At 43.0% G+C, this 111,745-nt stretch overlaps 3 protein-coding genes across 11 annotated transcripts in view; 1 reads left to right on the plus strand and 2 right to left on the minus strand.

Moving 5' to 3' along the window:
• The first annotated feature begins 6,803 nt into the window (after window positions 1-6,803).
• On the plus strand, window positions 6,804-58,761 carry Ampd3 (adenosine monophosphate deaminase 3). Of its 6 annotated transcripts, none has more exons than XM_070035300.1 (15): window positions 6,804-6,853; window positions 15,795-16,020; window positions 26,591-26,792; window positions 29,104-29,266; window positions 30,605-30,824; window positions 32,740-32,869; window positions 36,569-36,763; window positions 44,882-45,013; window positions 45,573-45,736; window positions 46,359-46,485; window positions 47,461-47,624; window positions 48,621-48,741; window positions 50,032-50,205; window positions 54,069-54,179; window positions 56,013-58,761. In XM_070035300.1, the coding sequence occupies exons 2-15, from the start codon at window positions 15,800-15,802 to the stop codon at window positions 56,187-56,189; spliced, it is 2,301 nt and encodes a 766-aa protein (XP_069891401.1). In that variant the 5' UTR covers window positions 6,804-6,853; window positions 15,795-15,799; the 3' UTR covers window positions 56,190-58,761. The 6 variants fall into 6 exon arrangements, with proteins under 6 accessions (XP_069891401.1, XP_069891395.1, XP_069891398.1 ...); XM_070035294.1 differs by lacking the exon at window positions 6,804-6,853 and adding an exon at window positions 6,888-7,101; XM_070035297.1 differs by lacking the exon at window positions 6,804-6,853 and adding an exon at window positions 7,725-7,743.
• A 1,739-nt stretch (window positions 58,762-60,500) lies between these two features.
• Window positions 60,501-87,581, minus strand: Rnf141 (ring finger protein 141). 4 transcript variants are annotated; one of them, XM_070035302.1, is made up of 6 exons: window positions 87,476-87,581; window positions 78,940-79,133; window positions 75,482-75,590; window positions 69,853-70,034; window positions 66,783-66,890; window positions 60,501-63,514 (listed from the first exon to the last, which is right to left on the minus strand). In XM_070035302.1, the coding sequence occupies exons 2-6, from the start codon at window positions 79,080-79,082 to the stop codon at window positions 63,364-63,366; spliced, it is 693 nt and encodes a 230-aa protein (XP_069891403.1). In that variant the 5' UTR covers window positions 79,083-79,133; window positions 87,476-87,581; the 3' UTR covers window positions 60,501-63,363. The 4 variants fall into 4 exon arrangements, with proteins under 4 accessions (XP_069891403.1, XP_069891405.1, XP_069891404.1 ...); XM_070035304.1 differs by lacking the exon at window positions 60,501-63,514 and adding an exon at window positions 65,266-65,488; XM_070035303.1 differs by lacking the exon at window positions 60,501-63,514 and adding an exon at window positions 65,266-65,528.
• Window positions 87,582-102,920: 15,339 nt separating this feature from the next.
• The window catches only part of Lyve1 (lymphatic vessel endothelial hyaluronan receptor 1), a 14,446-nt gene continuing 5,621 nt past the window's right edge, over window positions 102,921-111,745 (minus strand). Inside the window, exons 2-6 of the mRNA XM_070035306.1 lie at window positions 111,400-111,571; window positions 111,019-111,158; window positions 107,314-107,616; window positions 105,617-105,695; window positions 102,921-105,135 (exon numbers count right to left, since the gene is read on the minus strand). Coding sequence (XP_069891407.1) covers window positions 104,949-105,135; window positions 105,617-105,695; window positions 107,314-107,616; window positions 111,019-111,158; window positions 111,400-111,571 — 881 coding nt within the window. The 3' untranslated portion in view covers window positions 102,921-104,948. The remainder of the gene's footprint in view (window positions 105,136-105,616; window positions 105,696-107,313; window positions 107,617-111,018; window positions 111,159-111,399; window positions 111,572-111,745) is intronic.

Genomic DNA, 111,745 nt, shown 5'->3' on the forward strand with positions numbered 1-111,745 from the left:
ATTTGTGGAGGGGAAGGGGGAAAACAAATCATTTAACTAGTGATACAGGCAGACCTATTGCAACAATGAAATGTACAAGTTGCTATGTCGAAAACAAACTGTACAACTTTGGTGGGGGGGGGGGGGAGAAGGATTGGATGGGGGGTTGGGGGAGGATGGGAAGGGGAAACAAAGGAGGCTACAATGCTTGATAAGAAATGTACTCATTATCTTGCCCATGTAATTGTAACCCCTCTGAAAAAAAATTTAAAAAATTAAAAAAAGATATATTTGGAGGTCAAGCAAGGAGTTTCACACCTGTAATCCCTAACAACTGGGAGGTGGAGATCAGGAGGATTGTATTTTGAGGCCAGCCTGGTTTAAAAAAAAAGTGAAACTCTCTTCTCAATAAACAAACCAGATATGGTGGTTTGTGTCTATCATCTCAGATACATGAGAGGCCAAAGATTAGGGGGATCACAGTCAGAGACTGACTCCAGGTAAAAACAATGAGAGCCTAATGGAAAAATGATTAAAGTCAAAAGGACTAGGGACATGCTTAAGTAGTAGAGCATTGGCCTAGCAAACACAAGGCTCTGAGCTAAAACCCTAGTACTACCAAAGGAATTAAAAAAATAAACACACTGTTTCACCCATGCCTTCTGCCTATGACTCTCCATCCCTTTCTCCTGTGTGCCTTGTGAAACATGGACATGGGTGAAGATTAAGCTGTTGGCTCTTCCTTAGCCAAAAAAAAGGACTTCTAATTTTTATAAGCACGAGCGCCAGCCACATCTGAGGGCTGTAAATCAGCAGCTGAAAGGAGTCTGCTAGATTTGTGGAGAAGCTCATAATTTTCAGCTTCTGAGTTTTTCATGTCTAGGCTACTTCATTTCAGGTCTCTGTTGAGCTTAATCCCAACTAATCTATTGGGAAATTTTAAATTATTGCTATACCACAAACATTCAATTGGACTGCTTTATTTAGAAATGATTTTTTTTTTTTTTTGCCATAGGTGACTGGAAGTTAGGTTGGAGCAGGAACTATCTGGAATCTGAGTAGATGAACTATACAGATGACCAGTCCTGGGCTTTTATGTGTGTGTGTGAACAGTTGACAGGTGATAGATCTCAGTGACTTCTGATTTGTTTCTCTTTCCCAAAGACTTGTCCTTTAGACGAGTTGTTATGGGAAGTGTTGTGCTGGTAACTTTAGTGTGGTCTTGTTTGTAAACATTTGGATAAATGCCCCAAAGTGGGATTGCTGGGTCATAGGGGAGCTCTATGTGGAGTCTTTTGAGGAATCTCCATACTGCTTTCCAAAGTGGTTGAACAAGTTTACACTCCCACCAACAATGCAGTAAGGTTCCCTTCTGTCCACATCCCCTCCAGCATCTGTTGTTGTTAGAGTTCTTGATTTTTGCCGTTCTAACTGGGGTGAGGTGATATATCAATGTTGTTTTGATTTGCATTTCTTTTATGGCTAGGGAGGTTGAGCATTTCTTCATGTATCTACTTTTTTTTTTTTTTTTTTTTTTTTTTGCCAATCCTGGGGCTTGAACTCAGGGCCTGGGCACTTTTTTTGCTCAAGGCTAGCACTTTACCACTTGAGTCACAGCACCACTTCCGGCCTTTTCTGTTTCTGTGGTACTGAGGAATCAAACTCAGGGCTTCATGCATGCTAGGGACTAGGGAAGCACTCTACCACTAAGCCACATTCTCAGCCAACAGATTCTTTGTTTTTTGTCAATTGTGGGGCTTAAACTTGGCCTGGGTGCTGTCCCTCAGCTCTTCAGCTCAAGGCAAATGCTCTATCTCTTGAGCCACAGCGCCACTTCCAGTTTTCTAGTGGTTTATTGGAAATCAGAGTCTCATAGACTTTTCTGCCCTGGATGGCTTTAACGGAGATCCTCAGATCTCAGCCTCCTGAATAGCTAGGATTACAGGCGTGAGCCACTCGTGCCTGGCTCAGCCAACAGATTTTTTTTTTTTTTTTTTTGGGTCCGGGCATGGGGCCTGAACTCTGGGCCTGGGTGCTGTCCCTCAGCTCTTCAGCTCAAGGCTAGCGCTCTACCACTTGAGCCACAGCGCCACTTCCAGCTTTTTTCTTTTTGCTTATGTGGTGCTGAGGAATCGAACCCAGGGCCTCATGCATGCAAGGCAAGTGCTCTACCACTGAGCCACCTTCCCAGCCCATCAGCCAACAGATTCTTAAGTAGAATTCTCTTCCTCCTCCCAGAGATGTTTATCTTCAGTGAGTTAAAAAGCTCAATCTACAAAAGTTGAGGAACTTAAAAAAAAATCCTTCCCTGTATTTCACTAATGTTGTTCAGGCAGGCCCCTAACCATGATCCTGCTAAGTGTACCTCTCAAGTTGTTGGGCATTCTGAGCTGCTCTGTAATATCATTGACCAGTGATATTAGTAGTTCTTTTCTTACATATAATTTCATGAGGGAAACTCTGTGGCTTTCTTCCAGTGGCCCCTGGTGGAATCCACGGGGCTATGGATATTTTGGATGTTTTTGGTACTGGTGAAGGACTAATGGTAGCCAGCCTTCCAGAGCTTTCCACTCAACTCAGATGCCAATACTGTGGAGAGGATAGCTACATATTCCTTCTCCTGTTTGGCGTTTCACTGCTAATCAAACCAGGCATAGGGAGGAATATGGCCTGGGGCTGGAATGTTAGGAGCAACCTTGGGAACTGGTGTCACCTAAGGAGAATGCATGAGCATAGGGGTGAGTTGGGGTGGGATGGGGGGTGGCGGGTGACAGAGTCACTGCATCTCCAGGAGTCAAAGGTCTCCTGGCCTTGTAATCATAAGGCAAAAGATTGTGTGTGTGTGTGTGGGGGGGGGGGGAATGAAGGAGATGGCCTGGGGGAGTCTCACAGTGCCAGCTAGGCTGTGTGAGTGTGATTCCCATCCAGAAGTCATCGCATTTTACCAGAAGAGAGGACCAGGGCCAGACACCATTCTGGAGGGAAGGCAGAGACAGCAGGCCCTTCTCAGATGGGGAAGGGCTGCCAATCCCCAGACTGCAATCTAATTAGAGATGCCATATGCCTATCAGACAGGTGGGAGCATTAGCCTCCACCATGCTCTCAGACTAGGAAGAAGGCATTTTGTGGTTTTCAGCTATGGGCTGTAGGCCTCAAATCCTCCCTTACAGACCCTCCTTTGCCCAGTGCAGAGAGGAGTAAGGGACCTAAACCCAAGGTCCTCAGTTGCCCATGAAAGACTCAACCCAGACTCAACCTTCTCTTGAGCTCTCTCATGATCCCCCTCTTTGCCTTCTACAATCCTGTGAGTATGTGACATGTGACTAGTACCTAACTCTCATGCTCATGTCCAAAGTGCTCAGGATTTATTACCTCCTTTCTAGAACCCCATTTCCCAAAAGGAGGAACCACCTCTTCTTAACAGTAAGGAGACTACAATGCCTACTGTCAGTCAGACTCCAGCTTGCTCAGGTAGGCTGAGTGCATGGAGTGAAAGCTGGGAGGAATTAGGTCTAACTGCATCAGGGTGGGCTCTGATGGACTTTCGTGCCAGGGCTGGGACAACTGTCCTGGGTACTTTCCTTTCAGCTACTGTGTCCTCCTGCTGTCCTGTTTTTGCTCTGTCAGACCATATACCATGGTTTCATCCTCTTAATTAGTAGCAGTCCCCCTGGCACCCCATGTTGGAGAAGAGCTGTACTGAATGGGCATTGGTAAAGCACTCTTGGAAGCAGAACCCTTCCCGGGCCAACTCCTGTAACCAAGAGGATTGTAAAAAGAGACAGAGAAACTGGGTATTTGAAGAGTGCCATGCTTATCTTGAATGGTGGTTGTGTGTGTGTGTGTGTGTGTGTGTGTGTGTGTGTGTGTGTGTGTGTGTGTGTACACTAGGGCTTGAACTCAAGGTCTAAAGCTCTCACTTGAATTTTTTGCTCAAGGCTGGTGCTCTACCACTTGAACCACACCTTCAATTCTAACATTTTTGCTGGTTCATTGCAGCTAAGGGTCTCATAGATCTCTCTGCTGGTCTGGCTTTGCACTGGGATCCTCAGCTCTCAGCCTCCCAAGTAGTTGGGATTATAAGTGTGAACCACTGGTGCAAAGCTCTGCCATACTTCTTGATGATAATATTCAGGAAGAGACACATGAATACTTTCTGTGATCTACAAAATAAGGATATGTTCACAGCAGTGAGTGACTTCTTCAGCAAAAACCGCTGTGGATTTTATGTATGAGGATTTTATGTAACACTAGTGGGTTGGCTGCCCTTTCTGGAATACAAGGCAGAGGGATGACATGTGAAGCTCATTAAGGCTTCTTCCATTTACAAGTTACAACAACTTCTAGTTGCAGCTAGAAGGGTGCAAACTACCACAAGATGTGAATAACATGGTTTATTAAAAAAACGAATGAAATATTTATGATACTTTATAATAAAATGTGGAGCAACACTGAAAATCTTTTATAGGATTCAGATTTACTGATTATCTCAGGGCAATGAAGTTGCAAGTTGTGGAATTTAAAAATAACTTTTGTTTCAGGTGGTACTGGGATTTGAACTAATGGTCTTATGCTTACCAAGGAAGCATTTTACCATTTGCACAACATCTCAACCCCTTAAAGAGGAATTTCTTTAGATAAAGGGCAAATTTCGCTGGCTGTGAATGTGACAAGAGTGCTACCTAGAAGAAAGAAACACACACACACACTCTCACACACACACGTTCTTACTATGTCCTTTCAAGTAAAGGTGACAATATAATAATGAATTAAGAAAATAATCATGCTTTAAAAGGTTATAGGATGCTGGCATTATAGCTCATGCCTGTAATTCTAGCTATTCAGGAGGCTGAGATCTGAGGATTACAGTTTGAAGTCAGCAGGGCAAGAAACTCCCAAAGACTCTTATTTCCAATTAATTACCAAAAAGCTAGAAGTAGAGCTATGGTTCAAGTGGTAGAGTGCTAGCCTTGAGCAAAAAAGCTCAGGAACAGTGTCCAGGACTGAGACCAAGCCCTAGGACCACACATACCCATGCACACACACACACACACACACACACACACACACACATATACACATGTTATGGGGAAGCTGGGTGCCAGTGACTCAAGCCTTGAATCCTAGCTTCTCAGGAAGCTGAGACCCAACATTCTGGTCTGAAGCCAGCCAGGACAGAAAAGTTCAAGAGAATCCACCTCCAATTAATCAGTAAAAAAATAAAGCTGGACTGGAGCTGTGACTCAAGTGGTAGAGAGCCAGTTGTGAAAGAGGGAGAGTCAGAAGCCTTGAATTCAAGCACCAGTACTGGCACAAAAAAAAGAGAAACAAAAGGTCATGGGGAAAGTATCACATTGAAAAAAGGTCTCATTATGTGACGTCAGTGCTGACATAAAACATGTCAGTGTCACCTTCACCCTTCACAGTCTGCAGAGTTAACATCTGTATTAAAACCTTGTTACAATCTTAAGTTTAAAAAAACCCTATTTGTTAAAAATATTTGCAAGAACAATTGATAAAAACCTCATTGAAAATTCTGGCTTCATGGGCAAAAAGTGTCCTGTGGAATTTCACAATTGCAGAATTGGTAAAGGGGATTTAAACAGTGAGAATTGCAATTTAAAACTTGCATTCTATTATTTTTGTTTTTTTGTGTGTGTGTTTCTATGTAGCTGTCATTTTAAGACAAATAACAACAATGGCCCCTAGTAGCAAGTATTGACATTAATTGAATTTAGAAGCGTACTTTCTCATCTCCTAAGATTTAATAAACCTATTTTAGCCATGTTGTGACTATATAGGTGATTGTAAACAATTTTAAAGTGAAAAGAAAAGGTATATTGTTCCATTCACGATAAGTAAAATGATTGAAAATGGTTGATTGAGCACTGATGGCTCACTGATGGCCTGTAGTCTCATCTACTCAGGAATGAGTTTTGAGGATCAAGGTTCAAAGCTACCCCTGGCAGGAAAGTCTATGAGACTCTTCTCTCCAATTAATCACCAAAGAGCTGGAGGTAGAACTCAAGTTTTAGAGCATTAGCTTTGAGTGGAAAAAGCTAAGGCCCTGATGTCAAGCCTCAGCACTGGCACATATACAAAAAAAAAAAAAGAAAATGATTGTTTTAACTCTTATCACATCCTTTTATGGTATTTAGTGTGCTTTTTTATTATATATTAACATAGTCTTATAAACATACCATTTATATAAAGAAATGAGTTATAAATATCAGGCTATGAGACAGAAGGAACAGAGCTTGGTTGTTAAAAGGATAGCCTTGTGAAAGTGGATTAATTACACCTGGCTGGCTGTGCTCACTAATAAAATGAATGCTTCCTTCCTCCCTCCTTGAGGACTAATTTGGCAAAAGGCTCTGGGAGTGAAGGGTGGGTGGCTCCCAAATGTGGCCTGGGGAGCGGGTCTTTGCCAAGACCAGAAACACAGGAGCAGGTTCTGGCACGTTCTTGGGGGTGGAAATTAGGGAGTTCGAATATGGACGTGTTTTCATAGGGCTAGGAATCTCTGGTGGAGAAGACCACCCCCCCTTCGCCCCCTCCTTCCCCCCCCCATTCTCTGATGAGGTTCAAGAGGCATTAGCAAGCAGGAGGCTGCTACAGCCTCGTGAGGGGGTGGGGATCCCCAGAGTGGGTGTGTGGAGTGAGCTGGGGTGCACAGTGAGCCGCCCCGCCCTGGGCGGGCACAGAACAAGGAAAAGCCTGGCCTTGGAGGCCGGAGAGCCACAACAGGCATCCGGGTGTTTGTGATAGAGAGAGTGTGTGTGTGGGGGGTGGCGGAGGGGGGATCCAGGTGCTAAATTCAGAAACCTTGTGCTCCTAACATTCCCGGAAGGGAGGCGTGGTCAGCTGGGAAGAGGTGAGCAAGCCAGGCTGTAAGGCGGGCACCCACTGGCTTTGGCAACTAGAAGGTCATTCCGGACTCTATGGGGCGGGCACAGAAGCCAGGCGGCAGAGGGTTGGAGAACGAGGGACAGGGACCAGAGAGACAGACAGACAGACAGACAGACAGACAGACAGACAGACAGACAGACAGACAGACACACACACACACACACACACACCTGGGAGAAAACGGATGCTTGAAGGCCGGTTCCACTCCAGGGAGTAAGTCACCTCTGTGTGTAAGAGGGGTCGTGACCACCGCCACCCCCCATCCCCGAATCTTGCCTTGGGGACAATTCTAGCGGGGAGGGAGGGGAGGAGATCCGGCAAACGTGAACCCCGCAGAGGAGCGGTGTTGTAACCCAGCTGATGGCGGCGGCGGAGGCGAGGTGCGGGGATCCCGGGTGGCATCTGTCCGGCGGTTGCGTCCCGGGCCCTCGCCGGGCGCGCTTCCGGCCGGGGGGCCTGGCTGCCGCCGGGCCCGGTGCTTCTCCGGCTTCCCGTTGGCGGCGGGGCCCGGCGCCTCAGGTAGCGGCGGACAGGCCTGGTGGGCACCCGGTTGGGCGGGCGGGCGGCGGCGGCCCCACCGGCGCCCAGATAGGGCAGTGCCGGGGTGGTGCACAGCTCGCCCGCTCCTTCCCGCCGGGCCCGCCCCGGGGCTCTGGAGCTGGGGCTTCGCCGGGCGCTGCCGGACTCGGGCTGGGGGCACCGCGGGGTCCCGCCCCGGCCCCGCTCAGGCTGGTTCCACCGCTCCGCAGCCCCCGCTCGGCGGCGCTCGCCGTGCGCCCTGCCCCGCGCGTCACCTGCGCTCCCAGCCCTGCAGCCGCCCTCGGGCCCACGGCATGGCCCTGTCCTCAGAAGCCGGTGAGTGCCAGCGATGCTGCACGGCTGACCGTGGGCCCGCGCCCTGGGGCCCCAGCGGGGAGTCCTGAAACTCTGGGGGTCCGAACCTCGGCAGCGCGGAACCCCACCACCAGCAGGCTCATCCGTGATTCCATAGACTCAGGCCTCCGTTTCCGGGGCAGGACGCGGGGGTGGGAGCCTGGATTCCAGCGGCCTCAGGTGAGGCAGCAAGCAGTACCATGTTCCGGCTTCCTGGAGGCCTAGATTGAATCAGCAAGATTTAAGGAAATGAAGGGACACGCTGCCTCTTAAGCACCTGGACAAGTTTCTAGGTGCTAGAGATCTGACTGCTGTGGCCAGTTGAGTCAGATGCCTGCCTGGCTAGAGGCAAGGGCATGGCCAGGATGATAGGATCAGGAATACTTTGATACCCTATTCCCCGCCTCTAGCTTTCTCTGGGCAGGGGGAGGTGTACAGTCTTGCTCTAGTAGTCTGCTTTCTGCCCTTGAACTTCCTGGTAGCCGCTTTGCCAATAGAGGTGCTAATGGCTGGTGTAGGCTGGCAGAGGCCTGGGATGAGCCTTTGCAAGTCCTGAGTGCTCCTACTGTATGTGTGGCTGGGAGCTTTTTGAGGACAAGTGAACAAAAGGCCTGGGTGAAAGCTGGCAGCACGACTAGGAGAGAAGTCAGAAAGGGCCTGAGTCCTGTTGGCTACTCTGATGGAGGGACCAACATTTGGCCACCTTCAGGGAAAAGCTGACTGCAGCTGAATCTCCTAGGAGAAATTCCTCCCCTGGCAGAAGCATCAATACTACTAAGTAGTGGAGTCATGAAGCCTGGCAGACAGAGCCTTCCTCAGCTCCCACACAGCCTGGCTAACCCCGCCTCTCAGAGCGGTTGACAGCAGGATTGGGGTGATTGGCCTGGCCTGGCAACAACTCTGAGGAGCCTTTCTGTCTTAGAGGATGGGGGATGGGTACTGCCCTCTTCAAGAATAAAGGTTCTATGTGGTTGGGTTGCTGGGAGAGGGTGACTTCTCAACCTCATCCTTAGCCCACCATTACTCCTAGCCTCATCCTTAGCCCACCATTGGAGATCTTGGATAAGGGGTGAGCAGCATTTACCTACCTACATCAAGAAGTTCTTTAGGAGCAGGCACTGGTGGCTCATGCCATTGCAGTTTGGAGTCTACCCAGGCAGGAAAGTCTGTGAGACTCTTTATTTCCAATAAATTACTCAAAAAACTGGAAGTAGGGGGCTGGGAAGGTGGCTCAGTGGTAGAGCGCTTGCCTTGCATGCCTGAGGCCCTGGGTTCGATTCCTCAGCACCACATAAGCAAAAAGAATAAAAGCCAGAAGTGGCGCTGTGGCTCAAGTGGTAGAACGCTAGCCTTGAGCTGAGGAGCTGAGGGACAGTGCCCAGGCCCAGAGTTCAGGCCCCACGACCGGACCCCCCCAAAAAAAACAACAACAAAAAAAACTGGAAGTAGTGCTGTGGCTCAAGTGGTAGAGTGTTAACCTTGAGCAAAAAGAACTCGGACAGTACACAAGGCTCTGTGTTCAAGCGCCTAGACTGGCACATGTGCACACATACACAAAATTCTTGGAGATTTGAAGTTTGTCTTTCTTTCCTTTATATTTATTGGATCACCTTTCAAATGGTCTCAAAACCAGTCCCATATCTGGATAATATCGTGGGTAGATAGAACAGGCTTTGGGCTAAGCAGATCCTTTTTTTCCCCTAAAGCTCTTTATTGGTCTTCTGGTCTACCAAGGGTTTTAATCTAGTTCTTCCAAGTACCTGCTGCATTTCTAAGACAAGAGACAATGGCTTTGTCTTTTCATATAGAGCATGAAGAACAGACTAGGGCTTAGGAAGGGTGGGCTCGGTTGGAGCTGGAGTCCTGGTTGTACAGCCAGAAAGAGGTTCCATTCATAGAGGAGACAGCTGTTTCTTTTTCTGATCTTGGGTTTCCATTTCAACATGGCTGCCTTCTTCATGTATCCTGGTAGGAACTATATGGTTCTTAATAAATAATGTTGAATAAGAGGATCCAGGGTCTATATGTAATGTCACATTCATTTTCCCAATTGAACTGCGGTTATTTGATTGTGGAGATAGTGGTGTTGACAGATAATACATTTAAAGCACATATTGCAAGCCAGAGACGAATCTAAGCACTTTTCCTATGCTAATTTGTCATGGCAACCCATGACATAGTAATGGGTGGTGTTTTAATTACCCTGCTTTTATAGGAATAGAACTGAACTACCATAAAGCATAGACACTTGCCAAAGATCATGCAACTAAGTAGCAGAGATTCATTTGAGCAGGGCGGTTGCCTATCTCTGTCTGCATCTGGTGAGGCCAGGAAGGCAGCTTTCTCTCCGCTGGGAAATGAAGACAAAGTAGAAGGTGTTGCCCAATGCCCATCCATAAGCTATTAATAGGTTAATAGGTGTTTCCCCCAACCCCCAGAGTTGGCAGTAGTGGGATGGTCAAATATATGTGTTGGGCTGAACAAAGTTAAACAGATTTCTTCTTCTTTTTTTTTTTTTTTGGGTCCTGTCGTGGGGCCTGAACCCTTGGCCTGGGCACTGTCCCTTAGCTCTTCAGCTCAAGGCTAGCGCTCTACCACTTGAGCCACAGCGCCACTTCCGGCTTTTTTCTTTTTGCTTATGTGGTGCTGAGGAATTGAACCCAGGGCCTCAGGCATGCAAGGCAAGTGCTCTACCACTGAGCCACCTTCCCAGCCCAAACAGATTTCTTTACTGCAAGACTTCTCAGGTGATCAATCAGTAGAAATTGTGACGAATCTCCACATGAGGAACTATAGGAAGCAGTATTTTCAGGCCATCTGTCCTTTTAGGTTCTAGGCTGCACTTTATTTAGACTAAGGCTATTGAGGATCTCATTCAAGGTGGAGAATAGAATTACTGAGTGTACTGGGCTTAGATCCACAGGTTAGGATACCCCAACTGCTCTCCTATCCAACCAATCCTTAACATACCAGTGGAAGAAATCATGAATCCTCCCTTCCATCTGGCTGAACAATACAAAAGGCTGGATTATTTTTTCTTTTATGCTGTAAATCCATTTAATTATTTAATGAATACATATTGCTCTCCTTCTAGGTTACTTGTAGCCTGCTGATCACACTGTTTATGAAACAGCTGTGTGAACAGGTGGACTGTAATCTCTGGGTAGCTAAAGCCCAGCTGAAGATCATGTGTCAATGGTGTAATCCTGTTCCGTGTTCATAAGAGTTAGGATGTGGGCTCAGCAAGGTACAGCCTCTTGATTGGACATGAGGAGATGACTCAGGGCCAAGACAGGGCTACAACTAGCCTCCTGGTAAACAACTGACCCATCCTTTCTGGACTCTTCTCCATGGGATTTTTGCAGTGCTACTGAAATAGCCATTTTGCTCATGATTATTATTTCCCAGACCTACACAGTTTGTGGAAGTCACTGGAGGCTGCCTGTCTCTTCTGAGCCTTTCTATTCTCAAGGGCACAGAGTTACGTGCCTGTGATTTTGTAATCCACTCTGCTTGGCCTCTGGGTGTCACTTGGGGCAGAAGGGCGGTGGAGTCCAGCTTTTGTTCCCGAGGATCTCAGACTGGAGGCCCATGTGAGCAGCAGTAAGAAAGGGATGGTGAAGGGTGGGCTTAGGTGGGCCAGGCTGAACTTCTGTGGGTGTAGTGGGGAGGGGTCCGGGAGAGCTTGCCAGTCTGCCTAGTTACCTGTGATGTGTGGCAAGAAGGGAAGGCCCAGGAGGGGACTGCCCTATCTGCTGTCCCCATCTGCCCGAGGCCATCCCTTCCCCTTGAGTCTTATTTCTTTTCTGGACAAGGAGGATGCGGTTCATGGGCCTTTCCTCTTTTAGAGGGGAAGGGGAGGGGAGGAGAGAGGGTGTTACTGGCAACTGGACCAAGAGCTTCCTGTTCTGCCTTCAGACAGCTTCAGGAGGGGTGCTTTTATGTGTCTGGTGGGGGCGGGGGAGTCTTCTGAGAGGAAGTAGAGCTGGCTATGCCATTGATGAGGAGACTTTATTGCTCTCTGGTCCCAACTTCTACCCAGAAGCCAAGCAAATGGATTACAAAAACAACTGGTGGTCAGGTTAAGGCTTAAGTGGGACTCACACTGGAAGCAGCAGAGGTGATAGTATTGCTGGGCTGTGCTTGGCTTTCAGGAGCTGGGTGTTGGAGGGTGGGATGGCTTATCTCTGTGGCTCCCAGGATAGCGCAGTGTGCGGCTGCTGCTGCTGCTGCTGCTGCTGCTGCTGCTGCTGCTGCTGCTGCTGCTGCTGCTGTTGCTCCTGCTCTTCTGGCCAGCAGTGCTACTTTAGTTTCTTCTGAGGCCTGGGAGCAAGGCCAGGACATGGTGTTCAGGATACCACAGCCATTTTGCCTTGGATAACCAGCATCACCTGGGGCATTAGGACTCTTGGAAATTTTCCACTTGTGTTTCATAGTCATGGGAGAAATTCCAGCCAAGACTTTTCCTGCTCACGGATAGGCAAAGCAGAGACCTCCCACCCCAGCTGCAGCAGCAGGCGGGACCCAGCTAGCTGCTCTTACACTGACTCAGCTCAGCCTCCCGGGCAGCAGGCAGTATCTGGCTGGAGCACGTCGTCTGTGTGGCAATCTCAGGAGTCATCATGGAGCCTCCAGCGCCAGGCTCAGGTCTGTGTCATGGGTTCTGTCAGTGAGCATCTGGCAAGAGCAGGAAATAGCTTTGTTTGTGTGAGGAAGGATTTCAGTGGCACGGGGCTTCCTTTCTAGAGAGACTGTTACTGTTTGTTGAAATTGGTGGCATTTTAGAGCTTTCTGACCTGGGAATGCTTGTTCGATGTTCATCAGACCCTGCTGCCTGTAACAATGAGATAAGCTGTATTACCAACTGACTGATGCTGGAGAATTCATAGTTAAGCCTGGTAAGCCTATTGGCTTGGGCTGACAAATGGTTGAAAGGCAGACATGACCAGGCAGCTGGAACTGAATTCTTCTTGGCACTTGCAGAGTGGGCTTTCCTTGGCAGGCCTGGCCTGCCAGGTGTTGGAGAGGGGAGAGTAGCACAGCAGGGCATGACTGGAAGGTGGGAACTCTGTGTCTAGGATGGCCAGAAGACAACAGATATGCAAGATCCACAGAGGTAGCTCAACTCCCACCTGCATCACAGAGTCCATCCTGAGGATAGTTGAAGTTTTCCTCAGTTGTTAACACACTAGCTGAAGTTCTGTAGGCGATTCATGTGAATTCTCTAAAGAAACTGTACAATGATAATGCTGGGGTCTTCAATGCACCTGGTGGACCTGGGCTAGGGGGATGTGAGATACAACATCTCCCCCATAATGAATCACAGGTTGTTTTTGTTTGTTTGTTTGTTTGTTTTTACCAACAATAAGCAATCAGTGTCTCTTATGATCCAGTTTGAGATGGTTGATTTAAGCTATATAAGTTAAAGATGTATACTGAAAAGTATGTTTGGTTGACTTGAGCAAGGTAGTAGTGCTAAAAAATCCAAGATGGAGGACTCCCATGTGTGATATAAAGGACTCTCCCAAATGCCCATTTCTGAGGACTCCCATTTCTTTGTAGGTGTGTGTGTGTGTGTGTGTGTGTGTGTGTGTGTGTGTGTGTGTGTGTGTGTGTGTGTGTGTGTGTGTGTGTGTGTGTGTGTGTGTGTGTGTGTGTTGGTGGGGGGGGAAGGGGGTGTGTGTCTCAGTGATGTCATTCTTTTTGTGCTGGCCTCTTTCTGTGTGGGTCCTAACTGCCCCAAACTGCTGGAATTAAGGAGTTTGGTTTATTTTTTCCCTCATTTTCTATCTGTTTCCCTGTTATTCTTTATTTATGTAAAAATGGCATGATGGCTGAATGATATCTGCTTTGAGTGTGTCTCTCTCACAGCCCCTGGACATAAAGCAATGCGTCTCCAGATCACTGTAGTCAAAGCATGCTGTGGTTTTGTATATTGCATATTTTGTTTTAGGAGATGTGGTTGCAACATCATCATAATTATAAAATTCATTGCAAGTAGGTATGCAGTCATTTGGATATTGAAAAGCTCTTGATGTAAAGAATGCAGGCAAACACTTCTATTTTTTTTCATTCGGATACTTTTTTTAGATTTCTAGAATGAGGTACCTTATGGGGTGCTTTCCGGCCTTTGCTGCCCTTTACCTGAGCCTGTTTCAGAGCCATGACATGCTCTTGAACCTGTCGATTTGGTGTTGGGGATGGGGTCTAGCTTTGTTCTGCCCTGATCATGCTTTCTGATTCTTGCTTTTTTTTTTTTAAGTTGTTTCAACCTTTTTCTCCCGTCACCTTCTTCTTGAGTCTCTATTCTGATGATCATCAGGACACAGAATCTCCACAGCCAGCTTTGTTCCTCTTCCTCTTTGTAGAGGCCAGGCTTTTGCTGTCTTGGGCATGGTTGCATGTAGAGTTGGCTCTTCCTCACCAGATCCCACCCATCCGACTCCCTGAGGGTGAAAAAGATGTCTAGGAAAAGCATGGTCCTGGTACCTGGGGAGGGGGAAATTAGTTTCAGAGTCAAGGCCCACAGACATAGCTCTGACTGCCCATTACTAGCCTGTTTTCCTCCTTCCTGCCTGTGTCATCAATTAGCCCTGTCTACCACAGAGAAGAACAGAGCAGGGAGCCTCAGGCGCCGGAAACTTGTGCACCTAGAATTATGCCTCTCAGAACTGACAGGGCCTCTGAGATCATTTAGTAGCATAACTTAATCTCACAGATGAGAAAATTGTGAGGTCAGGGAATGAGTGTCCTAAGATGGCCCAGTGAGCCCCCACCCCTGTAATTGCTTCCTCTCTCTGCTAGACTGTAACAAGGCACCGTCTCTCCTTGGTCAACAAAATGGTCAGCAAAACCATTTGTCTCTTAAACCAGCCTTAAAGAAACTGTGGTAACAGGTGGTCAGGAACCTCTCTTCCAGAGCTGTTTCCAGTGGAGGCTTCTTAGAGAAAAGGTGGCAATATGCACCCATTTTGTAAGTGTTGTGTTTATGAGGGATATTGTGAGAAAACCCTGTCCTGGGCCCAAAGGGACACAGTTCAGTAACGTGGTGTAGTGACTAAGGCACAGATGTGGAACTGGGTACCCAGTTCAGGTTCCCAAAGTAGAGACTCAGTGAGGAAAGGGCCAGGAAGGAAAAAAAAAAAAAAAGCCGAGAACAGCATAGACTTCTGCCAACCTATTGCAAGTGGGACTCTGGGTGAGTTTGGTCTGTATGCCTTTATTTCCTCATCTGGAAAATGGGAACAGTAAGAGTAACAGAGCTTTAACAGTTGCATAGTGTGTACAGTAAGTGCTATGCAAGTGTTTGCAAAGAAAGAGACACAGAGGAACAAGAAGAAAAAGGAAAGAGGAAAGAAAGGGGGGGAAGGAAGGAGGGAAGGAGGGAAGATTAATACAGCTTCCAAGATGCAGAGAGGTAGGTAGGCAAAGCTTCTTTGACAAAGTGAGTTTTCAGCTAAGTAAACAGTATCTCAGTTCAAAATCTTCATTGTATTTGCTAGCTATTTTGTTAAATGATTCTTGAAGACTGAGGGGTCCCTTAAAACTGTAATCACAGATTCCTTCTTTCAGCAAACGTGTTTCCCAGGGCTTTGTTATAATCTTGTGGGCCTGAAGCTCAATGCTTCTTTCAGAGTACTAAGCTAAGGTCTTAGAAGGTTTTGTTCATGTTGTGGCCCTCACACCATTCCTGAAGAGGAGAGGGGGAAGTTCTGAACTCTCTCCTGACCCTTCTCAGTGTTGGAAGCAAAGGCAGCGGAGCTACTTTATGCTGTACATTCCCCAAAGGATGAGAAAATGGAAACATATGGTTGAGCAGTTCATTCTTTGGCTTCTGAACATTTCCTTTCTCAATGAAATGTGAGTGATCTTATGTACTTCATACCTGATTACTTATGAAATTTGGCATTTGAATCGATAGCTGAGCGAAGGACTAGGTAGAGGCCAGGCCTCCTGCTTCCCATTCCAGGGACTTAGAATATATCTACTTGGGACCAAAGCACGCAGTCTCACACTTGTTATTTCTTTGCTAGCCGAAATGCCACGCCAATTCCCCAAGCTGAGCATCTCAGAAGTGGATGAGCAAGTTCGACTCCTGGCGGAGAAAGTATTTGCTAAAGTGCTCAGAGAGGAGGACAGCAAAGATGCCCTCTCCCTCTTCACCGTGCCTGAGGACTGTCCCATTGGGCAGAAGGAAGCCAAGGAGCGGGAGTTGCAGAAGGAACTGGCTGAGCAGAAGTCTGTGGAAACTGCTAAAAGGTTTGTCCCTGGGACTTGGCTTTTATGTGTGTAGTATTGTTGTGTCCTGAGCTGGGGTACTTCAGAGGGCTAGCACATCCCTGGGACTGTTCATTTCTTAACCAAGACCCCTTAACTCACCACTTACTTCCTGAAGAATGTCTTAGGGTGTGTTTGGTTGAAAAGATCAAACCCCATTCTCTCCTGATGTTTTAAATGCAACAGATTACATGCAGAAATACATACCACTTCCAAATAGCACTTCCCTGTTCATGTTGGGAATTTGAGGATTTCTTGGGGAAGCACTAGCTTTACTTGTTGGCATGACTCATCTACATTTGTATTAGTTACCATGTGCTGGGACAATGTCCTGTTGTAACAATATTCAGTTTGGATCAATTGTGGAACTCACAGTGGGTGGAGACAAAAATTAGGCAACTGGATAAGTTAATAAAAGAATTATAAGTTATGCCAAATCCTGGATCCGCTGGGGTCTACCCAGAAAAATCAAACAACAGAAACCATTTGAATGTTGGAAATAGGATTTTCAGGCAAGGAATTTGTTACATAGGTCTTGAAGCTGAGAAGCCAAATAGGGGGGAAGAGATAGGCACAGTAAGGGGCTGGTAAGACAAGAGAAAGAGGTGGTGTAGTGGAGCCTGGGGTATGGTTGCTCTGGGCAAGTTGGAAGTCTGGAGGTCTTCTCAGTAGAAACTAGAGCTCAGTACAGAACTAAAAGCAGGAGGATTTACCCTTTCTGTAACTTCCAGGTCCCTCAGGGTCTGCCATTGGGAGAACCCATGCCATCTGACACCCCATGGGAAACAGAAGAGAGGCTGAAGAACAGATATGGGGATAAACAGGCTCAGGACTGGCACAATGAATGCTATGAAGGAAGTGAATAATGAGGGTGGGAAGGAAGCTGGGGAAGAGAATAAAGGAGGGACAGAGAAGTGAGCGGTGTTCATCTCTGTTAGATTGGGCAGTTGAGGGTACTCTCTTTGTAGAGATAACATTTTAGTATGGACTTGAGGGGTACAAAGGAGCACCGGTGGGTGGAGTTGGTGGTAGCCTCACAGGCATATGAGTTGGACAGGGCAGAGGCCTCCAAGTACCTCAAGGAGACTGATGTAGTTGGAAGTCTGTTGAAGGGAGATGTGCCAGGTCCTGCAGCTGGAGGTTAGGCAGGGTCCAGATCAGACAGGCCTTCTGCTCCCTGATAAGAAGTTAAGGGCTCAGTCTAAGTGCCGAAGAAGTTATCACCTTTCACCTGGGATATGGGGCTGCTGTGGGGTCCCCACTTGCTTACCACACTGCAGACCTTGTCAGCCAGTGCCATGGGACTCTGAGCCTCTTGGAGACCCACTCACAGATCAGACCCTTCCCAAGGTCCTTGTGTTTACAGAAAGGTCTTTTCCTTTTCCTGGCAGTACCGAATTTCAGCATTTCCTTGACTTGTCTGGGAAGAACTAAGAAGTTAATTACTGGTGTAAAAATAAGAACAGAAGCTTTCCATCTGTAAGATCAGTGCTCACCTTCCTTGGTGAGGGAGGCTGTGGGTCCCCGAAAGAAGGGACTGTGAACCCCTGGAGGAGACAGCTTTCAAGGTCATGGGCCAGTATGCTTACATACCCTATCAGACTGATTATGGTATATGTAGAGGTGAAATTCCATGCTGTATCCCCTTTGAACCCTTACAGACAGTGAAATAAAACAAATACTGGGAAGTTGAAACATGTCTTAAGGGGTTGGGGATTAAGGAGCAGCGGTATAGGTTAATGGAAATACGAATGGTGGGTAAATCATAATATTCGTATGTGAATACATATGTGAAAATGGAACCAGGAAACCCAAGAAGACTGTTGGGATAGGGTAGATGGGAGAGCAGGAGAGAAAGATGACAGGGGTGATAGGATCAGGATGCATTGTACATATGAATAGACTTATTAAACTAGAACCCTTTAGTATAACTATTTTAAGGTAGTAATGAGAGAGGAGGGAGGGAAGGAGGGAGGGAAGGAAGGGGAAGAGAGAAGGAGGGAGAGGGAGAAGGTGAGAGGGCTGTGGGCCAATTTGTGCTAGGCGAGGTGGGCAGGGCCAGGCTCCACGACATACTCAGGCCTGGAAAGTAAGAACTTGACTATAGAGACCCTTGTCTACACGGTGCCAGTCTGGCAGAAAGGCCGATCTCAGGGACTTGACTGCTCTGCAGGCTTTTCTGTGTGCTCTGAATTGGGCATTTGAGACCCTTCATAATGAGAGGAAAAGGAGTCCTGGCATTTTTATTACCAGGAACAGTAAGTGTCTGAGGCGAGTTTCCATTAGAGTAGCTCAGGCCTCACATCTGCAGAAAAATTAGGAAAGGGCTGTGGTCTTTAGACCACAGCTCAGGCGAGGGGCAACGCAGAAGCTTTCTTATTCTCAGTCCCAGTGGTATGCTGCCATTTCAGACATTCCTCTGTAAACCCCTCTCCAGAAAAATTTTGTCTCCCTTCCTGTTCGGATGTGGTATCCTGGTCTTGCCCCCATTTGACCTCATCAGCATTTATCTGTGTCCCAGGCTTCACCGTAGGCCTTAGCCATGCTTCTGGGAGGTAGACATCTAGCAGATTTCCTGCCTCCCTGTTGCTGCCTCACAGAGACTGTATCAGTGAGTGCTCTGCTACTCACTGGCATACTCGGTGACCTTAGCTCCCCAGCTTCCTCTTCAGCTTATATAGTGGGCATGTTAATAGTAGCTGTCTTTATGGGGTATTGTGGGAAATGAAGGGATTAGCATATGTAAAAGGCTTAGGATTTGTGTGATCTGGGTACACTTATGTACCTACTTTCTTGCTGCTGGGGTGGGATGCTGGAGCAGCTGCTGCCACCTTGGAGGGTTGAGGGCACACATGAGCTGCATGCTGGGCCACTTAGCTTGCTTGTTCCTTCGTTTGCACATTAAGCTCACTGTGGGTGCCTGTGGCATCTAGATTTTGCAATGAAGCAAGGAAGGCCCAGGGAAGTTGAATGTGCTTGCACCAGGACACATAGTCAGTGAGTGACAGTGCATATCTTTTCAATCTAGATGGCCACATCTTAATTGGGAAACTTCCTGTCTTCAGGCAGGGGTGGAGTCTTAGCGGCTTGATCCAGTGTCATCACTAAAATAGCACCAGGTATTGTTCCCAAGGAGTCCATGCCAGTTCCTGAGTGACAGAGAAGGAAGGTGGATATAAGTCTGTCTGTGTCATTTGTTTCTTTTCTGAAAATACAGCCTGATCCTGGGGTCACATGTCAGATCTGCCATGACCTCTGGATCTATGTACACCCAAGGTTGTCTTTGAACTTCCCTGCTGGATGAAAGGTATCTTTATGTGAATACATGGTTCATATTTTTATGGAGGATACCTCCCCAAATCCCTCTCCACTTATGTGCCCTCCTTGACATTCTGGTAAAGATGATGAAGTGCACCTTCCCAAAAGGAGCTCACAGGATCTAGAAAGCAGTAAGCAGATTTGCTGACCCCTGGGGTTATGTGTCTGTATTTTGATCTGGACCATGAGGTGGGGCTTCTGGTTTGAAAAAAAGCCACCAGACCCAGGCACTCAGAGAAGGGTTTTCTTTATAATTTCTGTATCTCCTTTATTTACAACCACCCCCAAATCCAAACAAAATACCCACAACCATTTTATGTTTAATGTAGAAGCACAAGCAAGAATTATGGTAGTAAAACAGCGTCTTAGAAAAACAAGTTGATTGTGAGCAAGAAAGGTGAGTTCCTAGTACTTGGAATTTTGTGGTATGGGATTGTCCCCTGTAGGGCCAGGCTGCTTGCCAAGATGGCCTGTGGGGCTGAGCGCTGACCTCGGGGCTGCTCGAGGAGACCCTCATTTTACGGGCCAGGTCCAGATGGAGAGGAGAAGAAGTTGTCTGGGCCTCCGCTTCGGGTGGGCTGTCGGTGCAGGCAACATTAGGAACAAGGAGAGAACTGGAAAACCCTGGTTTGAGTTTTGCCTGTGTCACATAGCAAGGTTCATCTGCATGTGTACACATGCAGACTTAACTAACACTGAGCACAACATGAAAAATGTCTGATCAACCAGAGTGCACACAGGGTTCCTTCCTGTCTCCTGTTTCTTTTCCTTCCTCTTCCTCTTCCCCTTCTTCTCCTACAACTTGGTTGAAATAATTTATATACCATAGAGCCTTTTTGTTTTGGGGCTTGAACTCAGGGCTTGGGCTGTCCCTGAGCTCTTTTGCTTAAGGCTAGCTCTCTGCCACTTCGAACACCACTTTTGGTTTTTCTGGTGGTTAATTGGAGATAAGAGTCTCATGGACTTTGCTGCCCTGGCTGGCTTTGAACCACAATCCTCAGATACCAGCCTCCTGAGTAGCTAGGATTACAGGCATGAGCCATCAGAGCCTGGCTATAATCTAGCCACTTAAAGTGTATAATTAAGTGAGGGTTAGCAACCATTCTAGAACATTTTATCATTTAAAATGTTTATTTATGTTTTGACGGTACTGGGGTTGAACTTAGCCTCTTGCTTGTTAGGCAAATGCTTTATGTAGTAAGGGCTACTCTACTGGCCCCTTTTTGAGTTGGTTATTTTCAAGTCCAGGCTAGCCTGGATTTCAGTCCTGTTTGTTCTTTGCTTTGTATACCACTGCACACAGCCATTCATTGTTTGAGATGGAGTCTTACAACCTTTTTAATGCCTGAGCCGGCCTCAAACTGATTTTGCCTCTAAAGTGTCTAGAACTGCAGGGTTGAGTCACTGTGCTCAGCTTTAAATTTTTATTTATTTAGAGACAAGATCTTACTATATAACCCAGACTGTCCTATGTACTAATAATCCTCCTGCCTCAATCTTCCCAGTGTTAGGAAATATTGACACATATCATCATGTCCAGCCTTAGCACATTTTAGGCTTCTCCAAAGGAAATTCTGTATCCTTTAACTGTCACTCCCCAATCCTCTCATCCCATCTTCTCTTTTCTTTTAGCAGAATTCTAAAAAGCTTATTTGTCTTAGTGTTTAGCCTGTCAGAGATTTGCAGAAGCACATTAAAAACAAGGAAAAAGATTTCTGTCTGTAGGGTCCCAAAGTGAATTGTGCTGATTATAGTGATAACTTTGGAATGGCCTTGGTTAGGCCACTTAACTGTTTCCTAATCTGTAAAATGAGTGTAATGAAAGGACCTGGCTTGTGAGAACTGAATGAGCAAACACGGGAAATGCTCAGAGGAGCTTGGAGCATATTTATTGAGGCTTTTTTGTTGTTGTTATTGTTACTGTTTAACAGTCAACAGTGAGGGTGGAAACAGAGTAATGAAAAGCAGACACAAGATTCCAGAGCATAGCAGTCTAGGGACAAAATGCCCTTGAGATGGTGACTGGATAGTATAGCAATGACCTTGAGTCATGGAGACACTTCAAATTATGTTCGGCTTGCTCTGCTAAGAATGCAAGACTTGCACATTGCACTTGGAAAATGCCACATCGACATTATTTTAAGTTAGGATATAAGGGGAACAGACTTTGTTATCTGAAAAATTTGGCTGTCCAAAATAGCTACTTCCCAGAGAATGTTTGGCGTAAAACAGGTATTTGTTAGGAGTTGAATATAACACAGCTCTAACATTATTAAGTCATTTGATTATTATTGCTAAGGGAGAAGAGGCTATGGTTGTGGTCTTTTTCACTCGATGGATTTCAAGGTGTGCCAATTAAAGTTACACCCTACTGGTCAGGCTACTGGTGACCTGACCATGACAGCTGACTATGGGGTCTCTGTGCCTCTTCCCACCCCCACCCCCACCCTGCAAGTCCCCTACTGTTAGATTCCCCCCCTGCAGTGTCCAGTGTGCAGCACGCATCCTGGTCAGCTGTTTCTACTTTCTTTCCTGAAAGGCGGGACCCTCTGTCCAGGTGCCAGCTCTCCAGCTACTCTCCTTGAGCCAGGGGTCCCAGTTCCATGTAAATCTAGACAGTGACCTTAGAAACAATAATAGTGGTGGGCCTTGGGAGTGGCATTCAGTGGCATGTTAACAACCCCCTGCTGCTCCTCAGCTGGAAGTAGAGGGGCTGCCAGAATGACTCTTCTTCATACCTCCCACCCACCCCAGCTGGGAGCAGGGGTTCAAACAGGATATTTCCTGTTCTGAAATTTCCCCTCCTGCTCCCCCCATGTGGCTTCATTGTTTCCACCCCTAGTCTGGATTAGGTGTCCCTCTGGGATCCCAAAATATCCTGGGCATATTATTACACAGACCGCACTGTATGTTGACAGGTCTGTTGAATTGTGTGGGTCTTGCTCTGCCATCATCACAGCAGGAGCTCCTGAGTCACAGGTTAAGTTTGAGCTACCTGTTTTCTTAGGGCTTAGTCCCTGAGGGGTTATGGAATGAAGGGGCGGGGTCCATGTGTGACCCTCCCCCTCCCCTGTTGCTCACACTTCTGAAAGCTTGGTTGAAGATTCCTGCTACTGTCTCTCCTTGCCTGGCTGACTCACCCTAGACAGACTCACAGATAGGGCTTTGGAAGGCCCCTGAGAAGATGGATGCTATTCTCTAGGAGGAAGAGCAACAAAGACTCCCAGAGTTTGTTTAGCATAAGGATCGGATGTTATAGGAAGGCTTTGGGGGTGGGGGTGGACAAGAGAAGGCAGAGACACTGTACCAGTGATAGAAGATGAGATGCCATAACCATCATCACTGCCTTGTCTTGAAGGCCTGGTCAGCAAGCAGGAAGGTCCCTGTGGCCCTGGAGGACCAGCTATCTGGGGGATGACTGGAGGTCGCTGGCAGATCTGCTTCAAGCTTGGCCTGGAGCTGTTTTCCTGGCAGCCCACACCCTGACAGCTCCTTGGCATCAGTGCTATTCTGCCAGGTGGCTGGAGGAAGGAGGGGGTGGGCCAGCTGTTGTAGGGTGAACTGGCGTTCCCTGGTACCTCAGGGGCTAGCACAAGCTCTGACAGGTGGGACCAGACAAAGGCAGATAACCTATCATGAGGGATTGCTTTCTAAAGATTGTGTGTTGTGTTTAACTTTGGCCTAGGGCTGAGTATATGCTTTGTCACCTACTGAATAAGCAAATGAGTACTGATGTCTTATTTGGGAATCTAAGTCTGTCACACACCCAAGCAAAGGCTGCTGTAGTGTAGGGAGAAGGTTGGGGTATAGCCTTTCCCATCTAGGAGACCTCATAGTTCTATAATTCCAAAGAGCCTATGGCATCTTCCTTAAACATTTACAAAGGGGTTTCAAGTCAATATGTCAGATTATGAATACCATGCATTTTGATCAATGTCACCCTCCCCCATCATTCTTCCTCATCTCTCTAAACCCATCCATCCCTTCAAGCTTATGGTAATTTTTTTTTTTCTGTCAGTTGTGAGGCTTGAACTCAAGGCCTGAGCACTGTCCCAGAGCTCTTTTGCTCAAAGCAAGTACTCTACCACGTTGAGCCACAGTTCTGCTTCTGGTTTTCTGGTGGTTAATTGGAGATAAGAATCTCATGGACTTTCCTGCCTGGTCTGGCTTTGAACCTCAGATCTCAGCCTTCTGAGTAGCTAGGATTACAGGTGTGAGCCAGCACCTGGCCTTATGGTAACTTAAAAAAATTTTTTTTGTGACATGGGGGAGGGGAAGGGAGACACATGTGGCTACACACTCACTTAGCTACCTTTCTCTACCTCTGTAGTATCGAGTGGACTCTAGATACAGGCCCTATTTTTAAAATGCCCCTGTCCTCACTGAGCTGTTACTCAACACTACTGTGGAGGAGGAAGGAGGACCCAACACCTTAAGAGAGGAAGATCTATGCACAGTCCTGATCTATTATACAAGCCCTTCAACACAGACCGCAGCGAGGAGGTCAGAGATTGGAGGTCTCAGAACAACACAGCACTCCTTGTTTAGAAGACGGAGGGCTGTTTGCATATCTTTAGGAGGTATGGTGACTGCTGACCAACAGCCAGCCGGGAGCCAGGGACCCAATTGTTCAGCCACATGAGGCTGATTTTGCCAACAACATGAATGAAAGCTTGGGATCAGATTCTTCCCCAGTTTCCAGACCAGAGCACAGTGTTGCCAACACCTTCCTCTTGACTTTTGATGCTATAAACACAGGCAGCAGAGCCTGCCAGGTTTCTCACCTTTGAACCATGAACTAATAAATGGCTGCTGTTTAAAGCTACTAAATTGGTTGCAATTTGATGCAGCAATAGATGATAGCTTTTCCTACTTTTTGATATGCAGGTTCCGTTTGGCTTCTGTGATTGTAGTCTCTGCATGAGGTGACTGGCCCTGAGGAGTTGGTATGGGGTTGTTCACCATGCCCCAGGGCCTGAAAGTCTGAGCTCCTAGCCTAAGGACATTTGTACGTAACAATCTGGAGCTAGAACTGAAAACCAAGGCTGGAGTCATAAGGAGTATTTGTAAGGAGAGCTCTCTGGGCAGCAGCTGGTGAACTGGCTTCCTCGGTGGGGTAGATGTGTCCACATTCTAGGACAAGCCTCAGAGGCCCTTGGCATAGGCAGCCCTCCAGCTTTAGCCTGTGGGTGTGTGTGGTTTGTTGTTGTTGTTGTTTTAACCTTACTTGTTGCTCACCTGAAAAATCACTTGTTGCTTGGCCTTAGTAGGATGAGAATTTAGGCATCATGGGATGAAGTTGCCTAGAGATAAAAACAGTGACTGACAGATATGACAGTGACAGAAACTTTAGAGTCCCATGGGACCCAACTGAGCCTGTCAGAGGATACAAGGAAGCCCAAATCCATGGCTCCTTTTTAGGCATGATTAGCCAAAAGATGCAACAGAAGTTCAGGCTCTGGAGTGGATCTGCTGCTGAGGAATGATTGGCTGGGATGTGCTGATATCTTCCTTGGGTCAGAATGCTGACCCAGCTCCAGTTGATAGATGGCAGGCTAGGGAACCTGGGCTGGGGACTCCAGGAGTGCTGGTCGTTTCCTGAAGCAGCCTCTTGTGCAAGGCTGGGACAAAGAAAAACTCCTAAGGAGAGGCAGTTTCCATCTTGTAAAAGTAAACAGCCAGCTGGGCCTGTGGTTCACACCTGTAATCCCAGCTACTCAGGAGGCTGAGATCTGAGGATCACGGGTCATAGCCAGCCCAGGGAGGAAAGTCTGTGAGACTCTTATCTCCAATAAACCACTAGAAGAACCAGAAGTGGCGCTGTGGTTCAAGCAGTAGAGTGCTTGCCTTGAGCTGAGGAGCACAGGGACAGTACCCAAGCTCAAGGTTCAAGTCCCATAACAAAAAACGGTCTTTGCCTTAGGCAGGTTAAGAGCCAGAGGGTCATAGCAAGAGGGAAGAACAGGAGAGCTAACCCATGGTTCCTAAAGCAGTGAGGAGAGCTGGGCAGGGCTGACAGGAAGCCAGATGCTTCTGGATGAACATGAGGCCTGAGGTCCATCTGAGGATGAGTGGATTGTTCCTCATCCTGTAAGTGTCACCAGGGCCTGGAGAAGGGGTATACAGTTCAATGGGCTCTGGTGGCTCATGGCTCTCATTGGGTCCTTTGCTGGAGGCTGGCAGTGGTCAAATAAATACCTGGGAGGCTACTGGCCCCTGTGGCACAAGGTAGGGCAAGGAGCCAGCCAGGTTCTGGCACTGGACTTAACCGTCTGGAAGCAGGATTCCCCAGGAGGCAGAAAGAGTCCAGAAGGGCTGCTGGTGGCCACGCCTAGTGCTGAGGAATTTCCTTCCTGGGGACTCCAGGACTTGGTGTGACATCATTTGAAGCATTACTGTTTTGTTAGTGAGGAAGACAAAGTCATCACAAATCAATTTGCAAGTTAGCATGAGCTTGCAGCCTTGAGCCCCAGCAGGAATGAAATCATCTTCTGGTGCCAGGGTGACAGGCCCAGAGTCCAGGCCTGAGACTGATGCTGAGCAGCCCTTTCCTGTAACAGGGATACAGATCTGTCCCATGCCAACAGCTGCTACCTGGGTGGCAACATGGGGCTTGGGGAAGGCGCTACATGGGGGATGGCTGGGGAGAGCATCTACTGCCCTGTGGCTCTGCAGAATGGCCTTTTCATCTCTTAGGGCCCCAAGTCCCAGTCTCTGATACTTAATTGTAAAATGGGAAGGTTGGACCCGTCTCTTCTCATTCTAGTGCTCCAGGTTCCTGACTCTCTGGAATATAATGTAGTTGTCTCTGTGACTCTCTTGGGTCACCTTCCTATGTTGGCTCATATGTCAGGCATTGAGTTTGGGTTATTGAAGACAGAAGGCTGCCCACCCCTCAATGATAATGTGGCTTGGTGCCATCCTTACTTCTGTGAGCTGTTGGAACCCCTGCAGTGTGTTCTGTGTCTGCTGGCATCTGTTTAATGTGCCACATACCTTGCAAACAGCCCACAGCAGATCATAGTGACTGCAGTGCGTGTGTCTGGAGTGCTATGTTGTGTCTCATGCAGAGACATGGGAAAGAAGAAGGTATATGTAATTAGAAACTGCTTAGTGGTCTCTGGCCAGCAGCAGTGATTAAGCATGGGTACCATGTACCTTGTGGACTCCGTCACCACTTGCCTCTCCAACTCACTACTGATATCTCCCACTGTTCCTTGTCCTTGGCTCTTAGAAAGAAAAGTTTCAAAATGATCCGGTCTCAGTCCCTGTCTCTGCAAATGCCGGTGCAGCAAGACTGGAAGGGTCCCCCAGTGGCCAGCCCGGCCCTGTCTCCTGCTGCCCCTGTCCCTGGAGCCACTTCCCAGCTCACACCAGCACCCTACGCTATGCCTGAGTATCAGCGGGTCACCATCAGTGGAGATTACTGTGCTGGGGTAAGGAGTGTGGGAATGTGTTATGGGCCTTCTGTGGGGTGGCCAGGGGCCCTTGGACCATTGGCTCGTATCTTTGAGGCTTGGTACAGCCTGTGAACGTCTAGGAGATGGTGGAGAAGAGGTGTAGGAGTCTGAAGAGAAGGTGCATCCTAGCACAGGCTGTGGTGTGTGTGTCTAGGGGACTGTCCCATCTCCATGTGGAGAGCCTAGGACTACAGGCTGGTATGTTGCCTGTGGACTGTAAATTCCATGTGTTCTGAAGGCCAGAACACTGCCATATTCACTAGTAGCTCACTGAGAAAGGTACCAGCTTGGGCTGTTTAGTGTTTCTTTTGTCCCATAGATTCAGTCATTGGCTAGTTTGTGTGAAATCAATTATGGCTGATTAAGCTCTTATTACAGGCTTCATATAGTATTCTTTTTTTATTTTTTAACAGTATCAAGACAATATTCTATTTTTTATTATTAAGTAGTTGTATAAGGGCTTACAATTCTATAAGTCAGGTTATGAGTACAATGCTTCTTGGGCAATGTTACCTTTTTTTCATTTCAACAATCTTTCCTCTCCTGTTTCTATTCTCAAGTTATGCAGTTCATATTTTACATCATGTGCATTGAGTATAATGACTACATTTGCTTACCCTTTCTCCTGCCATTCCTGTGGAGTCGTTATTATTATTATTATTATTATTATTATTATTATTTTGCCAGTTCTGAGGCTTGAACTCAGGGCCTGGGCACTGTCCCTGAGCTTCTTTTGCTCAGGGTTCTACTACTTGAGCCACAGCACCACTTCTAGCTTTTTCTGTTTATATAGTACTGAGGAATTGAACCCAGGGCTTCATGAATGCTAGGCAAGCACTCTACCACTGAGCCACATTCCCGGCCAGAGTCATTATTCTTAAATACAGACTAAACCCCCTCAACTAGGAAGAGTTGACTCAATTAGAAAGTCATCAAACTCCTCTCCCTTCCCTCCACCTTTAGAGATGTCATATCAATATAGAAAGAACTTCTTTGTACTTTTTAATGAGTGAATTGTATTCTACCCAATTTATGATACATTCCCACGGATGGGAATTTAAGTGAGAAACAATACAGGCCTTGTTTGAAGTTTAGCATCTTGACCAGGCCTTGGTCACCACGGGCAGGTGGACAGAGAGCTGGAAAGGGAGAGTGGAGGTGGGGCTGACTACAGGCTGAATGAGAGACATTAGCCTGGAGAGTTTCCACACTTCTTTCTACTAGTCTGGTGCATAATAGGGAAGAAATCCCTCACCCATGAAGTTCCTTTCCAGAGAGCTGCCTGACTGTAAGAAGCAGGCTAACCTTGTAGATTTCAGTGTGTGTGTGTGTGTGCCTGCCTGCAGGGGTCTACAATGCTCACAATCTTGATGTAATTGTTGTACCCCTGGGATCCTGAGCACCCTCTCTGAACTCCTTGACCATGGCTCTGTTAGTGGGCAGGGACATACCATCATCTAAGATGTTTGTGTCTGCTCAGAAGCCATCCTCTGGAAGGTACAAATGAGCACACTCCTGGGAGGGACACGTGACCAAAAGAGACCCTGGTCAACGTGCATGAGGAGGAAAGACATATGCCAACTTCCTCTCATCTGCAGGAATTTATCTGTGATGACTTATTTATACCTTGAGATCTCTGAAACAAACAATAAAAAGAAAGAATATGGCTTGCTCTGGATTTTCTCGTGTGAAAGTTAGGGTTCACATCCTCAGCAGGGATGGGGTCCAGGTTTTTGTCTTTTCCTCTGCTGGGTGCAGCAGCAGGCCTTCATTTTAACCAGAAGCCTGTGGGGTCTGCCTCCTCCCAGAAGCTTTAATTCTCTGTGTCTCTATATGGGGCCCCCCAAGACTACCTTCAGATTCAGTGACTTGCTAGAAAGACTCCCAGGATTCAGCATCCAGCTGTGCCCCAGCTGTGATGTCCAGAGGAAGGAGCCAAGCTTTGGAGGGGCCTCTCAGTGGGTTCACCAGAATCTGCCACTCTCAGCACCCATCCAGTGGCGCGGCACATGTGAAGTGTCGAATGATGCTCATTAGATCCTCAGCACCCAAGGATTTTTATTTGGTCTGTTCATATAACTGCACAACCTCAGATTCCATCTGTAGGACATCATGTGTCTAGCGCAAACAATACTGTCTAGACAGTTTATACTCTCATTGGTTAGGGAATGGTGAGAACTCTCTCTTGAAATCCAGGTTACCAGGTGTTGGCCAAGGCCAATCTTTCAAAAAGGAAGGCAGTCTCTGGTTTGCTGTGTGAACTCTCTCCTGCATCCCCCTGCTGCAGATTACTGTGGAGGACTATGAGCAGGCTGCCAAGAGCCTGGCCAAGGCCCTGGTGATCCGGGAGAAGTATGCGCGCCTTGCTTACCATCGCTTCCCCAGGACCACAGCCCAGTACCTGGGTCATCGGCGAGCTGACCCTGCCCTCCCAGAAGAAGTCCTCCCAGGTATGGAATCGTGGCTGGAGGTGGGATCCTTTGTGGTTCCTGCCCAGTGGTTGACCAGAATGTTTTGTTAGCTGCTTTCCCCAGGGGCATTTTTAGGTTGAGGCTTTGGTGTTGGCTTCTGCTACATGGATGTTTGCTGTCCCTCTCACAGGACTGGTTTTCTGTGTCCACTGTGCTTGGCCCTGTGTGGAGAGGGAGGGGTGAAGGACAGTCCCTCTTTATGGAGTCTGCCAGGGAGGTTGGCAGTGTCCTGAGGGAAGTTTAAAACAATGCATTCCAACCGGAAATGCTGTATAGTGGGGAAGATGGGTCAAATGGGAACAGGTACTTGTTTCCCAGGGTAGGGAAGTAGCTGTGGGGTCAGACATACCTGCATTCATAGTTAGGCTCTGCCAATTATTTGGACCTTAAACAAGATATTTCAGTTTAATGTGGGCTAGTAATGATGCCTACCACCTGGGCTGGGTGTTCGGTGTACTGGTGCAACTGTGGCCCCTTATGAGCATGTGTTCAATAAATGGTGGCTGCATGTATGCTGCTGGCTTCAAGGAGGAGGGCAGGAGAAGGCAGGGCAGCTGTGGAGGGGGTCGGGTGTCTATTTAGCCTACAAACAGGCTGGGGGCAGCACAGTCTTAAGTCATGCAAATGAGGACAATGAGAAGTCCCTGCATCTGCTATTCTCTTACTGAGAGAAGACACAGACACTTTCTTGAATATTCCTGGGGATCTCTAAAGAGCAAAGGAAGCTGAAACCTATCTCAGTTAAACTTAAAAAAAAAAAAGTGGGCTGGGAAGGTGGCTCAGTGGTAGAGCGCTTGCCATGCATGAGGCCCTGGGTTCGATTCCTCAGCACCACATAAGCAGGAAAAGCTGGAAGTGGTCGTGTGGCTCAAGTGGTAGAGTGCTAGCCTTGAGCTGAAGAGCTGAGGGACAGTGCCCAGGCCCAGAGTTCAGGTCCCAGGACTGACAGAAAATAAATAAATAAATAAAATTATATATATAAATATATAATTATATATATAAATAAATAAAATTATATATATGTGTGTATACATATACATATACATATATATATATAGTGTAGCCTTGTGTTCAGGAGCGTTCTGGGTCATGGGACACAGCAGTGAACACAAATCCACCTCCATGCTGAGTAGAGAAGACTTGTAATTCCCAAGGTGGGACACATATTCTTTTAACAGTGCTAAGTGGTAAGAAGACAGAATAGAGCAGGACAGAGGAGGAGACTGGACTTTAGATACCAGGGTAGGACTTGCTTTTGAGCTTAGGGAAGCTTACAAGGTCACGGATGCCTGGTTCTCATTCTGTCCTGTTTTGCAGACTTCCACCCTCCGCCTCAGCCCCAGGAAGACCCTTACTGCCTGGAGGGTGCACCCCCCAACTTGGGCTACCTGGTCCGAATGCAGGAGGGCATCCTCTTTGTGTATGATAATGAGAAGATGCTGGAGCGCCAGGAGCCCCACAGCCTCCCCTACCCCGACCTGGAGACCTACACTGTGGACATGAGCCACATCCTGGCGCTCATCACAGATGGCCCCACGTAAGCCAGCTTTCCCTACCTCCCCTGCAGTTACGTGGCTGCCATGTTATAGCAGCAGGCTCCCTCATGGGCTGGTGTATTATTGGAGTTGTTACTGCCTGTCCCTTCTTCATGCATACATGTGGAGCTTCTGTCTGCTGGCGGCTACTTGTGTATTTTAAAGTGGCTGCCACTCCCGGCCCCAGCAAGCTAACAGCCTCTCAGAGAGCTGTCAGCTGGTGGCAAGGCTGAATGAGGCAGAGTGGGTATAGATGAGGACTCTTGCGTCAGGTCTTGAGTTCTCCTTTCTGGAGGGTCATATACAGGAGCCGAGGGCTTGAGCCATCCTGGTGGGCAGCTGCATTGACTGCTCACTTTTGGGTGGGCACTTGAGCCAATCAGTGATGGAGGTTCAGGGATCATCTGTGCCCTGGTGGCTTTGGGGGTGGCTGTGCCAGGTGTGTGTGTAGGGAGTCTGGGAAGGGAGGGCACTGTCACATTGTGGACCTTCTTCCTTTCATGCTCCTGACTTTTTATTTTTCTGGGAATAGCGTGATACTGGTCTGCAGGGGTTGATTGGGCCTGAGGTAGGCAGGCAGTGTGGCTCTTAGTCTGCGCTGATCTTAGGGCTGAATTAAGAACTGGAAGGGGAAGGGGTGGTTTCTGGGAGACCCTCCTCAGCCAGGCAAGTGGGAAGTGGTTGTCAAGAACACAAAGTCCTGGGGCCTGGCTTAGCCTACAGACATGGCACTATTGTGGGTTAGTGGTTGTTCTATAGGAAGGCCTAAGTGACCAGATGGGGAAGCAGCTGCTGGTTGCATGGGGAAGCAGGGTGACATGAACTGTGATCAGTTCCATGGTGGTGGACTCAGACATAAGGCTGTAGCCACAACAGTGAGCCCCCTACCTTTGCTGGGTAAGAAAACTTCTCTACTTGTAGGTACCTTTTCCCAGGAGGTAGGAGCCTAGAGGCTTGAACCTCACAGCGATTTCTGTCTCAGTGCCCAACACACTACACTCCTAATCTGTCCCTGATTCAGAATATTCTCCTCTTTCCCTGAAGCCTTAGTGTTGAAAGGACCTTGGGATTGGGGAAATTTAGCCTTGGGATGGTGGTATCCCCAGGGAGGGGAGTGTGCCTTATAGTTTGATCGTAGTGTTGAGATTCTGAGCAATTAATTCCTTCTTTAAGGGATTCAAGGTCCCTGAGGATGGGTGGGGGAAAAAAGGGAGTGGATAGAGGAGGGAGACTTAACAAGGTCCCACTCTGCTAAGAGTCAGGCCCTTTCACAGGCCCACACCAAGTTAGCCTGGGGTATGGTTGTGTGTGTGTGTGTTCATTTATTCTTTCTTTCCTTTCCCTCTCCTCTCTTTCTCCCTCTCCCTTCTTGTTTTCCTCCCTCCTTCTCTCTCTCTCCCTTCCTTCCTTCCTTCTTTCCTGCCCGCCCCCTTTCTTTCTTTCTGCTGATACTGGGCTTGAACTCAGGACCTTGTTCTTTTACTTGGATTTTTGGCTCTAGGCTGGTATTCTATTTCTACCACTTAAGCTACAGCTTTACTTTTGGCATTTTGCTAGTTAATTGGAGATAAGTGTCTCAGAGTTTTCTGCTTGGGCTGGCTTTGAACCTTGATCCCCAGATCTCAACCTCCCGAGTAGCTAGGATTATAGGCGTGAGCCACTAGTGCCCGCATTGTTGCCTTCTTCGTATATATTCATCAGGTAGTTGTTAATGTGAGTGGAAGCTCATGAGCATTTGCCTAAATACACAGAGCTACAAGTCAGCTCCATGGCTGACTCCCTGCTCACACTCTGATGACAATGAAATGCTGGCCAGCTCAGCTGGTTCCATGGAAAGCTGGAAGCTTACCTACCCTGGAGGTCTCCAAACAGAGTTTGATGGAATGTCTCAACTGTTTCTCTCTCCCCATTCTGCAGGAAAACCTATTGTCACCGGCGATTGAACTTTCTAGAATCCAAGTTCAGCCTTCATGAGATGTTAAATGAAATGTCTGAGTTCAAAGAGTTGAAGAGTAACCCTCACCGAGACTTCTACAATGTGAGAAAGGTTCGTGACAGCCAGTGCTTAAGGCACTCACTGGGCAGCCCTGCTGCTCTGGGGCCAGGGCCCTGTGACGGTGAACATCAGGGCTCCTGGCTAAGGTGGCCCTGAGGGCAGGAGGAGCATGATGTGTAGATGATGTGTGCCCTCCTGCTGCTGTGCCTCAGACAGCCTGGTACCTCTCCAGGGCCACGTCATTCATCTTCTTCCTTGGGTGAAGGGTATATAGCCTGCTAATGACTCAGAGCAGTTGAGCACAGGCTGCTTTAGGAAAGGAGATGTGTTAGATTCATCATGGAGGGAAGAAGCTGTTAGGACCTCAGGACTTGGGAGTTGGTGGTTTTGCATCCTTGGGAATCAGGTGCCTTAAAGAAAAGCTACCATGGGGCTATCTCTGTCCCTTTTCTACGTACCAAGTGCCCGAGTGGCTCTGGTTCCCCCACCTGCTAGAGTGGCAGCAAGCCAGGTATGTACAAATGGTCTTGACCTCCAGCGTTTCCACTTTCTTGCAGTTTAGCAGCACAGTGAGGCACAGGGTCAGGGCTGAGCATGAGCATTTGATGATGAGCAAGAGGCATTTCTTGCTTGTTACCTCAGGGATAGCTATTATGACAGGAGAGACTTTCAGTGTGTGGTAAAGGGCAGGTTAAGTGTTGTAGATAGAAGGAGGAATAGGGGATGAAATGCGGTGTTCTCATGGCAGGCCATTGCATGGACAAATGCTAGGAGAGAGCAGATAGAGTTTGAATAGTCCATGGACATGACTGGGGGTGGCTGGAGCTTCAGGTGTCAGGGAAAAGGAAGGTGTGGGGGAGGCTGCAGAGGTATGGAAGGTTCTAGATCATGTGGGGACCCGTAGGCTTCTCAGAGAAAGAGGGTCTATAGACTCCCACTTGGCTGGGACCAAGAGCCTTCAGATATGAGAGCTTGGCTCATGGGCTCTGAGAAGCTTCTGGAAGTGTCAGGGGTCATGTGTTAGATGCCACCTCCTGGGCAGCCTGACACTTTCACCATGAGGACCATTTGCTCCTTCTTTGTGAGGCTTACGTGTAGATATAGGTGGGTACCTGTGTAACCGTAAGAACCTCTCAGCCCTGCCTGAGGCAGCCTTGTGCCCAGCACATGCCCTGGCAGGTATCCCAAGAACATTCTCACCCAGCCTAGTGCAGCCCTGCCCTCTGCAGGTGTGAATGTTCTGGGCCTGCCTGTTTCCTACTGCCTGGAGCCGGGCAGTTTGCTCTCAGCACTGGCTCCTGCACTGTTTGCTTCTGAGGTGGCTGGGGCCAGTCTCGGCTGCTCCCCAGCCACAGTGGGGGAAAGAATCCTAATGTGGGGCTGTGGTTACATATTACAACCAATCCTTGAGGTTTCCTGAGGGTTAATAAAGTGTCGGTGGACAGGAATGACCTTGACACTGTCAATGTGGCACAGCAGCCTCTTTTCTGTCACCACCATTGTCAGTCCATAAACAAGGCCCAGGGCTGCTGAGTGAGGCCCATGCTTACTCCTCTTCCCCTCCTCCTCCCCCCCCTCCCCCGCCCCCCCCCCTGTAGATAGAGGAGCATCCTGGGTGCTGGCTGCTTTATCTCACTCTCAAAGCCTACTGGCGGAGGACTGGCTTTCTAAAATCCAGTGTGGCGGGGAGAGGGGAGCTTCCTGTTTCTCAGGTGGCTGTTGGTGCTACTGGGGTGGGTCCTGTTAGCTCAGGTCCCAGGCACCTGCCAGCTCAGGGTGGAAATGCTACATCTTGGGTGAAAGCAGGGAATGCACTTAGACCTTGTAGTGATCAAAAACAGTGACTGCCAAAGAAAGCTCCGTGTGTGTGTGTGTGTGTGTGTGTGTGTGTGTGTGTGTGTGTGTGTGTGTGTGTGTGTGTGTGTGTGTGTGTGTGTGTGTGTGTGTGTGTGTGTGTGTGTGTGTGTGTGTGTGTGTGTGTGTGTGTGTGTGTGTGTGTGTGTGTGTGTGTGTGTGTGTGTGTGTGTGTGTGTGAGAGATAGGGCTTGAACTCAGGGCCTAGGCTCTGTCTCTGAGTTTCTCTGTTAACCTTTAGCATCCACCACTTGAGCCAAAGCTCCACTTCCAGATCTTTGGTTGTTACTTGAAGATAAGAGTCTCACAGACCTTCCTGCTTAGGCTAGCCTTGAACTGTGATCCTCAGATCTCAGCCTGCTGAATGGTTAGGATTATAGACATGGGATGCCAGTGCCTGGCCAATGAAAGCCATTTTGACTTTTTTTTTCCCTAAAAGTAATCACCTTTGAGGCTCAGAAGTTCAGTTTCGGGGCTTCCTGGATTGTCTAGTTGTTTTCCTCTTGTGACTCATGGGGTAGGGACAGTGTGAACCCCTGTGGTGTGTCATGGGTGAGCTAGAAGCCACAACCAGAAGCCCATAATGTGCTGAGTCGTGCTGAGGTAGTAGGGCCAGACTGTATCCTGTTGAGCTAAGCTAGGGTGTCCCATGTGAGCTCAGCCTCGTCCCTGAGATCTGCAGCCTTTGGGAATAGTTTAGCTTCCAGTGCTTGGAGTTGCTTCTGCAGTCTGACTTTCTGGGAAGAGTGGCAGGGCTAATGGTAGGAAGGACCCTGATGAGTGAGCGGAGTGTCTCTTGACAAAGGCTGGCTGGGATAGTGCACACAGAGGTCCACTAGATCAAATATCTGGTTTGGCATGCTTAAGAGATGACCAACCAGCTGTGGACAGCATTTGCTGGCCTGAAGACAGTGCTGCTTCACCCTAGCCCTGGCAGAGAGCCCCGCCAGCCACAGCAGCAACTTGATAGTCAAGCTGGTGGCTGAGAACAGTGCTTGGCCTCTCTTAGGCCACTTGGGCTCATGGAAAGTGACGTCAGGCCACCCTCAAGTAGCCAGGTGGAGCCGGGCGCTGGTGGCTCACGCCTGTAATCCTAGCTACTCAGGAGGCTGAGATCTGAGGATCGTGGTTCAAAGCCAGCCCGGGCAGGAGAGACCATGAGACTCCTATCTCCAATAAACCACCAGAAAACCGGAAGTGGCACTGAAGCTCAAGTGGTAGAGCGCTTGCCTTGAGCTGAAGAGCTGAGGGACAGTGCCCAGGCCCAGAGTTCAAGCCCCACGACTGACAAAAAAAAAAAAAAAAGTAGCCAGGTGGCTGTCCTGGAGGGGAGCACAGTGAAAAGAGTGAGTAGGGATGAGCGGGCTGAGGAAATGAAGGGACCAGGTATCAGCAGGGCCCTTACCCTAAGATTAATAACAGAAACAAATTAGGTTAAAAATGGATCCTTTCTAGCTTCTGTGTGGAGAGAGTGATTGAACCAGTGCAGCAGAAGCAGCAAGGCCAGTTACACGCTCATTGTGGATTCAGGAGTGAGAGCCTGAAGACTTGACTTGTGTGGTAGCCCTGAGGTTGGAGAATGCTGTGTACATTTGAGATCTGTATGAAAGGAGAACTGATGGGCCTGACAGTTGTGGAGGGAGGGTGGAAGAGGAAGGGGAGGGTTGAGAAGGACTCCTAGAGTTTCTAGTGTGAACAGCTGGGTGCCAGATGTGCCATTTCCTGCGAGTAGGAAGCTTGGTAGAGGCTCAGGTTAGGGTCAAACTGAGGGCATCCTGGATTGGCATGTGCTGTGTGTCCATGGCCCAGATGGTGCTGAGGCTATGTCTTCCACATGGAGGGCTTGTTGCCAGGGAAGGTGGCCTGGCTCACCACCCCGTGGGCACTGTGTTCCAGGTGGACACGCACATCCACGCAGCAGCCTGCATGAACCAGAAGCACTTGCTGCGTTTCATCAAACACACATACCAGACGGAGCCCGACAGGACTGTGGCTGAGAAGCTAGGCCGGAAGATCACCCTTCGGCAGGTGTTTGACAGCCTGCACATGGACCCCTACGACCTCACTGTGGATTCACTGGACGTCCACGCAGTGAGTGAGCCTCTGCCCTGGGTGTCTGTAGCAGAAAGCACCTGGATTGGGAATTTGGCCCCTGGAGAAAGGGCCATGTTGCGCTTAGAGAGTGACCAGCTAGAGAAGCAACTCTTTCTGTTTATGGAGGGACTTTAGGGAGTTTGATATCAGAGGCTAACAGGGCTTGGAGCGACTGTGGGACAGAGGAGGAATACATGACCTGGTGTCAGAGGGGTCCAAGTTCTAATCTCATTTCTACCTCACAGGAGTTATATGCTTTTTTTTTTTTTTTAATTTTTTTATTGTAGAGATACTATACAGAGGGTTACAGTTACATGAGTGAGGTAATGAGTACACTTCCTCTTGAACATTGTTACCCCCTCCATTGTTTTCCCCCTACCATCCCCTCCCTCCCTCCCTTCCCCAAGGTTCTTTTTTTTTTTTTTTGATTGTGATTAAGTGATTACTTAATTTCCGGAAATTCACAGTATTGTGGAATAATGATGCTCATTTAAAGTCACAAGTTCATTCTAACTTTCCTGGAGCAAATTGTCTATCACAGTCTGTAATATATAACGGTGCTCATATGTTATATACCATATATGTGATCAGCAGCATGGGGTTCAACCAGATGAGTGGGAGTTCTTTGTTTCTTAAGTCCTGTTAGTTTTGTCATATCACCTAACATTTTGGATTTATCATCCACTTATCAGGGAGACCATGTACTGTTTGTCTCTTCGTTCTTGGCTTACTTCGCTCAACATGATTCCTTCTAGCTCCATCCATTTCCCTGCAAATGCCATTATTTTGTCATTTCTAATGGCTGCATAATATTCCATTGTGTATAGATACCACAATTTTTGGATCCATTCATCTGTGGTGGGGCATCTAGGTTGTTTCCATATCCTAGCTATTGCGAACAGTGCTGCAATAAACATGGAGGTGCACGTGTCCTTGTATATTGGTTCCTGTTGTTCAGGGTAGATGCCTAGAAGTGGTATGACTGGGTCGTATGGGAGGTCAATCTTTAGCTTTCTAAGGACCCTCCAGACTGCTTTCCAAAGTGGTTGTATGAGTGTACATTCCCACCAGCAGTGTAATAGCGTTCCTCGTTCTCCACATCCCCTCCAGCATTTGTCGTTGGCTGATTTGTGGATGTGGGACATTCTGACTGGGGGTAAGGTGGTATCTCAGGGTTGTCTTTATTTGCATTTCCTTCACCACCAGGGATGATGAACATTTCCTCATGTGTTTTTTTGCCATTTTTATTTCTTCATTTGAGAAGTCCCTCTTTAGTTCCCTTGCCCATTTAGTAATTGGTTTGTTAGGTTTGGGAGGGATTAGTTTCTTGAGTTCCCTGTATATACAGGATGTTAACCCCTTGTCTGATATATTGCTGGTAAATATTTTTTCCCAATTAGTTGGTTGTCTTTCTAGCTTGGTTGCGATAGTTTTATCTGTGCAGAAGCTTTTTATTTTAAGGTAGTCCCATTTATCAAGTCTCTCTCCAATTTGTTGTGACCCTGGGACTCTGTTCAGGAAGTTCCTTCCTGTGCCTATTAGTTCAAGAGTCTCTCCTACTCTGTCCTGCAGTAGTTTCAGAGATTCAGGTTTAATGTTAAGGTCTTTAATCCATTTTGAGTTGATGTTGGTGCGTGGTGATAGGCTGGGGTCCACTTTTAGTTTTCTGCATGTGGCTGCCCAGTTTTCCCAGCACCAGCGGTTGAAGAGGCTGTGTTTCTTCCATTGTATGTCTTTGGCTCCTTTGTTGAATATCAGCTGGCTGTAGGCCTGTGGATTTATTTCTGGATCTTCTATTCTGTTCCATTGGTCTTCGGGTCTGTTTTTGTGCCAGTACCATGCTGTCTTTGTTATTATAGCTCTGTAGTAGAGTTTGAAGTTCGGCATGGATAGCCCTCCCATATTGTCTTTATCCCCTAGAATTGTTTTGGCTATTCTAGGTCTTTTGTTGTTCCATATGAATTTTTGGACTGTTTTCTATATTTCAGTGATGTACGTCATTGGGATTTTAATAGGAATTGCGTTGAATTTGTATATTAGTTTTGGAAGTATTAGCATCTTTACTATATTAAGTCGGCCTATCCAGGAGCATGGGAGGTCTTTCCATTTCCTAGTGTCTTCTGCAATTTCTTTCTTTAACTTTTTATAGTTCTCATTAAATAGTTCTTTTACATCTTTGGTTAGGTTAATTCCTAAATATTTTATTTTTCGGGAGGTTATTGTGAATGGGGTTGCTCCCTTTATTTCCCTCTCTTCCTGTACATTATCAGTGTATAGGAAGGCAACTGATTTTTGTGGGTTTATTTTGTATCCTGCTATTTTGCCGAAGTGATTTATGATTTCTAAGAGTTTGGGGATGGAGTTTTTGGGATCGTGGAGGTATAGTATCATGTCGTCTGCAAAAAGGGATAGTTTAACTTCTTCTTTCCCTATGCGGATCCCTTTAATGTCTTTTTCTTGCCTTATTGCCCTGGCTAAGGGTTCTAGGACTATATTGAAGAGGAGTGGAGACAGTGGGCATCCTTGCCTTGTTCCTGATTTTAGGAGAATTGGTTGTAGCTTTTCCCCATTAAGTATAATATTGGCTATTGGTCTGTCATAAATGGCTTTTATTGTTTTTAGAAATGTTCCTTCTATTCCTATTTTCTCCAGAGCTTTTAGCATGAATGAATGTTGAATTTTTTCAAAGGCTTTTTCTGCATCTGTAGCGATAATCATGTGATTCTTGACCTTGGCTCTGTTGATATGTTGGATTACATTTATTGACTTACGTATGTTAAACCATCCCTGTGTCTCTGGGATGAAGCCTACCTGGTCATAGTGAATTATTTTTTTTATGTGTTTCTGGATTCTGTTAGCTAGAATCTTGTTAAGGATCTTTGCATCTGTGTTCATCAAGGAGATTGGCCTGTAATTCTCCTTTTTGGTTGGGTCTTTGCCTGGTTTGGGGATGAGTGTGATATTGGCTTCGTAGAATGAGTTTGGGATAGCTCCTTCCTTCTCTGTTTCTCTGAAGAGCTTGAGGATTATGGGTATTAGTTCTTGTTTAAAGGTCTTATAGAATTCTGCTGTGAATCCATCTGGTCCTGGGCTTTTTTTTGTTGGAAGACTTTTGATAGCTTCCTGTATCTCATTATAGGATATTGGCTTATTTAATTGGTTAACTTCTTCTTTGCTCAGTTTGGGCAACTTGTATTTCTCTAAAAATGCATCCATTTCTGCCCGATTTTCTTCCTTTAGAGAGTATAGCTTTTGAAAGTAGTCTGTTAGAATTGTTTGGATATCTTGGGTACGTGTGGTGATGTTTCCCGTGGCATCCCTAATCCTATTAATATGGGTTTCCTCTCTTCTTTTTTTAATTAATCTAGCCAATGGGCCATCAATTTTGTTTATTTTTTCAAAGAACCAGCTTTTTGTTTGGTTTATTTTGGTTATGGTTTTCTGATTTTCTAATTGGTTAATCTCTGCTTTTAATTTGGTTATCTGGCTTCGTCTAGTAGCTTTAGGTCCCATTTTTTCTTGTTTTTCTAGCTGTTTTAATTGCAACATGAGATTATTTACTTGGTCTGTCTCCATTCTCTTGATATGGGCACTGAGGGCAATAAATTTGCCCCTCAGGACTGCTTTTGCTGTGTCCCACAAGTTTCTTTGTGAGGTGTTTTCATTTTCATTGAGTTGTAGGAAATGCTTTATTTCTTCTCTGATCTATTCTGTTATCCAGGCATTGTTAAGGAGTGTGCTGTTCAATTTCCATGTATTAGAGAAATTTCTGCGGTATGCTTTGTTATTGAGAGCTAGCTTGATTCCACTGTGGTCAGATAGGATACAGGGGATTATGTCAATCCCTTTGTATTTGCTTAAGTTCCTTGCATGAACTATGATATGGTCTATTTTGGAGAAAGTTCCGTGAGCTGCTGAAGAATGTGTACTGTGTTGTTTTGGGGTGAAATACTCGGTAGATGTCAGTTAATTCCGCATGAAGTATGGCCTCTCTTAATTCGGTAGCTTCTTTGCCAATCCTCTGGTTGGTAGACCTGTCCTTTGGTGAGAGTGGTGTGTTAAAGTCTCCTAGTATTATCGTATTGGGATCTATTTTATTCTGTAAGTTTGAGAGCATTTGTTTGACATATCTGGGTGCACCAATATTTGGGGCATATAAGTTGATGATGGTTATATCCTCCTTTTGGATTGTTCCCTTTATTAATATGTAGTGTCCGTCCTTGTCTTTCTGTACTGATTTTAATGAAAAGTTTATTTTGTCAGATATCAGGATAGCTACACCTGCTTTCTTACTGGGGGCGTTTGATTGGTAGATCCTTTTCCACCCCTTCACTCTGAGTTTGTTTGTATGTTTGGCTGAGAGGTGGGTCTCCTGAAGGCAACAGATGGATGGGTCTTGTTTTCTGATCCAGTCCTCAGTTCGTTTTCTTTTAATTGGCGAATTCAGCCCATTTATATTAAGAGAAAGTATAGAGAGATGCATTGTTGTCCCTGCCATTCTGTTTTCCTAAGTTTTTCTTTTTTCCTTTCCTCCTGTGCTTGCTCAGTTAGACTTTGAGTAACGCCTGTTTGGGGCAGGCCCCAGTTCCTGGCTGCTTTCTTCAGGTTGTGTCCCCCCTCTTAGAATTCTTTGTAATGCTGGCTTAATGTTTATGTATTCATTTAGTTTTTCTTTGCTATTAAAAGTTTTCAGTTCTCCATCGAATGTGAATGCTAGCTTTGCCGGGTAGATCAGTCTGGGTTGGCAGTTATTGGCTCTCAGGGCTCGTATGGTGCTTTCCCAGGCTTTTCTTGCATTCATTGTTTGTGTGGAGAGATCTGCAGTAATTCTTATTTTTTTCCCATTGTAGTATAGCTCCTTCTTCATTTTTGCTGCATGCAGGATTGTTTCCTTATTATTCAGATCTATCATTTTTACTATAATGTGTCTAGAAGTGTTTCTCCTGGGGTCTTGCTTGTTGGGTGTTTGATAAGCTTTTGTGATGTAGTTAAGATGGTCGTTTTTGAGGTGGGGAAAATTTTCATTGATTATATTGTTAAATAGGTGTTGCATTCCCTTGCTCTGGAATTCCTCACCTTCGTCCACTCCAATTATGCGAAGGTTAAATTTTTTAGCATTATCTGCTTGCTCTTGAATATCCCTTTGGTTTAATTTGAGTGATTTTTCCATATCTGTCACTTTTTGGTCCAGTTGGTGTATTCTGTCTTCTGTATCTGACACTCTACCTTCCATTTCATTCACTCTGTTGACAGTGGCTTCTATTGTGGTTTGCATGGAGGACATGGATCCCTTTATGGATTCAATGTTGGTTCTCAGAGTACTGATCTCACCTCTCAATGAGGTATGCATTACCTCTAATTTGGCGTTTATCTCACTTCTTACTGAGGTTTGTGCAGCTTCTATTTTTGCATGCATCTCTTGTTTGATACCCTGTATCTCTTTGGATAGTTCATCCTTGTGCTCTTTCAATTTCTGATCAATTTCTCGCTTTATTTCTTGAGTCATTGCCTCCAGCAACCCTTGGAAGTAGCCTTTGTCTTCCATTCCTGCTTTGCTCCCACTGGGGCTCTCCCCCGTGTGGCGGCTGGCTTTTGAGGTGAGCTTGCTGTCCTGGGTGGTAGTAAACCTTGTGATTTTTCTCTGTGATTTTCGCATGGAGGTTCAGGAGACTGCTCTTCAATTTTGTTTTGGTGTGTCTGTCTTTGCTTGGTTGCTGATTCTGTATTGGTAGAGAGAGTCTGTGCCTGATCTGGGTTCTGTTGGGAGCCTATTTCCAGCTGCTATTCTGACTTACTTAGGATTCTCAGCTCTCTGCTGTAGATTGCTGGCAGTTCCCGCCTTTGGAAGGGTTGAGCAGCCTAGACTGCTTGTGTTTGCTCCTACGGGTGCTCTTGTGAAGAACAGATGCTCTGGATGCACTCTTCCAAATGCTGGAGTCTGCTATGGGCTCCTGATGTGTTTTTGTTTGTTTGTTTGGGGCTGGTTGTGGGCTTGAACTCTAGGTTTGGGTGCTGTCCCTCAGCTTTTCAGCTCAAGGCTGGCACCCTACCGTTTGAGCCACAGCACCACTTCTGACCCTTTTTGCTTTTGTGATGCTGAGGAATCAGATCCAGGGCCTCATACATCCAAGACTATCACTCTATTGCTGAGCCGCCTTAACAGTCTGAGCTCCTGCTTACTATCAGGTGCTGGCAGCCTGTGTTGCCCAATTCCCAGTCTAGGGTATATGGGTGGAGTTTTGGTGGGGTTTGGGCTTCTCTTGTCCTGGGCCTCCAGGTCTTTTGTTGTCACAGGCGTGCTTCCTGGGGAGTGTTGTTTCCTGGTTTTCTCCCCTCTGTTGAGGCGTATGCTCAGCTTTTTACTTCAATTGGGAGGAGTTGGTTGTGTTGTTCAGGCGCCGGATCCCCGGGCCTGGTTCCGGCCCCAGCCTGGAGCGCGCTTGTTAGGCCTGTGCTGATGTGTATACCACCTAGGTTATGCAGCCTGGAGCGCACTCGTCACTCGTTAGGCCTGTGCTGATGTGTATACCACCTAGGTTATACAGCCTGGGGGACACAGTTCAAATTTCTTCTACTGTTGGTAGTCTTGACCCAGGGGCGCTGTTCCTGGCTTGGGCATTTAAGCTCCCTTCCAGGGGTGCTCTTGCTCTAGCCTGGCCAGCTGAGTGTGCTCCACGGTCTGGTGGAGCTCTCAAACAGTTCCCAGTTTTAGTGGGTCCTGTGGTCCGGGTGTTGGGGTAGGGAGTCTAGGTCAGGGTCTGGGGATTCCCTCCAGCTCTGGTCTCCCTTGAGGGATACACTTCCCCTGTGGGGTACTCACCCTGGAGCTGGTTGTTTCTGTGTGGTGTAGGTCGTCAGTTGTTGTTGCAATCTGGGCTGGGTTGGGCGGTGGTCGCTCTGTGTGATTCTTTTCTGTCTCTGCCTCTGTTGAAGCTGTCGGGTCAGGAGTGTCCACGCTCAGGCAGCTTCTTCGCGGTACCTCTGGGGCCCGAGTGGCCCTGCCGGGTCGTTGCGATCGTGATCGGGCGGGCGGGTGGTCTGCAGACAGGTCCCTTTGTCGCGCTGCTGATGCCAAGCGGCTTTGGCGGGATGGAGCCTCTCTGCTCGGGTGGAGAGTGAGGGGTGGGGGTGGGATCCTCGTGGAGACTCCCGGCTGGTAGGTTTCTCTGTTCCTGGCGATCTGCTGTTCTGCAAACCAGTACCTGATGATCTGAAAGCGGCCCCCTGTGTCTCTGCTGTGTCTCTGGGGCTCCCGCAGCCCCCGCCGGGCCGGCTGGCCGGCGGCTTGGCGCACTGCCGCACGGCCAGTAAAGGTTGGGGGAGGGGTCTTCGCTTTTCTCTGTTCTGAAATTCTTCTTTTCCTCTCTTTCTTTTTTTGTTATTCTCCGCCTCTGGTTTTTCTCTGAGTGTTCGTCTTTTTGTTGTTGTAGGTCTCTTGGGGAGATTAAGCGTTGGAACTCGAACTCTCTTTTTGGTTGGAGAGAGCTGTGGCGTTTCCCTACTGCCCCGTCGCCATCTTGGTCCCCCCTCGAGTTATATGCTTTTAAGCAACTCACTTGAACTTTTATTTCCTTGCCTATAAAATGGTGATTCAATATGGCAGGTCCTCAAAAATTTAGCTGTAGAAATACCATATAACCCAGGACTTCCAACCCTGGGCCCACACTCCAAAGAATTAGAGGCGGGGACTGGAGTGCACACTTTCACACAAATGTTCACACAGCACTACTCACAGTAACCAAAAGGTGGAAATAACCCAGTGCTCAACAGAGGAAGAGCAACCAAAATGTGGTAGATATACACACAGTGGAATATTAGCCTTAAAAAAGATGGAAGTCTTTTATAGTTGGTGATGCACTGGCCTCAAATTATCTGCTCTCACAGCTGGCCATGCTCCTCACCAGGGTTCCTTGGAGCACAGGGTCTTGGATACACTTTCATAGAGCACTCTCCAAAGGCCCGGACTGAGGGAATATGGTCCTGGCCGTCAGAAACTGCAGGCTTTCATACATGAAGCCACGGGGATCACTGTTCAGTGTGGACACACATAAGGGTGCCTGGTAAGTCTGCAGAGGGGAATGTGTTTGGCAGCTATGAGCAGTCTCCTTCCTCCAGGGTCGGCAGACATTCCATCGATTTGACAAGTTCAACTCCAAATACAATCCTGTGGGGGCCAGTGAGCTGCGTGACTTGTATTTGAAGACTGAAAACTACCTAGGCGGAGAGTACTTTGCTCGAATGGTCAAGGTGAGTGAGTCCTCTGCCTCTCCAGGTCCTCCTCAGACACCTGATGGCATCTGCTGTAAAGAATGGGAGCTTGCATAGCCTGGGGTCCCTTCCCTTACCCAAATGCATCTTTAGTCACCTTTTTAGTAGCTGAGGCCAGCTCTGAGGAGCCCATGTGCTCAAGTCTTTGGGCCTTGTTCCTCAGCATAGGCAGCCAGCCAGTGCTGCGCTTGCCAGTTTCAGGGAAGAGGGGAGGACATCTATCCTGGAAGAGTTCACAGCCTTCTGGTACCCTGCCATTTCTGTTTGGAGCTTGAATTTGGCAGGGTGCGGGTTGGCTGTGTATAGACATGGCTGCTGCCTGGCCTGATTCCACAAGGTGAAGATGCAGACCCACAGCTTTCATCCCAGAAGGAACCTGTGCTGGGGGTGGGTACCTACATGGCGGCGTGGGGGATATAGATCTACCGGCCTGACTGCCTTCAGCTAGTTGGCCAAGTGAGCCTTGAGCCCAACTGGGGGCTGGGTCTCCTGTGTAGCTGGGAGGCTCTTGGGTTGACCTGGTTCTTTTTGGTACCAGGAGGTGGCCCGGGAGCTGGAAGAGAGCAAGTACCAGTACTCAGAGCCACGCCTCTCCATCTATGGCCGAAGTCCCGAAGAATGGCCCAACCTAGCCCGATGGTTTATCCAGCACAAGGTCTACTCACCCAACATGCGCTGGATCATCCAGGTGCCCCGGATCTAGTAAGCATAATCTTCCCGAATCCTCTAGAGAGGTGATCCTGTCTGTCCTGCATGGGCACCTGTGCACACTAGAGAGGGGCAGGCCTATTCCTGTGCCAGCTTTGGCCTCCCTCCTTTCCCTAGGGAGGAGTGATTGGCATGAGATTTCCACTCTTGTTCTTTGAAGAACACATGTGTATATGTGTGCCAAGGCTTTGTGGGGGATGATCACCCTTGCCTTCTTCTCACTGAAGGTTTGTGTAGATTGGGAGCTATGAAGTGATATGTTATTGGCCTACATCACTGACCCCTCCTTGACTGTCACTCAGAGTGCCTCTCTCCTCCGAGAAGACCGGGGACCTGAGCTGAGGCCACAGACCCTGGCTTACTGGGAAATTTAAGGACTCCACCTTCATACCTTGGTCAGCCTGAAACCCACCAACCCATTCCCACAATGCCTCTGGCTTGAGACAGTGCCCCTGATAGGCACTTTACGTTTGTAAAGTGCTGCCTGGTATTACAGAGGTTTCTGACAGCGGAGGAGGAAGGCTACAGCTGACTACTTTCACTCCCAGAGGCCAGTCTTTGACAAGCCAGGGGCACTCTGGGATCCACCTAACAAATGAGTCTTGCTTCCTTCCAGTGACATATTTAGGTCAAAGAAGCTACTGCCAAACTTTGGGAAGATGCTGGAGAACATCTTTCTGCCCCTTTTCAAGGCCACAATCAACCCCCAAGATCACCGGGAGCTTCACCTGTTCCTCAAATACGTAAGTGGGGTGGGGGCCTAGGCAAGCTCAGTGTTGCAGAGCTTTCCCCGTAGGCCTAGTCAGGCTTCCTGTCCCCCCCCCCCCACACACACTATGGCTTCTTGTCTCAGATTATGGAGCCCTGTATCCTGGGTTATGGAGTCATCAGCCCCAAGAAGCTGACTCTCTAAACTAAGGGGGCATCTGTAGGATGGAAGTCCCCTGGGAATGTGGCTTCCACCGGGACCAGGGATGCAGCTCACATTTGCCACACGTCTTGCTGCCCTGCCCAGTTGTACACCACAGGGTCACGTCCGCCTCACAGTTACCCTGCTTTTGTTTTGTTTTGTTTTTGTTTTTTAATCTCTGATGTGTTAGTAAGCAGCAGAGCAGTTCTACCACTTTCTCGCTTGGCAATATCTGTGCCTAATCTCCTCAAGAAGCTAGGAACTTTGCAGGGCTCTTGTGAGGATTAAACAGAGCTCACTGACAGCCCTTCATGTGGGATTCGTATGCAGGAGAGCCCAACTCCATGACATATTGCCTCCCAGGTAGGGCAGTCAGCCTGAGGCCTTGGGTGGGCAGGGCAGGGCAGGGCAGGGCAGGAGTGGGCTTGGAGAGAAGGGACTGGTGTGGACTCAACTGGACCTGAGCAAAAACTGGAGGGAGCAGGAGGGAAAAGGCCAGATGCTCCCAGGTGTCCGGCTTTATAGAAGGTGGAGGGTGTATCATTTGGAGACTCCTGCCAACAATAAGGGGAGAGCAGGGAGGAAGGCGAGGGATGGCAGGGAGAGAGAGAGAGACAAGGGCATGGGGAGGGGCTGTTTAGGTATTTGGGGCTGCAGACTGGGGAGGAATGCGGCCTTCTCCAGCTGAGGTGTGAATTCCTGGACTCAGGCTTCCAGCAGCTCAGCTCTGGGCCACAGGATGCTGAGCAGAGCCTGAGTCTGTCTTGTTCCACCTTGGTTTGATGCTTAGGATCTTCCCCTTACACAGGTAACAGGGTTCGACAGCGTGGATGATGAGTCTAAGCACAGTGACCATATGTTCTCAGAAAAGAGCCCCAGCCCAGACATCTGGACCAGCGAGCAGAACCCCCCGTACAGCTACTACCTGTACTACATGTATGCCAACATCATGGTGCTCAACAACCTCCGCAGGTGGGTGAGGCGTGCCACCTGCTACTGGCCTATATCAATGACCCCTCCCTGCCTGTACGCAGAGCACCTCTCTCCTGTACAGCACACTCCCACGTGTCTGTGTGTACTTCAGCCAACACACCTGTCCGTGTGCTCATGTGGATATTTGCCAGGAAACTACACAAGGCACGTATCACATAATCACAATCAGGCATGCCTATTATAACACCCAAGTCAATATAGACGTGTACAGTGACGTGACACACCACCACATACACCCACATGTTCATATGTACACATACTCACCAACACACATCTCCGTGTGGTCTGTATAGCCCCGAGACAGTAGAAACACAGGACATGCAGGTTTACTTGCCAACGAATGCAATGTGAACACTTGCATTTGGCGCTTTCGACGTGAGTCATGCTGCTGTGAGATAGGCACTGTCCAAGCACTGGACAAAGAACCAAACAGACTCAACTCGCACAAGTAGCCTCACGTGTACACACCCTACTGTCATATCCACAGCCCAAGGTACCAACTGCAGCTGAGCGAAGAGGCCTGGGGCTGGGGTAGAGGCAATCTTGAGCTGAGGTTCTAGCTTTGCTTTTGACCTGCTCAGTAGCTTTGAGCTCAGATCTCACTCTCTCCTGGTCTTCGTTTGCCCATTTCTATAACAGAGAGGGTGGACTTGCTGGTTTTTCGTGTTGTGTCCGGCTCTGAGGTCTCTGAGTGAGGGACGCAGACCTGGAGAGGAGGTGGGTAGAGATGCCAGCATCGCCCTTGACAGATGGGCTCTATCTCTGCTTGGGAGATCATGTCTTTTGGCTCTGAATGGCTCTGGGCCAGGGAGTCTGCATTTTAGGAGTCATTTCTAGGGTGCACTAGGGGCCAGTTGTGCTTAGTTGTGCTGTGGTGATGTCTCCTCTGGAGTAAGTAGGTTCTGGGCTGGGAGTGTGGGCCCCAGGCTGTGAACCAAGAGTGCTTTCTGACCCGGAGCCTCCCTTCTCCTACAGAGAGCGAGGCCTGAGCACATTTCTGTTCCGGCCTCACTGTGGGGAGGCTGGCTCCATCACCCACCTGGTGTCTGCCTTCCTAACTGCTGACAACATTTCCCATGGACTACTCCTCAAGAAGGTAAGTGGGTGCACAGGGGTCTGCCTTGGGTCCTCTGAGGCTCCCGTCCTACTGCTGAAAGCCTCTAGTAGATCATGAGTCTTTTTCTGGATCAGGCTATCTATAGTTATCTTGGATTCATTTTTAATTATGAAAGTCATATAACCAGACACATCTCAATTTCCCCAAAAGAAATGAAAATCTCTTTGCAATCACTTTATAGAAAGAACTGTATTAGTTTTTTTTTTAAAGCAATCCCAACACTCATCTTTCTTTCATCTACGGCATATTTTAAAAACATTTATTATGGTTGGGTGCTGGTGTTTCATGCCTGTAATCCTGGCTGCTCAGGAAGCTGCAATGTGTAGATTGTAGTATGAAGCTAGCCTGGGCAGGAAAGTCTGTGAGACTCTTTTATCTCCAATTACCAAAAAGCCAGAACTAGAGCTGTAGCTCAAGTGATAGAGTACAATTAGCCTTGAGTAAAAAATAAATAAATAAATCTCAGGGACAGTGCCCAGGCGCCGAGTTTGAGCCCCCAAACTGGCACAAAACACACAATAAACACAGAATTCAGAATCACATTTTGCTGCACTACATTATAACACCCAGGCTCCTCATGTTATAGGCCTTGTGGATGAACAATGCCATTTTCATCTATAAGCCACTTGCCTGGTTGGGGGAGGGGTGGGGTGGTGTCAGCAGCTGTCCAGCTTCTCCTGCTGTGTCAATCATTCTACCATGGACTCTGGGTGTCAGTCTTCCCATAGGAATACAGTTTGTTAAACTGCCCCTGTGCCACAGTCCCGGTGGATCCACCCTCAGTTCTCATTTCAGTATGGGCTATGTTGCAAATTATACCTGTTGTAGCCCACCCAGCTCAGCCCCTACTAGTCTCTTCATGATTCATCTCTGAGAGCATACTATTTAGTCTCATCTAGGATGTTTCCCATCAAACAACAAACTCCACGTGTGCAGGTCTCATGGCATGGCGCCTTAGGAAAGCACTTTAGGGAGGTGAATAGAAGATGAAAAACGAGGCCCCCTTCTTTCCTTCCTCCAGCTGTGCCTCCAATTGGAAGCCAAGAGTGGGTACTTCAAACTGGGCAGGAGGCCATTGCCCATGGGGCTAGCATGCAGCAATGGGAGGAACACAGGGGGAGGGGAAGGGAAAGGGTTTGTATGACTTTGGGGAACTTTGGCTCAGTTGGGGACCTGTACAGATACTGCCCAACTTGTGGTTTCCACTGATGAATGCTTGCCCTCCCTCCATGATGGTGCGTGTCACAGCGGATGGTGGTTTTCTTGCAGAGTCCGGTATTGCAGTATCTCTACTACCTTGCTCAGATCCCCATTGCCATGTCTCCTCTTAGCAACAACAGCCTATTCCTGGAATATTCTAAGAACCCTCTGCGGGAATTCCTGCACAAGGGATTGCACGTTTCTCTCTCCACCGACGACCCCATGCAGTTCCACTACACCAAGGTGAGGGTCTGTGGGGAGGGCAGTGGTGTCCCAGCAGGCCTCAGTCCAGACCTGTCCTTTCTCAGTGGGAGAACAAGCCATGGCTCAGGTTGGCTTTAGGGGTCGGCCGGTGAGGAAAGATGTCTTTCTTCCCATAACCCACTTTGGAGTCCTTAGCTCTTGAAGGTAGTTTTATTCATCTCTGCCTTTCTCCATTTTCCCTTTGGTATGTCTAGCCCTGTAACCTGTATTGTATTCCTCTTCATCTATAAAATAGGCATAAAATGATCTCTGCCTTCATTACAACAATGAGCTAGAATCTACTATAACAGGGGCTAAAACATCTGTACTTAGCATGAATATGAAGTGTATTTTCATTAATATTATTACACTTGGGATCTCTGGGGGAAAGAAAAAAGAAAGGCGATGTCATCTATGGGAACCAGCTGCAAGTATTCCTGCATTGCTAGACTGGCGCCCTACTGTTTCCACACCTCTAGCTGTTGTCTGCAGGTTTTTGTTGTTGCTGTGTTTGTTGGTTGTTGGGTTTGAACTCTGGGCCTGGAGGTTGTCCCTGCACTCTTCAGCTCAAGGCGAATGCTCTACCACTTAAGCCACAGCACCACTTCCAGTTTTCTGGTGGTTAATTGGAGATAAGAGTCTCATGGACCTTCCTGCCAGGGCTGGCTTTGAACTGCAATCCTCAGATCTCAAGTTTCCTGAGTAGCTAGGATGATAGGTGTGAGCCACTGGCGCCGGCTGCATTGGTTATTGTGATGGTGGGTCTCACTTTTTGTCTGTGCTGACCTGACCTGCAATCCTACTGTGCCTTCCCCTTATGGGGAAATCAAATATGTGCCACTGTGCCTAGCCATTGTACTTCTCCTGTAGCAGCTGGAATTACAGGCCTGTGCCACTGTACTCAGCAATTGGTTGAGAATTGGGGAGGGTAGGTGTAGATTGCTCAAACTTTTTTTTTTTTTTTGTCGGTCATGAGGCTTGAACTCTGGGCCTGGGTGCTGTCCTTCAGCTCTTCAGCTCAAGGTGAGTGCTCTACCGCTTGAGCCACAGTGCCACTTCCGGTTTTCTAGTGGTTTATTGGAGATAAGAGTCTCACGGACTTTCCTTGCTTGGGCTGGCTTTGAACGGCAATCCTTAGATCTCAGCCTCCTGAGTAGCTAGGATTATAGGCATGAGCCACCGGCACCCGGTGATTCATCAAACTTTTATACCTGGGCTGGTTTTAAATTGTAATTCCCTGACTTAAGTCTCCTGAGTAGCCAGAAGTACAGGCTTAAGCCGCTATTTTGAGCTTAATGGCACATTTTGATGTTAACAAGATCAGTCACTAATTAGCAAAAATACAAACACTGGAGTTGTCTAGTACCAAGCTTATCCAGGTTTCTGGTCTGTAGACCCCTTTGTGCTCTGAAGAGTTGAAGCCCTCAAAGAGTTATAGTTGATACAAGTTATATCTACTGATATTTGCTATGTTAGGAACTAATGAAAAATTTAAAAATATTTATTAGTGAACTTAAGTGTTAAATAAATACCATTTTTTAATGAAAAATACTTCTCAAAACAAAAATACCAAGGAGTAGCATTGTTTTTCAATTTTGCAAATCTCCTTAATGTCTTACTTAATAGAAGACATCTGGAGTCTCACGTCTAATTCTATAATTTGTTGATAAAGCATCTGAAAATAATCTTGCTTAGCAAAAATACATAGTTGGCAAGGAGAGTTAAGTTTCAAAAGGTCTTTAGGTCTACAAGTCCTTGGACCACATTTTAAGAATACTGATCCAGAAGATGGAGGCAATGAGATAGATGGGGAAAAGATTAGAGGAAAGTTGGTGATTCATGATAGACATTTCACATCACACAAGAGAAAATAGGACCACAGCCCCAACCTAGCCCCTTTGGGATTACATTATTTCGCCTCGGGTCTTAAGATCATTTCTCATTCATAATCTTCCATCTCTGATCTTACTATACTCACATTAACTTTTACTTTTGGACAATCATCCCCCGCCCCCAAATCCTGGGGCTTGAACTCAGGGCTTTGGTGCTGTCCCTGAGTTTTTTACTTAAGGCTAGCTCTTTACCATTTGAACCACAGCACCACTTCCCGCTTTTTCTGAGTAGTTTACTGGAGATAAGAGCCTCATAGACTTTTCTGCCCCAACTAGTTTTGAAATTTGATCCTCAGATCCCAGCCTCCTGAGTAGCTAGGATTACAGCTGTGAGCCACCAGCACCTGGCACTTTTGGACAATCTTTTTTTTTTTTTTTGGGTCCGGTCGTGGGGCTTGAACTCTGGGCCTGGGCGCTGTCCCTCAGCTCTTCAGCTCAAGACTAGCGCTCTACCACTTGAGCCACAGTGCCACTTCCGGCTTTTTTCTTTTTGCTTATGTGGTGCTGAGGAATCAAACCCAGGCCCTCATGCATGCAAGGCAAGTGCTCTACCACTGAGCCACCTTCCCAGCCCCGACTTTTGGACAATCTTAAGAAAACATTGTAGTAAGTTAAAAAAAAGCAAAGCTGAAGAGCTGGTACCAAAAATAAGCTTGTCTAGAATGGTGTTAAACTTTTGTAGAAGACTGCATAGTCTGGACCCAACAGACCAGACCAATATGGACTACTAGTAGTAACTGTTTTGATTGGTTATTGGAGGCCATGGAACTAATTAACTAAGCTACAATTAACTAAGCTGTAACCAATATACTTGTTCATTAAACTATTGCTAATTACATTATTCCTATTCCTCACTTTGGTTTTTCCTTAAAGGATGTTGGATCATGTGGTTGGTTAGTTCTTAGACTGTACTGCTTCAGGGAAATGTACCATTTATAAGTCTTTTTTGTTTTGATTTGCTTGAGTAAAAGAGCAAAATTTAATTGACCTAGGGAAATCCCTTTCAACAGGAATTACTCTGCTTGATGTTGATGGCTTGTGCTTATAATCCTAGCTATATTAAGAGACTGATATATGAGGATTGCAGTTTGAAGCCAACCAGTCTCTTTTCTCCAATTAACCAGCAAAAGCTAGAACTAGAGATGTGGCTGAAGTGGTAGAGCAACAGCTGTGAGCAAAAAAGTTGAGTGAGGGGCTGGGAAGGTGGCTCAGTGGTAGAGCACTTGCCTTGCATGCCTGAGGCCCTGCGTTCGATTCCTCAGCACCACATAAGCAAAAAGAAACAAGCCAGAAGTGGCCCTGTGGCTCAAGTGGTAGAGCATTAGCCTTAAGCTGAAGAGCTGAGGGATAGCGCCCAGGCCCAGAGTTCAGGCCCCACGACCGGACCCCCCACCAAAAAAAAAAGGTTGAGTGAAAGCTGGGTGCCTATGGCTCATGCATGGAATCCTAGGGGTGCCCATGGCTCATGCACGGAATCCTACCTACAAAGGAGGTCCTGAGATCTGAAGATTGCAATTCAAAGCCAATGTGGGCAGGAAAGACTGGGACACTCATCTTCAATTAATCACTAAAACTCTGGAAATGGAACTGTGGCTCAAGTGGTAGAGCACTAGCCTTGAGGAAAATAAGAGAAAAAAAAAACCCTCAGGGACAGTGCTTAGGCTTTGACTGGCACAAGGAAAACCACCTAGATTGTCAGGGGGAGCAGACTGACATCCCCAATGACAGGCATCAGGTTTCAAAAGGACAGCTGCTTAATACTGGTCAACAAACAAATGAAAGGCATAAATAAGTGTGCTTTTATTTCCAATAAACCATGAACTCACATGAGAAGATCTTAAAAATTGGCAATTTTAGGTGTGATCTTGCTTGATCCAGATGCCATGTACATTGTTTTTAGCTTGGGAGATCTGTGAAGTTTGGAAGTGGACGTTTTCCTGTCTAATCCGTGTGCTTTGGGGGAGGGTATAGGAAGCACTGATGGAGGAATATGCCATTGCAGCTCAAGTATGGAAGCTGAGCACGTGTGACCTGTGTGAGATTGCCAGGAACAGTGTGCTGCAGAGCGGCCTCTCACATCAGGTATGGTGCATGATGGGGCTGTTCGTCCCTCCCATCCTTTTAACAAATGGGCGAAGAGTGTCTACTGTGTGGCAGGTGTCTGCTAAATTCTAGGATTCATGAGAGACAGAACAAACAGTGCCTTTGAGCATAGACAGGCAGGCCAGGGACAATCCTTAGGAGTCACCTGAACTTCATGGCTGCTCACTCAAGTTTTTCAGAGCTGTACTCAAGGTCACCTCTTTGAAGAGGCCTTCCCTGATCATCTGTTCCAAAGCAGACACACACTTGTCTTCCTCCTCTATCCCCTTCTGCCTTTCTTCATAGCTTTTATCACTACAGACAATACGTGCACATCTTTCTCTCTAGAATGGAAGCTGAGCACTGGGGCTTGTTCCACATTTTATCCGTAGACTAGAATCATGCTGGCAAAGAGCAGGCACGCTGTTCCTCTGGAATAGATGGGAAGCAGGCACCAGCATTTTTTTGTATAGCTTCCTGCATGATTCTGACATAGAGCTGGTAGTGGGAGCATTCTCTGGCTGCTTCTTGGGTACTTCCCTTGGGGATGTTAGTAATATGGTGGGAGATGATACAGGGATTTTTTTAAAAAAATAATTAGGATTTTTATTCAGAGAAAGTCTCTGTTGGATTCATTGAGCTACCTCAGTGCACATGTCTACTTTAATTATGCAACTCTGAGATTCAAAGTTTCAATGAAGTCACAGAGTAATAGCTATTTTTATCAGGTAAGGCATGGCTCACCTACGGAACTTCACATGGACATACTCCTCAAACCCTATTAATATACAAATTGTGAAAATACCGTACAGAGGGGTTACAATTACATGAGCAAGGTAATGAGTACATTTCTTATCAAGCACTGTTGCCTCCTTTGTTTCCCCTTCCCATCTCCTCCCCACGGTCCGCGGCGCTCCCTCCCCCCCCCCCCCCCCCCGTGCCAAAGTTGTAAAGTTCGTTTTTCAACATAACGTCTTGTACATCTCATTGTTGAAATGGTCCACCTGGATCCATATTTAAACAATTTGTTTTTTTCCCTTCCCCTCCACAAATTATACCAACATCAAATACAGTGAAAACAGGGGTTATACTGTGGGGGAGGGACATATAAAGCAACAAAGAAATATCTTATAAATATTCTAGAAACAATAGCAAGAAAGAAAAAAACATTTGAGTCCTGGAGGAATATCAATACCAAATTTCAAACTCTACTACAAAGCCACAGTAATCAAAACAGCTTGGTACTGGCACAAGAACAGACCTCAGGATCAATGGAATAGAATTGAAAACCCAGAAATGAACCCACAGACCTATAGCCATTTAATCTTTGATAAGGGAGCTAAAAAAATAGAATGGAAGGAAGACAGCCTCTTCAGTAAATGGTGCTGGCAAAATGAGTAAATCACTTGTAGAAAACTAAAGCTAGATCCTTATATATCACCCTGCACCAGAATCAACTCAAATGGATCAGAGACCTCAGAGTCAAAACAGGGAAGATTTTTAAAGCTTAAGTTTTTATGTAGTTGCTCCTGTGACTTGTCCTCCCCAGAAACTTGTCTCTCTGCCCTTGTCACCTCAGGAGGGATTCTTAATTAGTCTTAAGACCTCACTACCCATGGCAGCTTCTTTCCTTTCTGGTCAAGGAAGTCATAGGCATGAAGGGACTGAGATCAGGTGACATCCTCAAGGACATGGAGGCCAGGAAGGATTTTGAGTGCTATGGATGATGTCCTGATTGAGGAACTGCTTCAGGGGAACCAATCTGTTTGCTGGGGCTAAAATCAAAGCTGCCTGCGTAGATACTATTTCATTTCTATTTTCTTTGTTCCCTAGGAAAAACAGAAGTTTTTGGGAGAGAACTATTATAAAGAAGGACCTGAAGGAAATGATATCCGAAAGACAAACGTGGCTCAGATTCGGATGGCATTCCGATATGAGACTTTATGCAATGAGCTTAGCTTCCTGTCTGATGCCATGAAATCTGAAGAGATCACAGCCCTGACCAAATAGGTCCATCATTCAACATGCACATTCACTTTTTGGTTTAATTTCAGGTCTGTGGGGGCTAGTCGACAAGATACCAAGATAGGACTTTCTCTGTGAAGAGAAGCCTCTGAAGAAGTTTCTAACTTGTGATTTGCACTGCTCACTTTAAGATCAAATATGCTCACTTTTTTTGGGTGTGTGTCAGTTGTGGGGCTTGAACTCAGGGACTGGGTACTATCTGTGTGCTTTTTTACTCAAGGCTAGCGCTTTATCACTTTGAGCCACAGTGCCACTTCCAGTTTCCTGGTGGTTAATTGGAGATAAATACTCTACTGCCTGGGTTAGCTTTGAACTGTGATAATCAGATCTCAGCCTCCTGAGTAGCTAGGATTATAGATGTGAGCCACTGGTACCCAGCCTTGTATTAATATGTCTGAGTGAGAGATGGGAGCTTCTGCTCAGGGATCTGGCACTTGTCTGCAGTTCCTCATTTTCCACTTATTTCTCTTGTAACCACCAGTGCTAGAATTGCCAGGGCCATGATTTTCCATGGTCAAATGCCGGGCAACATGAAGTCTGTGTGTTTTCTGCCACCTTCCCTAGGTCAGTCCTGCAGGCTTACTTGCTGGTTGTTTATTTCAGCCCCTCCCTGGCTGATTGCCTTAAACACAATTTCAAAGTTCCCTTTCATAAAGGGCCTACTTTGAGAGAAAACAGAAGACTCCCTTCTAGGAAATTTTATGTTAAAAAAATGAATTTCTTAACCTATTCTCTTTAGCCCTCCTCCCTCCTCTTTAGTTGGAAGCCATATATGCTCATTAATAGTCACTCCTATTTTATGTTATTTCCTTTACTAGAGGGTGAGGGTTTTCTGTGGACCCTCATGGACCTCTTCAAGGTGAGGGAAGAAACAGGGTGAGTGAGATTCAGGGGGCTGTCAAAGTGACTCTTGTCAGTTTTACACTAGAGCTGTTAATATTTTCACTTGAATGAAGGATTCTGAAAAGCACAGGGCCCATATGGTCTGTACCTTTCACTCCAGTATCCTACAATTTATAATCCAATTAGCCTTTTACCTATTCAGAGTTATGCCAGAGAAGTGTCATTTGCTTAAAGTTACACAATTTATGACAACAGGATTAGAACTCAGTTTTCCTGTTCCCAATTCACTCTTTGCTCACTATTCTGCTAGGCATCACAAATACTACACTGAACAAAACAATAAGAAACCTGTAACATGGCACATTTTATTTTAAAGGCAAAAGTCTCTCTTCACTATAAAATTTCCTTCAGAAGATAATAGTGGCCCCCAGGCCAGGTAGAAAGCATTTTTGAAGTCCAGTCTGAAGTTAAGCTTTGTCAATGTACTCTTCATTGTTGTAATTAGTGCCTGGCACATAGTAGGTGCTCAACAAATGCACATGGAATAACTGGATTAATTTCTCTTTCAGCAAGTATATAAGCTCTGAGTACTTAACAAGCGTCTCATGGACCTTCTATCTAACCATTTTGAATTTGAAGACACCCAATTTTGCTTGGGGTATGCTTACTTCACTTCAGATTGTCTTGTCCTGTGTCATGCCTCCCCCTCCAATGGTCAGTGTAGCATATGGAAGTATAAATATCATCTTTTTAGTGGGAAACTATATATGCTATGTTATAGAGCTACTTGTGACATTGAATAAAAAGACATCATCTTAGGGATTATTTTTGAAATGCCTCCATTTGTATATATTTGCCCCAACATAGAAAGAATTGTACAGTTTTTCATTGTCATTCTACCTGTATCAAATATTTTTAAAAATTATTAAATAAAATTACTAGGACTATGACCCAATAATTTATAACAATTGAAAGTTAGTGTCTTAAGTGTTTTAAGTTTTTATTCTTTGCAATTGAGCATAATGAAAACTATTAATAACAATTAACTTTTACTAAGGCTAAGGCATAGATGATATTCACTAGGAAAACAAGCCAAAGCTTACTGACCTCTAACTTCTGCTATTAATAGTTGTCATCCATCTTCATTTATTTTCCTTTGGCTATTGTCTTCTTGGCTCCCCAACTTGTGTGATTTTTGCCTGTCCTACAAGCTTTCTAGATACTTTTTCTCCAGCACTTCGAACTCTCATTAAATCACTTTTTATGAGCCTGTGAGATGATCTCTGCTCTTTGGTTTGCTGTGATGATCCTCATCACAGTTCCTGAGTAGCTAGGATTACAATCATAAGCCACTGGCACCCAGTTATTGACCCAGGTTTCTAAAGAAATGGTTTTCAAGGCAATGTTTTCTCTCTTACTCCAAAGGCCTTAAGTTCGTTTTGTATGTTCAAAATGTACTGTGGAAACAATCAGCATTGCTCTTTGTCTAACATAGGATGCAGATCCTGGGTTGGAATTACCAGAGCCTAGTCCCAGACCTTTACTTTCTCTTGGATTAAAGCAGAGGGAAAGCACATCCTGCTGGCTTACTGTTTATTCCTGAGGAGTACCCCGATGATGAAACAATATTCATCTTTTCCTGGGCTTGTAGACACAAATGAAGTACACTGATGGTTATGTATACCTAAATGTTGTGAATGACCTGTGACTGGTATAAAGGGTAAGTATAAATCCAATAAAAGGAACACAGGTCACAGATATACAACAGCTTCTTGGAAATTTTTGTACCCTCAGTCTCTAAAGAGGTTCCTAGTAAGAGAAAGACAAGATAGTAAGACTACAAATAAATACATGATTAACAAAATACATGTAAGGTTTAAGTGTCGTGTGTGTGTGTGTGTGTGTGTGTGTGTGTGTGAGAGAGAGAGAGAGAGAGAGAGAGAGAGAGAGAGAGAGAGAGAGAGAGAGAGATGGTGCTAGGGCTTGCCTGCATTGCCTCATTGCTATTGCTTAACTTTTCTGCTCAAGGCTGGTGCTCTACCATTTGAGCCATGCTTCTACTTCCAGCTTTTTGTGTGTTAATAGGAAATGAGTCAAATTTGTATTATTGGGTTGGCTTTTAAGCTATGATCTTCAGAGCTCAGCTTCTGAGTAGCTAGGATTACAGATATGGCCTTATCAGCACCCTTTTTCCTTTTGGTGATTTTGAACTCAGGGCCTCCTGTTTGCTAGGCAGGTGCTCTACTGCCACATCTCTAGTCCTTTATTGCGATGGAAAATTTTAAGTTGAGGTCATGGGTTTTTAAAGTTGGACCAAGGTCCAACTTTTTTTTTTTTGCCGGTCCTGGGGCTTGAACTCAAGGCTTGGGTTCTGTCCCTGAACTATTTTGTTCAAGGCTAGTGCTCTACCACTTGAGCCCCAGCTCCACTTCCAGCTTTTTGCTGGAAGTTAATTTCAATTGGAGAGTAACAGACTTTTCTGCCAGAACTGGCTTCAAACTTTGATCCTCAGATTTCAGCCTCCTGAGTGGCTGAGCCACTGGTGCCGGTTTGTTCCAACTACTTTTTGACTTCCTGTTGTGGCAAGGATAACAGGTAAACCTTTATCCTCCCAGTTTCAGCCTCCCACAAAGCTAAGTGGACAGGAACAAGCCACCATACCCAGCTGTAAGTTAAGAAGGGGCCTTGCAACTTTTTCTGCTCAGGCTGGCTTCAAACTAATCTTCCTAGGAACTCTGTAGTCTCCCAATTAGCTAGGAGGATAGACATGAGCCTCTAGAACCTAGCTTTTATGAATTTTGATAAAAATGTGAATTTTTTCACAGTACAATGATGATATAACATCAACAAATTTGAAGCCAGGCACCTGTGGCTCATGCCTATAATCCTAGCTACTTAGGAGGCTGAGATCTGAGGATCATTGTTCAAAGCCAGGAGGAAAGTCCGTGACCCTCTTACCTCCAACAAACCACCAGAAAACTGGAAGTGGTGCTGTGGCTCAAGTAGCAGAATGCTTGCTTTGAGCTGAAGAGCTCAGGGACTGTGCCCAGGCCCAGAGTTCAAGCCCCACAACAACAAAAAAGCAACCCCCCTCCCAACCAACCCCAAACCATCAGCAAGTCTGAATATGTTGCCTCCCCCACTTTTTTGGGGTCAGTCATGGGGCTTGAGCTCCGAGACTGCATCCAAACCCTGAGCTCTTTTGCTCAAGGCTAGCACTTTACCACTTTAAGCACTTCTGGATTTTAAGTGGTTAATTGGAGATAAAGCAGGCTGGCTTTGAAATACATTTCTCAAATCTCAGCCTCCCCAGCGGTTAGAATTACAAGTGTGAGCCACTGTCACCAGGCTTGCCTCTTACTCTTATACATTTTTTTTCCTCTTAGCACTAAGATTCTAGAATGTTTCTCTACATTCTTAAATCATGGAAACAATTTTACAAGAAAAACACAAAACTACCACAGGGTGGAGTATTTTATCCATTTTTAATTGTCCAATAGGTTAAGAAGACATGATAACAAAAGTCTATTAGTAAATGTTTCTATTATAGTGTCATTGTGTTGCCCACCATTAATGTGGGTGATCAGCTGATCTCCCTAATTTTCAAGTCATTTTGTTTTTCTTTGAGGTACTGGGGATTGAAGCCAGGGCCTCCCACATGCAAGACAAGAACCCTACCATTTAAACCATTCCCTCAGACCTTCCAAGTATTTTCTTATTACTAAGAAAGTAAGCTTCAGTAAGGAATACAAAACAAAGCAAACCTCAAACCCAAAACCCAAACATGTATACACATATATGATCTATGGGAATTAAACTCAATTTGAAATGAATTTCAAATTATAGTACACAAACATCACAACCCCCCCAGGAATATAAATATTTAGTATAAAGAATGTAAAATAAAGGCCTTCAATTAGGTAAAACTTACTTGCTAATGATCATTTATTGAACAATTTGTCATTTTCTAAGAATAAGAGAGAACAGTATTCTTAACCTCTAAATTCAGGATGTAGTCAAACTCATTTTCTCAAACTACATCATGAGAAATCCTTTGTTACTGAGTTAGGATAGGGAAAACTATAACTTACAAACATGAGAACATTTCACAGTCCTAGAAGGCACACGTATTTCCTATCAAAGTAATGCATTTAAGTATTTCATATTTTAAAAAGACAAAGCTGTACAGAATAGAAAAAATGTACATTTTATCCATTAAACACATTTACAACTTTTATAATTAGATATAGTAGAGCCTACTTAATATTCATACATCTAAAGAATTATCACCCAGTTTAATGAACAAACAACCATGTTCATTTATTTCACAAGGATAATAAAAATTATATAATTCACAGTAGATCAGTTAGTCTTGGAGCTCATATTGTAAGATAAAAGATGTGGGCAATATTGAGTCACTGCACTTGCTGTTTAATCCTTCAAAGGTGAATTCTGAGGAGTAAAACCCTTGGCTTTAAAGATCAAAACCCTATAAATCTGTGTTCTTCATTTTCAGAAACATTTTAAATTTAGGCAATCTGAATTAAACTCAGCAGTCTAATCCAAAAGGACAATTCAAATTTTTAGAGCTGGAAAACATTTCAGAGGACCACTTATCACAAGATTTTTCAAAATATATCCTACAGCAGACTAAGAATCAATGGAGAGGATTCAGGGATATGAAAACTTGTATTATAAGTTTGGGGTTTTGCATGACAAAAATTCAAATATATAGCATATTACCCATGTATTTTTATGTTTTCATTGGTTGACTTAATATTTTGTCATTGTGTACATAAAGGTTACAGAATGAAATGACTATATGGGGGGTAGAGTGTATGCATGCACTTGTGTATATGGGTTCTAAAAATTACCTTGCAAAAAACGTTGCAAAATTGCTGGAATAATGTGAAAACCAAAGATAAAAACTTCTAAAGGAGGAATCTACCAAGAGGGGCTTTCAAGTTCACATCATCACCCAGTGCGTTGCAAGGTTGATACAACAGACCCAAATACTCAGCTTGCATTAACACCCTATAGAAAGTATTTAGTTATTTGGTACCTTTTACTGTCTCCTCATGAATGCCATTAGATCTTTCTTTCTTGATACAGTTTTTTATCTTATTTACAAACCTATTAAAATCTTAGTATTCCCAAATTTTTACCAATAAGCAGCAACTTAAATTGTGTACCTTAGTATTAGGAAAACAGTGTTTTCAACTTCCTGGTAGTAAGTCAGAAAATGTATGTGAAGTGTTAAAATATTTTTTAAAGACGACATCATGGCCTAGTTTAATATATAATAAAACGTTAATGTTAAAATTTTTACTTCATAAGTAAAATCTAAAAACATGGTTGAGTGTTACAGAAAATATTATTATATCCTTTTTAGAGACTTTCACAGGTGTACAGTGGAGCAGTAGAAGCCAAACCATCAATTTTTCAGAGATGCTATACATACATATGGTAGAAAAACCACTTCACTTTCCTTTCTTTTAATCTAATAAATCTGAAGAATCTGAAACCTTCATAAGCATCAAATAACTTATGATCTGAAAATACAAAAGTATTTGTGAAGAAAAGTTTCCTTCTGAAAAACCCAAGATGAGCAAGCCTTCAAAACCCAATCAAAACAGTCAGCTTTAAGAATACATTTCCACAACAGAGACTTTCCAGCAGAAATTCATTTACAGAGCAAAGTCCCAATTTTACAGTCTTTATCCAAATTATACATCATGGGAAATTTGTGTTTCAGAATACACTGATGAAGTTAAAGCTATGAAAGCACTGTGACTCTTTTTAAGTAAAAACTACTAAAGGAGCAATAATTAACCACAAGGGGGGCATACTCCTTTGTCTCCAGCAGAAAGACTAGCTTTTAAGTTTGCACTTTGATGTAGCTTACCTTTTCAGTCATTCAAAAATTTTTTTCAGATGACTACAACTTTTCGGCAATTTTCCAAATTTACTTTAACTCTAAATAAGGGCCAGAATACTTCCCTGAAAAACAGTAGTGAATCAAAAGCCTCTGGAAATATTGCTATTTTCGGTTAGCAAAGGATTCAAGAGCAATTTGTTCCAATATACATTAGAACAGATAAATAATAGGAAAATATGGTCTAAAACAGTAGCAAATTTTGGCTTACCATAAATGGAAGACACAGGAAGTTTACTTTTTAAAAAATGGGGCATATTTTCAGTATAGCAAAAATAGGAGGGTGAGAAAATTAGTTTTTCTGCACCAGTGCCATGATGTCCCACCATGTTGCCAATGTATTCATAGCCTACAATATCCAGAGAAACTCATCCCCTAAAGTCATGGCCTATGGGGCTGGCCTGCCTCATCAGCCATGTTAAGAATATAGTTAGCCATATCATCTTCAGTGGGTGCATCTGACACCACCCATGATTCATTTGCTCCAGTCATTTGTAGGCGACAAATGGGGCAATTCCTGTGTCGGTCACTCCTGTTAAAACAAAAACACTTTGTTTTCCTTCCCTCTTTTTTAAAAAGGTTTTTTTTGGAAAAAAAAGAACAATGATACATGTACATGGCTTTAGAAAAACAGCATAAATGTATCCAATGAAAACCTCTCAATTTCAGTTTCTTACACAGAATAAACATGATCAAGCCTTTAAATATGTGTATGTACATGTGTGTGTCTGTGTGTATATCTTTCTGACATTTATATTGTCTATATTTGTAGACTATTATGGATCAGCACATATTAAGAGTTTTTTCTTTTTTTTTTTCCCCTTGAGATAGTCTTTCTATGTAGTTCAAACTGGTTTTCCAAGTGGTAGGATTACAGGTGTGTACCATCACACAAGGCTTAAGTTTATTCTTTTAAAACATATACTATCTGGACATGCCATTCATTATTTAACTAGTCTCTTATAGAAGTATATTTCAGTTCTTCCCCGTCTTTTGCTACCACAAGCACTAACATTAAATCTTATCCCTGTTGCCAAATAGATGAAGTTTCCCCTTATAATAAAATTCCTTATGAATCCTAAAAGGCAACTCGCTCTTACCAATGGAGATTTGATCAAAGTGTGAAGTGTAAATATTTTTGTATTTAAATGGAAGCCATTACTCTAGGAAGGGGAATAATACAGCAAGGAAGAGTTTTATCAGTAAACTTCCTTCCTTCCTTCCGGGGCTTGAACTCAGGGCCTAGACTCTGTTCCTGAGCCTCTCTGTGCTCAAGGCTTGAGCTCTATCACTTGAGCCACAGTGCCACTTCCAGCTCTTTCTGTTTATGTGGTACTGAGGAATCGAACCCAGGGATTCATGAATGCTAGGCAAGCACTCTACCACTAAGCCATATTCCCAGTCCTTATCAGTTAACTTTCTAAGTAATATCTACATGGCTCTCAAAAAATAGAACTATGCTTTAGAGGTCTCTAAAATTTTGTTTTCTAAAGGTTTTTTGGGTCAAATATTATGTGGAAACTTAAATACCATATTTGAGCTATGTTAGCATTATCCCCACCCCCATCCAGACCTGAGTTCCTCCCTGCCCTAGAGTTCCATACAGCTGGCCACTCCCTCTTTCTGCCTAGACCTACCTGCAAGCACACCTACCCCATTACCAGCCCCAGACCTACCTGCCACCTGAATAGGGGCAGATGCCATGTGCTTCCTCTCCCAGGGTAGATAAGGCTCCTCTAATAAACCTTATAATAATCTTTCTCCTGTGTGTGCCTGCCTCTGCTTGGTCCCCTGGGATGGTCATGAAGGATTCTAACAAGCTAGAAGTACATTATGTAAGGAAAAAGTGTAGTGTTTTTCTCCTCATCTCCCAATCTGCAACTAAAGTAATCAAATTTTATCAACAGCTCTTTGGTTTTTACATAAATAGAAATTTATCCTAAAACTGAATATGAAAGCTAGAGCCTGCATGTATTTTTCAAGATATTTTACAAGATAATATGCTCTTTGGTGCACAAAACATCAAGCAAGAAAGACAGTGAGTCCTAAGAGGTGAAAAGCCAAGAAAGCAAGCCCTATATTAGCCCAAGCTTACTGCTTGATGAGTTTCCAGCCCTGGAGCAAGAAAAAGAAATCTCCCAAAAGCCTAGTAGACTGGCAGGGCTGAAGAGATAACCCAGACACTCAAGAGCCCAAGGCAGCTAGAGGTCATGACGCAGAGGAATGCAAATCATTTTTTAACTTTTATTACCCCCAAATCAAAAAGTAATAAATCAAATCTCATTAAAATTAAAAACTTTTATTCTCGCAAAGACATTTTTTTCTTTTTTTCCCTGGTGTGCTTAAACTCAGGGTCTAGGTGCTGTCTCAGCTTTTTGCTCAAGGCTCGTATTTTACCACTTGAGCCACAGCTCCACTTCCAGCTTTTTACTGCTTAACTGGAGACAGTCTCACAAAGTTTATTGCCCAGGCTGGCTTCAAACTGTAATCTTCTGATCTCAGCTTCCTGAATAGTAGGATTATAGGCATGAGGCATTGGCACCCAGCTCTCAGACATTCTTAAGACAATGAAAAGATAAGCCACAGAATGGAATATGTGTAAATCATATACTGTATCTGATAAAGCACATGTATCTAAAGTATATGTAAGGGACTCTCAATAAAGAAACCGGCAAAGGTTTAAATGGACATATCACCAAAGAACATACAGATGGTGAATTAGCATGTGATATGTTTTTCAATGTTATCTGTCAGCAGGGAAATGTAAGTTAGAATCATAAATGAGGTACTCTACAACCCGATTAGAATGGCTAAAACTACAAAGACTGGAACATGTCAATACTGGCAAAGATGTAGAACAACTGTAACTCTTATACAGTGCTTATAACAGTGTTTGGAAAAAGATACAACTGCTTTGGGAAAGAATTGATAATTTCTTGTAATGTTAAACCTCTTACCATATTCCTGTAGGTAGTTACCATAGGGGAAAAACTCATATGATCATAAAAATATGTGTCCATAATGTATAATGGAGCTTTCATTTGTAATTTATCTACATCTACAATGTGACTGAATCTCAGGATAGTTTTAGTGAATAAAAAAAGCTCAACAAAAAGAGTAGATCCTGTATGACTTGTCATAAAAATTCTGGAAAATTCAAATTACTTTTAGAAATGGAAGCCATTAGTAGTTGCCTTAGAAATAGGGTGTTTGGAGGCTTTGCATTTTACAATAGTGCACAAGGTAATTTGGAAGGTGGGATTGCTGACTATCTTGATGGTGATGATAGTTTTTAATGGGTGTGTGTATATGTTAAATTATTGTATATTGATTATAAATTCTCCTGAGTGCTCAATTCTTATTATAAAGTGATGAGCTTGACTAATTGATCTCTGACATTCCCTCTAGAGCAAAGATTTACTCCTTCTAAATACATACCAAGGATAAATATAGAAATGAAGAGGAAAAAAGGAAGAAAAAGGGAAAGACTAGACTAAATTAGGCACAAATTCTTTGCAGCAGGAGTATCAAGCCAAGCTATATGACCACATTTTATGAACTTTAGGTATAAAGATAAAAAATATCTGTAACAAGAAGCATGTGATAACACATTATATTCATAAACTGCTTTGTTAAATGGCAGCTCCTTTGAACAACCACTTAAAGGTAAGAAAACAAAAGAAGCATGTCATAAAATTTCATATACTAAAGAATAAGAATCTCTCATATCTAACAAAGTTTATTCATATACTATGTCCCATATACTCTTTGCCTACCCCCAGAGGCAGCAGATAACTCACCATTTATCAATACACTTCTGACAAAAGCTGTGAGCACAGGGCAGGATGAGATCAGCTCGACCATCCATACAAATGCAACATTCCTCCTCATCAGTCAGCTGCTTCACCCTGTGATGTGAAAACAGAGCTGGAACAATGATATTTTCTGTCCATGCTTCCTACTTTGTTTTCATTGCCTTAAAAGCATTATGGAACATCCAGGGGATAAAGCACAATATGCGCAAAAGTTAATACCAGACTAAAAGTATTACCTTCTAGGAATAACAAATACATTAGGAAATAAACACTTAGGAGAGGTAAGATTCATAAAGACTGGTTAAACAGAATTTGGGTAAAAACTGGAAATATTCAGGTCTTTCTGAAAATAAGTTGGCCCACTTTTAATCATATTAAATACATGAATTCAACCAGCACATAATGTATTCATTATATAAGATAAAAGCTGCTTGAAGGCCTGTATCAGGGTCTTACTATGCTGATCTTGACAGAAATGAAGGACTAGCTTAGTCTTAAGTATCTCAACTTTTTAATACATTTTACTTATTAGCATATATTGATAGTACAAGGGGGTTTCACTGAGATCATTCTACAGATGCATACACAGATGTATTACTATCTCTTATCAACTGAGGCAAAAGTAGAGCTAGAATTTGAACACAACTTGGTTCTACTCTATGCTTGTGTTGCCATTAAAGAGCCAGATACTGAGGACTAATGATTACAAGACAAAAATGGAAAACTTCACAGTAATTAGAATCATCTGAGCATGAATACACACTTGTCGGTGGTAGTGAGTCTCATATAACTGTGTGCATGCATGGGGGGGCTAGCAGTAGTCTTAACTTGCAAAGTTCAAGTTGGGCTCTATGGCAAAATACGAATGAGTCTTGCTCACCCAAAGTGTTATCCAAGCATCAGCAGCATTTGCACCACCTTGGAGCTTGACAGAATCTCAGGCTCTTCTGCAAAACTACTAAAAGTCTGAGTAGCACAGTACTGTAAGATCTTTATGAACTAGAAAATTGTAAGGCAGAGGTTGGAACATGAGTGCATTGAGAAGCCTGAATGTGAGTCCTACTTAGATCCATTTCTAATTATATGGTATGATATTTATTTGTCTATATATATATTTCTTCACCTGACATGGACCAATAATTTTACTCACAAGGGACTGTATTTAATGAGTTTATCATAATTTTAATAATCTGTAAAAGTACAAAATAATATAAGCTATTAATAAAATTATGCATCAGATATACAGCTGGGCTTCCTAAAGGCCTCCTAAAATCCTCTTCCATTTGAAAGGTCTTTTTCTATTAACCAGTGTATCAGAGTTGCATTAAAAGCCAAAAAGTACATGAAGGCACATAGCAGTCTTAACAGGCACTGAGTTTCCCAATATCAAGGGCACATGAAAGAGATATTTTTGCCACTTTCATTAAGGTAACTGCAACAAGAAAAACATTTGCCACTATATGGTCTGAACATCTGGGTAAACACCATCCTTAGCTTTTAGAACACTTAAAAAAAAAAACAACAAGCCGGGCGCTGGTGGCTCACGCCTGTAATCCTAGCTACTCAGGAGGCTGAGATCTGAGGATCGCGGTTCAAAGCCAGCCCGGGCAGGAGAGACTGTGAGACTCCTATCTCCAATAAACCACCAGAAAAACTGGAAGTGGCGCTGTAGCTCAAGTGGTAGAGCACTCGCCTTGAGCTGAAGAGCTGAGGGACAGTGCCCAGGCCCAGAGTTCAAGCCCCACGACCGACAAAAAAAAAAAAAAAAAAAAAAAAAAAATCTCACCAGTCTAAAGAGGGAGTAGAAAAAATGAATATTAGATCTCTTTGAGAAATGGATTTTTCAAAATAGATAAGCCTAAATACTGCCTACAATGTTCTAAGTCTCATTTGGTCAACAGTACTACCTGTTTAGCCCAAACCTTGAAAATTATTAAAGATTAATAGAAAATCATAAATTGAAAATATAACTTAACTAACATAATACTTGAAAACCAGGTGGCTAAAATGAACTAGAAAATGCAACTGTAAATCAAGCAATAAAAGAGAAATTCTTGTTAAACACTTCTTAACCTTAAAGGACATGTGTCATTATAGATTTCTGCTATTTCTGCTATGACAGTAAGACAAGATGTCAGCATGTCTGCGCTAACCTAAGTTTTTCTTTTCCAATGAGACATTTATAAGTTTAAATTAGTGTCATGATAGTCAAATGGCCACAAGTAGGAGCTTTCACATGCCAAAAGCTTAACAGAGAAGGAAAAGAAAGTTTAGTTAGATAATAATGTAATATTAGATCTCAGTAAACAAGCACCATTCCAGAAAACTCTGGCTGACTTAATTTTCTTTTGGTAACTTAGTACATGCAATCTATGCACCAATGATTTGCTGATTCTTGAATGGACTGCCACATCCTGGATCCTATATTTAAATAGTTAACCTTCAATTATTCACTTTTTGGAATGACTTTGTCAACTTCTTGGACTTCACTCTTTAAATAATTCTGGCTAAGAACCTAATACTTACTAAAAAGGGGGTATTAATATCTTCTTTGTCATTAAATGTCAGCATATAGAGAGTAGATTCCTGGAGATCAGGCTGACAGAAACATTGTCTAGTTAAGAGCCACTTATGTTTAGGTTTAATTTGGCAATATAAAATGAATGGAAGCAAAGCACTAGGGGCTCACCTAGCTATGCAAGAGGCTGAGATCTCAGGATCGTGGTTTAAAGCCAGCTTGGACAGGAAAAATCCATGAGAGACTGCTCTACAATTAACTACCAAAAAGCTAGAAATGGAGCTGTGGCTCAAGTGGTAGAGTGCTAGCCTTGAGCAAAAAACTAAGGGACAACTCTCAGCCCCAATTCAAGCTCCAGTACTGGCACAAAAAACAAATAAACAAAAAACCCCAAAACAAAAGTGAATGGACTGATAGAATAATCTAAAAGCTGATCTGGGCTATAATACCAACTGAAACAAAAAGATCTGAGATTTCAGATTTTCCAATATCTTACATATTGGAGAATAAGTAAAATAGGAATTATGCACTGTATACCTTCCCATCCAAAGACTAGCCTGACAAGATGTTACAGAGGATGAGTTTTCACCAGGATCTTCAGAGGTGGAGGTTTGAGCCAACACTCCTGCTGCTTGACTTGTTATGTCTTTATAAAGCTGAATAAACTGGTACAAATTCATGATCCGTGATGCTTCCACAATGCCACTGCTTTTGTTAATCTAAAAATACAAAGACAATGAAAAAACAAAAGGGGAACAAAGATTCAATAGGAATCCAATACTCAATAGAGGCTTATGGTTTGTAAACTACCTTAAAAAATAAGAGTCTGAATAAATGCATAATATCATGTTGCCTTCATTGTGGGGTTCAAAGAACGTATACAAATGCATCTCATTAGATAGATAGATACTCAAATTATCCTTTTAAAGTTGAGTGGGGAGGGAAGAGATAGTAGTAGAAAAACAAAGGAGGGGGTAACAATAAGAAATGTACTCATTAGCTTACTGACGTAACTGTAACCTCTCTGTATACCATCTTTACAAGAAGATAAAATTTTAAAAAATTTTAAGTCATAAAAAAGTTGATTAGGAATCCTTTTGTTTAGTGTTAATGAAATTAGATGACTTTCCTGGGCTAAGAAATGAGGTTTAGAGATAACTCACTTTAATTTTTCCACTTTAATTTCTTATTTTTTTTTTCCCTCTTCATTCTGTCTTGTTTTTTTTTTTTTGTTTTTGTTTTTTTTTTTTTTTGGGTCCAGTTGTGGGGCCTGAACTCTGGGCCTGGGCGCTGTCCCTCAGCTCTTCAGCTCAAGGCTAGCGCTCTACCACTTGAGCCACAGCACCACTTCCGGCTTTTTTCCTTTTGCTTATGTGGTGCTGAGGAATCGAACCCAGGGCCTCAGGCTTGCAAGGCAAGCGCTTCTACCACTGAGCCAACTTCCCAGCCCTGTCTTGTTTTTGAGACAGTCTTGTTACATAGTCCAAACTGGCCTCAAACTCATGATCCTCTTGTTTCAGCTTCTTGATTGTTTGGGTTCCAGGTGTGTTTGTCTCCAGGCTCAGCCAATAATTTATTAATTAGGACTTAACATAATGGGATACTTTCTTGAGTACCCTTAAGATCTATTTTATAGCAAAACTTCTAAACTAAAACAAGAATAATACATTACAAAATTTACTAGCAAAATGTTGTTAAAACAACACTAAAAACAAGCCAGGCACTGGTGGCTCATACCTGTAATCCTAGCTACTAAGGAGGCTGAGATCTGAGGATCACTGTTCAAAGCCAGCCAGGGCAGGAAAGTCTGTGAGGCTCTTATCTCCAATTAACCGCTAGAAAACTGGAAGTGGTGCTATGGCTCAAGTGGTAGAGCGCTCACCTTGAACTAAAGAGCTGAGGGACAGCACCCAGGCTGAGTTCAAGCCCCATGACTGACAGCACCCTCCCCAAGCAGATTTTATATTAAAAGATACTACAGTAACACAAATATTTGGAATAAAAACAATAGTTGTTATTGCTATTTATTGTTTTAGCATTGGAAAAAGCAATTAAAAATCAAGAATAAGCCAAATTCCTTTTGAGAATCACCTCTAATAATCAGAAAGTTGGTTAAATTTTGTGAAGATCAGATTTGTGTGAAGATGCAAACATATAACTTTTTTTTTTTTTGGCCAGTTGTGGGGCCTGAACTCTGAGACTGAGCACTGTCCCTCCACTCTTCATTCAAGGCTAGTGCTCTACCACTTGAGCCACAGCACCATATCTGGCCTTTTCTGCTTATGTGGTGCTGAGGAATCAAACCCAGGGCCTTATGCATGCAAGGGAAGCACTCTACCACTGAGACACCTTCCCAGCCCTATATAACATTCTTAATGTGACAGGAATTTACATAGGCTCTGAAATAGGTCTTTATAGTTGAGGGAAGTTCCTTTAGAATTGTGTAATTTAGAGCAAATTATAAGTAATTCATACAAGCTTAGTACTATATTAGTAAAGTTTATCACCCTATAACTGTTCTAATCATAGAACCCCTGTTATTGAGTACCCACAATTTAGATGGTACAGGCACTATGTGTACTGCTCTAGGTACTTAAAAACATAGTGTATTCACCACCTCCCCCCCATCAAGTTTCATGACAGGGAGGAGAGACAGACCAAAAAAAAAAAAAGTGGATTCAGTTAGATGAAAAGCAGTGTTATAAAGATGAAACAAGAGAGAAGGGAAACTGAGGTACAGAGGAGACCTCACAGTAAAGTGAGTCACAAGTGGCCATTTAAGGGAAATGATCATTTCAGACTCAGAGAATAAGAAGTATAAAGGCTGTTCAGTGGAAGTGAACAGCAGCTGGAGAGAAGCACGAATAGAATGAGAGAAATCAAGAGTAGTGGAAGATAAGTAGCTAGGATTAGAAGCATGAGCCGTGGGTGTCTGGTTTAACTTTATTACATGTGCTCTTGCGCATGTGTGCACTTGTGCACTTGCACTCTGGTCCTGGGGCTTGACCTCAGCTCTGGGCATTCTCTCTTAGCTTTTTTGCTCAAAGCTAGCTCTCTACCACTTGAGCTACAGCTCTATTTCCAGCTTTTTTTTTTTTTTTTTGTATGTGTATGATTAATTGGAGGTAAGAGTCTCATGGACTTTTCTGCCTGGGCTGGTTTCAAACTGTGATACTCAGATGTTAGCCTCCTAGTAGCTAGGATTACAGGCACGAGTCACTGGCACCTAGCTGCTAGTAGTCTTTTATTTTGGTATTCACTTTCTAACTAATTCAAGAGTCAATCTGGTCAATCTAACCAAAACTAATCATGGTAAGCACAGTCTTCCAGCCAGGGTACAGGTGTCTTAACATTGACCAATGGGTTGCACAGAGAGTTATGCTGGGTCTTTTTTTTTTTTTTTTTTTTAGTTTCTTGTTCTTTTTTTAAAAAGTTAAGTTTTTTATTGTGAAAATACTGTACAAAGGGGTTACAGTTACATGAGCAAGGTAATAAGTACATTTCTTATCCAGCATTGTTGCTTCCTCCTCCCTACCATCCCCTCTTCCCTCCCACCTCCTCAGCTACCCCTTCCAATCCCCCCTCCCACCCACCCCCCACCCTCCCGCCTAAATGGTAAAGTTCGTTTTTCGACATAGCATCTTGTACATTGTACATCTCATTGTTGCAATGGGTCCACCTGTATCCCTATTTAAACAATTTGTTTTTTCCCTTCCCCTCCACAAATTATACCAACATCAAATACAGTGAAAACAGCAGTTATATGGTGGGGGAGGAACATACAAAACAAAACAAAAAATCATATCGTACCTTATAAATACGTTAGAATAGCAAGAAAAAAAAAACCACTTGTGTCCCTATCTTGGGGCTCATTTCACTTAACATCATCTTATCTGACATACACTAGTTATTGCAAAAAAGGGAAACCAAGGGACCTATGTTTCTTTGGGCCTGGCTTACTTCACTTAATATAATTTTTTCCAAGTCTTTCCATTTCCTAACAAATGGGGCAATGTCATTCTTTCTGATGAAGCCATAGAATTCCAGTGTGTGTGTGTGTGTGTGTGTGTGTGTGTGTGTGTGTGCGTGCGTGCGTGCGTGCGTGTGTGTGTGTGTGTGTGTGTGTGTGTGTGTGTGTGTGTGTGTGTGTGTATCACATTGTTTTGATCCATTCATCTACTGAGGGACATCTGGGTTGGTCCCATATCTTAGCTATGGTAAATAATGCTGCAATAAACATAATTGTGCTGGTAGCTTTAGTATGGTCTTGTTTGTTATCATTTGGGTAAATGCCCAAAAGTGGGATTGCTGGGTCATAGAGGAGCTCTATGTGGAGTCTTTTGAGGAACCTCCATACTGCTTTCCAAAGGGGTTGAACAAGTTTACACTCCTACCAACAATACAGTAGGCTTCCCTTTTGGCCACATCCCCTCCAGCATCTATTGTTATTAGAGTTCTTGATTATGGCCATTCTAACTGGGGTGAGGTAGAATCTCAATGTTGTTTTGATTTGTATTTCTTTGCTGGGTCTTTAACCAATCCCGAAGCCTGTCTATATCAGGATTTCCTGATAAGTGAGAAAATAGTTTGTGTTTAAACTAGTTTAATAGGAATCTTTTGTAACCTGTAGTTGATGTCAACTTAAATGATAGAAATAATAGACATTCTAGTTGAGGGAACTCACTAAGTGGAGGGACTGAAATGGAAACGTAACAGTTTAATTCACTAGGACTGGTAAAAATGTAGTATATAAAAGGAAATAGCTGTGAAAAAAAAGCATAAAAAATAATTTGTAGCTATATTGTAGATGGCCTTGAATTAGGAAGTAAAGATTTTGAAGGCAATGAGGAATGTAGAGGAATTTTAAACAAGGCAATGAGGTGGTGAGAGTTGTGCTTTAGAAAGGCTATTTCACAGCAACATAAATTAGAAGAGTCTGAAGGTGTGGAGATTAAAACAGATTCTAGCTGAATCACAAGGGACCTGAACATTAAGTACAGTCTCCTTGAAAATGTAGAATTTATCTTAGTCATCTTATATGGTATTCCTAGTGTCTGGCATGCCTGCACTCATGTTTTTGCTTTAACAAAATGACAATGAAATATAACAGATAAAACTGACAACCCACTAAGAAAATATGACATGATATTTAGGTAATCCCCAGAGCCTAGATCTCAAAAGGAAAAATCTACTCAGGGACATTTTGGTTGGTTAGATGTAGATGCTCATGAATAAGCATTCATGTTCAATTTATGACATACGCATATGGATTATTTTTATTATATCATCGTTCATTTTTAGGACAGGGGTTGGGATAGAAGGCCTACTAAAATTTGTGCCTTCATTTTCATACTAAGGTCAGTATATGTCAAAAGGTTAATGAACGTTTATTTGAATTGAGTCAGAGGAGGGAGGATAAGGCTTTTTGGGTTTTTTTTTTTTTTTTGGCAGTACTGGGGATTGAACTCAGGGCTAACACTTGAGCCATGCTTCTACCTCCAGTCCTTTTAGCTTTTGGTTTGTTTATCAGATAGTGTGTCCTACTTTTGCCTAGACTGGCTTTAGACCATGATCCTCCTACTTCCATCTCCTTAGTAGCTGGAATTACATGCATCCCCATGTATGGTAGGAAGGAGGCTTTGTAATGCTCTATAACAAATATCATTATACTTGTAGCAGAATTGATAGATTCAATTATCTGAAATGTAAAGACTAAACTAAAAGATGGTACATTAATGATACATACTTAAAATCACCAAAACAAACCCAAACACACCTTTCGAATAGATTTTCAAATGAATGAAATTCAGTGTTTTTAAAATAAATTATTTCCTGAGATAACTTTAATTTTTAAGGTGTCATCTTAGACCTAAACAGAGTATTACCTTTGGACCTTAGGGCTCCATAGTAAGCTAACGCTCCAAAAGAGAGATGGGAAGTAAGGATAATTTAGTTTACTATTCCTCTCCTTGACTCTAAAAAGCTGTTACACAGCAAGTAGGGATAACCAGTAAAACAAACAGATAGAAGACAATATGAGTATGAAAATTATGCTTTACAAGACATCAAATTCCTAACATTTATTTCCATTATATTACATTATTAACCATGGTTCCAACCACCAAAATGTTTTAAGCCTAGAAATAGAAGCCTCTAGTAGTTTTACCTTAGTACAGACCACCCGTACAACTACTTTCCAAAAGGCAGAGGAATCGGACCCAGGTTGCACCTCAAAGAGAAGATGTTTTTCTTGGCCAGCAGCCACCTTGGCAGTTCTAAAAAGAGACAAGTCTATTTGTTAATTTTATGAAAAGTCAAACAAAATAATAGAGTTATGATTCAAGACACACTTTCAGCTAGCAGTATGGCTCATTGGTAACAACACTTGTCTAGCGAGTGTGAAGCCCAGAGTTCAAACACCAGAGTTGCTTTAAAAAAAAACAAGCTAAAGTTTTGGGGTTTTTTTTCAGAGAAGGAAATATGAAGAAATCATATGAAGGACAATAACTAATTATTGAATACTAGCTTCTTAAAACTCAGTATAGAGAATGTTTAAAACATAAACATAAAACATCTCAACTGTCTTCATTTAAAGACATGGAAAACAAGTCTAAGAAACCTTGTACTTAAAGAAAAAAGTTTAGATGATTTTACGTATTAAATTTTGACTAATGGCTGAGATATGTATAAATATCTTATCAAGGTATTTTGTTCTTTGTTGAGTCCTACTTAAGCAACCACATTACTATAACTCTTCAAAAGTATTTGGTTTATAGTCAATTTGGGGTATGACTAAGTAAAACAATGATTTGAAATACTAAATGTAGCTGAGTAATTTTAAGAGTCACAGACTTCAAATATAAAAAACAACAGTTTTAGAAGGGCATCAGTAGCTCATGCCCATAATCCTAGCTACTCAGGAGGCTGAGATCTGAGGATAGCGGTTCAAAGCCAGCCCCGGCAAGAAAGTCCATGAGACTCTTATATCCAATAAACCACTAGAAAACCAGAAGTGGTACTGTGGCTCAAGTGGTAGAGCACTAGCCTTGAGCTGAAGAGCTGAGGGACAGCGCCCAGGCCTAGAGTTAAAGCCCCATGCCCGACCAAAAATAAATAAATAAATAAATAATACTTTTAGAGGGTTACTCAATATCACACTATCTATACTAATTTAAATCAGTTCAAAGGCATATCTAAATATTGCAGCTTCCCTTATTGGTGTTAACATTTCTCTGAGATGATCAAAAATAAAGTCTGCCAGTAAAAAGAATCCAGCTATGAGAGTTTCTAGTTCTGATTTCTGTTTCTCTGTAAGTTTGACTTTACAGTTGTCAGAAAGTGCTGCCCTTGTGAAAGGCCCAACTTTAACTCATGGAAATTGGTTTGGAATGCACTGATGGTGTTGCTCAGTGGCAAAGTGCTTGCTGAGCACACTCAAGGCCCCTTGACAGCAAAACCAAATCAACCACTCAAAACCTCAAATCCAGTCTGAGGTGTTCAAAAAGAAATGTACTCATTATTTGTCATATGTAACTTTAACCCCTCTGTACATCATCTTTAAAATAACAATTTTAAAAAAGAATATGAAATCACACCATGCACTGGTGGCTCAGTGTCTGTAATCCTAGCTTTTAGGAGGCTGAGATCTGTGCGTCATGGTTCAAAGCTAGCCTGAACAGGAATTTCCATGAGACTCTTATCTCCAATAAACTACCAAACGGCCAGAAGTGGAGCTGTGGCTCAAGTAGAGTACTAGCCTTGAGCAAAAAAAGCTCAGGGACAATGCCCAGGTCCTGAGTTCAAGACTCAGGACTGGCACACACATATACACATACATCAAAGACGATATCAGAAGTAATGGTTCAAACAGAATTATGCAAAAGATTTATAGGATAAAAGTAGAATATTAAAATTTTAAAACTCAAACAGATTTTATTGAAAAAAATCAGACAACACACAGATATACACAGTAACATGAAAAATCTCCCTCACTGCCCTCTTGTCTCACTATCTCTTGACCCAGAGAACAAGCACTAGGAATAGTTTAATCTGAAGTGTTCTAGTCCATTGTTTTGGTTTTTGGTGCCCTAGTACTAGAGTTTAAATTCAGGAGCTGCTATCCTTAGCTTTTTCACTGAAGGGTAGCATTCTACCACAGCTACACCTCTACTTCTAGCTTTTTGGTAGCTAACTGGAGCTAAGAGTTTCATGGATTTTTCTACCAGGTCTGGCTTTGAACTGCAGTTCTCAGATCTCAGCCTGCTCCATGCTAGAATTACAGGGATGAGCCACCCAGCTAACCTGTTCTTTATTCTTCATGCCTGGCTAAAAACAGTAGACTCCAGCCATGTCCATATAGACTACTACTTCCTTCTTACCTGATGTATTATATTTGATAAAGGGTGTCTCTTATCCAACATAATTGTCATAAAGTGCAGGAAAATGGTACATGCATTATACACATTTATATACTAAGTGGTCCTGGGCTTCTAGGTGACTTTTTTATTACTTCTCTAGGACAGGTAATAAAAAGAGCTTCAGGCTTGGAAAGAGTTAGATCTGCCTTTAATACTTTGGTAATTAATTTAGGCCTCAGTTAAAATATCCAACCCTCATGATTGTTTGCACAGTGTTCAGTGAATGTTGCTTAAATTGAAGACATTAAAGAGAGAACCTTTAAGATGTACATTTTAATTTACACATACATTTTAATTCTTCATACATATATTTTAATTATTTTCCCCAGATAGAAGACAGACAGACAGAAGACAGACAGACACACAGACAGATACACAGACACACAGACACACACACCACACATGCACTACAAAGAAAGGTAGAAGTGCTGCTGTTAGAGGAAGATTTAATATTTAATAGCACCCACCATCCCCGTCCCTATGGGAGAAAACAAACTACAATATTTTAAAATGTAGTGATCTGAGCCAATGCAAGGACAAAGAGATCTATATTTTATACAGGTTAGTATAAATTTGATATAATAAAGAATACATTTACAAAGATAAGAGAAATTTTTATTAGGTATGCTTGTTAAGAAGGTAGAGAAATTTAGGATTTACTAAGAAATTTAGGATTATGTAGAGACTGAAAAGTATTGGCTAATGAGAAAGAAGAAGTGAAATAATTATTTCTGAGAGATGAAAATGGCTTACTATCATCTATGTATTGTTCTGGCAAAATTATGTATCAATAAGAAAACAAGGGAACACACACACACACACACACACACAAATTGATATACACAAGCCTTTCATTTACTTTTGCCTATTGTAGTCTTTCCCTAGAGTAGCTAACTGACCTATTCCCTTCTATTATGCACCCTGTATATTCAAAACAAGAGTCAACTTATAGTCTGTTAGTATACAGTTGAGATGTTGGATTGTATTATATTCTAGAATTACTTTAATATACTCATGGTCTGTATTCCAAGTTTCATTTTAAGATCCTTTAATGTCTTCTGCTCCTACTTTATATTTTAAAAAGTTATAAAAGAAAAGTCTACATTAATATTAACTTTTACTACAAATACCTTTGGTTACTTCTTATATAGCAATGACATCGAGGAGCAAACATCAAGAAGTAAAAATTAAAAAGAACAAGTCTTACACATCATTAAGTTCAGCTACTCTCCCAAGAAATTCTTCATAAGTTAAGGAGCCGCTTTCTCGAACCAATGTCATGTGTTTTGCTACTTTTTCTGGCAACTTGTTAATAACCAACTGCGTCTGATCCGAAATTTGCTGTCCCATGATGAAAGGATGTCTTTTAGAATCCAGAAAGAGTGTTGCTTCTCATAGTTTCTGTCAAATATATAAGTCACTTATATTAAATATTAAAATATGAATATACCCATTCTTCAAAAACAAGTAAGAGTAAACTAGTAGAGAGCTAGGAGAGCTTGGTATACTTACATGAACCTAAGAATTTGTTTAAATACCTATATACTTAAAGTAAAACATTATTTGCCTTTTTTCAGAATCACAGTTAAATGAGAAAGTAGGATTCACTTATGATATTGGGAGGGTAATAAATCTCTAATTCTACCAAGTCAAAAACCAATAAGATACACACATACCTACCTACACACTCTCAAGTGACTGTATTTAACAGGAAGCTTGTATACTTTGTTTTCCTAAGAGCAATTTCTTGACTGCTTACCAGGTAAGATTCCAAACTAAGAGCTTTCCAGATATTATGTCACTTGCAAAAAGGTAGGCATTATTAAAGCCCTATTTTATGGATAAGAAAATGGAGCTATGTGACTTTATCTATACACTACAGGTGAACTTTGAGCTCCTATTTTTCATATTCATTATACCATACTGGTTCATAATATCAGCTAAAATGTTATTGCATTTATGTGTACTATTTTTTATTTTGAAATCCATATAAATGAAAGATTTTTAGTATGAAAAATTTGATATAATTTAAACATTAAAAATAATTTAACTGGGCTGTGAATGTGGCTTAGTGGTAGATTGCTTGCCTAGTTGCATGCATGAAGATCTGGGTTTAATTCCTTAATACCACATAAACAGAACAGAAGTGGCGCTGTAGCTCAAATGATAGAGTGCTAGCCTTGAGCAAAAGAAGTTCAGGGACAGTGCCCAAGCCCTGAGTTCCAGCCCCAGGACCGGCAAAAAATAAAAAAAATAATAATAATTTAACAACCCCATATATTCTGCTTAAGCCACAGCTTCACTTCTAGATTTTTAGTGGTTAATTAGAGATAAAAGTCTCAGACACTTTCCTGCTCAGCCTGTGATCCTCATATCTCAGTCCTCCTGAATAGTCAGAATTATAGGCGAAAGCCATTGGTGCTCAGCTGAAAACTACTCTTGTTCTTTAATTCCTCTACGTATTTTTAATTTAGATTTTGTATAATTTGTTTTCTAAATATGACTATGCTTAGTTAAAAGGCAGAATCACGCCAGGCTCCGGTGGCTCACGCCTGTAATCCTAGCTACTTAGGAAGATGAGATCTGAGGATTGTGGTTCAAAGCCAGCCTGGGCTGGAAACTCTGTGAGACTTTTATCTCCAATAAGCCACTCAGAAAACCAGAAGTGGCGCTGTGGATCAAGTGTTAGATTGCTCACCTTGAACTGAAGAGCTGAGGGATAGTGCCCAGGCCCAGAGTTCAAGCCCCACAACCAACAAAAAAGAAAAAGAAAAAAAAGGGTAGAATCACTATTTTAGTAATTTGCAACCAATATATCAATTAAGCAATAATTTGTTGAACTCACTTTAAAATTTAGCCACAAAACATTTAATAACCATTTACTCTAAAATCTTCAGAGATATACTTCTATGTATTATGACTAGAAAAGAATTGGATGTGTTTATTTTAGATAGTTCTTTTCCTTTGATAAGTAATTTATTACACTATAGTAAGAGTTGAACATCTGGTTAAAATTAGGCTGTTGAATAGTGTTTTCCTACAGTGATTCACTCAACAAGTGGGGATGGCAAGTTCTATTCAATACAAATGCTCATTAATAAAGGCACTGGCATTATGTGTCAATCCTTCTAAGCATGTCATATGTATTCACAGAAGCGTTTAATGTACTTTTAAAGTACCTTGCCCAAAGTCACATAGTTAGTAGTAGGGTTTTTTCCTTAGTTTTTAAAAACAAAGATAGGAAGCTGGGATGTAACTCAGTGGTTGAACAATTCCTTACCACATACGGGTCCTTAGTTCCATCCCCAATATGGGGGGTGAGGGAAGTATGTGAGTATGAAAATACAATTTTTAAAAACCGGATCTCCAAGAGAACTTTATTTCATTTAACATAAAAGACTACTATTTTCAGGCTGGAATGTGGCTTAGTGGTAGAGTGCTTGCCTAGCAGGCAGGAAGCCCTGGGTTCAATTCCTCAGTACCATATAAACAGAACAAAACAAGTAGCACTGTGGCTCAAGTGGTAGAGTGCTATCCTTAAGCAAAAGAAGTTCAGGGACAGTGCCCAGGCCCTGAGTTCAAGCCCCAGGACTGGCAAAAAAAACCAAAAAGGACTATTTTTTTTCTCTAAAATTAATATCCATATCATGTAACAAAGGATTTTTTTTTGTTTGTTTTTTTTGTTTGTTTTTTGGTCGTGGGCCTGAACTCTAAGCATGGGTGCTGTCTCTCAGCTCTTCAACTCAAGGCTAGCACTCTATCACTTGAGCCCCGGCACCACTTCTGGCTTTTTCTGTTTATGTGGTGCTGAGAAATCGAACCTAGGGCCTCATGCATGCAAGGCAAGCACTCTACCACTGAGCCACCTTCCCAGCCCCAAAGGATATGTTTTTATAGGAAAATTTTTGCCAAGAAATTTGCTTTATCATTTAATTAAAAAGTAACCATAAAGCCATATAAAATTAAGATGAGTTACAATAAGAATATGTTTTACGATTATCAAAATTTAATGTACCACATTTGGAGTTTATTCTCTCGATGACCTTAGACAGAGAAAAATATAGTGGTACAAAGAAAAAAAAAGGAAGAAAAACTATGACTACTGTTTTGAATCAAAGCCTAGCTGGCAAAAATTTTATCGAGGAGATAAATGAAAAGGAGTTATTAAGGAAGATTCAGGCTACTAAAATTTTTTCTGAAGGCAAAATTATATATTTTAAATATAAGCCAAGTAGATTTATAGCCACTGTATCCAAAGAGAAACAATGAGAGATCCTAGCTTAGAGGAGTTGTCTATGGCATCAGCATGCACTATCAATGATTTAAGAGTGTCACGGGTTAATAATATCTCAACCACCTAGGGTGATGCACATTTTTTATTTTAAGCCAGACAGCTCCAAAAAATAAACCAGCAAAAAAATCAATAAAATTAACAGAATTTTTTTTGGGGGGTCCGGTCGTGGGGCCTGAACTCTGGGCCTGGGAGCTGTCCCTCAGCTCTTCAGCTCAAGGCTAGCGCTCTACCACTTGAGCCACAGCGCCACTTCCGGCTTTTTTTTTTCTGCTTATGTGGTGCTGAGGAATGGAACCCAGGCCTCATGCATGCAAGGCAAGCGCTCTACCACTGAGCCACTTTCCCAGCCTTAACAGAAAATTTTAATAGAACTTGAAAATAGAACATTCTCAACTTTATCCAGACCTTTACTACATACACATATATATGAAATCATTAGAAACAATTGATTGCCAACTAGTGTCATGTGCCTGGTGTTTATGTTCTAGGGATATGACAGTGAGAAACACTGCTTACCCCTATGGAGCACCCAATACAACAGGGAAAAGACTCAGTGGTCACACACATAAATATATAATCACAGGATGAAAAATACTAATTCAAACACACCTAGTCTTGTGCTAGGAAAGAAATCTCTGAGCAAACATCTGAGTTCAGAAGATAGATGTTTCTCTAACTGTGGCTGACCAAAACTAGAATAAATGATGTCCACTGAGTCAAGATTAAAATACTAACTTGTTAAAAGTAAATTATATTTATTACAGAAAAAAGTGACACCTGATTATTTTTTAAAGCATCTAGGTAAAATAGGCTTAAAAGCAGTTAAATATAAAGTTTTGAGGGTTTTAATCAAAATAAGTAGCCAATATAATAGAGACATCAAAAATATTTAACAAATCCTAAACACTTGCTAGGAGCAGATAGCTAGATTAGAGAGAAAATTTTCAATACTATACAGAAGTGGAAAAGGCTATTACATGTTAAATTACTTTTCCTAAAGTATGGAAGCATTTAAGTAGAGATTAGAGGTTCACCTAATTGAATATAAGGGAAGAGTTTTGCCTGGGCGGAAAGTGGAGTAGGTGATCTCTAAACTAATATTTTACTCTCAAAGTGAAACTTAACCCTTCCTCTAATTTTCCTGTACCAACTCAATCAAAAGGTAGGATTCTAAACTAGATTGAAACTTGGAATCATACCTATTTTAGCAGAAAAAAGCCCTCAACTTTTATAATTCAGTCTCAGTATTTAATGTAAACTCATAATTATTTGATCAATATATGTCCAGGACCTAATATTTTTATCCTCTCAGGGTCTGAGGCTGGATATAAGAATTAAACCCTCAGCCGGATGCTGGTGGCTCACACCTGTGATCCTGGATATTCAGGAGGCTGAGACTTGAGGATCATGGCTCAAAGCCAGCCCCAGATGGGAAAGGCCATGAAACCAGAAACTGTAATGGCACTTTTCCTCAAAGTGGTACAGTGGTAGTCTCAGGGATAGCACCCAAGCGCTGAGTTCAAGCCCCACAACCAACCAAAAAATTAAAAATTAAAAAAAATTAAACTCTCACAAGACAAATAGGAAAAGGTATGCAAGTTTTATTTTGTAATTTTTACATGTGCATAGACGTCCTCACCAGAAAGTTAAGACCCAAAATAGGGCCAAAGGCTTAGAGGTATGTTGGACAAGAAACAGTAAATTATGAAAATATGCAAAGACAAAGGGGTTTGGGCTGGAGAACTGCATTCTCAAGTACTTCTCATGTTGTGGTGACAAAACTCCCTGGCAGAAACAAATGTAAGAGAGGAAGGACACATTTTGATTCATGGTTTCAGAGGGTTCAGTTTATGCGCTTGGACAGAACATCATGGGCAGGTGTGGAGCAGAATGGATAACTGAAGTGGAAAGAGGAAATACAGGAAAAGGCAAGGACAAGGAATAATTCCCAAGGACATGCCTCCATTGACCTACTTCCTCCAACAAGGTTCTACCACCAACCTTTCACCACCTCCCAATAATGCCATAATGTTAAAAAAAAAAAAAAGATCAAAGTATTAATCCATTCATTAATCCAATCAGAGCTCTCACGACCTAATAGTATCACACCCAAAAGTGTGCTTTACCAGTTTTCCAACTGTTCATCAATCCGATCACGTTGACAAGCTAATTGTGGAAACTAGGAAAACAGTTACTTTAAGGCTTATACAGATTTCTCCTAACTCCAATGCTGTCTGCTTGTCTCTATTGTTAAGAATGTTTTCCTTTCCCCTGAACTTTTCACCTGGGAGTTTTATCTCTTGCTTTCAGAAGAAAAAGGAAGGTTAGAATGTACCTCTTATATCTGCTACATCTAGAAGTGCAAAATAACTTCAAAATAACTATGCCATTTTTAATACCCTACACTATTCACTAAAACTGTATTTAAAAAGAAGCTTTGATAAATTTTTTGTTTTTTGTTTTTTGTTGGTCATGGGGGCCTAAGTGCTGTCCCTGAGCTCTTTTTGCTGAAGGCTAGCCCTCTACCACTCTGAGCTACAGCACCACTTCTGGCTTTTAAATGGTTAACTAGAGTTAAGAGTCTTATGGACTTTCCTATGCAGGCTGGCTTTGAACCATGATCCTATGATCTCAGCTTTCTGAGTTTCTAGGATTACAGTGTGAACTACCTGCACCCAGCCCTTGTTAAACTAAAAACAATATTTTTTTTAAAAAAAAGGAACCCTTGTTGCCTGTTTATTGAGTTAGGAAATATTCATTTCTCTTTGTGCATTGTTTGGCTCTGGTGTCCTAACTCTGAATGGTAGGGTTTAAGTGGCAGCTATATTAGCATGTTTTCTCTCTCTCTCTCTCTCTCTCTCTCTGTGTTTATATTTTCCTTTTTTTTTAATTGTGAAAATACTGTAGCATGTTTTCTTGTCATTGTACTTGGTATCCAGGAAACCTCATCACTGACCCCTTGAATTAAAACACAATCTATTTAGAGACTGCCCAAGACTGATGGCCACAGTGGTTCTAAATCTGAGGGAGAATCTTGAATTCTTTATACAGAAATCAATACTAATATTAACATCTACTATTAATGTAAAAATATGTTTGTCATTTATATGCAATATAAAGCCACAACATATTCACAAAACCAATCTGTCCAGGTCATCCTTTAGTCACCCACTACAGATTTTTCAGTTTGTCCTCTTTGGTGACTGACTGTACCTACTGCTATGATTGCACATATCACCAGTCAAATCACTTGATCACTCCCCTCCATGCACGTCTGTATTTAGGTGTTTTCTCCTTTCTGGAAGATACTAGGTACAAAATGTTTTCTGAATGTTACTATTCAGATACATGTGTGTATGCTAATATGGTTATTAATATATGTTATTACTGTTAATTTGTTAACTTGTCTATTATCACTAAACTAGGAGAGAATTAGAAAAAGAAATGTAAAACTGTAAAAACTGATCATTATCAAACATATAAACTGGGAAATGATTTCATATTAACAAAATACATCCCTCTAAATTACTGAACAGAAGTAGCACCGCCTAAGAACATAACTTGTAAACCACTGGCCTAAAATTTAGTAAAGGACACATCTGTAGTTTTAAGATTTACTCTATTCTCAGACTACTATCTTGTCTGTAACATAGTCTTTTCCAACAAGACAGAGTGGGTTTCAAAAACCATTGGAGGGACTTTTCTAAATAAAGAATTGTTATTTTGAAACTCATAAGGACATCAAGGATTCCAAAAATGCCACATTCTCTGGTGGGTGGTACAGACGAATTGTTGTAGTGCAAATATTCCTTATAAAAAATTTAACAATCACATCACACATAACTACAAAAAAGCCCCACAAAAACTTCCTGAAAATTTAAGCCATAATCCAGCCATTCATAAAGGACCAAGTCAAATTCAAATGGAAAAGCCTGAGAGTGCAACAGGATGACTAGTTGCCAAGTACTGCAGTATTTAAAGACCTCTCTGAAAGCCATTCCCTACCAAATTTCAGATCAAGTTTTATCTCAGTAGTAAATATTAATTACTATAACTAGGTTACTAAGGATACTATTTACTTTTTACCTATTGCTTACTTAATCTCTACATCTCTAACTATCCCAGATGTTTTAAAATACAGGAATATACACAACAAATTAAGATACACAGTGAAATAATTAGGCTAGTCACATAATTTGGAATGCCTGTTCTAGGATAAAAAATGTTAATCAGAAAGTGTTTTCTAAATACACTCCATATTTTGAAATAATACCATAGATTTGTATGAATTTTCTTGGGAGCTTCTGGCCTTTTAGGAAGGGGGCGGGAAATGTGTAGATAAGAATCAAGAGGAATCAAGAGGGATCAAATATATAAGTCATACCCCAAAAAAGAACGATTTTTGAAAGTCATATTCTAGGGGCAGCAAGAAGAAAAAATGCCTAGTATTTGAGTTCTGCATTTAGAAAGCATTGCTACTCTCTTAGAGGGGTGATTTCCACACAGAGGGGACAAATTCAGAATCTCTGGTCAGTGGCAGTCCATGCCCCAGGCAAAATTCTGAATAGATGCAGTTCATCTATAGTTAGGAGAATGGGTGGAGCACAGAAACAATCAACGAGGTGCAGAAGCTGGAAGAATTCTAAACAACTGTGTGACTTTCAGCCTTAGCAACGAACATGTGGGGGGGGGGAAGCTGAGTACCTTAAAATAGGGCAAGGGTCAGGATGCCAAAATATGCCATTCATTTCAAAAAGGGAGGTGGGGGGGGATAGATTTCAACAATAACAGTAATAGTAAACCCATATTCTGTAAACTCGAGATAACTAAAGGAGTGTTGTCCCGAAGGGCTCCTTCTACACTTATTGGCAAAAGGATATAAAGGCAGCAGCTAGCGCGCTGGGCAAGGGCTTCGAGGCAGCACAGCAGCCTAATCTAATTAGAAATGTAGGGCTTAGCAAGAAACCTGACCCGGCCCTGTCCGGGTGACGCCCCAGGCAAACAGTTCCTGACGTGGGGTGTCGCGCGCGCAGGGCGCAGCCCCGGGGGCCTCCTCGGCCCCTCCTCAAACCCCAGGCACTGCTAACCAGCAGCTCAACCCGGTCACCAAGTGACTGACGGCGGCGGCGGTCATTTTCAAACGAACGCTTCAGGGCTCCGGGAGAAACAAACACCGTCACCTCGCTCGCCCAGAGCCACACCCCCAAAGCTGGACCAGCTCCGTCCGCGCCCGCCACTGGGAAGCTCCGGGTGGGCGACGCGCATCCACAGACCCGGCTTCCAAACCGGCCCCGCGCGCTGAGGCCTGGACAGGGCGGCCGGGCAGGGCCCGGCTTTCCCGAACTCCGGCTCGGCAAGCCGAGGCTGAGCCAGTGTGTCTACTCCCCAGCACGACAGAGGTGGGGCGCGAAGAAGGGACGTGGGGAGGGAGCAGCACCGTGAAGCTCACCCTTGGTTCAAGCCATCGCGCTCCCGGCGGCAGCTACGCCGCCACGGCCCGCCGCTGGCATCCGCGGGCGGCGACGGGCAGGACAGTGTCACGGTCGCAGCTCATTGACGCAAAGGCTCCGCCCTCCCGGCGTTGCCAGGAGACGACGCTCTGAACTCCTTCCAAAGTCGGCCCCCGCCCTACTGGCTGATAACTTGCTGACGCCGGAGGCCTTTGTGATAACGAAGGGGCGACGGGCCAAACGCCGGAGCCCATTGGCTTGAAACGAGCCTAGGCAAGGGCTTATTGGGTGGCGTGGGGGAGAAGGCTTGGCCAATTCCCGCCTTTCCTGGCGCCTGTTCCAGAACTGGGCATCTTCATCTCCAGAGCCTGCGCATCCAGCTGGTGACAAAGGCTGCACTGTGAGCCCTGGTTTGGTTAAGGCTTGGATTCCAAGCCATCAGTGCTGGTTAATTAGAGATGAAATCTATGGACTTTCCTGCTTGAGCTAGCTTTGAACCGTGATCCTCCAGGTCTAAAGTAGTTAGAATTAGTGGTGTGAGCCACCAGCTCCCCGCAGCTTCTGAATGTTTGACGAATATGTGAACACTAGAATGCCAAAGAGCTTAAAAATAAAAGTATAAGTAACAATCTAGTAAGTTCCCAAATAACAACAACAAATTCAAAGTCCTTAAGCCAAATCTAGGCCTGGAAGTTAGAAATCGAATTCTGTAGAAAATATCCGTTTTGGCTTTTGTCAGTACTGAGCTTGAGTTCAGGGAACTCAAATCCTCAGTCCATTCTTATCTTGTTCACAGCTGGCTTTCTACCACTTGAACTACACACACCTCCAGCCCAGCTATTTGCTGGAGTCTTGTAAACTTTTCTGCCTGAGCTGGCTTTAAACCAACATCCTCCTGGTCTCCGCCTCCAAGTAGCTAGGATTACAAGCTTGAGCTCCAGCCTTGGAAAAATTGCCTTTTGTTGTTTTTGAGAGAGGTTTTTACTATGTAGCTTAGGCTTTCCTCAATTTTTTATTTTCCTGCCTTGGCCTCTTGATTTCTGGAATGATAGCCACACACCAGCATGTCTGGCTTGACATTTCACTTAAATTGGACATTATATTGGAGGTTCTAGTCAGTACAATAAAATAAGACAGAAGACATCTAGATTAAGAAATAGATATAGCAATCTTCATTTGCATAAAAATAAAATTATAGGAAAAGCTTCTAGAACTAAGTGCATGTAGTGGAAGTTATAGGATACAACAAAAGCCAATCATGTGTCCATAAATTAGCAGTAAATTGAAAATTAAAATATAAAAAATACTATTTAGCAATAAAAAGTATGAAATGCTTAGGGAAAACTGAACCAAATATGTAAAAGACATACATACTGTAAACTGTACAAACATTTTTTGGGGGGGTCCGGTCGTGGGGACTGAACTCTGGGCCTGGGCGCTGTCCCTCAGCTCTTCAGCTCAAGGCTAGCGCTCTACCACTTGAGCCACAGCACCACTTCTGGCTTTTTTCATTTTGCTTATGTGGTGCTGAGGAATCGAACCCAGGGCCTCATGCATGCAAGGCAAGCACTCTACCACTGGGCACCTTCCCAGCCCCTAAACTGTACAAACTCTTGCTGAAAGACCTAAGTGAGTATTTTGTTCTTAGAAAAGTCGATATTTTAAAGCTGTTATTACTGTCTAAATTAATTTATAAATTCAAAGTAATTTGAATAAAAATTCTGAAAGATCTTTTTTGTGGAAATAACCAAGCTGATTCTAAAATTCATATGGAAATTCAAAGGACCTAATGTTTGTAAGACTTTGATTAAGGAAAACAGTATGAGGATTTACACTGCTTGATTTAAGATAGTAATCAGCACTGTGGTATCTGTGTAGTGACAGTAGGAGAGAAGGGAATCTAGAGATCTACACCTATGTGATCAATTCATCAATTTATTTTCAGCAAAGCAAATCAGTGGCAGAAAAGACAATCTTTTTAACAAATAAAGCAAACAAAATAACAAAAACTGAATAGTTACACAAAAAACAAACCTTTTACTTTTACCATATAAACAACCCTTTCCTCATAAACTATAAATGACATACCCTTCCCCTAAAAATCCTTTTTCTCATACCATATAAAAATTACCTATAAATGGATCTCAATGTAAGAATTGAAATTATAAAACTTCTAGGAAAAAACAAGGGAGAAAAATCTTATGATCTTGGATTTGACAAAGATTTCTTAAATATGATACAAAAATTGATATAAACTATACTTAATTGATAATAAACATGCTTTCAAATGACTGAAGACTATGAAAACATAAGCCACCACGTTTGAAAAAGTATTTGCAAAATATATTAAGCAAAGGACTTTTATCTAAAATATACAAAAAATCCTATGACTCCACAAGAAAATCCAACTTTTAATAAAAATTTGATAAATTTTCCACATTCATAGATGATAAACACATGAGTAGAGGCTTAGCATTATGAATCATCAGGGAAGTGCAAATTAGAAGTGCAATGAGATATTGCTGTGTACTTTCACCATCAGAATGAGTACAATTAAAGAAATTGTACCAAATGCTGAGAAGAGTAGAGAACTAGAATTCTCAAATACTGATGTAGAGAATGTAAAATAATACAACCATTTTGGCAAAGTGTTTAGCCATTTCTTAAAAAGCTTAACACATATCTACTACATAATCCAGCTGTTTTACCCTTAGGGATTTATCTAAGGAAAAAAGAAAGCATGTGTCTACACAAAGACATGCATGTAAATATTCATAGTGTTTTATTAGTAGACCCAAGCTTGAAATAACCCAGGTGTCCATCAACAGGTGAATAGAAAACAAACTGGGGCATACTCACACAATGGAATACTGCTCAGCAATAAGGAAAAGTGAATGGTTGAAACACTCCATGATATGGAAGAGTCTAAAGTAATTACATTAGGCCAAAAGGGGAAAAATAAGCACAAACTTGTGACAATATTTATGTAAGATTCTAGGAAATCTAAACATCTTTAGTGACCAAAGTAAATCATCAGTAGTTGGTTACCTAGGGATTAGGCAGCCTGAGGATAGAAGGAAAAAAGAAGATAATGTTAAAACAATGAGGGAAAAATAATGAGGGATGAGTACTTGAGACAAATAGCTCAGTGGTCGAGCACTTCTTAGCTTATTTGAGGCCCTAGATTCCATCCCTACCAATATAGATTCCTTCAAAGAGGATGAGAGGAAACCTTTTTTATTTTGGGGGTGGGGGGCAGTGGGTGAAGAGTAGTGACAGCCATGCCCATTCTCTTGATTATAGGTAATAACTTCACAAATATATATAATAAACCTTCTCTATAATCAGGTGTAGCATATTGTATGCCAATAAAATGACTGAAAAGCAGTTAGCTACTTAACGTGGTTGATCCAACCCTGACTTGTCAGGAAATCCCCTCTGCAAATTGCTTCTGTTTCACAAAATGGGCCAGTACTCCTTTTTCCATTTGGCAACACTGGGGGTTGAACTCAGGGCCTTGTACTTACTAGACAAGTGCCCTACCAATTGAGCTACACCCCTAGTCCCCTTGTTTCTGGTTTGTTTTTCAGATAGGGTCTTGAGCTAGCTATTTGCCTGGGGCCAGCCCGAGACTGCAATCCTACTACCTTTGCCTCCTGAATAGCTGAGACCAGAGACCCAGACCATGCCTTGCTTGTTTGAGATAGAGTCTAGATAACTTTTTGCTCTGACTGGCCTTGAACTGCAATCCTGGTCTCCTAAGTAATTAATATTACAGTCATGACCCAATGTTATGGTGGGGACAATGAGGGTGGGACTAAGGAGACTACACAATTCAGATATTTGGAAATTAGAATGAAAATAGCATTGCTAGTAACCCTAGATAGTTCTTTTTTTAATTATATATATATATATATATATATTTTTTTTGTGAACACACTGTACAGAGGGGTTACAATTACATGGGCAGGATAATGCGTACATTTCTTATCAAGCATTGCAGCCTCCTCCTTTGTTTACCCTTCACATCTCTTCCCAGCCTCTCCCCCCAAACCTCCCCGCCTCCCCCCCTCCCCCCCCCCCGCACCAACATTGTAAAGCTCGTTTTCGACATGACAACTTGTACTTCTCATTGTTGCAACAGGTCCACCTGTATCCTCAAACGACTTGTTTTTCCCCATCTCCTCTACAAGTTATACTGACATCAAATATAGTGAAAGCAGGGGTTGTACTGTGGGGGAGGGACATATAAAGCAACAAAGAAATAATCATATAAATGCGTTAGAAACTAATGCATGAAAGAAAAAAAACATTAAAATACATATCTAAGGGTTCATTTTCCTAACATCACATTATCTGACCTTTTCCGCTTGACTCATACATATACTAGATATTGCAAATAAGGGAAACCATGGGACCTATGTTTCTTTGGGCCTGGCTTACTTCACTTAATATAATTTTTTCCAAGTTTTTCCATTTCCTAACAAATGGGGCAATGTCATTCTTTCTGATGGAGACATAGAATTCCATTGTGTATATATACCACATTTTATTGATCCATTCATCTACTGAGGGGCATCTGGGCTGGATCCATATCTTAGCTATGGTAAATAATGCTGCAATAAATATAGTTGTGCTGGTAGCTTTAGTGTGGTCTTGTTTGTAAACATTTGGGTAAATGCCCAAAAGTGGGATTGCTGGGTCATAGGGGAGCTCTATGTGAAGTCTTTTGAGGAACGTCCATACTGCTTTCCAAAGTAGTTGAACAAGTTTACATTCCCACCAACAATGAAGTAAGGTTTTTCTTATAATAGCTTTCTTCTTAACTTTGCATATGCATAGTGAATGTAAAATAGAGTACTACAGTATCATTATCCTGAAATATGAGATTAGAAACCTTCCACAAAATAGGAATTGTGAAATTATTTTGTAGCAGGATAAGGGAACTTTTATTTATTTATTTTGCTGGTTCTGAGGCTTGAACTCTGAGTATGGGCACTGTCCCTAAGCTCCTTTTGCTCTAAAACTCTACCATTTGAGCCACAGCATCACTTGCAGCTTTTCTGTGATTTAATTGAAGAGTCTTACAGACTTTCTTGCCTAGGCTGGCTTTGAACAGCCATCCTTAGATGTTAGCCTCCTGAGTAGCTAGGATTATAGGCATGAGCCACTAGTGCCTGGCTTATTTTTCTTTTTTTTGGGGGGGGGGTCCAGTCGTGGGGCCTGAACTCTGGGCCTGGGCGCTGTCCCTCAGCTCTTCAGCTCAAGGCTAGCGCTCTACCACTTGAGCCACAGCGCCACTTCTGGCTTTTTTCTTTTTGCTTATGTGGTGCTGAGGAATCGAACCCAGGGCCTCATGCATGCAAGGCAAGTGCTCTACCACTGAGCCACCTTCCCAGCCCTGGCTTATTTTTCTTATATATTATAAAAGTATAGGGAAATAATTCGAAGGGAACTATAACCATAAACAGTATTAAGGACAAAAATCTTCTCAATCCTTTTATGCAAAGTGAAGGTAACTGAAACCCTTGATACAACTATTTAAAGATATTTTAAAAACATGGGCATTCAGAATTTCATAGTTTATATAGGTATTTCCTAGTTAATGTGGAAGTTTTAATTAAATTATAGTAAATATAGTCCTGTAGTAAAATCAAAAGGATTTGACTCCTGCAATGCTATGTATTTTTCTAGGAAGGAATGCATGACATCTCTTGTTTTTTTGGTAAGGTCACTCAACACCTGTGACAGGACTGTGAGAATATTGGAGAAGGACTGTGAGTGGAATAGACTGGAAACATTGTTAACTTCCTATATGTCACTTGTAAAAAATCCTAAAGTCAATAACAATCATCTGGTCCAACATTCTTCTCTTTCAGATGAGGTAACCTAGATTTAAAGATGGAAAGTAATTCACTCAAGGACTACAGAGCAAGTAACTGAGTTGAGACAGAGTCAGATTTTCTGGTCTGCAATCTAGTGATTTTTCTCACAATGTATTAACACTAACTATCAGTGTAGGATAAAAAGGAACAGCATTACACTACAGTCAAAGTTAATGCTTCATCTTCCAGGATACTACACTCAAACTTTCTGTATCTTATTGATTTCCTTCTTTTCTGGCTACTTGTACTCAAGCTTTGCCCTTACATCTCTGCTTTTATTTTGAAGACATTTGGGAAGCTCATTCATTCATAGCTTTAATTATGTGTGTTTGGGTCATTTCCATGTCTGCATTGCCATTTGCCAACTTTCATTGGCCTTCCAACCCTACATTTCCATATTGCCAATGAATAGCACCCATAGAAATGGATGTGCCTTAGTAATGGCACCAAATGCAAAGATTTTCATATCAGAATGGTATCAGGATTCTAGAGCATTGATGTTGGGGTCAGCAATAGTGACTGCAAAGATCACAGTACCTGGAGAATTCTGCTGTGGATGGATGACCAAGCAGTAGACTCCAGTAGATCTCATCAGAGGAAGCATTGTTGACTGTTTACAGGCCATCTAGGAGATTATATCAAAGACTCGGCAGTGTTGGTTTGTTTGTTGTGCCAGTGTCAAGAATATAGAGAAGCATGGCTTTTTTGAGACAGTGAACCAGGGAGATTAGTGATTCATAGAGACAAAAATCACAGAAAGCAGTGGAGAAAAGTTAGTGCCATATGGAAGGCAACCTCAGTGGTTTATATGCACATTTATAACCGTTTTTAGATAAGCTTGGAGGGTTTCTGTGTCTCTGTCTGTCTGTCTGTCTCTCTCTCTCTCTTTTGAGAGAATAGACTTCTGCTTTAACAGATCTAACTTTGTCCCCCAGCAAAATGTGTGAATTCCGTACTAGTAACCTGGTTTTAGTCAGGTTAGCATCTATCCTTCCACAAAGGGTAACTGGAAAGGGGGCATATGGAAATGGGAAAATTCTCCTGCTTATATTATAGTTTAAAGCCATTCTAAGCTCTGACCCTGACACTTTCCTTCCATGCAAGTGCATGGAGAAAACACAAGACAATATTAAGGTATTTGTTCCTGAGGCTGTAGTTTTTTTTTTTTTTTTTTTTTTTTTTTTTTTTTTTTTTTTGTCGGTCGTGGGGCTTGAACTCTGGGCCTGGGCGCTGTCCCTCAGCTCTTCAGCTCAAGGCGAGCGCTCTACCACTTGAGCTACAGCGCCACTTCCGGTTTTCTGGTGGTTTATTGGAGATAGGAGTCTCGCGGTCTTTCCTGCCCGGGCTGGCTTTGAACCGCGATCCTCAGATCTCAGCCTCCTGAGTAGCTAGGATTACAGGCGTGAGCCACCAGCGCCCGGCCTGAGGCTGTAGTTTTATGCATTTTTACAACATCTAAGTCTTTGCTATTACCATCATTATTTACAATATTGACTGCTGCTGAATGGTGAACTTCATGATGAATAGCAAAGTACTCAAATCTTTTCATATTCCTAAAGATTTTATTTTAAGTTGAATTTTTTTCTTTGATTGCCAAAGAATGCCAACTTAGCTGAAGACTAAGTGGAATAGAAAAAAAGTATTTGAAAGTGCTTATAAAGAGCTCTACTTTCCAGAAAATGATGGCATTTAGTATAGAAATCCAGATAACTAAGAAAGCATCTTAGACTTCAAAGCCTAAAGGATAAAAATCTAGAATCCAAAGAATCAATTTTTTTGCCAGTGTTTATTAGGTTTGTGATTGCTGAAGGCATTCAGCTTTCTGACTTGACCATAGTCCAAACACATCCTATTGTTTGCCTGTTAACGGATGTTCAGAGGTGAGTTACTGGCCAGCTCACAGAGTAAATAAAGAACAAAGGTATGTACTTTATGTTATCTTCTGACTAGTAGTAAGCTGTCTTCTACAAGAGCTGTATGTCGAACAAGAGGAAGCCAGTATTAAAAAAGGAAACTTAAGTGTACAAGAGCAGTCATCTCTAAATCATCTTAGCACTTAATAGCTGGTAAATAGGTATGGTTTGCAGTTCATGAAATATCACAAGATAGTGCACATTCACTCAATATTTATTAAGAAGCTATTTTGTATATGCTATCTTTCCATGAAATACAAAATATGGCACATACTACAGGGCTATATAAACAAATTGCAAAGTGAAGACTCACTCATGTGGTGTGAGACAACCTTTTAAAGAAATCCCAAAGCTTCCAGCTGCCTAGTGTTCATGCTTTTGTGTCATCCTCTGAGAATGAGCTGGACATAGTGACTCACCTCTACTGAGGAGAGTATAACAAGAATAACATGTCATTCCAACAGTAGGTCTAAAAGATGATAAAATATACTCTTATCTGTCCTACTCTTTCTCTGGCTCTTCTTGCTCTCTGCCTGTGAAGAAGTAAGCTGCTATTTTATAAGACGTTCCAATAGAGATGTCCACGGGGGATGGGAAGAAGGAAGACTGTGGCCAGCAGCAAAGAACTTAATCAACAGCCATCTAAGTGAACTTGGGAGTGATTTTCTAACTCCATCCAGCCCTGAAATGACTCTATCCTTGGCCAACATTTGGATATCTGGATTCCTAACCCTCAGCCCATGAATTAATACATGTTCTCAGTCATTAGGGTTTGAGGTCATTTATTTTGTAGTGAAACAAGCAAGGATGCCTGAAACTGAAGGAACAGCACTTTCAAAAGAAAATGCAGCATACCTCTCCCCATAAGCCGTCATCATTTCAAAATATATAGTGCACAATCGTTATCTGTAATCATCCTATCATGCAACAACACACCAGAACTTCTTACTCCTATCTCCCATGACTTAGAGACCATCAATTAGCCCCTCTCCATCCCTCCCTCATCACTACTGCCCTTAGCCTCTGGTATCCACTATTATACACTCAGCTTTTATATGTTCCAAGTATGAGTGACATCATGTGGCACTTGTCTTTCCATTCCTGACTTGTTTCAGTGATTATTTCCTATTTCAACCATGTTGTCTCAAAGGACAGGATTTTGTTCATCTTATGGCTGAATAGTATCCTGTTTGTATGTGTGTATGTGCAGGTGCCCACACACATTGCAATTTAGGTTTTCACTTTTTGGATATTGGCAAAATACAAAAAATGGTAGTTCATGGTACTGACATCACTTCTTTCAGACATAATGCTAGTAGGGGGAATTACTGGGTCATATAGCATTTCTGTTTTTAATTGTTTGACCTTTGTGCCTTTGCAATAACCCAAAGTTCAGATTATTTTTTTTCTTGTAAAAACATTCTTAAAGGTCTAGCTCAAACTATTGCCACTTTTATGAAGGCTTTGTAGATTAAACAAAAAGTCAGAAGTGGCCAACTATACCTGTAACTCTAGCTACTCAGGAGACTGAGGCAGCCTGGATATTTTTGCAAGATCTTGTCTTAAAATAGATTTTTTTTGTTTAAGCAAAAGGGCTGGGACTTGTGCAAGCAAGCCTCTGAGTAGATTTTCAGCACTATGGCAAGGGTGAGGAGGGGATGAAAAAGGGCTAGAGAGTAGTTTCCCATAGTCTGTGCTTCAAGGCAATAGTAGAATTCAGTTGACATGATCTCTTGTAGCTTAATGGTGGTCTGTGTATGTAGAGCCCAAGAGTACAATGAGAAGAAAGAATGTGAAAGGGTAGACAATGGGGAGGCAGAAAGAATTAGATCCTGATCATAGGGGCTTGACTACAATGTGTCCACTTTATCCTAATTTCATCTCAAAGAGTTATATTTTTTAGTTGATTGGGAAATGGTAAGCCTTTAACTGGTGCGTATGAATGAGTAATTCTTCATCTGGCCACCGGTTACTGGGAGTGGGGCATCAGTGAATCTGGAAAGTGAGTTTTTCATAAATTTTATTTTCAGATCCTTTCTTTTTAACTAGTTTTCATAAAACAATAGTAATGTTAGACAGTATAGTTTTCAGATGGCTTCATTTGAATAAAATCCAAAAGCTGGAAGCCCTGTGTTGTTCCTTAAATTTATTTACTTTTTTGTATGTGTGGGTTCTGGGACTCAAACTCAGTGCCTGGTTTTCTGGCTTGGCTTACTACAGCTGTCTGGTGCTCTACTACTTGACCCATACTCCAGCTCCTTTTCCCCAAAGTTAAAGAGGAATCATTGATTTGTAAAATAGACATCTTTCAGATGCTGAGAATGGGCTCAAAAGCAATGACCACTAAGTAGCAAGAGTATGCCTAGTACTCAGATCTTGGCTTTTCATATTACTTTGTAAAGAAAGGAGAGAGAGAGAGAGAGAGAGAGAGAGAGAGAGAGAGAGAGAGAGAGAGAGAGAGAGAGAGAGAGAGAGAGAGAGAGAGAGAGAGAGAGAGACAGACAGAGAGACAGAGAGACAGAGAGACAGAGAGACAGAGACAGAGACAGAGACAGAGACAGAGAGACAGAGAGACAGAGAGACAGACACAGAGACAGAGACAGAGACAGAAAGACAGAGACAGAGAGACAGAGAGACAGATAGAGACAGACAGAGAGACAGAAAGAGACAGAGACACAGACACAGACAGAGACGGAGACTCAGAGACAGAGACAGAGACACAGACAGACAGACACAAACACACACAGAGACACACAGAAAGTAAAAAGAATGCGCTTAAAGTTTCCTATAAGACTAGAAAGCTAAAAAAAATGCTTCAATAAGAATTAGAGGATGGGAACAGAAACTCTCAATTGTCAACACAAGTAGTATTGGCTACAATATAAAGTAGAAATAAGTATTCTGGAGACCATTCTAATACAAACCAATAAATAAACACATGAGTGAGTGAGAATAGATGAATCTCAAATGCAGGAAAATCCCAGGTAACTTATGTAAGCCCTTGCAGGGTCTAAGCCATCTATATTTGTAGTGACTGTGTATAGTGACTTTTTTTCGGAAGAACACAGGATAGGAGGAGGGAAAAGAATGAGCCTACATGGTAGGTCATATGGATAGTGTGTACCATGATATGATAGGATGAAAATTGTGTTTCATCTCTGTGTCCTTCCTTCTACAAACACCTGACCTCAGTGAAATAATGAGAAAAAGAGAAATCTCAGTGGGATATTACCTGACCATATTCCTCAACACGGACCAAGTTGCTAAAAACAAGGAGAGCCCAAGAGACTGTTATAGCCAAGAGGAGCCTCAGTACACATGACAACTAAATGCATTGTGGTATCCTGGATGCCACATCCTGGATATCGGGGAACAGTAAAGGGACATTAGATTAAAAACTAAAGAAAGTAGAATAAGGTGTTCAGTACAGCTAATAATAATGCATCCATGTTGATTTTTTATTTGTAGCAGATGTGCCCTACTAATGTAAGATGGTAATTACTGGGGAAAATGTGTATGTATATGGGAACTCTGAAACTATCTTCACAATTATTGTGTAAATTTAAAACTTCTGAAATCAGCAGTTTATTTTAAAAGTAAAATGATCTTCTAGAAATTAAATGGGACATCTTCAATAACTTGGGCACTGTGGAAATTTGGATATTTCTTTGTTAATAGAAGAAAATTCCCATTTGACTTTAGTGTGATTAAAATGTTCAGCAGGCCTGACTCCACATATAAACTATTATGATGGAACACTTACTAAATTTTATTTACTTTTAATAACAATATTCAGTTAACAAAGAACTGACTTTCATTATGTTGGGAAACTTAAAGCATTTTCCTTTTGGTATGAGTGATTTTACATTTCTTAGTAAGGGTTTATTTAGTTACCATACATCATTGTTGTTGTTGTTGTTATTGGTATTATCTTACACATCTGTTCTTCTCTAAGCAATGATTTTGCTTTGGGCACTCATTGTAAGTAACAAAACAAGGGCAAGACAATATGGTATTCTTTGGTGTGGAAATCGGGGTGGTACAATTCTGGTCAAGCCAATGGCCATTTATAGACTAAGTAGTGTGCAAGCATCTGCCTTACTCCAGTTTTCCACACTTACAAATCAGTCCTTGTTGGGCCCACACTGAAATCTTAATATTTCATAGTGACATGGTCTTTCTATAAACATACAATTTCAGAGAAGTCTCCTCCTTAGGATGGAGTATCTTTGGCCAAAGAATTATATCTATTAAGTTTGGGCCATGGAGGCAGGCATGCAGAAGGACATTTTGGGGCAGGGAAATCCCTTGTACCCTCTGAAGACATTATCACATGGCTACCTGTAGTTTTTGAAGACTGACTTTGGCAAGCTGGAGTGTAGATCTTATTAGGATGCCTTTTTGTATTCTCATTTCTTTTTATTCAGTAGTGAATAAAAGAATTTGACTAGGAAGGAGACTTCTAGATGAGCTAGACTAGCTATAGGTTGACCATAGCTCTCTGTGCTATTAGGATTTAGGGTTTTTGTTGTTGTTGTTGTTTGTTTTGACAGTCGTGGGGCCTGACCTTTGGGCCTGGGTGCTGCCCCTCAGCTCTTCAGCTCAAGGCTGGCGCTCTACCACTTGAGCCACAGCACCACTTCTGGCTTTTTCTGTTTATGTGGTGCTGAGGAATCGAACCCAGGGCCTCGTGTATGCAAGGCAAGCACTCTACCACTGAGCCACCTTCCTAGCCCCAGCTTTATGTTTTTTTACTCCGTGAAAAAAGAGTTAAGCTTCTCTTGGGTCCTTTTTTCTTGTCACAGATTTAAGAAAGAAAGAGTCCCTGAAGTTGACACAGAAGTTTTGAATTGTTTTCCTTGTTGTTTTTGGCAAGTGCTCAGTTTCAAGACTGAATATTGGAATGACTTCCATCATCCTATGTTATCATTTGCTAGAAAAGTGTGGTATAGAGAAAGGAATATGGGCTCTTCTGTTATCCTGGCCTGGGATCAAATCCTACCTTTACCATTTACCAAGACCTTGACTCAGAAAGTGATTTAACTCTTCTAAAAGTCCAATTTTCTCCCATACCACATGTTCTCTTTCTTTGTTTGACCTATTTCTTTTCAAAAAATGTTTTTTATTGTTTAAAAGTAGTTGTACAAAGGACTTGTCATTCAACAAAGCAGTTTGTGAATGCCAACTGATTTGATCAATGCCATCCTTTTCAACATTCTCACTTCTCCTTCCCAATCCAGCCATCCCTTCACTTTTCTTGAATTGAATGTTTTTGCCATTTAACAAAGCAGTTTTTGAGTACGATGCATTTTGATGTGTGTCACCCCCTTCAACACATTTTCATCCCCTTTGACCCACCTCTTCCTTTATTTTTCTTAATTTTATGGTTTATACAATGAAATTTGACTGCATTCTCCCCCACTTCCTCTCTTCATTCATCTCCCCATCCTTCCCCCTCTTGGGAATACATATTTCCTAGTGGTTATTCTGTTGGGCTTGATTTGGTCTTTCTAAAGAATTATACTATTTGAGCTCTCCATAGAGTTTTATACTTCAGTTAATTCACTTGTAACCATTTGCATACCACCCTGTGTGTTTACTTATAGATTTATAGGCACATTCTAGTTACCACAAATGAGAGAAACCATGTAACTTGTGTTTCTCTGGGTCTGGTTTACTTCACGAGAATTTTCCTAGTCTTTCATTTTCCTTACAAATGACACATTCCTTCTAATGGAAAAGTAAAATTCCATTGTGTATATATACCACATTAAAAAAATCCATTTGTCCATTGAAGGACATCTGGGCTGATTCCATATGACGGCTATGGTAAACAGTGCTAGCTGTGCTGATGGCTTTATTGTAAGCCTTGTTTGTGCGCTATTGGATAAATGCCCAGGAGTGGAATTGCTGTGTCATAGAGTAGTTCTATGTCTAGATTTTGAGGAACATCTGCATATTCCAGAGTGGTTGAACAAGTTTACATACCCACCCAACACTGTAATAGACAGTTTCCCTTCTGGCATTTGCTATCGTTAGTTTTGATAATGGCCATTCTAACTGGGGTAAAGTAGAATCTCAGTGTTGTTTTTATTTGCATTTCCTTTATGGCCAAAGATGTTGAACCTGTCTTCATGTGTCCAATGGACATTTTTACTTCTTCTGAGAAGTCTCTCTTTGTCATCAGCCCACTTATTATGTGGGTGGTTGTTTCTTTGAAGGTTTATTTTTTTGAGAGTTTAATTTTTTGAGCTCTAAGCCATATTTCTTTTGAAATAAACTTTCTTGTCATCTTTACTAAAATAACAATGAATAAATAAAATTCTGATTTTAGAGTGAATGAAAAAATGGGAGTTAATGATTCTTATTGCTCAAGGAAGGTATGGAGATGAAACTTAGTAACATGAAATGACTGTCAACTTACTAGGTGCTCAGCAAAAGTTTGTTTCCTCCTTTCCTTTCTCGTCCTTTCCCCTCTCTTTAATCCCTTTCCCTTCCCTTCTTCCTTTATATAATGGTGGAAGTATGGAGTGATAACAGTCATTCCCAAGTTTCTTCAGAGGATTAAGTTCAGGATAACCCCTCTCATAACAAAATCCACAATTGCTCAAGTCCCTTTCATAAAATGGTGTAGTATTTGCACTTAATCTTTGTGCGTCCTACCATATACTTTAAATCATCTCTAAATTACTTTTAATACCCAATATAATGTAAATGCTGGGCAAACAGTTTCCATATAGTATTTTAAGGGGACTAACGACAAGAAAAAATATGTTTTTATAGATACATTCTATAAAAAAATGTCAATCTACCCGGTTGTGTTTGTGGATAGAGAACTTTTTGGAGGTGGGGCTGTGTACTGTTTATAGCTGTGTGGGCATTTCTTCTCCCTGAGTAAGGGACATCGTTGTCCAAAATTAAAGAAGAAACAATGGCATCCTACAAGATGGGATGCCGACAAGATGGGAGATGTGTGGAAGAATTGATTCTTTTTCAGCTAACACAGAGGAAGGGCCACTACTTTGGCTCTTTTCCATTTTATTTTACACTTCTGAGAACTAGATGAAGCTAATAAAATTTATGGACTAACAAAGCAGAGTTTCAGACTCACACCTACAGGGTCAGGAAGGTAACAGTTATGGATAACAAAGATAACAGGAAATGGTACCTTTCCTTTGGGATGAAGGTGCAGGAGGATTGTGGAAGAAGAACAGAACATACCCCATTCAAGGGGGACAGGCCCTACTCAACATCAGCTGATTATTGCCCTGAGAGAATGTAGGTCTTTGTCTCTAGGTCTTTCATTTTTGCAAGGGAAGCTAGGGAAATATAAGTACATAAAATCTCTTGGTTTTAATTCTTGGTAATTAAACTAAATTTAATTGTCGGGCAATCAAGAAAGAGTATCCCATGGGTTATGTCTTCCCAAGTACAAGGACCCACAGGATGGTGAAGTCCCTGGTGAGGGAGGAAGATAATTAATAGTCTATGCATGTGGGGCTAGGGTGGGGGTGGGGATAATGCAGGTGTGGATTCTGGACAGAGGTAAGAGAAAGATGGAGATCCAAGATAAATAACCTACCTTGAATCTCTGGCTTTCCTCTGAACTCTGAAAATTCATTGAGATGTAGCATCTGAGGCCCAAGTAAAGGTCTAATTTGTTTTTTTTATTGTGAAAATACTGTACAGAGGGGTTACAATTACATGGGCAAAATAATGAGTACATTTCTTATCAAGCATTGTAGCCTCATCCTTTGTTTCCCCTTCCCATCCTAAAGGTCTAATTTGTGTGTATTTGACCAATTTAAAATAAAATCAGTTGAAGCAAAGACAAACCCACATGTTAACATATATAATACTGGGTTCATATATGTTTATATTTGAGCAACCGAAAGTGTCTCTTTTACTTTTCAAAAGCATATAATGTGGTTTGTTTCTTTAATTTTGCACAGGAGATATAATTTTTATGTAAATGAGAGAGCAAAGAAAATTTCTAAATGTTTTAATTTCTGTTTTGGCACAAATATTTCTGCATCAGGCTCTTGTTGCTGGGAAACAAGAGTTGGTGATATATTTGTTATTGGAATGTAGAGGTAATAATGTACTTTTTAGTTATGTTAATAATAAATTAAGGTTAAAATAGTTGTTACAGTAGAAAAAAATAATTAGTCTCAGCAGAAAAAAGTTCTGGAAGTAGACAGGCTAGGGATATCAAAGCAGAAAAAAAGTGTTAGTTTTAGACAGCACTCCACTATAGCAATTTTTTGATGAATAATAATATTCATGATAGAACAAATACTTCACAAAGCACCTGAAATATACAGGTTGAGCATCTGTAATCCAAAAATTCAAAAACCGAAATGCTTCAAAATTGGAAACATTTTGAGTGTTAATATACTGCCCCTCAAATGGAAATTTCAACACCGTGAAACAGTTTCTTGCATAAACTTATTTAAAATATTGTATAAAAATACCTTAAGGCTCAGAGCCTATATGCAAGGTATTACATTCTCTCTCTCTCTGTGTGTCTATATATATGCAACATTCCTAAGTCCAAAAAAGTCTAAAACACATCTGCTCCCAAGCATTTTGGAGGAGGGATAGTCCATCTGCAGGCGATATTTGGCAACTACTCTTTGAATCTGATTTGTGTGTGTGTGTGTGTGTGTGTGTGTGTGTGTGTGTGTGTGTGTGTGTGTGTGTGTGTGTGTGTGTGTGTTTCAGTCATTTGGCTTGAATGCAGGGCCTGGGCACTGTCCCTGAGCTTTTGTGTTGAAGGCTACCACTTTGAGCTACAGCTCTACTTCCAGTTGTTTGGGGGTTAATTGGAGATAAGAGTCTCGCAGACTTTCTTGCCTGGACTGGCTTTGAACTGTGATCCTCAGATCACAGTCACTAAGATTATAGGTATGAACCACCAGCACCAGGCTAAATCTCACTACTTTTTAACATATTAAGTTCTTCAATAATAATTTCTGTGATTCCGATGAAATAGAATTTTGTGAGTACTTTCTTTTGTTTCTTATCCAAGTTTATTCTTCCAGAGAAAATAGCAGCAGCAGAGAGAAAAGAAAGTGTGCATGTTCTAAAAAGTGATTTCAATCAACTTACTCAGTGAAGGATACCTGGATCCTGTGTTTATGCCTCTATCATAAACATTGCTGTCAGTATCCTGGCCTCCTACACTGTATTTTTGCTTCCTAGGGATTAGGTCTCAAGTCATGTGGCTCTCCATTGCCTTTAGTTGCTGAATATTTCCTTTCTTCTTTTACTTGTGCCTGGCTCAAGGACATGCCGAGTGGTGTGTTTCCTTTTCAGTTATGGAAAGCCTCTGGCCTGGACTCAGGGTCTCTGGCCCTCAACTCAGGCAATCTATGAATGTGTAGGGATGAACTCCATTAGGCACTTTGGTAGTTCCTTTCTATCACTGGGCTATTACTAGGACATAGTCAGGCTAGAAAGGCTGTGGGAAGCTGTGGAGGTAGGAGGAAAGGTCCAGGAAGGATTATAGTAAGAAGAGCCCTCTCTTTGGAGAACTCCACAGTTGTTTCCTGTTAGAACCCAAAGGGTAGACATTTTTCTTTGGTTCTTTGGCTCTTTTAGTTTCCCCACCTGGAGCCAAGGGACAAATCAGGGAAGAAACCAGCCTCAGGTGTTCCTTCATAGCTCCTTCCCTACACTTCAGCTTCTAGACATCTCACTGTGGTTTTTGATGGACTCTTTGACTCTTCTGAGGTTTTCTCAGTTTTCTTTGATTCCTCATTGGCATTGCCGTCATCAGCCTTCTCTTCTTTTACTACCTTGGTTTCAATCATTTCTTTCTTCTGATTCTTGTTTGTAAAAGGGAAGGCCTTCACATACCTGTAAGCATACACAGAAAATGACAGTGAGAGGCTTCTCTGGAATGCAATGGCATGTATTGGCACAGCCCTTCCCCACACTGTACCTTTATTTCAGAGCCCTGATAAATTGTACTTGCTTATAAATACATCCCCATCTTCACAAATCAATCTAAAGTGGATGGTATCCTCAGGCACAACTATACACACAACTCTTTCACCAAAAACAAAGCCAAAAATCAAATATAGCATATATTTCCTTAGTGATCTACTCATTTATATCTTGATTTTCAAAGTGACAGCATTGATGTCTTTGGTCTGGATGACATGGCTATGCTGAAATAGTTGGTGGTAATGAGGGAGGGTGAGATGAGGAGAGATTTATGGAGTAAGAAGTGTAGCACCTCCATTTTGACCAATCAGAGGCCAGTGACAACCTCAGAAGAACACAAGGCAAGGAGGTAAAGAAGATGATAAGACTAACAATGTGCCAACAATCTTACCTTTTGATGTAACAAACTGCCAGACCAGCTGCAGCACCAAAGAAAAGGAGAGCAAGCACCAGCAGAGCCGTGGGGACACCTGGGAAATAGACAAGGCCTGCTGGTCCTTCACTTACACATTGGTGTGTGCACATCTAAATGACCCATCTCAACTCTGCATGTGATAGAGACAACAGATGATGTAGGAGAAGAGTCTCCTCTGTAATCATTTATGACATGGGGGCTCTCATTCACTTCTTTTTCTCTTTCTCCCTCCCTCTCTCCCTCCCTCTCTCCCTCTCTCCCTCCCTCCCTCCCTCCCTCCTTCCCTTTCTCTCTCTCTCTCTCTCCCTCTCTCTCTCTCCCTCTCTCTCTCCCTCTCTCATCCCCTTCTCTCTCTCTCCCCCCTCCACCCCTGCCCCCAGTCCTGGGGCTTGCTCAAGGCTAGCACTATACCATTTGAGCCAAAGTTCCACTTCACTTCCAGCTTTTCTTGGTGCCTAGTTAGAGATTAGGGTCTTGCTTGGGCCAGCTTCAAACCCTAATCTTCACATGTCAGATTATAGACATGAGCCACTGGCACCCTTAGCTTCTCATTCACTTCTCTGCTTCCTGCCTATAGAACCGTCGACCTTGCTGCTCATGCTCTCTCTATTTTATGTACTTTCTATTGTAAGGAAACGCCTCCCTGGCAGACCTAAGCTCCGCCCTCGATGGCAGCACCTGCACAGTAGGTGAGGCACCTCCTATTTCTGGCCTCAGACCACATTAAAGGGCCTCCAAGGAGCCAGACAGTACCATTTTCTCCCTTTCCTCATGAGAACTTGGCCTTCAGCTCTGCTGGCAATGAATCTTTTCCTCTATGTGACTTTTGTCAGCGTGGTCTTTTGGGTTACTTTCTGCCTAGGTTACATTTTCCTTTCAACTATAAAAAAGTTGAGTTTATTTCCTCTGGCCTTAAGACCCAATTTAGTTAACAGGCCTGCCTGAGAAAGAAGTGTCTGAAATAAAGTCTTAGAAGTTAAAGGATAGGTTTTTCTCTTTATGGTAACATATTTTTTTTTTTGGTCATGGGGGCTGAACTCTGGGCCTGGACACTGTCCCTCGGCTCTTCAGCTCAAGGCTAGCGCCCTACCACTTGAGCCATAGCACCACTTCCAGTTTGTTTATTTTTTTTTCTGCTTATGTGGTGCTGAGGAATCAAAACCAGGGCCTCACACATGTGAGGCAAACACTCTACCACTGAGCCAACTTCCCAACCCCAGTAATAAACTTTTTAAATCTTTTTTTTTTTTTGGTGTGGTACAGGGGTTTGAAATCAGGCCTGGTTCTTCATCAGCTTTCTTGCTTGGCTGGTGCTCTACCACTTGAGCCACACTTCTATACTTGTTTTTTGCTGATGATTTTGAAGATGGAGTCTCTTGGACTTTTCTTCCTGGGTTGGCTTCAAACTGTGATCCTCTAGATCTCAGCCTCCTAATTAGCTAGGATTACAAGTGTAAGCTACCAGAGACTTGATTTTTCAAGAGTAAAGCTCTTTTATACTCACAATCTGAAGCTTGTTCCTTAAGATTTGACTTTATGAAAGTTGAGTGCGTATTATGTCTTTATAACTGGCTGCATTTGAGTACCTCTCTGAAGACAGGCTGAATTCTATATGTCATCTTAGTACATAAACACACACATCCACACCTAACATAGAACCAGAAAGCACTCACCTCCAAACCCAGCAACTTCATTCTTGAATGCTGCTTCACTTTCAATAGTTGGTTCTGTCTCTGTAGCTGCAGAGCTAGTTTCTGTATAAACCTCTGTGATACAGATCAGTTTTGTCTTCCGTGGAATTGAGGTGGTAGCTGGAGCAGGAGTGGTAGCCAGAGCACGTGTAGAGTGAGTGGATGATATGGAGGAAGAGGTGCTGTCGCCCATAGTGAGCTCTGCTGTGTACGTCACAGTTTGTGAGTCAAACATGGGATCAAAGGTGGTGATGGTTTCTGGGAGGCACGAATTCACCCATGTGTCTGTTGGGAGAGGGAAGAATCAAGACATTGTCATAAAGAAACTCTCAGCTATTCTTCCCACTTGTCTCCCTACCAATCAGGCCTCTTACACTGCAGCCAGAAAGCTCTCACCAAAACACACATCTCATCATGTTACTTGACTGCTTGGTTGACAAGACCCTACATGGTCCACCCCCTGTCTCTGTGAAACTCATCAGCCCAGGCCTTTTCTCACTGCTTCTGCCCTGTTGAAATCCCTTCAGGTCCTTTGGCATCTCATCTCTCTCATCCCAGGCTTCTTCACGATGCTTTCTTCACCTTTACAACTCTTTGCTCTTTACTTAGCTAACTCTACCTAAGGTGAAGTAGACGATGTCAAGTGTCAGACTATGAATCATCATGCTGACTTTTTGACTAGATTGGGTCCCTGGGCATATGTTCTTGTCCCTCCATACCCTCTCTCATGGCAGTTCTCGTTACACTGTACCTCACTGGACTCTGAACTTCCTGGAAGCAGGAAGCTTTCTGACTTGGTTTTCATGGAATATCCTCTGTGGTTGGCACATAGTACATACTCAATAAATATTGGATAAAGAAGGAAAAAAGGAGCAGATGAAGAAGCCATACATATGATGCTAAGTACATATGATGCCACTTCAGGATCAGATCCATGAAAAACAAATTTCTCTGTACTCATAAAAAATGTGTAAGGAAGCATTTTAAAAAAGGGATTCAGAGGAGAAGGCATTTACATCCAGTATGGAGGACCCGTGTGTTTATGCAGCAAATGGTTATGGGGTACTCATGCCCTTTTTGAGGTGTTAGGCACATGTAACAAGGGAGACAGAATCCATTCTCCACCCCTCTCTCTCCTTCTCTCCTTCCCTCCCTCTCTCCTTCTCTCTCTCTCTCTCTGTCTGTCTCTGAGTGTGTGTGTGTGTGTTGGTTTGATTGTTCTGCAGAGCTGACCAAACTCAGGACCTTGCACTTGTTAGGCAAGTGCTCTTCCACTAAGCCAAATCCACAACCCCTAGAGTCCCTGTTTTTAAGGGGTATACATGCATTTGGAAGGATAAAGCTAATAAAAAATAATCCAGAAAAAAATAAAACCAACAGGAAGTGGATTAAACTGATGAGGGTGGATGATGAGGGATACTTTGGAGAAGGTGATAAGAGGTCTCTCAGGGAGGTGACACCTTAGCTGAGAACTGAATGGTGGAAAGTAGCCAGTCATTGAAGATCTAGGACAAAAACATTTCAAGTAAAGGGAACAGAAAGTACAAGAGGCAGAGAAAGGTTGGATGAACGGAGCCCATTCAATGAATAAAAAGGCCAGGATGGGCAAAATAGAGCAGTAACTCATTTGGTATCAAAGAGGGGATAAGATATCCCAGTCAATAGGAATGTGTGAGGCAAGAACCCAGAAGTTAGGAAGTAGAATTAGATGAGGAATGTGACAAGAAATATAGTAAGTTCAGATTGAATGGTGTGTGTATGTGTGTGTGTGTGTGTGTGTGTGTGAGAGAGAGAGAGAGAGAGAGAGAGAGAGAGAGAGAGAGAGAGAGACAGAGACAGAGACAGAGACAGAGACAGAGACAGAGACAGAGACAGAGACAGAGACAGAGACAGACAGAGATTGAGAATATGAACAAGTGTAAGAAGTAAACAAGGCTAGGAAGAGAGAGAGTGTCAGTGCTAGAGGACCAAAATTTATAATTGCCATGTTAACAAATTTGGAATTTATTCTATAAGAGAGGGAAGTTTTCATATACATTCACTTTTATGTACAAAAGACCTCACAATTTATGACATAAATTCTCAAATGGGAAGTAGTCCAAGGCTGTGGAGCAGAGGAGTAATGTGACTACCAGTGGAAGTGTAGGAAAGATGAGCTGCTGAGGGAAGGGATATAATTCTGGAGCAAAGAAGAAGATTGTTATATTTTTATAGAAATGAGAGATACCAGAAACATCAGATCCTAAAATTTAGATCTCAGAAGGTCTAGCAACAGCACAAAAAGCCATTAATGGAATACTGGCTGAATAGAATAGAGCCATTCATAGGAATCCATAAAAAAAAAATGATGCTGAAAAAATGAGAGCTGTCTCCATCGATTGATACAGGGTAATTTCTAGGAGTGAAGTAGAAAAAAGTCACATGCAAAGCACTAGCTATGGTATGCTAGTGTTTTTGTAAGAAAAGGAAACAAGACACTCCCTGTCCCCCTTCCTTTATTCACAAAACAACTTGGAGGGATAAACCAGCAGTGAGTGGGAAGGGTGAGTCATGAGTAGAAACAGTACAGGAGGACTAGAGGGAAGACTCCTCTCACTACTTTTTTAAAAAGTACATTTTGGACATTGAGCCATATAAATGTTTTACCCATTCAAAAATAAAATAAAATAGGACAATAGACAAGCCATAAAATTGATCACAACCAGAAGCAAATGAGACCAACGCACTTCAAAATGAGAATACATTCACATAGGGTAGTGATGCTTTTTTTTTTTTTTTACTTTTTTTGTGGAGATAACTGGGACCTTACACTCTCATTTGTGTTTGTTTTTTGTTTTTTGTTTTGTCGGTCGTGGGGCCTGAACTCTGGGCCTGGGCGCTGTCCTTCAGCTCTTCAGCTCAAGGCTAGCGCTCTACCACTTGAGCCACAGCACCACTTTCGGCTTTTTCTGCTTATGTGGTGCTGAGGAATCGAACCCAGGGTCTCATGCATGCAAGGCTCATGGCTGGCATTCTACCACTTGAGCCATACTGTCAATATGGCATTTTGCTAGTTAATTTGAGGTGGAATCTTGTGGACTTTTCTGCCTGGGCTGGCTTTGAACTGTGACCCTCCAGTTCTCAGTCCCATGGGTACTAAATTGGGCACCCAGTTGGGTAGTGACTTTTTAAAGATTCAGTTTTGCCCCACATTTCCTGACCTAACCGAGAAGCACCACTGCGAAGCAGTGGTAATGAAAATAATTAGCTTGCAGATCTTGATTTTTAATGAAAGTTTCCCATCTAAAAAAAAACTGGGCTCCTTGTAGAACCAAGTATTTCCATATCTGGGACACATTACAGTTCTGGGAAGCAAGGAATCAAAGAATTACTCAAAATCTAATAGGATAAAGTGAAAGTCAAGTAGAAGGTTCTCTGACTTGATGACTTGGGACAATGTGAGCATCTGAAAGAATAAATGAACAATAATTATAAAATATGTTGCAACACATTGAGTAAATTATCATGTGTTTGTGATAGTAAAATAGTATAAGGGGAAGGGGAAAAAGTGTGTGTGTGTGTGTGTGTGAAGGCTTCTTGGGAGGACTAGATGACCTTTGCTAAGGTTAGGTTTGCTGCTGCTCAGGTGACAGAGCTAGAGATAGTTAGAGAAGACATATCACAGGGGAGACTGAGGATTTGACTCACCAGATGAGTTGTAACAGTAGGCTTTAAACTTTCGGTTCACTGGAGCATTCCAAGTCAGGACACCAATCCCATTCTTCCCACACCTGGGGTTTGGGAGAATCCTCGGGATGACAGTATACCGTTCTCTAACCCATCCATAACTGTGAAAGAACATACACTAGATGAATGGACCAATCTATTGTTGAACAAGGACAGAACCAAGCCAGGCCTAGTGTCCCATGCATGTAATCCCTTGGCTGAGATAGGTGAATCACAAGTTCAAGGGCAGCGTGGGCTATATAGTGAGATCCTGTCTAAAAACAACTAAACAACCACCACCACCACAACAAAAACACTGCCAAAAGAGCTCTGGCAGCATTTGACAATCCAGCTGTTACTCACCTGCATGTCTCAAAGCCAAACTTCTGTGCTGCTGCAACCTGGTCTTTGCTGGCTAAAGTTAGTCCCAGCAGCTTACAGGCCTCACTGGCTTCCGTGAAATTCATCAGCAGATCTGCCTTTTTGCTCACAACAGTGACACCCATAATTCTGCATGGCACTGAGATGGTAAGTTCTGCAAAGAAAGGCACATAGTTCCTCAGCTTATTGCTGTCTGTTCCTAGACCCTATAAAGCATCATTGTCTCCATGCAGTAGTAAAGTCTGTGTGGCTGGACTGGATTTAGAATAATAAGACAGGCCAGGAATTTCCCACAAGGAGAGCCTATTGGGTTAGATGAGTGTGTTTC

Source organism: Dipodomys merriami, unplaced genomic scaffold (assembly GCF_024711535.1).
Source record: "Dipodomys merriami isolate MVZ:Mamm:240054 unplaced genomic scaffold, mDipMer1.0.p SCAF_25, whole genome shotgun sequence".
In the NCBI taxonomy this organism is placed as follows: domain Eukaryota; kingdom Metazoa; phylum Chordata; class Mammalia; order Rodentia; family Heteromyidae; genus Dipodomys; species Dipodomys merriami.

Excerpts from the sequence above, each read along its gene's own strand:
- Ampd3 (XM_070035294.1), top strand. The coding sequence starts at position 6,921 with ATGGGGCGGGCACAGAAGCCAGGCGGCAGAGGGTTGGAGAACGAGGGA. Across the intron at positions 16,021-26,590 it reads TCTGTGGAAACTGCTAAAAG|AAAGAAAAGTTTCAAAATGA; the intron begins GTTTGTCCCTGG and ends CTTGGCTCTTAG. Across the intron at positions 48,742-50,031 it reads ATGGACTACTCCTCAAGAAG|AGTCCGGTATTGCAGTATCT; the intron begins GTAAGTGGGTGC and ends GTTTTCTTGCAG.
- Rnf141 (XM_070035302.1), bottom strand. The coding sequence starts at position 79,082 with ATGGGACAGCAAATTTCGGATCAGACGCAGTTGGTTATTAACAAGTTG. Across the intron at positions 66,891-69,852 it reads GCTAGTCTTTGGATGGGAAG|GGTGAAGCAGCTGACTGATG; the intron begins GTATACAGTGCA and ends TTCACATCACAG. Across the intron at positions 63,515-66,782 it reads CAGAAGTGTATTGATAAATG|GAGTGACCGACACAGGAATT; the intron begins GTGAGTTATCTG and ends TTGTTTTAACAG.